This window comes from Peromyscus maniculatus, chromosome 12, assembly GCF_049852395.1.
Source record: "Peromyscus maniculatus bairdii isolate BWxNUB_F1_BW_parent chromosome 12, HU_Pman_BW_mat_3.1, whole genome shotgun sequence".
NCBI classification, from domain to species: domain Eukaryota; kingdom Metazoa; phylum Chordata; class Mammalia; order Rodentia; family Cricetidae; genus Peromyscus; species Peromyscus maniculatus.
Window position 1 is genome coordinate 23631738 of NC_134863.1, and position 140788 is coordinate 23772525.

At 47.4% G+C, this 140788-nt stretch overlaps 5 protein-coding genes across 9 annotated transcripts; 4 read left to right on the forward strand and 1 right to left on the reverse strand.

The window, feature by feature from the left end:
- The first annotated feature begins 13377 nt into the window (after positions 1-13377).
- On the forward strand, positions 13378-25911 carry Tm4sf19 (transmembrane 4 L six family member 19). Of its 3 annotated transcripts, none has more exons than XM_006974510.4 (6): positions 13378-14274; positions 21288-21521; positions 22060-22125; positions 23524-23693; positions 23829-24012; positions 25527-25911. In XM_006974510.4, the coding sequence occupies exons 2-5, from the start codon at positions 21321-21323 to the stop codon at positions 24010-24012; spliced, it is 621 nt and encodes a 206-aa protein (XP_006974572.2). In that variant the 5' UTR covers positions 13378-14274; positions 21288-21320; the 3' UTR covers positions 25527-25911. The 3 variants fall into 3 exon arrangements, with proteins under 3 accessions (XP_006974572.2, XP_076404830.1, XP_042115115.2); XM_076548715.1 differs by lacking the exon at positions 13378-14274 and adding an exon at positions 15896-17259 and having other exon boundaries at positions 25530-25911; XM_042259181.2 differs by lacking the exon at positions 13378-14274 and adding an exon at positions 15898-17259.
- A 6749-nt stretch (positions 25912-32660) lies between these two features.
- On the forward strand, positions 32661-46814 carry Dynlt2b (dynein light chain Tctex-type 2B). The gene is made up of 5 exons (XM_006974511.4): positions 32661-32878; positions 35021-35154; positions 39262-39331; positions 41037-41100; positions 46665-46814. The coding sequence occupies exons 1-5, from the start codon at positions 32757-32759 to the stop codon at positions 46710-46712; spliced, it is 438 nt and encodes a 145-aa protein (XP_006974573.1). The 5' UTR covers positions 32661-32756; the 3' UTR covers positions 46713-46814.
- Positions 46815-47992: 1178 nt separating this feature from the next.
- On the forward strand, positions 47993-93594 carry Pcyt1a (phosphate cytidylyltransferase 1A, choline). Of its 2 annotated transcripts, none has more exons than XM_006974513.4 (9): positions 47993-48298; positions 67069-67195; positions 72306-72405; positions 79901-80017; positions 80887-81038; positions 84711-84789; positions 85336-85478; positions 88703-88891; positions 89954-93594. In XM_006974513.4, exons 2-9 carry the CDS (start codon positions 67079-67081, stop codon positions 90158-90160), a joined length of 1104 nt encoding a protein of 367 aa, XP_006974575.1. In that variant the 5' UTR covers positions 47993-48298; positions 67069-67078; the 3' UTR covers positions 90161-93594. The 2 variants fall into 2 exon arrangements, with proteins under 2 accessions (XP_006974575.1, XP_006974576.1); XM_006974514.4 differs by having other exon boundaries at positions 48287-48572.
- A 344-nt stretch (positions 93595-93938) lies between these two features.
- Positions 93939-105677, reverse strand: Slc51a (solute carrier family 51 member A). The gene is made up of 9 exons (XM_006974512.4): positions 105463-105677; positions 104594-104688; positions 98692-98846; positions 97727-97800; positions 97031-97189; positions 95980-96091; positions 95597-95743; positions 94867-94972; positions 93939-94383 (listed from the first exon to the last, which is right to left on the reverse strand). The coding sequence occupies exons 1-9, from the start codon at positions 105498-105500 to the stop codon at positions 94247-94249; spliced, it is 1023 nt and encodes a 340-aa protein (XP_006974574.1). The 5' UTR covers positions 105501-105677; the 3' UTR covers positions 93939-94246.
- A 13537-nt stretch (positions 105678-119214) lies between these two features.
- Positions 119215-130808, forward strand: Zdhhc19 (zDHHC palmitoyltransferase 19). 2 transcript variants are annotated; one of them, XM_042259183.2, is made up of 10 exons: positions 119254-119340; positions 119465-119547; positions 119737-119891; positions 120246-120367; positions 120675-120814; positions 121567-121739; positions 122054-122159; positions 129486-129571; positions 129879-130101; positions 130608-130808. In XM_042259183.2, the coding sequence occupies exons 3-10, from the start codon at positions 119746-119748 to the stop codon at positions 130710-130712; spliced, it is 1101 nt and encodes a 366-aa protein (XP_042115117.2). In that variant the 5' UTR covers positions 119254-119340; positions 119465-119547; positions 119737-119745; the 3' UTR covers positions 130713-130808. The 2 variants fall into 2 exon arrangements, with proteins under 2 accessions (XP_076404831.1, XP_042115117.2); XM_076548716.1 differs by lacking the exon at positions 119465-119547 and having other exon boundaries at positions 119215-119340.
- The last annotated feature ends 9980 nt before the right edge of the window (positions 130809-140788 follow it).

Sequence of the window (140788 nt, forward strand, 5' to 3'; positions counted from 1 at the left end):
TGAAGTGAAACAACCTTTTAATCTTTCTTCTCCATTCTCTCTCTCTCTCTCTCTCTCTCTCTCTCTCTCTCTCTCTCTCTCTCTCTCTCTCTCTCTCTCTTGTTTTGTCTTATTCAGGCTAGCCTCTTTTCTTTCTTTCTCTTTCTTTTTTTTTTTTTTTTCTTGAGACATGGTCTCTGTATGTAGTCCTGGCTATCCTGGATTAGGCTGGCCTCTTAAGTGACTATGTAGTTGAACATGACCTTGAACCTCTGGGTCCTTCTTGGATTACAGTGAGCCACCATGCCTATCTCTTCTTCATTCTTTATCTAATTTCTCAAAAAATTAGTCATGATATTTAATATGCTTGGCTGTTTTTTGAAATTCTGTTTCTAAGCTTTAATATATACGATCTCTCATTTTTGTAAACTAACACAGAAGGGTGCATTTGGAGGCAAACCTCCTTTTTACCGCTTGTCTCCTTCCTAAGGAGAATTCCCATTCAGTAAGAGGATGGCTGGCTGGGATAAACCCCAAGGCAGTTAGTTAGTTTATAGATTGTTGGTTGCCCTACTTAAATCTCACCATTCTCAAAAACATTTGTGTTTTAAAGACACGACTGCTGGACCAGTACTTAGTTTAAAGCACACTCAGTGGCCCAGGACAGCCTGGAACTCACTAGCCTACGTTGGTCTTGAGCTTTTCTGGGATTATAGGTACAAGCCACTACACCTGGCTTAACCTGATTAATTTTGACTCTGTTTTTAATATGGCCTTTCTACCATATAATCCCCAAATAGACTTGGGTTTTCCATGTGAACTAACTACTTGATTAGACATAGTGAAGAAGTTTACAAAAAATTTCCTCGTGGGGCTGGAGAGATGAGCACTTGTTCTTGCAGAAGTCCTGGGTTTGAGTCCCAGCAACACATAACAGCCCACAACTGTATAACTCCAGTTCTAGAGGCTCCAACTCTTCTGAGTCTGAGGCCACTAGGCATGCACAGGAAGCTGAGGCAGGAGGATTGCTAGTTCCATGTCAACCTGAAATTGTATACCAAAATCTTGACTCAAAAATAAAATTCTCCGCCAGGCGTTGGTGGCGCACGCCTTTAATCCCAGCACTCGGGAGGCAGAGCCAGGCGGATCTCTGTGAGTTCGAGGCCAGCCTGGACTACCAAGTGAGTCCCAGGAAAGGCACAAAGCTACACAGAGAAACCCTGTCTTGAAAAACCAAAAAAAAAAAAAAAAATAAAAATAAAATTCTCCTTGCCTTACCCTTTTTGAATATACTGGTAGTTTACTGTGACGTGTATTTGTACATTGCAATGCTCTTATAGCCCCAATTAAATATCATTATTCTTTCAAGAATTATAATCATAGCTACTATAATGCCACATACAAGTGTCTATATGAACACGAGTCTCATTGCTCTGGAGGAAAATAGTGAGATGTATAGAATTACTGGTTTATGTAGTGAGTTTATGTTTGATTTTATAAGAAGCCAGAAAATAATGGGGCCAGAGATATGGCTCAGCAGTTAAGAGTACATGCTGTCCTTGCAGAGGATCTGGGTTTATTTCTCCATACCTATATGGTGGACTGCAACCATCCATAACTTCAGTCCCAGGGGATCTGATGCCCTCTTCTGATCTCTGAGGGCACCAGGCATGCATGTGGTACACAGATATACATGCAGGCAAAACAGTCACACACACAAAATAAATAAAAATAAAAAATTTGTTTAAAGATCTGCTCACATAATTAGAGGTATGAATATACCAATGAGGTACATTGCCTAAGAACAATCACATTATAAGTCTGGGAAGTTACATCCTTGCGCTTAATTCTTTGACAGCAATCAGTAGACTTTTATTATGGAATGGTACTTCTTCTAGCAATTAAATTGCTCTAAGATTTTATATGCCTTACAAGGTGACTTGGTTTTCCAGTGGGAAGAAGAGTCAACTGGAACAAGAGGTAACGCCTAATCACCTGTCTCCACCAGAAAGGAGTCTCTAGGCTGGTGTGTATTCAGGACCTTGGGTTGGATCTCCAGCATGACCAAGAACAGCTTTTAAACTAGGACAGGGAGAGGCACTTAGTGATCACTAAAAACTGGGGACTGTTTTAAGGGAGATAAGTTCTGACCTGAAGTTGAATTTTCCCTTTCTCAGAATCCGTTATTTTTACTTTTATTCGTGGGCTCCTGTGGGACTCTTAACTAATAGGGAACCATTCACTCTTGTCCTGGTTTCTTCCCTGTGTGTTACAGTATGTGTCCCCAGGATGAATTTCAAGCTAATGACATTGGAATATTTATATTCAGTTGGATACCTTGTTTTCAGAAAATGAGTTTATGGTGTGCTTTTCTCACAGCTGCTGTTTTCTTAACAATGGAAAATATCAATAAATGCTAAGTGATATGATTCAAAATACAAATAGGCTCATGAAACTATAATCAAATACCCTTAACTGTGTTGATGTTCTGCTGCCTCCAGAGAGCCCCCTGCTTTACCAGCTAATCAGTGAAAGTAGCCAGTGGCCTCCACTTCTCGTCCATGAGTGACAAGCCTGTGGGGGAGCTGCTTGTCTTGCCCTTTGCGGACTTGGACCTTATTTTCTAGGTCTACTCCTCGAGGTCATAAAGGCTGTTTGTAGACAGGACAGCCGTGAGGTAGCCGCAAGCCTCAGATGTGGGGAGATAGTGCTGTTTGATACTGACGTGAGATGCAGGCTGGGGGGCTTCTGTCCAAGTTTGACATGAATATTGGACATAAGCTTTTCACTCTTGAGAATTATTTTTTTCCAAACAGTTTTTGTGTTGTTCTGTGGAAACTTGAGGAATGTTTGTGAGCTTTGCATGTTTGAACAATGCATTTAGAGTCCTCTGGGATGCCCAGTTCTGGCACGTCTTCACTAATTGTGTTTTAAACATGTCTCTCATGTCTTTTTCCAAACCTCACTTCTTGTCTTATCAAGAGGTAATTGAAGTCAGTTTGGGTATTTGCTTTACAAGTGGTTTTCTAGCAGTTCTTAACACAGTGTGTAGGTATTTATTTCCTGGGCTGTTTGTGTGCTCAGTTTGCCCTGGACACAGTGGTGGTCTTACTGAGATTTGAATTCTTAATAAAGAACAGGCTCTGAATTGAATCTGGAGTTCAGCTTGTTGCTGAATCCAAGAACATAGTGGACAGAGCTACTTCCTGTGGTGGGTTTCTGGCCAGTGCTCCCTAATGTGACTGTGGGGTTTCCAGGTTTCTGGGCATCGATTCCACAGTACTAGGAGATGATTCATTGTTAGAATGCTTCCCCAAATTGGAATGAAGGTTTTGAGACCACTGAAGTGTTAGTGAAGGGCCCTCCCGAATATGTGGTGATTGTAAAGGTGCTAGGGGAAGTCTGAAGTCAGAAGGCATGTGGAGGAGGCAGGAGAGCTCTAACTGCTGGGTAAAGCACACGACCCCGTGTGCTCTGAGTGTGGGGCGTGTTAGACACCTGGCTGTGATGTTTCCATGGACACACATAGGCTATAGGCAAATGAAGTCAGGATTTCTCTGTTGATGATTTCCTGGTTTGGGCTGTACCAAATTGTGAATATTCGATGTGTTGTACCCAGTTGCTTTATATTAATATTGCAACTTGAGTTCGGGTGGGGGGTGGGGCAGTGGTGGTGGGGAGGGGAATGAAGAAGTCTTTTGAAGACATCAGCTCACTGTGCTGAGAGAGGGACCAAATTCCAGGAACCCTCTGATCTAGAAATTCAACTGCTGCATTTTTTTATAAATACATGTAAATGTCCTGTTGTAATATTTGATCTTGGAAATAAAAGCAAAAACTTTTCAGTATTAGTTTTTTGTGTCATTGTTTTTGTCCAGTAACAGATACTATTCATTCATATAATTCAGATTACAAAAGTTTGACCTTAAATTCTCATGTTTGAGGCACTTAAGTTATATTTTTAAAACTTGGTTTCTCATTACTTTGAGGCAGGAGGATCAGGTGTTCAAAGCCAGCTTGGGCTACATAGCAAGTTCAAGGTTAGCCAGGGCAACATGAAACCCTCTCTCAAAAAAACAACTGGGCATGGTAGAGTATTCCTTTAGTTCCAAGCTGGTCTTCATATCAGGTTCCAGGACAGCCAGGGCTTCATAGAGAGATACTGTCTTAAAAAACCAAACCAAAAAAAATCAACCAACAAATAAAAAACTAAGACGCTTAGTTTTGATTGACAAGGGTTAGTTTGTATTTGTCAGATGCTCTTTGCCCTTGTTTTTGCTCCATTCTTAGTAATTGAGTGAACTTTTGGATTACAGTGTCAGGAAAGCATTGGGTTAGCTGTGAGCCTTGAAAGTACAATTATATATTTCACAAATTTGGGCAATGAAGTGTTGACTCTTTCACACCAATAATAATGACTAAAATCAGCTAAGGTGGGTATGTATGGTGGTGTCTGCTTGTAATGCTAGCACTTAGAGGTGGAGACATCAGTAGTCCAGGGTCATCTTTAGCTACATACCAAGTTTGAGGCCTGCCTGGGCTACATTAGATCTTACTTCAAAAAACAAACTAAAGATTCCATTTAAACAAATGAAAGGAAAATAATTACTAAATGGGCAAAAAGTCAGGAGATATGATCATGTTGTACAATAGGCATTGTGGTTTTGCCTAACTCACCAAGGGTCAGTTTGTGCTTCTCCTTTATTTGGACTGTTAGTGTCGCGAAGTGCCAGACTTGCCACCTTCCAAAACACCTGTGATCCCTGCATTTTGAAGGCTGAAACAGAGGATTGCTGTAAATTGAAGGCCAGCCTGGGCTACAGAATGAAACCTTATCTCAAAAAGGGAACAGCAGGGCATTGAAGAGATAGCTCAATGATTAAGAAAGAACAGCCAGTGCTCTTAACCAGGGGACCCCGGTTCAATTCCCAGCACCCACAAGGCAGCTCACAACTGTCTGATCACGAGTTCCAGCACCCTCACACAAACACACATGCAGGCAAAACACCAATGCACATAAAAATAAATCTTTTAAAATGTGAACAGAAAAAAAAATGTATGAAGATGGTAAAGTAACATAGTCCCTGTCCTCAAGGAATGGGTGAAACCAAAGATTTTACTAAGGTATGAAAAGGAACATGGGGCTATAGAGCTGGCTCAGCAGTTAAGAGCTCTTCCAGAGGTCCTGAGTTCAATTCCCAGCACCCACATGGTGGCTCACAGCTATCTATAAGGGGATATGATGCCCTCTTCTGGCATATAGTTGTACATGGAGATACAGCACCATAGACAATTAATAAATCTTTTTAAAAAAGATAGAAAAGGAACCAGTTGGGGGATTTTGTTTTCCCTGGAATATTGAGAGGATAGGGATTAGTATTGGTAGAGTACCATCTACCCTGTTGAAGGTTTAGTATCCAGTCTAGGAAAGGGGGGTGGGGTAGATAGCATGTTGGCGAATTCATGTTCACACTGAAGCTTGACAGCTAATCTAGGAGCAGGAGAATAAATGCAAAGACTATGGAGAGGGAACGAGAAGTTGAGGTTCTGAGAGCTGGGTTTGTGGCATTTGAGTGTAGGGGGTGGACTGGAGAGTAATGTGCAGTTGAGAGGCATTGGGAGGTAGAAAATGGAGCTTGCAGTTTGATCTGGGATGGTGGGAAAACCTCAGTTTCTGGCAGGTGGGCACCTTGCTGAATGCATCAGACATGATTGGTAAGAGCACACTTTTTCTCCAGGCGTTAACTTCCGATTATAGGCATCGCATAGGAAACTGGACAAGAATGAACCTAGAAGGAGAGGTGAGCTGGAGTTAGATCCAAGAGTGAAGGGGGTTCTTCCCTGGAGGGGAAGTCAAGAAGGGCCAAAGCCTAAGGGTCACCCTGTAAAGAACTGTCCAGGAGGTACGGTTAGGGAGGGAGGGGAGGTGCCCGTGAGGTGCCAGGGAACTGAGGAGGGATGTTCAAGAGTCAGCTACATACAATGTCGAGAAGAAAGAGACAGGTGTTCATTAGAGTCAGCCACTGAAAACCAAAGGCAGTTTCAGTGCGTTGGAAACGAAGCCTAGCTTGAGTGGGCTCAAGTTTTCAGTATTTTTATACCAAGGAAGGAAAAAACACCCACACTTCCTCTCAGGTGACTGGTGTCTCTTTCAGCCCTTGGAACTTCCTTTTTTCCATCCTTCAAAAAGACCTGCTGTGTTCTGCCAGTGGAGGAGGATTAGTCAGTCTCTCTAAAGAAGACTGGAAAACAGCTGGCCTGCTGGGCCTGTCTTCCCCCTTCCCCTTCCTTCAAATCCTGTTGTCGTAACTTCCTTTTCTGTCTCAGGGTCCCACCTCCGTACCCCTGAGAATGGAACATCTGTCTGTCCTGTTGTTTTCCAGGCCTTGCAGCCTGGTGTAGCCTTATATGGCATTAACCTGCCCATCTCAGCCCTATTCGTAATCTGATTTCAGATTGTTAGCCACCTTCTGAGGCTAACAATCTGAAAGGATGGTGAGCAACGCTGTTGCTTCCCAGAGCTGAGCTCCATGAGGAAACTGACCTCATGCTGGCCTTTGTAAACCTGTTGGTTGCAAGTATGTGCATAGTTCCTTTATTTAAAAAAAAAAAAAAAAAAAATTGAAAAGTTACATTTATTTTAGTGTGGGTGTGCAAGGCACTTGAGTAGGGGTCGGAGGACAGCTTGGAGGAATCGATTCCCTTCCTCCATGTGGGTCCCAGACATCTCTAGTCTTGAAGGCAGTACCTTTGCCCACTGGGCCTCTTGATTGTATTGTTTGTGAGATTAGTCACTGAGTTGTCACAGACTGACCTTAAGAAGCAGTGACCCAGCTGCCATTACAGGTTCCCCACTCAGCTCTGCTCTTTAAGATATAAAGCTAGTTACAGCCCCTTCCCCTATTCCACAGGCCATGCTTTATTACTCTGCATCCAAGCCAGGCAGTGATGGTACACACCTTTAATCCCATCACTTGGGAGGCAGAAGCAGATGGAGTTTGAGGCCAGCCTGGTCTACAGAGCAAGTTCCAGGACAGTCATGGGTACACAGAGAAACCATCTCAGAAAAACCAAAAATAAATATACTTCCCATACAAAATTGTCAGCCATTAAGTAAGCCTTTGAGTTAGAAACAATTATACTAAAAAGCTGAGTGATAATTGGCAATTGGCATTCCAATTATACTAATTGTCTGAATATAAGATGTTCTAACAGAAACCACATATAGAATTCCTACTGCTATGCTGAGATCCAAGAATAGAAGGAAAGATCTAAAAAGATGTGCTTTGTATCTTATTTAAAAATTTGTAAGGGAGGCATTATTTTATAACAGAAAAAATGGGGGCTTAACAACCTTTGGAGGCATCACCATCCCTGACCTCAAACTCTACTATAGAGCTATAGTAATAAAAACAGCTTGGTACTGGTATAAAAACCAACATACGGACCAATGGAATCGAATTGAAGACCCTGACATTAATCCATGCACATATGAACACCTGGTTTTTGACAAAGAAGCCAAAACTATACAATGGAAAAAAGCAAGTATCTTCAACAAATGGTGCTGGCATAACTGGATGTCAATATGTAAAAGATTACAAATAGATCCATATCTGTCACCATGCACAAAACTCAAGTCCAAGTGGATCAAAGACCTGAACATAAATCCAGTTACACTAAACTTAATAGAAAAGAAAGTAGGAAGCACTCTTGAACGCATTGGCACCGGAGACCATTTCCTAAATAAAACACCAACAGCACAGACCCTGAGCACAATTAATAAATGGGACCTCTCGAAATTGAGAAGCTTCTGCAGGGCAAAAGACACAGTCAATAAGACCAAAAGACAGCCAACAGAATGGGAAAAGATCTTCACCAACCCCACATCTGACAGAGGATTGATCTCCACAGTATATAAAGAACTCAAGAAACTAGACATCAAAATACTGAACAGTCCAATTAAAAAATGAGCTAAAGAGCTAAACAGAGAATTCACAAAACAAGAATCACAAATGACTGAAAGACATTTAAAGAAATGCTCAACATCCTTAATCATCAGAGAAATGCAAATCAAAACAACTCTGAGATACCACCTTACACCTGTCAGAATGGCTAAGATCAAAAACACCAATGACAGTCAATGTTGGAGAGGATGTGGAGCAAAGGGAACACTCCTCCACTGTTGGTGGGAATGTAAACTTGTACAACCACTGTGGAAATCAGTATGGCGGTTTCTCAGAAAATTAGGAATCGAACTACCTCAAGACCCAGCCATCCCACTCTTGGGCATATACCCAAGGAATGCTGATTCATACCATGAAGATACATGCTCAGCTATGTTCATAGCAGCACTATTTGTAATAGCCAGAACGTGGAAACAACCTAGATGACCGTCAACAGAAGAATGGATGAAAAAAATGTGGTACATATACACGATGGAGTACTACTCAGCAGAGAAAAACAATGAAAGCATGAAATTTGCAGGCAAATGGATGGAACTAGAAAAAATCATCCTGAGTGAGGTAACCCAAACCCAGAAAGACAGTCATGGTATGTACTCACTCATAAGTGGATTCTAGATATAAAATAAAGAACAATCAGACCACAACCCATAGAACCATGGAGGCTATATATATAGCATGGAGGTCCCTAGGACGACTGTGGCTTATAATAAATTTCGGTTTTACTCAATTATTGAAAAAAAATAGCCAAATGAATGGAAACACATGAACTATGAACCAAAGGCTGAGGGGCCCCCAGCTGGATCAGGCCCTCTGAATAGGTGAGACAGTTGATTGGCTTGATCAGTTTGGGAGGCAACTAGGCAGTGGGACCAAGTCCTGTGCTCATTGCATGAGTTGGCTGTTTGAAACCTGGAGCTTATGCAGGGACACTTGGCTCAGTCTGGGAGGAAGGGACTGGACCTGCCTGGACTGAGTCTACCAGGTTGATCGCAGTCCTCGGGGAAGGATTTGCCCTGGAGGAGGTGGGAATGGGAGGTAGGCTGGGGGTAAGGGGAGGGGGTGGGAGGGGGAGAACAGGGGAACCCGTGGCTGATATGTAGAACTGAATGGTATTGTAAAATAAAATAAAATAAGAGGGAAAAAAATGGGGGCTTAATAAACTGTACCGGCTAGTTTTTATAAACTTAACACATACAGAGTAACCCGGGAAGAGGGAACCTCAGTTGAAGAATTGCCTCCATCATATTGGCCTGTGATCATGTTTGTGGGGGATTTTCTTGATGACTGGGAAGATCCACTTCACTGGTGGCAGTGCCGTCTCTGGGCAGGTGGCCTTAGGTTGTATAAGAAAGCGGACTGAGCAAACCATATGTAGCAAGCCAGTGAGCAGTACCATTCCGTGGCCTCTGTTTCAGTTCCTGCCTTTAGGTTCTTGTCCTGCTTGAGTTCCTGCATTGGCTTCCCTCAGTGATGGACTGTGAGCTGAAATTAACCCCTTCCTTTTCAGTTGCTTTTAGTCAGTGTTTTATCACAGCAAACTAGAACACTACCAAGTTCACACAGCTAATCAATATTCACAGCGTGTCTAAGACTCAGGTCTTCCAGCGCCAAAGTGTCACTGTTACCTCCAGGAAGAAGCGCCTTAACATAGAGTCGGAGCTGGAGGGAAAAGACCTCAGGCATCAATGTGCGGACTGCAGAGCACAGAGTCAGGACATGGATCGCTTTTGTCAGCCTTACTTCACTGTCAGCTTGGAGCAGGCCATACCCCACTGGCCTGGGATCTCCTTATCTGCAGAATGAAGCTAACAGAGTTCTTTTGCATACTTTGGACTTGTCCAATAAATTAATTTGTGTGCTTGTTTTTTAAATTTGTATGTGTATACATATATATATATGTGTGTATGTGTGTATACACATATATGTGTGTGTGTATATATGTGTGTGTGTGTGTGCACACACACACACACACACATACATACACACACACATATGTTTAGGGTTAGGGATTTAGCTCAGTGGTAGAGCTCTTGCCTAGCAAGCACAAGGCCCTGGACTCAGTCCTCAGCTCTGGGAGGAAAAAAAAACCAAACACACACACACACGCACACACATACACACGTGTGTGTGTGTGTGTGTGTGTGTGTGTGTGTGTGTGTGTGTGTGTGTATGTATGTATGACTGTGTAAAATGCCCATGAAGAGCAGAAGAGTGAATGGATCCTCTAGAGGTTGAGTTAAAGGTGCCTGACATGGGTGCTGGGGAACTGAGCTCATGTTTTCTGGAAGAGCAGTAATCAGCCTTTACCACTGAACCATCTCTCCCGCCCAGCTTGCATGTTTTGTAAATTAGAGGGTGTTCTCTCTCTCTCTCTCTCTCTCTCTCTCTCTCTCTCTCTCTCTCTCTCTCTCTCTCTCTCTCATACACACACACACACACACACAGAGCCCTGGTTGACCTGACATTCTCCATGTAGACCAGGCTGGCCTCAGAGATCTGCCTCTTGAGTGCTGGGATCAAGGGCGTGTGGGGTCGTTCTTATAACAGCCCTAACAAGCCAGGCTTGGCACTCATCATCATTAATGGGATGAAGTACTAGTGAAAAGCAAAGCAGGGAAATATGGTCAATGTGGCAATATTAGGAAGAGAAAGAGGTGCACCGACCCCGTCCCACCCCCAAGACCCTCTTCTGCATCCCAAGGTGAGATTTAGGTTTCAGGAGAGGGAAGGAAGTGAGCGTGGCTAAGCAGTCACAGTTCTTGTTTCTGTTCCAGCCACTTCTGCAAGTGGTCGGAAAAGTTGTGAGAACTGTAGAAAATCTTTCCCAGAGACAAATTCTTCATCGAGCTGAACCAGGCTGCAGGCTTTTCCTCATTCCAGCATGAGATTCTTGGGGGAAATAATGACTTCTTCGGTCCATTGTTTCAACAGTCTGACAGCCGGAGCTGGGGCACAGTGCCTCCTTACGATGTTCTCGTTCTAGCTGGGTAGCGGCCCACACCTTTAATCCCAGCACTCAGGAGGCAGAGGTAGGTGGCTCTCTGTGAGTTCAAGGCCAGCCTGGTCTACAGAGTGAGATCCAGGACAGCCAGGGCTACACAGAGGAACTGTCTTGGGGGCAAGACGGGGGGTGGGGGGGTGGGGGGGATGAGGGGGCAGGGGTGGGGAATGCTTTCATTCTTGCCAGGATGGTTATATTCAGACTGGTATCTCTATTGAATTTCCAATTTCTGGGAAGATGGGCAATTCACTTAAGCTCTAAATTATTGTCCCTTACAGTGAAATGAAAACTAAGCCATATTTAGCTTTTGAGTGATCGTCTCACTGTGTTGTCCAGGCTGGTGGTCCTTCCACCTCAGAGAGCCTCTTGTGTGCCAGAGACATACTATCATTCACACCCAGCTTAGTTTCTATTTAATGAAAATTTCTGTAGGCATGTGCACATTTACATAGATAAACATGCCTACCTAAGGCTGGGCATGATGGAGCACACCTTAATCCCAACACAGAAGAGACTGAAGCAGGAAGTTTCCCTGCTTCAAGATCACCCGGGAAACATGGAGTACCAGGGCAAGGAAGAACAAAACCCAGCTTGTATACGGTCTAAAAGACTCAGTTGGAAGTTGTTGGGAGCACAAGACCCTTGTGCTCACAGGTTAGCACTAGGGAAATCAGGAATGTTAAACATACAGAATTGTCTCTTCAACAGGCAAGACAGATAACCTGTTTTTCCACCCAAAACCCTGGGAATGGAGGTGGTTAATAGCCTGGTGTCTGTGCTATCTGTACGACCAGGCCATACCAACCTCCCACAACCAGGGCCAGGGGGGCAGCTAATAGGTTAGGTGACCTTTGTTTATCTGTATGGCCAGGGGTTCCCTCAACTGGGCCTGGAGGTTGCTAATAGCCTAGATGATCTCTACACTATCTGTATGACAGAGACCACATCAGATCTTCCCTTGGGCTCTTAAGCTGGATATATATAGCTAGAGAGATGGCTCAGTGGTTAAGAGCACTGACTGCTCTTCCAGAGGACCCAGGTTCAGTTCCCAGCACCCACATGGCAGTTCACAACTGTCTGTAACTCCAGTTCCAGGGGATCCAACACCCTCACACAGACATACATGCACATAAAAATAAATTATTAAAAAAAGATATGTATAGCCTATTTCAAGAACCCATCTTCATGGAAGAAGTGACATGAACTTTGAGAAGAGTAATTATGAAGGTAATTGAGAAGGTGATTATGCCTCCTTGTGCACACTTGTGCACAGAGGATTGTGTTACATCAGAAAACTTTTTTCCAAATTGTGCTGCACTTCAATATGCCTATTATAAACTGCTCAGCATCAGACTCTAGAAGTTTGAGCCAGCTAAGTCATGTTGAACTGGATTTCCTTCTTGCCTCACATGGATCATTATTCTGCTGACCCTGGTGTTTGTAGAGACCCCCATGGGGAGTGGTGGCATACACCCTTAATCCCAACCCTTGGGCAGCAGAAGCAGGCAGATCTATGTGAGTTTGAGGCCAGCCTAGTCTACAGAGCAAGCTCCAGGACAGCCAGAGCTATACAGTGAGACCCTGTCTCAAAACAAATCTAATTAACTATATAAATAAAATAATAAAAGACTTTAACTAGAGCTGGAGAGATGGCTCAGCAGTATCTGAATAAGTGCATCCTTATTGCACTTATTCAGTATGAATAATGTTGGTTATGATGTTGGTTTCATCAACAGAAGTAAATTCTGGGCAGAGACTGTGTGTGTTACTTTGTCTTGTACATGAATTAACTCATTAGTAAAATGATTCTTGAACTTCTATCATGCTGAGTTCAGTGTATTCACATCAGGTAAGATACAACCTTCACCCTCTAGAACAGTGGTTCTCAACTTTCCTAAGGCTGCGACCCTTCAATACCTCATGTTATGGTGACCCCCCCCAACCATAAAATTACTTTTGTTGCTGCTTCATAACTGTAATTTTGCTGCTTCTATGAATCATAATGCAAATATCTGCATTTTCTGCTGCAACCTCTGAGAAAAGGTTGTTCAACCGCAACGGGGTCGCGACCCACCCATTGAGAACCACTGCTCTAGGACCAGTTCTGTGAACTGAAACTCCCAGAAAACATTCTCCAAGGCCGTTTGAGTGATTAAAATGTCTGTGGTTGGGCCTCAGGAGGTGGTTGGAGGCGTCAAGAGCACTGGCTGGTCTTCCAGGGGGCCTGGGTTTGATTTATGGTAACCACGTGGTAGCTCATAACTCCAGTTTTGGGATCCAGTGCCCTCTAGTCTCAGCAAGTACCAGGCACACACAGACGTGTGTGCAAACAAAACTCCCATACACATTACATAATTACATTAATTTTAGAAGAGATGTGTTCCCCCCCACCCCTTTTCCAGAATTTGTGAGCTTAGCTCTATTTTCTAAAAATTCTTAAGCTAGCCACTACAACCAAAAACCAAATATAGAGCATTCTGCCTCCCGTAATTATCCCTGCTGAGTATGAGAAAGTTAATTAAGGAAAAATGTTTTACCTGTATGGTTTCTAGAAAGAAAAAAAAAAGACAATAATTCTTGGATATTAGTTGTCATCATTACGGTTAATATGCCACGGACATTTTCTAAGCTATTTGTTTTATTTTCGCTTTTGTTATATGTTGCTTTTGGGACAGGGTTCCTGCTTCTACTTCTGTCTCCTGAGGATGGCAGGGAGCTTCCCCATCCGGTGGCAGGCGGGGGCAGGTCTGGAGCTGCCATCACAGGGCAGCATACTTACTACGTTTGCTGTGACTGTGATACCAGAGGGCGGTGCCTGGTGCTTGAACACAAAAGGAAGAAGAACAGCCCTGTGCGGCCAAGTAAGGGTCGCGAAGGAAGAAAGGGTGGGCCGTGCTCAGTGTTACTCCCCCAGAGTCCAGATTCTACAAGCCAGGATGATACAGCAGGGTGGGGCAGTGGGTGTGGGGACAGGGCGCTGGTGGCGGAGCTGAGGTAGCCCGGTGACTCACTGAGACCACTGAGCTCATGCAGCCATGCCTCGTTTCCTTCCTTGGGATCACATGAAGATGAGCAGAGAGTGGGTCACGAGCACAGGGTTCGCCTGTGACAAAATGGTCCTTCCATGGCGGCCCGTGGGCAGCTGTGCGCACACACACACCCACCCACACCCACTCACACATGAATTCCCCGGGGCGACCTCTACATATACAGAACCTTCCCGAGCCTGCAAGCCTGGGAGAAAGCCGGGGCTGCAGGAGCCAGGGCCCACTTTGAACAGAGCGTCCTCCACTTTCCTGGTCTCCATCCTGACTCTTGCTTCAGACACAGGTAAGCCGAGATGAAAGCGTCCAAGGCCAGCAGGACCTAGCGGTTGAGAGCGCCTATCTTGCAATGCAGGGTCCTGGCTCTGCCACTTCACCGCTGTGGGACTCCGGGCCGTCTGGAGACTGTTAGAACAGTCTCCTAGTGAACTTCAGGCCTCTGTACCTGCCTAGAATACCTTTCCCATCCAGCGTCTCCTCTACAGTCAAGTTTCTCCGTGACAGCACTTCTTCCCGGAGGCCTTGTCTTGCAGGCAAGGGTTAAGCGGTCCTGTGTGAGCTCCTGCCCTTACCACACTTAATTCTCCCTGCTTTATGCCCGTTCCTCCTAGCTTTATAGTCCTCAAGGAAAGGAACTGTGTGTTTCCCACCATTGTCTCCATAGGTGCTGGGCAAAGACTGGGCATTTGATTAATGTCAACTGAGGAATGAAGAGACGGGTGGGAACAGGGAAACAGACACAGAATGTGTGCTCTCCGAAACAATTGCTTCTGTGCCCAGACAGTCGCTGGTGTTTGATTGGTTCACCCAGCCTCCTCTACATGATGGTGCATGCCTGAGGTCCCAGCACTTGGGAGGTGGAGGCAGAAAGCAGAAATTCAAGGCCAGCCTGGGCTACAAGAGACCCTGTCTCAAAAACAAACAAACAAACCCAAATTTGATCTTCTGATCCTGCCTGCCTCTACTCATATGAAAACGAGCCAGCCTCTTTGCTAATCTCCTGACTCACGTCTTTGGAAGGATTTCTCAGAGTGCTGTGATTTCTAAGAAAGATCATGGAGAGGAAGTGAAAGTCAGAACCCCTTCTTCAGACAGAGTGGGGCCTCCTTGTTCTCACTGCAGAGTCCGATGGGCAGGCCAGCCGGGGGTCAGTAGTGACTCAGCAAAGCTGGCATCTTCAGGGGCAGTCTCTTGGGTTAATTCTCCTGGAGGTATCCTTTTCCTCCAGTTTAACTTAAATTTTTTTAAATTTATTTTTTAATTACACTCATGATATTTATTAATTATACTCATGATATTAATTACATTTGTAATATTCATTGATTACATTCACAGCATTCATTCAATAATTATATTTATGATATTCATTAATTACATTAATTGTATTGATTTATTACATTCATGATATTATGTCCTGATACTACTGTCCATTTGTGGGTTTTTTCCATCACACAAAACAGAGATTCTGTACTTAGGAAATCTTTGTTCTCTATTTTTTTCTTCTCTGTCTTGAGATAACATCTAATCTTTCTGTCTCTATGAATTTGTATATTCTATATATTTCATGTAATACAATTCTATAGTATTTATCTTTTTTTAATGTAAAAACATTTTATGTACAACTGCAGGAGAAATAATACTCAGATAGCCTGAACATAAAAACAGGTTATAACGTAAAAGTCCAGGGTTATTTTAAACAGTAAAATATTTTCTCTGTAGAAAATAGTATAAATGAGCCGGGCGGTGGTGGCGCACGCTTTTAATCCCAGCACTCGGGAGGCAGAGCCAGGCAGATCTCTGTGAGTTCGAGGCCAGCCTGGGCTACCAAGTGAACTCCAGGAAAGACGCAAAGCTACGCAGAGAAACCCTGTCTCGGAAAACCAAAAAAAAAAAAAAAAAAAAAAAGGAAAAAAAAAGAAAAAGAAAATAGTATAAGTGATAACATTTCCCAATAAGCCCTTTTAAGCCAAATGATAGCCAAATTATACATATAAATATTGATTCGATTCTGGGGTACAGAAGAGACCTATCTTCATCTGTTCAGAGAGCTGTTTTACTTATAACTTAAAATTTTATGTTGCAAGCTGAGCATGCCAGGAGACCCATCGAGTCTACATATGTACACCCCCCAAAATAAGTCTAGATTTTCATTTTAGGCTATGACTTACCTTGAGCTTGCTCGGAATGACTTAACTGAGCATTCATATGTACATAGCATACATGTGTACTTATGTACACTATGCATAGACCCCATTTGCTCCCCTTGACTGTACACGTAATACATCTTTCTCCACTCGTTTACATCTTGGCCATGCTGATTTTGGCTTGGTACTCACCAAAACACCGGGAGCCCATCAAGCTTAGTTATAGGGTCTCTTAATTCCACTCACCCAAAAGGCCACGCTCAGGTTTGTAGATTTTCCTTTATTTGTCTAAATTGGTGTTGTTTTGTTTTTGTTTTGAGCCTAGGCTCATGTAGCCTAGCCTCAAGGCTAGCCTCCAATATACTATGTAGCCAAGGCTAGCCTTGAACTACAGATCTCTTGCTTCCAATAACAAGGAGCTGAGATAACAGATGTACACCACTATGCCTGACTTCAAGAATTATTCGTTGGTTGGTTATCTGAAGTTCAGTATTAACTGGGAGTCTTTTCTTGTGTGTTTGCTTTGGGAGTTTTGAGACGCCACAGCTGGCGTCAAACTCACTATGTGGAGGGCAGCCTTGAACTCTTAATCGTCTTGCCTCTATTTCCCAAGTCTGGGGCTATAGGTCTGTGCCACCATGCCTGGCACAGGCTCAGTAATTTTCGACCCCTTCCTGTGACTTTCCTGAGAAGAAACAGGAGAGTTTGATTTTGATAACTGGGGGTCTCGCTACACCTCACTCACAGGTGATTATGAGCAGGTGCTGAATGGCCAGTAACATATCAGTCCTTACTGGGCCCTGACAAAATCGGTCCTCTGAGAGACAGTGGGTTAATGTCGCAAGCAGAGGGCTGCCCTTAAATGGCAAGATAGTCTGAGGAGGGAAGCCTGCCTAAGTCACAAGATGATGAGGAACTCAGTACAAGGGGGAAAAAAAAACAAAGCAAACCCCAGCACGGTGGGAAGGAACGTTTTCCAGAGGCCTTGCCTCTCAATAGCTGGACGTGGGTCAGAGCCTGACAGGAGCTGGGAAGCTGAATCTGGTACATGGGCTTCCAAAGGAGGCCTCCATCGTCTTTTCTGGCTCCTCACGGCTTCCTTCCCTCCAGGTTCCTGGTGTCTCTGGGTAAGGGGCTCTTCATGCCCACCTCCCCAGCTCCCCTAAAATGTCCCTCTCCTCTAGCAAGACCCAGACATCCTTTCCCTTGGAACCCACTACTCTATTCAATGTGGAAGGGTTTGGTAAAGTCGCTCACCACACAGAACAGAATTAACTGCAGCAGGAAGGTAGATGCATGGGGGTAGGGGAACATGGACTGAGAGGCATCCCAAGCCACCAAGGACTGTGGGGACCCGCTGAGGAAAGAGCCTGCCTCCCCAGTGCTGTCCCTGAAAGCCATCTCCTTACCATAAGCTGTAGTTTGTTTGTTTGAGGTCCTTTTCTGATTTGTGTTCGGTTGTTGTTGTGGCTGCTGAGGCAGGGTTTCTCTTTGTAGTCCTGGCTGTCCTGAAACTCACTGTGTAGCCCAGGCTGGCCTCACTCTTAGGTTCTTTTTGTTTCAACCTCCTAAGTTACTGGGATTCCAGGTGTGAGCCACCTGTATCATGGATCAGGACTTTTTTTTTTTTTTAATGGCTGAATGGTCCCCTATATGCATATAAAACATATTTTGTTGATGGACATTTGGGTTATTGACATATGTCTAATTTTAGCTTTTATGAGTAGCTACTATGGTCGTTCAAGCATCAGCGCTTGTGCGGGCAAGCGTCTTCACTGCACTTTCATAAAGCAGAGGAATTACTGGTTGGTTTGGTAAGTGGGTGTTTAGGCACATGACAGTGTCACACTGTTTCCAGAGCGGATTAACCATCACGTTCTCACAGCAGTGTGGGACCCTTCCAGTTGCTCCTCACCCTCGCCCACAGTTATATCCTTTTTTTTTTTTAATTCCGAATGCTGTTTATTGAAGGAGGGAGGAATGCTGTTTATTGAAGGAGCCTTAAATACAGGCTTACAGCACAATGGGAGAACCGTGGAGGGCAGAAGTTTGCTACCGATGTTTTACAATCTTGCATCTAAGCTGTTAATGCCCACTATGCAGGATACATAGACAAGGAACTTCCCTTAAGCGTTCAGGAGGGTGAAACCCGGGAGGGAATTAGCATAGGGAGGATATCAAGGTCAAGGTCAACATGCAAGGCAACAGTTATACAAAGCGGGGGCCAGTGCCCTACAGGCCCCCCTTTTACTAATAAATGAGCTTCTGACTTAGGTTGCACGGGACGTCAGCAGGTCACCTTACCCATCTTCGAGACGTCTGCCCAGGCCGCACAGGCGCTCTGTGTTAGGTTGATGAGCATTACCCAGGCATTACCCGTCTCTGAATACTCATTATCATACAGGCTCAATCATGTGTGAGCTGCAGAGTTAACTGTTGCCAAAGATCTCAAAGTGGCGCTGGACTTGCAATCTGTGTGTTCAAATGGAAAAGACCAACAGAAGTCCTAACCCACCCATAGCCAGTAGGCTAAAGGCAACTGAGCCATTCCCTTCCTTAATGAGCCTTACTGCAAATTGGAGTCCTTGTAAGATGGTATCCCAAAGCAAATGGAACTTGAGTTTATAAATTTATAACTTTCAAAGCCAATCAAAATGTATATAACTATTGAATTAAATTTATCATGTCCAATAGAATGAAAGATTAACTGTAGTAGCTACTTTTGCTGCCAGGGTCTCCACTGTGCTAGCTGTAGTAAGCAATTATGAAATTGTAATCCCAGAAACAATAGCAGTGGTGGTCGCCTCTGCTATAACAGCAACAACAGCAGCAGCAATGTCTCTTCTTGAGTGTGTGGGCATCCACAGACATGGATACAACTCCAGGAACACGAACCGCCAAGGTCCATTTTTCTTGATCCCAGCACGACTTAATCAGGCAGCTCTGCAAAAGAACAACTAAGAACCATAAAGAAAAAAAAGGCAGGGCACAAGGAGTATAACTAATGGTCTTATAATGGCTACATTTAGGCTGATATTTTTTTTTTTTTTTTGGTTTTTTGAGACAGGGTTTCTCTGTGTAGCTTTGCGCCTTTTCCTGGAACTCACTTGGTAGCCCAGGCTGGCCACGAACTCACAGAGATCCGCCTGCCTCTGCCTCCCGAGTGCTGGGATTAAAGGTGTGCACCACCACCGCCCGGTGTAGGCTGATAATTTTTAAGATATCTTCAAAGGGGGCTAAATGAATTTCAGGAGACCAATAAATGTTGCACAGAGCCACTCCTGAAAAGTATGTATTACACCAGCTTGAAGAGGATTTTGAAAATGAAAAAAGGCTTAGCTGGCATGCAACTGTTAACAAATGGGTTATATACATTTATAAATGCTAATAAGGCTGGATGTTGTTGATGATGCACTCCCAAAGGCAGAGGCAAGCTGATCTCTGTGAATTTGAGGCCAGCTTGATCTACATAGTGAAGTCCAGGTCAGCCAGGGCTACATAGTGAGACTCTGTCTCAAACAATACAAAAACAAACAAACCTCTAACAATGGCAGGGTTATGTAGTCAGCCAGTCTGTCTCTCCCTCTCTCCCTTCCCCAGGCTAGCATTGAACTCCTGGGCTCAGGTGGTCTTCCTCCTCCTGCCTCACCTTCCCACATAGCTGGACTACAAAGATGCACAGCCACACTGGCTTGGGTCATTGAGGTCTTCCTTTTCTCCACAATGCTCTGTAATTCTTATCATACACATCTTGTACACATTATTAAATATAGCCATAGATATTTTTGTTTTTGTGCATTACAAATACATTTTAAGTGAAAAACTTGAACTTTGCATGCCTTTAATCCCAGCACTCTCGAGACAGAGGCAAGTGGATCTCTGAATTTGAGGCCAGCCTGGCCTACAGAGTGAGTTCCAAGACAGCCAGGACTGTTACATAGAGAAACCCTGTCCTGAAAAACCAAAACCAAAACCAAAACAAAAACAAAAACAAAAACAAAAACAAAAAGTCAACTTGTCAGCCGGGCGGTAGTGGCGCACGCCTTTAATCCCAGCACTCGGGAGGCAGAGGCAGGCGGATCTTTGTGAGTTCGAGGCCAGCCTGGGCTACCAACAAGTGAGTTCCAGGAAAAGGCGCAAAGCTACACCGAGAAACCCTGTCTCGAAAAAACCAAAAAAAAAAAAAAAAAAAAAAAAAAAAAAAAAAAAAAGTCAACTTGTCATTGTCTGTGTTCGGGGATAGAATACAGTATTAATATTTTATTCTATGTCCTTGCTAAACTCACCTATTAGTTGAAGTAATTCTTAATAGATTGATTAGGATTTTCTGCATATATAGCCAAATTATCTTTGAATAATGTTGTTTCCTGTTTATGCCTTTTTTTTCTTATTACACTGGACAAGCAATAAGAACTTTGATCCTAGCACTTGGGATGCAGAAGCAGATACATCTGAGTTTGAGAGCTTGGTCTACATACTGAGTTCCAGACCAGCCAAGGTTACATACTGAGACCCTGTCTCAAAACAAACAACAACATCAAATGAATACCATTGGCTAGAAGTGTGGAGAATGGGCATCTTGACAGCACCTTTACAAGTTTTATTGAATAGGAATAGTCATTGGGCTGTTGAGATGACCCAGCAGGTAAAGGTGCTTGCCACCAAGCCTCACAAAATTGAGTTCAATCCCTGGGACCCACATGATGATGGAGAGAATGGACTCTTTTTTTTTTTTTTTCAAAGATTTATTTATACAGCATGTATGACTGCAGACCGGAAGAGGGCACCAGATCTCATTACAGTTGGTTGTGAGCCACCATGTGGTTGCTGGGAATTGAACTCAGGACCTCTGGAAGAGCAGTCAGTGCTCTTAACCTCTGAGCCATCTCTCCAGCCCAAGAATGGACTCTTGAAAATTGTTCTCTGGGCTGGGTGCTGGTGGTGAACGCCTTTAATCCCTGCACTTGGGAGGCAGAGCCAGGCAGATCTCTGTGAGTCCGAGGCCAGCCTGGTCTACAGAGCAAGATCCAGGACAGCCAGGGCTACACAATGAAACCCTGTCTCAAAAACAAAAACAAAAACAAACAAACAAAAAGCTCCTCACCTGTCCTTGATGTGACCTGTTCACAGAAGCCGTCTGCATTCTGTCTTCTAGCACATTCGGTGTGACCTCTCCCATCGTTCTGGGATGCTGTCCTTTTCCCGTGTGACGGCCTGCTCACGGACCTGCTCCCGCTTCATCGGGCTGAGCCTCGGGACTGCATCCCTGTTTGCTGCTGGGGCCAACATCGCACTCCTCTTTCCTAGCTGGGATGTTACCTACCTGACGAGGGGCCTCATTGGCAAGCATGCCATGCTGGGCTCGGGACTCTGGGGAGGGGGCTTCATGGTACGTACGGGCCTTGGGTTCTGTGAGTGGGAATTCCCAAAGCCTCTTTCAGGGATGGAACCAGGAGGTGGTGGTGGTCGGGTGTTCCAACAGATTGGCATTGGGTCCGTAAGCAGCCCAAGAAATACGGGGACTTGTCATGGGTTGCTGGATCTTGGAACCAGGAAGGCTAGATGGGTGTTAGCACCTACAGAGTCAAAATGGGCTAAGTTCAACCTGGGCCCATTTCAACAGCTGTGCATGGCAGCTAGAAATGTAAATCACCCAGTCTCTTCTTCCAGATTTATTTGTGTGGGGGTATTTTGACCCTATGTGTGTGTGTGTGTGTATGTATGTGTACCATGTGGGTGCAGAAACCTTCAGAGTCCAGAAGAGGGCGTCAGATTCTCTGAAACTAGAGTAACAGAAGTTGTAAGACACCGTGTGTGTGCTGGAAACCAAACCTGGGTCCTCTGAAAGAGCAGCCAGTGCTCTTAACCACTGGGCCACCTCTCCAGCCCTACTCGGTCTCCTCTTAACACACTTCTCTGCTCTCCAGGTTCTCGTGGCAGCGACCCTCATCTCCGTGACGGGCTACTTCAGTAAGAGCGCCCCCTGTCTGCGTGTAAGCACCAGTGCCCACCTTTAACACGACTCTCACACTCTCTACCCTAGAGGCAGAGGGCTCAAGGGGCAATTTGAGCTTTCGGGCTTGAAGTCAGTCCCTAACTCCGCCCTTTAACGACCCCAAACTCTTGGCAGTGGCTTAGTTTTCCGGGCTCATCTGTAGGAAGGGTTAGGGCCAAGGATGAAGTGGCTAATGAACCTCAGATATCCACATAAGTGTGATAAGCTGTCATTTTCTCTGATCCTGAGTAATAGGAATAGGATTTAAGTATTCAGTGATCATATATCATTGACAGAAAATGTCCTGGCTATTTTTTTTTTATGTATTTACTTAGTTATTTTGGGGTTTTCTTTTTTTTTTTTTCTTATTTGGTTTCATGTGTTTATGCTGTTTTGGCTGCTGTGTGTGTTTGTATGTTTGTGTGCCGTGTGTGTACTTGGTGTCTGTGGAGGCCAGAAGAGGGTGTCAGCGCACTGGAACTGGAGTTGCTTTTGGTTGTGCACTGTCATGTGGGTGTTGTGAACATAACTCGGATCCTCTGAAGAGCATCCTTTCTCCAACTCCCATTTGGGTTTTCTTGAGACAGGATTTCACTATGTAGTTTGGAGTTAGCTTTGAACTCGTAATCCTCCTGCCTCATCTCCCCAGTGCTGGGATCATAGGTGTGAAGCACTCTGCTGGTGCTTGGTTAGTTTAATATTTTCTTAGAGGGCTGGGGTGCAGCTCAGTGACAGAGCATTTGCCCACCATGCATGAGGTACTGGAGTGAATTCTCAGCACTGAAACAACCGACCAAGGAACAAAACAAACCACGTACATGTACATGTACCCATACACACACACACACACACACACACACACACACACACACACACACACACACACACAGACTTTTTTCTCCCCATTAGAAATAAGCCAACTACCAGTTCATAATCTGATTCTTCTACTCTATAGATAATGACAAGACCAGAGTCAAATTGCTCTTCATTACAGCTGCATCGGTATAGATTTTCAAATAACCTCCAGCTGAGTGTGGTGACTCACCCCTTTTAACACCAATTTTTGGGAGGTGGAGATGGGAGGATCAGGAGTTCAAGGTCATCAGTAGTCTAGCAAGGAGATATCAACCTGCTAGAAGGTCCAAAGACCCTGTGCAGTGAGGTGATGCAGATTCATGTGTCTGCCTGTCTTTCTGGCCTTTCTCAACAGTTTCCTCTTAGGCACCTCATCAGCCACCCTTGGAACATGTTTTAAAGGGATGTGTCACCCCGCACCCCTTCCCCCATGTAGGGTGGGAGAATGCCTGGCCACCAGAGAAGTTAGAGTGGGCCATGCCACCCCACCAGCCCCCTGACCACAGCTCCGTGTGAGCTCTGTCCCCTGCCTCCTCTACAGTTGCTCATCGCCCTGTTGTCAAGTGGCCTGGCTCTTCTTGGGGCTTTGGTTTGCTTTGTCACTTCTGGAGTAGCCTTGAAAGATGGTCCCTTTTGCATGTTCGATGTCTCATCCTTCAATCAGACACAAGCTTGGAAATTTGGTTATCCCTTCAAAGACCTGCCCAACAGGTAATGATCACCCTCAAAAGCACAGTGCCCTGACCTGGGCCAGGGGAGCCCCAGTCCTGTGTTTTCTATTGGAGTTCCTTAATTGGGTATTTTTGTTTATTCCCCTATCCCTGACCCCCTTATTCTTGGGCCTAGGAATTATTTGTATGACCGCTCACTCTGGACCTCCGTCTGCCTGGAGCCCTCTAAGGCTGTGGTTTGGCACGTGGCCTTCTTTTCCACCCTCCTGTGTATCAGCCTCCTCCAGCTTCTCCTGGTGGCCATCCATCTCATCAATAGCATCCTCGGCTTGTTCTGCAGCTTCTGTGAGAAATGCTAGGTAAGGGATGTCCTTTCAGGAACCAGTGTTCTCACTACATGCTTCCTCCAACCTTTTCTGCAAGAATGGGGTGTAACTCCCTTCGAGGCCTTCCTATAGGCCGCCAGCACTTTCTTGCACGTAGGGGGAATGATACAATAAAATGAAAATTATGCTGTGTACTTTGAAGATGACACCGTAACAGAAAGAGCAACGAGGTCATTGCTAGTGTATAGGGGGAAACTTTCAACTCGTAAAATGATTTCATTTCAGCCTCTTGACAACCCCATAAAGGTTGGCCCCATACTAAGATAGAGAAGCTGAGACTCTCAGACACACAACTATGTGACCCCCTGATGAACCCTGATAATGGGTTTCTCCACTGATGCAGTAAGCCAGATCCACTGAATTGAAAAAGTAAAAGAACAGGTTTATTTGAGCAAAGCAACTCCAGGGTGAGTTCTCCAGTCCCCAGAGATCGAGGCCGGAGAAGTCATGCACCTGAACTGAAGCAGGGAGCTTATATAGCCTGTAGGTGAGGGGTGATGACGTGTCTGCCACAAGCTGGGTTTGTGTTCAAGTGTGGTCAAAAGCTGAGCACTTTAGGTGGGGACTTGGGCTGCTGGCAACTTCATTGGAGGAGTTGTCACAGCTGCCAAGAATGCAGAACTGGACTTTTTGGTGCTTTTTCTTTATTGGAGATTCTCTGAGAGGGTGGGGTCTGGAGAGAAGGAGATGGGGCTTCTCAGACCATGCAGGAGCAAGCTGGAGGTTCCAAGCAAACACCCTCAAATTCTAAATTCAAGTTTACCACTGTAATAGACAGAATTGCGTTTCCTCAGAATCATAGATGGGAACCCTTATCACCAATGTGACTGTATTGGAGACAGGGCCTTACATGGTAATCAAGGATACATGAGGTCATAAAGGTGAGGTCCTGATCCAGTAGGATTGACATCCTTGCAGGAAGGGCAAGAGACTGGGCATGGTGGAGTCAGGAGGATCATCGGTTCTAGACCAGCCTAGGCTACATATTGAGACCCTGTCTCAAACAAACAAAGTAGACTCAGGAGGATGAGGTAGGAGGATGGGGAGTTCTGGGCAAATTAGAGAGACCCTGTCTCAAAATAATAGGGCCAAGGATGTAACTTACTGTTACAACAGAAGCAGAGTTCTGGGCTCAGTCTCCAATACTGGAAGAGGGAGGGAGGGACGGAGGAAGGGAGGGACGGACGGATGGACGGAAGTACTCCATAAAAGAAAGTTACAGATCACCATGCTTATTAAGCCAATGAAGACTATTAAGAGTATACTGGTCTTTTATTAGCTGCTGATTAAGAGCAGGCAAGTGCCTCAGAAAAACTCTTGGTAGGGAAGCGAGGATCGGGTCCTTAAAGTCTGAAGGCTGCAATCACATCCCACCAGATGCAGGTGGACTCTTTTCCAGACCGGAGGGAGGAAGCCTTTGACTGTAAAACATCACACAGGTGTCAGTTCTTAGAGAAATGGTTCCATTGCATCTGTCCCCCTTCTAGCAGGGAAGAAGGAACCTTTGACCTATGAAACGCCCTGGACCATCCTTTATCAGAAGGAAGGAGAATCCTTTGTTTACATGCAAGATGAGACTCCAGAGAGGAGATGTGGGCTCAGGGTAAGCTGACCTTTCCTAAGCCGTTTCAAATGAGGGACCACTGAAGGTGACTCACTGGATGAAGATGCCTGCTGCTAAACCTGAAGACCTGACCTTTAATCCCCAGAACCCATGTGGTAGAAGAACAGACTCCTGTAAATTGCCCTTTGACCTCTACACACACACACACACACACACACACACACACACACACACACACACACACACTGTGGCACATACACAACTCCTACCCCAGACACAAATAAATAAATGTAATTTTTAATTTAAAATCTGTTTTATTTTATTTGTGTACATGGATATTTGGCCTGTATGTGTGTTTGTGTCCTTGCATGCATCTGCAGAGGCCAGACGAGGGTGTGAGATTCTTTGAAATTGGACTTACAGATGGTGTGAGCTACCACGAGGGTGCTGGAAATTGAAACCTGAGTCCTCTGGAAGAGCAGGTTGTGTTCTTAATCCCTGAGCCATCTTTCAGCCGCTAGCCTCATTTTTTTTTTTTTTTAAAGGATGAGAAGGAGAAGGAGGATGGTGTGGGGGTGGGAGTAGGGGCCTAGCTCTCCCTTGTTACATGAGAACAAAGAAAAGGCCACATAAGGACTGAGCAACCATCTGCTGGGCGGTGGTGGTACATCCCTTTAATACCAGCACTAGGGAGGCAGAGGCAGGTAGATCTCTGAGTCTGAGGCCAGCCTGGGCTACAGAGTGAGTTCCAGGATAGACTCCAGTGCTGCATAGAAAAACCCTGTCTCAAAAAAAAAAAAAAAAAAAAAAAAAAAAAGTCAGCCACCTGCAATCTGAAGAGACAAGCCTCCATAGAAATGGAATCTGCTGTTACCTTGATCTTCAATTTCTAGCTTACTAAAATGTCATAAAATATGGATATGGCGGTTCATGCTTATAAGACCAGCACTCAGGAACCTGAGGCAGGAGAATCATGCACTCAAGGCCAGTCTTGGCTAAATAGAGAGTACTTGTCTCAACTGGCAACAACCACAGAATTCTGTTGACTAGTCCACCCAGACTGAGGAAATCTGCTGGAGCAGCCCTAGCAGACCAACAGACCAGGGGTCTTTGCAGTAGTATACAGAAGAGTTCAATAAGTAGCGTATTCTGGGTACCCACTGCATGCCTGCACGGATGCACATGCTGTCAACCCAATCCACAGGTGCCCAAGACCAACTCTTTGCCCTTGGTCCCTGCCCTGCCCTTAGACTGATGGTCCATTTGTCATATGACATCATATGTAAGAACTAAGCTAGCACTGAATACAGGTGCCAGATTGCTCAGAGGAACAGTAAGCTCCAGAGAAAGCCTAAGGAAGGCTTTGGTTGCTTCTGAGCTGATGGTATTTGTGAGAGTTAGTCCAGCAAAGAGGGGTGAGGGGTGTCTTAGTTATTCTCTACTGTTGTGAAGACACACCATGACCAAGGCAATTAATTCATAAAGTAATAGTTTACTGAGGCTTACGGTTACACAGAGTGAGTCCGTGATCACCATGGCAGAGAGCATGGCAGCAGGCAGGCAGGCATGGTGCTGGAGCAGTAGCTGAGAGTTTTGTATCTTATCTAAAAGTCTGGAGGCGGAGAGAAAGAGACCAGGCCTGGCATGAGCTTTTGAAACCTCAGAGCCCACCTCCCGTACCACGCCTCCTCCTAATCCTTCCTAAACAGTTCTCCAACTTCAGACCAAACATTCAAATATACGAGTCTATGGGAACTGTTCTCATTCAAACCACCACGGTGTCAGGTTTCAAGCTTGTCTATGGGGGCAAGGCTCATGCCAGGGAAAGGGCTGCTGATGGTTTTTTGTTTTTTTGTGTGGTTGTTTTTTTTTTTTTTTTTTTGAGTGCCGAATGCTGTTTATTGAAGGAGGGAGGAGGTCTTAAATACAATGGGAGAACCCCGAGGGCAGAAGTTCACTACCCATGTTTTACAATCTTGCATCTAAGCTGTTAACTGTTGAGCCAAGGGACTCATCAAGAGGCTGTGAGCTCTGAGCTGGTGTGGGCTGTGTGCCCTGCTGGTGGTCTTTCTCCACAGACCTCAGCATGCTGGCCAGTGCCAGGAGGAAGGCATAACCAGCCAGTCAGATCATGAAGAATCTTACCCACAGGCAAAGTAGTTTGAATGCTAGAGGACAGCCATAGGAGCCGCTGAAAGATGTCATAGGGACTTAGGAAAGCCACTCTGAGGCATTCCAAAGGATGGTCAGGGAAAGTGGGGTTTGGGAGTTAGAACCAGGGACACCATTCTAGGCTCCCTGAATAAGGTTTTTGTCTCTTGTTTTGAGATAAGAGTTTCATGCAGCTCAAGCTGGCCTCACACTTACCATGTAGCTGGGGATGGTCTTGTACTCCTCCTGATCCTTCTGCCTCCACCTCCCAAATGTGCCACTATGTCTAACTGAAGAAGGAACGTTCTGAACCAAAATCTGAATAGTAAAATTAGTCTCCGCTGGAACTTGTAACAGGGTATTTCCCCAGCAACTACCCCTCTGAATGTCATAGAAGACATTTTGGAACACCCCCCCCCCCAGACAGGGTTTCTCTGTAGCTTTGGAGCCTGTCCTGGAACTTGCTCTGTAGACCAGGCTGGCCTCAAACTCACAGAGATCTGCCTGCCTCTGTCTCCCGAGTGCTGGGATTAAAGGCATGTGCCACCACCGCCTGGCCATTTTGCAACTTTTAAATAAAACCATCAGGTTGAAGGTTACACAAGGAGCTTGGATGGACACCAGGGGAGAGTCTTTCTCTTAGTTTTAAAAGTGTGTGTGTGGAACTTACTTGGTAGTCCAGGCTGGCCTCGAACTCACAGAGATCCGCCTGGCTCTGCCTCCCGAGTGCTGGCATTAAAGCTACACAGAGAAACCCTGTCTCAAAAAACCAAAAAAATAAATAAATAAATAAAATAAATAAGTAAATAAAAATATAAAAAATAAAATTGTGTGTCTGTCTGTCTGTCTGTCTGTATATGTAGGTATGTATGCATGAGTGCAGGTGACCTCAGAGGCCAGAGCATTGGATCCCCTCTAGAGCTGGAGTTAGAGGCAATTATAAGCTGCCGGATTTGAATCGTGTGAACCCAACTCAGGTCCTCTGAGAGAATAGTAAGTGCTCTTAACTACCAGGCCATCTCTTTAGCCTTCTTAGTTTTTGAAGAACAAAGAGGTCAAGATCTATAGCCTTTAAGACAGGATCCAGGGTTGGTGCTTGTAATCCTGAAGCAGCCTAAACCTGCTCCTTCCTGATTTGTGTGTCAGAGCAGGTGTGGATTCGATGCAGCAAAACGACCCAGGCTGCGATTAGGATTTGGAGCTGTGCTCTGCAAACTTTTTGTTTAAGGGGCAGATGACATTTTAGGTGTTGAGGGTCATGTAGTCCTTGTGCTCATTTCTGCCTATTCAGAAATATGAAAGCAGCCAGGAATGAGTATGTTGTGTTCCAGTGATTTTATACAAAGAAGAAGTTTTGGAAATTTTTAATGAAAGTTTCAGTAAAGCTTTCAATTTCTGAGCCAGGCAGTGGTGGCGCACGAATTTAATCCCAGCACTGGGGAGGCAGAGCCAGGCGGATCTCTGTGAGTTCGAGGCCAGCCTGGGCTACAAAGTGAGTTCCAGGAAAGGCGCAAAGCTACACAGAGAAACCCTGTCTTGAAAAACAAACAAACAAAAACAACAAAAGCACTTTCAATTTCTGTAATCCTCACTTGTCACAAATACCATTTCTTCTTTCTGTTTTGTTTTGAAGTGGTCTCACTATTGGTCCTGGCTGGCCTCCTGACACTGGAATTATAGGAGTGTACTACCACACCATGGTTTGCTTTTTGTTTTTCTTTTGACTTTACAGTTATTACAAAAATATAAAATTGGGCTCGTTATGATGCCTGTAATCCCAGCACCCTGGAGGCCAGGGTAGAACTGTAGGCTATCCCTATCAAAACCTTGCCTCGACTGATGGGAAGGCCCTGTTGCTGGAGACAACCCTGACTGAACATGGAGAGCTCAAGCTGGTGCCTAACTAGAGACTCCAGCCTTACTCACTAGCCTCTGGCGCTGGGAGGGTTCTGAGTGCTACCTGTGCCTACAATAGTGACCTGCCTGGAAGAGATGGCGGACAACAGTGGCCCAAACGTCGTGAGGGTAACCAACCACTCGCTGATTGGTTTTAAGGCTTATCCCATGAGCCGGAACCCATGTCTGATACTACTAGGATAGTCAAGAACTTGAAACTGAGCCGCCGGCGGTGGCGGCGGCGGCGGCGGCGGCGGCGCAAGCCTTTAATCCCAGTACTCCGGTACTTGGGAGGCAGAGGCAGGCCGATCTCTGTGAGTTCAAGGCCATCCTGGTCTACAAAGCGAGTTCCAGGATTGGCTCCAAAGGCTGCACAGAGAAACCTTGTCTCGAAAAACAAAACGGAAAAATAAATTAAAAAAAAAAAAAAGAACTTGAAACTGGATAGGCCATGGGTCTAGGGGAAAACCAAATCCTATTGTTCTGCTAAAGGAACATTGAGATAAAATAACCCCTAGTGATGTTCTGTTATACCCATATATCAGTGTCTTGCTCAACCACCATCTGAAAAGCTTCTTCTTGTAGTAGATGGGAACTAACACAGAGACCCACAATTGGACAGTGTGCAGAGTGAATCTTTAAAGACTCAGTGTTCAGGGATCTCTTCTGATGAGGAGATGGAAAGACTGTAGACCCAGAGGTGATAGGTGATGCCAAGGAAACTGTCTTCCAGACACAACACGACTGAGACACATAGGAACTCACAGAGACTGTGGCAGCATGCATGAGACCTGCACAGGTTCAAGCCAGACAGGGTCCCAGAACTGAACGGTAAAAAACGAACACAAGCTCCTACCCTTAACCAAGAAGCTATCTGCGACTGATACCCTCTGGCGGAGAAAAATTAGTTTCCTCCAGTGAGACTCACTGGGAATATTAACAAACATTTTTTTTTATAATTTTTTTATTTATTCATTATGTATACAGTATTCTGCTTGCATGTGTCCCTGCAGGCCAGAAGAGGGTACCAGATCTCATTACAAGTGGTTGTGAGCCACCATGTGGTTGCTGGGAATTGAACTCAGGACCTCTGGAAGAGCAGTCAGTGCTCTTAACCACTGAGCCATCTCTCCAGCCCCCCTCACTGGGAATATTAAACACACTGCAGGGTAGACTCCATGCCCAGGAATAGTTGGTCATCACAAAATGCATGTTTCATGCCCGAAGGAAACTCCAGTTCCCCAAACTCCAAAAGTTGGTCCAAATATCCAGAAACAAGCTTAACATGGACTACAGGAGGATTTCTGGAAGTTAGATAAAAGCCAGCTTTCCTAAGGAACTTGTGAAACTGGTTCCTCGGCCAGAAGAAGTCACTCCCCTTATCTCTAGCAGAAGGGGCATATGGTTCCCTGTGGGGCCTATCATCATATCAAAACCCACACAGCCTGCAGGCTCCCTCAGCATCACAAGTACCTGTTACACATTTCAAAGTCCACGCTGGCATCCTAGCCCTTCTCCCTTCCTCCCCTTCCCTAGATCCCCTCCATCTCATGGGCTTCCCTGCCCCAGCTACTCCTTCTCCTTATAACCCTGCTATTCCTACTGCTGTGTCTCTGCGCTCCTGCTTCTCCCACCACAGTTCTCTATCCCTGTCCCCTGATGATCTGCCCCCTCTCAGGTAACCTTGTCATGCTCGTCTGCTGACTGTCTCCTTTCTCCCCCTGCTCTAGACTCTTTCTGATGTCTCTGGCTGTTCTCTTATCTACAGTAGAAACCTTAACCGTATCACGGAGCACCCATACCATCACTTTACACAGAAGTCAATGGCATTTGGGCATACTTTCTGCTTCCTTTTGCTTTGTTTGGGGTATAGCTTATCAACCTACACTTCCTCTAGAACAGGCTGGCCACAGACTCCTAGATCCGCCTGCCTCTGCCTCCAGAATGCTGAAATTAAAGGCGTGCGCCACCACATTCGGCTTTTTTTTTTTTTTTTTTTGAAGAGAAAGGGCCTTGAGTTGGGGGTGAGGTGGGAAGTGTATTCAAGACAGACAGTAAAGAAACTGCTAACATGACGTGATTAAGGTCTTTATTATAGATATGAGAGAACAGCCAGAAGCATTTGAAAGAGTCAGAAGGACGTGGACTGAACATGGCCAGGAGACTGGATGTGGCCAGAGCTATCTGTGAGGGAGCCTGGTGGCCAACATACACTTTGATATGCTGATAAGAGCCTGGGAAGACATGTCCTTTCTGCAAGAGGTAAGGGAACCGGTTTCACAAGTTCCTGAGGAATGGCTTATATCTCACAGCCAGAATTCCTATAGTCCAGCTTGAGCTTCTGGATATTTGGGCTGCCCTTTGGAGTTTAGAAAATTAGAGTTTCCTTTAGATCTCACAGGGAGGTAGGCAGGACCTAGTGGAATTGGCATAGGGGGAAAGCATGATAAGAATATAGTGTATAAAAGATTCAATTAAAATTTAAAAAAAAAAAAAAAGAAAAAAGAAACTTGGGTTGGGGATTTAGCTCTGTGGTAGAGCGCTAACCTAGCAAGCGCAAGGCCCTGGGTTTGGTCCTCAGCTCTGGAAAAAAAAAAAAAACACACACACACACAAAAAAAAAAAACCTTGCCTCAGAAAATAAAACAAAAATTATATATATATTCTACTTATGTCTCCTTTTAACTCACAAGTTGTCCAAAACCAGAAGGGACAGTGAGCATGGATGTGACTCGGTAGAGTTCTAGCTCCAGATCCCCGTTATCGCTAACCTGGGGAAGTCGAGGTCGGAGTTCAGGGGCGCCTTCGGCTACTAGCGAATTCGAGGCCACTCTGAGCTACATGCACCCTGTCTCAGAAAAAGAAAAAAACAGGAACAGAGGAAACAAAAGGAAGTTAGGCTGGGTTTGCTCCGGCGGCTGGCTGGCTGCAAGACGGTGGTAGATGCTCTTAGACGCAGCCAGTGCGCAGGCGCGGAGAGGGGGCGGGGCTATGGCACGTCACGTGAGCGCCCTGTTGCTCTGGAGACGCGCTTCGGGACCTGGGGGCGCCGCAGCAACCGCCCGGGGCCTAGCTCTAGAGATCCTCTGTGTTCAGACGCCGGATTATGGCCGCGTCCACCCGCGGCCCGTCCTTATCGGTCGGCGGCACCGAGGGCTTGTTCGATGCCGACAGGAACTCGGGGGAGCCCGAGAACACCTATATTCTGAGGCCCATTTTTCAGCAAAGGCGCGTAGCGGACGGGGCACGGCGGGCGGGCGATGTCGGTCAGCAGTGGGGCTCCGGTCATCCAGCGTCGCCTAGGAGACGCGGAGAGGGGCGGGGCTGGGGCGGGCTTTGGCGAGCGCCGCTGCGGATTGGCAGGTCTTCCCGGGAGCCCTAGATTAGCGCGTAGGAGAGGTTGACCTCTCCGGGGCGTTAGTGGGTGCGCACCGGGGACAGGAAAAATAGAGGCTGGGAGCAATCAACTTGGAGGCGGTGCTCCGAGAGTTACCGCGTGCTCACCTGTCCCGGGATACAGTTTACTTCTGGCGCGCGACTTGTGCAGAGTCTATCCAGAGCCCCTCCCATATAGCATCGACCGCCACCCCAATTGGTTGCTAGAAGAGGGCGGTCAGTTAAGCCTGTAGGATCCATCACTAACTTCATCTTACAAAAGAAAAAGGGTTGTGTGTAGGGTGCACGTATGCCTTTACGAGCTACGCCATCTCACTGGGCCCAAGAGAGGATTTTTTTTTTTTTAAATTCTCGAGGGGAGCGGTTGTAGATTGATGGGGTGCTGTAGAGATAGTTCTGTCTGTCATGTGCTTGCTCTGAAAGCATAAAGTTCTGCGTTCAGTTCCTGTACCCATTAAAGAGCATGGCATATTGTGATCCCAGTGGTGGAAATTTGATCTCAGTATTGGAGAAACGGACTCTGAGACCCTGCCTCAGAAACCAAGGTGAAGGGCTGGAGATACGTCTCAGTGGTTTAGAGCACTGGCTACTCCAGAGGGCTGGGACTGGTGTTCAGTTCCCAGCACCCACATGGCAGCTTTCAACTACCTGTAACTATGGTTCCAGAGGATCAGATGCTATCTTCTGGCCTCTACAGACATACATGCAAACAAAACACCATAAACATAAAATATAAATAAATCTTTTTTTTTTTTTAAAGGTAGAGAGGGTTGGGTATTTAGCTCAGTGGTAGAACGCTTGCCTAGCAAGCGCAAGGCCCTGGGTTCGGTCCTCAGCTCCAGGGTGGGTGGTAGAGCTAGTCCTACTATATGTGTTAGCAACTTCATGCAGCAGTTTCTCATGGATATATAAAAACATATGTTCTGGAGCCGGGCGTGGTGGCGCACGCCTTTAATCCCAGCACTCGGGAGGCAGAGGCAGGCGGATCTTTGTGAGTTCGAGGCCAGCCTGGGCTACCAAGTGAGCTCCAGGAAAGGCGCAAAGCTACACAGAGAAACCCTGTCTCGAAAAAACAAAAAAAAACAAAAAAAACAAAAAAAATACATATGTTCTGTTACCTCAGTAAGTGTTCTAAATGTATAGAATGGCACTGAGCTGTGTTTCTCTTGTGAACAGTGCAGACTGGGGTTAGTAACATATGTACCAGCGATCCTGTGAGTTCACATGAGACTTGTCTGAAGAGAGGCTTAGTGATTTAGGAAAGATGGAGAGAGCGTAAGCAGGGGCTGGCTAGCGGTTAACAGCGTTTGCCGCTCCTGCACAGCGCCAGATTTGGTTCCCAGCACCCACGTGACAGCACACTACTGTCCACCCATCCATCCACACAGGCCTAAAAATAAATCAAATCATAAAACAGGAGCGGAAAAAAAGCTTAAGCAGGCCAGTGAGATGGCTCAGTGGTAAAGGCACTTAACTTCAAACTGATGACCTGAGTTCAGGCCTGGAGACCTAGGTAGTGAAGGGAAAGAGCCGATTCCCACACATAGGCCATGACACAAAATAAATGTGAGGCAGAAAGCAGGGCTGAAGGAAAGAGGGAAACGACAGTATTGGGCGGGGGCAGCGCTAAGGGACTGAAAACGGAGCCACAGGCATGCAAGGCAAGTCTGCTACCACTGAGCTACATCCCCAGACCCTAGATACAGTACTTTGTTTATTTCTTTATTTTTTGGTTTTTCAAGACAGGGCTTCCCTGTGTAACCCTGGCTGTCCTGGATCTCGCTCTGTAGACCAAGCTGGCCTCGAACTCAGAGATCTGCCTGCCTCTGCCTCCTGAGTGCTGGGATTAAAGGTGTGCACCACGTCCCAGCTACGTACAGTATTTTAAGGTTACTGATGAGAAAAAGGCTGATGTGTGAAGGCACGTTGGGGTTCTGAGCTGACATTTAGATATTCTCAAATTGTTTGACTTAGGTTTAGGCCCTCTGTGGTTAAAGACTGCATCCATGCCGTGCTCAAGGAGGAACTGGCAAACGCTGAATATTCTCCAGAGGAAATGCCTCATCTCACAAAACATCTGTCAGAACTCATTAAAGATAAACTGAAAGGTAACATGGGCTCTAGCTGGAAATGATGTTCCCTTCAAACACCCAGTTCTACTCATTTGCCCCCCCCCCTTTTTTTTTTGAGACAGTTTCTCTGTGTATCCATGGCTGTCCTGGAAGTCACTCTGTAGCCCAGGCTGGCCTTGAACTCAGAGATCTGCCCCCTGAATGCTGGGATTAAAGGCATGGGCCACCACTGCCCACCTGGCACCCTGCCCCATCTTTGAAAGGTAGACTACTGAATCTATTATGAAAAGAAATTTGAACATGAATTATGCATTCTATTAATGACAAAATTTTTTTCAGTGTCTAGAATTCTCTAATTATTTGGTGACTTTTACTCAGGTGGGATTTTGCAGACTGTAGGAAAGAGGAAAGATTTGAATGAAAGCATCATAGGGAACCAATGCCCAAGAAACCCAGATAATCAGAAAGGCCTCCTTTCCCTCGTAATTACTGCTTGCTTTTCCCCACCAGCCTATAGACTGTTAGTCTGGCATTGGGTCCCCTCCCAGGCTGTCCCAGGCCCACTATAGATTGTCAGCCTGGCATTGGGTCCCCTCCCAGGCTGTCCCAGGCCCACTATAGATTGTCAGTCTGGCATTGGGTCCCCTCCCAGGCTGTCCCAGGCCCACTATAGATTGTCAGTCTGCAATTGGGTCCCCTCCCAGGCTGTCCCAGGCCACTTCTTGCTGAATCCTTAACTGCTTTTCTTATTCAGTCAAACATATGAATAATACAGTTTGTGCTTTTGTCTCATGCTAACAAACACCTTTTGAGACAGGGTCTCACTGTGTAGCTTTGCTGTCCTGGAACTCACTCTGTAGCCCAGGCTGGCCTGGAATTCATAGAGATTCACCTGCCTCTGCCCCCTGAGTGCTGGGAGTAAAGGCATGTGTCATCATGCCATATTTTTAATGTTACACCATCAGGAAAGTGACTTCCTTCTATCTGTGCCGTCCCCTTTGGTGCTGCTGGGGTGGAGCTCAAGGTCTCCTGCGTACCAGGCGAGAGTTGTATTGTGGAGCCACAGTACAAACCCAGCGCTCACCTCCTTATCTTTTCCTGTCTTCATTTTATTTGGTAACATGTCACCATTTTTATTCCGTTGAGGCCACTCTGTAAGAGTGGAGGATTTGTTCTCAAAACAGTATTCCATTTTCATCCAATACATGAAAATGGCAGCCGGGCGGTGGTGGCGCACGCCTTTAATCCCAGCACTGGGAGGCAGAGCCAGGCAGGTCTCTTGAGTTCAAGGCCAGCCTGGTCTACAGAGCGAGATCCAGGACAGGCTCCAAAACTACACAGAGAAACCCTGTCTCGAAAAACAAAACAAAACAAAAAAAATAAATAAAAAATAAAAAAATTCACTGTATCTTTAGTATTGCAATACTTACATGATAAATATAAAGCTACATTTCTTCTGGAGTGTATACACTTAATGGAAAACAAGAGGCATTATTAGCAACAGCAGGTTAAAGAAAGTACACGTGTTATAGAAATAAACACTGGGGTACAGTGTTGATGACACAGTTAATGAATATCAATTGACGTTTATTTTAAGGGACTCAGTTCACTACCAAAGGAAGTACTTTAGGCACATATTTATAATATCTGTGCTGCTATATCACAGAAATAGTCATGCTTAGCCAGCTGAAATGAACGAGTGCTCCAGTGCCTCAGAGCCAGGTGCAACTATAAATAACACCGAGAAAGAATTCACCAGTTGGGAATACTTTGAAGGCGTTCAGTTAGCTTACCCTTTGCAGTAGTCTCTTTTGTTTGTTTGTGTTTTAAGACAGGGTTTCTCTGTGTAGCCCTGGCTGTTCTGGAACTCAATCTGTAGACCAGGCTGGCCTCGAACTCAGAAGTCTCCCTGCCTCTGTCTGGCTACTCAACAGTTCTTAGGGTCACCTACTCAAGCTGTTACTTTCCATTCATGCGACATTTGTAAGTTTATTCTTTATTTATTTTATTCCAAGATAGGTCTTCCTCTCTCCAGGCTGGTGATCCTCCTGCCTCATACTCTTGAGTACATTTTTATGTATTTACATGCAGCTTCTTTTGATTTTGTGTTTTCTGTATGTCATAATCACTTGTGTGTGTGTGTGTGTGTGTGTGTGTGTGTGTGTGTGTGTGTGTGTGTGTATGTGTGTGTGTGTGTGTGTGTATGAAGTTCTTTTATTATAGTAGACTATTTTGGGCTGGAAAACTGGCACAGTGATTGAGAGCACTTGCTGCTTTTGCAGAGGACCTGGGTTCGGATCCCAGCACCTACCTGGTAGTTCATGACTCTAGTTTCAATGGATCCAGTGCTCTCTTCTGGCCTCCATGGGCACCAGGCATGTACATGGTGCACATATATACTTGCAGGCAAGACACTCATCTACATAAAAATAAATCTTTAAGAAAGCCTTTTAGGCTGAGGGGCCCCCAGCTGGATCAGGCCCTCTGAATAGGTGAGACAGTTGATTGGTTTGATCAGTTTGGGAGGCAACTAGGCAGTGGGACCAAGTCCTGTGCTCATTGCATGAGTTGGCTGTTTGAAACCTGGAACTTATGCAGGGACGCTTGGCTCAATCTGGGAGGAAGGGACTGGACCTCCCTGGACTGAGTCTACCAGGTTGATCACAGTCCTCGGGGGAGGACTTGTCCTGGAGGAGGTGGGAATGGGGGGTAGGCTGGGGGTAAGGGGAGGGGGTGGGAGGGGGGAGAATAGGGGAACCCATGGCTGATATGTAGAACTGAATGGTATTGTAAAATTATATATATATGAAAGCCTTTTATTTCTCCTTCAGCACGATAACGTCAGGGCTAAGCATTGAGTGTCCCACTTAACGTTTCTGTGCTGTTAGGGATTCAGAGAGAAGGGGGAATCTCAGTGAGGGTGCAGTGTTGTTAAAACAATAATTTGGAGAGCGGGGTGGTGGTGCCCACCTGTAGTTAGAGCACTCAGGAGGCTGAAGCAGGCAGTTGATCAGAGTGTGAGATCAGCAAGGGCTGCACTGAGTTCTTGGCTCTAACAAAACAAACCAGCAACCACAACAAACACAACAACAACCTGGGCTCCTCTCTAAGAATTTTGTTGACGCTGCCCCTGGACGGTATCTGTAGTCCTCAGGTCGTTTGTCCAGTTTACTGTGCTGTCCTGAATCCTGACCTTGAAATCCTCTTCCTGCAGCCTCCTGAGTGCTGGGTTACATGTTCAATTCTTTCCTTCCCCCTTCCTTTTCTTCCTCTCCACCTTAACACATAGCTTCGTCTCCTGAAGATCCCCTGTTCTCTCCAGCTACCTAGTTTTATTTTTTAATTTCTGTGCGTTTGTGTGCCTGTGGACCGGGGCATCAGATTCCCTGGACTTGAAGATGGAGGTGGTTGTGAGCTGCTGATGTGAGTGCTGAGACTCAAACTCTGGTCCTCTGCGTGAGCAGCAAGCCCTCTGCACCTCTGAGCCATCTCTCCAGCCCCATTCTCAAGACTTTGTGTTTGTTAGTACCTCTCCATAGGATGAAGACTCTCTTTACCTGGCAAATTCTTACTATTTAGCACATTTTCTGTGAAGTTTTTTCTGATCTTGCGCCCCCCACCACACCCCGCTCCCCCCACCACAGTGAAGAACTCCCAGCTCTGATACACCTTGTACATGCCCCTCCTGAAATAAATATTATTTTTTTGTCTAAGTTTGAGTACTGTTATGAGCTCTCTGGTCCCCAAGGCAGGAAGAATGTTTTCTTACTTCTGTAACTTGAAGGGTAATCTCAGAAAGGGGCCAAGGTTCGCTAAAGACCCTAATGTACCAGCACTAGGCTAGGAGCTTTGTGTGTTATTATACGGAACCTCAGCTCACCTTACAAACGACTAACAGCTGAGAGCACCCCCTTTAACCAACTAGAGACATTTAAAGGGAAAGTTAGGCCCTAAGGGTTTACTGCTCGGTAACTATAGTTAGGGTTTATCTCTAGGTCTTGGACCTCTAATCTCACTATCGTACTCCGTAAATACCCATGGACTGAGTGCTTACGTCTATTCTGGAAGAATCTGTGTTCAGTAGGTCATTTTACTATGTACTTGAATAGAGATGACCTCCTTTTCTTTTCTTTTCCTTTCTAGAACTGGGATATGACCGGTATAAGATGGTGGTGCAAGTAGTGATTGGAGAACAGAGGGGAGAAGGAGTATTGTGAGTAGATGGTTTTTCCCGTCATATCTGTGTTCCGTGGGAGTTATCCATTGTGTGGATAGACAGTTCAGTAAGCCTTTGTCTTTGCAAGAAGGAGAAGGACGGTTTAACAGATGCAGCTGTGAACTGAAGAGGTTCTGGTAACTGAATGTTAAGACTGACAGTCTGGGTGGGTTCCAAGGTTGAAGTCCTTAGAGTCACCTCTTAGTCATGACACTCTTGTTGCATGCTCTGGGCTTGGATGTGCTTGCGTGCCAGCATTACTTAGCAGCCCTTTGTCCGCAGGGCCTGACTCTGACATCCTGACAATCCACATTATTTGGTTTGTAGTCTGTGGGGTAGGGATGTTGGACTTAAGGCTTTACACATAGGAAGTAAGGGATCTACCACCTCACTGTAGTCTCAGCCGCCGCAAATCTAGAAGCTTCTTCAGAACAGTGTTTTGTATTTGAAACTTAGGCCAATTTGGGTTGACTTTGTTAGATGTAGTCAGGCCAACCTCCAAACAGTCCTGGGAGGCTGGAGAGCCGGCTCACCAGTTAAAGGCACCTGCCATCCAGCCTGACGACCCAAGTCTGCCCTGTGGACTCAGCTTAGTGGAAGGAAGGACCAGCTCTCGGGAGCTGCCCTTTAACCTCATTTTATGCCATGCTGCACAAGTTCCTTCCCTCCACCCTTTCAAGACGTTTTTTAGGGCCAAACACTCAGGAGGCGGAGCTAAGAGAATCTCTGTGAGTTTGAGGCCAGCCTGGTCTACATAGTGAGTGTCAGGACAGCCAGAACCATAGAGACACCCTGTCTTAAAAAAGGAAAAAAGAAAAAAGAAAAAAAGAAAGAAACCATTATCTAAAATTTCATTATATGCCTAAGTACAAGGAACTAAAGACTATTCTTTGATTTAGCTTTATTAGTTATAAATACAGTGCAATGTATTTATAGCCCTACTGCCCTTAAGGGTATTTTCAAATTCTAGTTTTGTTTTCTGAGACAGGGTCTCCTTGTAGCCCAGACTGGCCTCAAGGTCATTTTGTGGCTGATGATGACCTTGAACTCTAGATCTTCTGCCTCTGATTCCCAGGTGTTGGGATTACAGGCTTGCAAGACTGTACTTGGCTTTTGTTTGTTTTTGAATCAGGTCTCACCCTGTTGCTCTGGCCTTTCCAGTAGCAACCTTCCACCGCTTCGCAAATGTTGCTTTTACAGGTTTCAGCCTCCTAATGCTGGTCTAGTCAGAAAACTGAATTCTAGCTTGGAGTTGTCCCTTTCCTGTACAGGTTTCTACAAATGACCAGGCTGGATGAAGTATTATGTTGGGTCCTTTTTGCAAGACCTCTTTTCCTATTATTCTGCAGGAACTGAGCCCACTGAAAGTCACCACAAGTGTCCTAGCTGACATAATCTATAATGGAGGGCCACTCCAAGGACCAGAGACTTGGAGAGGTTGACCCCTGTAGTTATCAGGCAGCCAGTTGGGATGCTGAGGTGGCTAGAGCCCTGGCCGCCTCTCCTCTAGCTGCAAGCAGCCTCACCTGTGACTCCTGACCTTCCTGCTTGTCCAGCATACTTTGCTTTACAAACACAGTTCTCTCCATGTGCCAGGGGAGGGTTTGGAAGCGTGGGCCTGTGAGATTGTAGGGAGTGAACTTGCTGGTGGCAGAGGCATGGTTCAGATGGGCACTGCTGACCCTCTTCATTGGCATTTCAGCATGGCTGCTCGGTGTTTCTGGGATGCAGACACTGACAATTACACCCATGATGTCTTCATGAATGTAAGTCTTTGAGAAACTCCTTTCTCCTGTCTGGGGACAATATAGCCACTGTCTATCAGCTTACTGCTAAAAGGGAGGATACTGTAGTGTTTTTGAGACACACTCTTAGATTTCTGGATAGGGTACTTTTATTGAAACTTTTGTGGGTTTTTTTGAGGCAGGGTTTCTCTGTGTAGCCCTGGCGATCCTGGAATTATAGACCAGGCTGGCCTTGCACTCAGGGATCCACCTGCCTCTGCCTCCCTAGTGCTGGGATCAAAGGTGTGTGGCACTGAGCCAGGTGTGGTGGCACAAGCCTTTAATCCCAGCACTCTGGAGGCAGAGGCAGGCAGACCTCTGTGAGTTCGAGGCCAGCCTGGTTAAAAAAAAAAAAAAAAGTGTGCGCCACCACTGCCCAGCATCAGTGGTTTTATTTTAAATTTTACTATTTATTTGTGAAAAACTACAAGCAGAATTCATAGACACGTCTACTTAAAGCAGGAATATGATAAAGTGGCTTCTAATAGCATAGTTGTGTGCATGCCACCTGGTGGTGACACAAACTTTTAATCCTAGCACTCAGGAGGCAGAGAGAAACAGGTAGATCTCTGAGTTTGAGGCCAGCCTGGTCTACAGAGAAAGTTCCAGGACAACCAGAGCCAGACAGAGAAACCTTGAAACCCTGTCTCCAAAAAAAAAACAAAAAACAAAAAACAAAACCCAAATCTTTATCCACCGTATTGGCTGCTTGTTTTATTTATTGCTGAGACCAAATCCTGACAGGAAGCAACTTAATGAGGAAAGGTTGAGCCTGGCTTCCAGTTCAGGCAGTGAGTCCATTGTTGTGAGGGAGGCCTGGCAGCAGGGCCTGGCAGCCGCAGGGGCAGTTGGGGACTGGGGCAGGAGGACTTGCCATGTTCAGGGCAGGCCTTTGCTCCTCAGTTCACCCTCTCTAGAAATGCTCCCACAGACTTTCCCAGCAGTGTATCGGAGGTGATTCTACACGTAGTCAAGCTGATAGTGAAGACTGGCCATCATAACCTCCTATCTTAGTCAGGGTTCCTATGCTGTGACGAGACTACGACCACGGCAACTCTTACAAAGGAAACAACAGTTGAGAGGTTCAGCCCATTATCATCATGGTGGGGAGCATGGCAGCACACAGGCAAGCCGTGGTGCTGGAGCTGAGAGTCCTACATCTTGCAGGCAACAGGAAGTTGGCTCTGTCACACTGAGCAAAAGAGACCTCAGAGCCCACCTCCACAGTGACACACTTCCTCCAACAAGGCCACAACTCCTAATAGTGCCACTCCCTATGGGGGCCATTTTCTTTCAAACCACACCCCTCCATAAATCACTGTGTTCCAAAAACCCAGTCCTGATAGTCGTTATGAGGGTAATAATTATCTTAGTTTAAAACTATCTGTTCATTTGAACATACCACACTTCACTGAGCTACAAAAGAATTTGGATGAAGATTCTATAAGCAAAGATGACTTTCTTTTGATAATAAAATTAGCTACTTTATCTTAAAACCACTTCTTAAAACTAAAGAGAAATAAAGGAGCTGTAAGAAAAGAAGTAACTGGAAAACCAGAGCTCCCTCTGCCTGGCTGCTCACAGGTGCCTGAACAGAAACAGGAATTGAATCTCTGTGCTTTTTTAGAGAGCTGGCAATCTGAGATGAGCAGATCAGCATCGTCAAAAGTGGGTCTTGCATCTCCTCTTCAGGAGCAGATGATACAGGGAGAAACAGGACTGGGGAGGAGACAAAGACAGTCAATCGTTTGGGAGCTCAGTCTTAGTCTTCTGATTAGGTGCTCAGCCATGTTTTGGAGACCTGTGATGTCTGTCTCTCATTAACATACCTTACATGCTTACTTCATTCAGTTGATATATACGGGCTCAGGAACTTCAAATACTGAGTAAAAGTAGTTTCTGTTGATAATAACCTTACATTCCTCTAGGGGATAAAGACATGGCTCAGCAGTTAAGAGCATTGGCTGCTTTTCTAAAGGACCTAGGTTCAATCCCTAGTCCTCACATAGTGGCTCTAGACTTTTTGTAACACTAATCCCAGGGGATCCATCACCTTCTTCTGGCTTCAACAGGCACTGTATGCATGTTGTGCAGAGACATAAATTCAGGCAAAACACCCAAACACATAAGTAATATATATATATATATATATATATATATATATATATATATAATTTTTTTTTTTTAAAAGAACAACTAGGGTTGGGGATTTAGCTCAGTGGCAGAGCGCTCGCCTAGCAAGCTTAAGGCCCTGGGTTCGGCCCTCAGCTTGGGTGGGTGGGTGGGTGGGGGATGACGGACGGACAGACGGACACATGACAACTAACTGGGCATTATAGTGCCCACCTTTAATCCCAGCACTCAGAAGGTAGATGCAGGTAGATCAAGGCCAGCCTGGTCTATAATCTAGTTCCAGTACAGCCTGGAATACATAGACCCTGTCTCAAAAAACAAGCAAACAAAAACAATGAATGGTGTATTGTGCTCACACCTATATGCAGATTCCCTTCTACAATGTGGAGTGCAAATGTGTTTTATAATACAGAATATGAAAGTATTCCATCTATCCTTTCTTACCCCTATCACTTTCGCTGAACTGGACATAATGGTGTATGTCAATGTTCCCAGCACCTGGGAGTGGGGAGGCTGTATAGACAGAAGGATCAGGAGTTCAAAGTCATCCTTGGCTAGCCTGGGCTACATGAGAACTGTCTCAAAAATAAAAAAAAAAAAGTATTACGCAAACATACACACACACAAGACACCCAAAACAAACAAGCACAAAAAGGTTTCATTTAAACATCGATAAGTTATTGGTACGTGTGTTCCAGGTAACTTACTTTGATACTTGCTTCCAGAAATCACCCATACTAAAGTCCTCCCAGGTTGTAATTAGCAGAACAGAAATCGAACTGTGTAGACAAGGAAGGGGGTTCCATTTCCAGCTGTGTCACTTTGATTGACTTTAAGGAAATCCCTGGATTATTCTGAGATTGCATCATGAATATTAGAAAGTAAGCTTTCCAGAGATGGGTGTGGTTTCCTAATACTGAGGGAACTTCTTTAGAAATATAGATGCCAGGGCCTTTTGCAAGTAGATTCTGATCAATAAGCTGAAGTTTGGATCAGTGGTTCTCAGTCTGTAGGAGGTTTCTCACATGCTCCTGCTAGTTGCCAGGATTTACAAAAGCGTCATTCTAAAGTGGATGTGGTGTAACATGCCTCTGATCTTAGCACTTGGGAATTGGAGACAGGAGGGTAAGAAGTCCAAGGCTATGACTACATACATGACTACATACGACCCTATCTGAAAACCACCCCTGTAAAGCCCCACAAACAAAACCAAAGTGTCACTCTGTGAATAAATGCAAATAAAAAAAAAAAAACCGGAACATGTCTTCCACCGCAGATATGCTGTTGTTAGAACACACACACCCAGCCAAGGAACTGGAGGCTGCCCACCAAAGCATTGGCCTCTGGCTGATAATTAGGTACTTGAGTTCAGCTTGTTTTCCTCACTGCTACCGGGCTGGAGTAAGTTTGGTATGACAGCCATTAATTGCTAAGTCAGCCAGAACTCCTGTAGTAAGTTCTTTAAAATATTGCCGGGCGGTGGTGGCGGCTCTCTGTGAGTTCGAGGCCAGCCTGGACTACCAAGTGAGTCCCAGGAAAGGCACAAAGCTACACAGAGAAACCCTGTCTCGAAAAAAACAAAAACCAAAAACCAAAACAAAAAAAATATTAACACGTTTAACTGGGCTCTGCAAAGCACTTGTGATTTGTAAGCCAAAAGATGAACAAGTAAAGCTGGGCCTGGTGAAGCAGGCCTCTAGTTCCAGGCACTCAAGAGGCTGAAGCAAGAGAATCTCCAGTTGGAGATTCACTTAGCAAAGAATGAATTCAAGACTAGCCTGGGCAATTTAGTGAGATCCTGTTGCAAAATAAAAAGTTCAAAGAGCTTGCCTAGCATGTGGGACGCTGCCTTCTCTGTCCGGAGTGGAGGATAATATGCTGTTACTGTCCATATTATGATACCATTACATAGTATTCTATAGTCCTTGCTCTGGGTAATGACATGCATTACCTAAAGTTTCACTCACATTAATTTAAAAATATGATTCTTTATCTCTCTTCCATTATTTTACCTCATTGTCTGTCTTTAAAATTATTTTTTAAATATATATTTATAATATAAGTATATATAAATATGTGTGTGTGTGTGTGTGTGTTGTGGGTATGTTCATGCGAGGTGCCCCCAGAGGTCAGAAGAGAGTATTGGATTGATCCCCTATGAGCCACCTGATGTGGGTGCAGGGAACCGGTTAGGTCTTCTGCAAGAGCGGTACGAGTTCTTCACCACTGAGCCATTTCTCCAGACTGGTTTTCGTTGTTGTTGTTGTTGTTGTTGTGTTTGTTTGTTTTGGTTTTTGAGACAGGGTTTCTCTGTGTAGCTTTGGAGCCTTTCCTGGAACTCACTCTGTAGCCCAGGCTGGCCTCGAACTCACAGAGATCAGCTTGGCTCTGCCACCAGAGTGCTGGGATTAAAGGCGTGCGCTACCACCGCCGCCCGGCTGGTTTTTATTCTTTTAAGACAAGAGTCACTATATAACCCTGGCTGGCCTGGAACTTTCTATGTAGACCAAGCTGACCTCGAGCTCAGATCCTGCCTCTGTATACTGAGAGCTGGTATTAAAGCCATACACCATCACACCATATAATTAATTATACATATATAATTAATTAATATAATTAACTATATAATTAATTATATAATTAACTATATATATGTAATTACAGAGGCTGACCTCCCACTCTCTGTCCTCCTTCCTCAACCTCAAATATTAGATTAGTGCATGTTAATTATACATAATGGATTTCACTGGCATTTCCATACATGCAAATAGACTGCTTTAATTAATTCATTCTTCCAACTCCCCTCCTACTTACCTTTTAGCAAGCAGTCTTGTAGGTATCCTCAGGAAAACAACTTTATAGCTGCTCCTTGGAAACATTGTTTTTTGTTTGTTTGTTTTTTAGCTTTATTTATTTATCATAATACAGTGTTCTGTCTGCATGTATGCCTGCAGGCCAGAAGAGGGCACCAGATCTCATTACAGATGGCTGTGAGCCACCATGTGGGTGCTGGGAACTGAACTCAGGACCTCTGGAAGAACAACTAGAGTTCTTAACCTCTGAGCCGTCTCTCCAGCCCCCAGAAACATTGTTTTTAAAGGAAGAAATCTTCCTAATTGAAAGTTGACAAGAAGGAGGGTATGAAGGGTCACACCTGTAATTCCTACACTTGGAAGGCTGAGGCAGAAAGATCATTTCAAGTTTGATTGTCTATGTTGAAGCCTTTTGGGTTACATATCAAGATTTTCCAAAAATTGAAGAAAAAGTTAAAAAGAAAATTAACAAAGGTCTAGTATGTTTATGCTAGTATATAACACTAGTATAGTGTTCATTTCAATTGCCTGTGCTGGCCTGCTTTCTCATTAGCACTAACGTCCTGGATTTCTGGTTTCTGTCTTTTTTATGTTTTCTAGGACAGCTTATTCTGTGTTGTAGCAGCGTTTGGTTGTTTCTACTATTGAATCTTTGGAAGGAGTGACTGTGACTACGAAGACACCTTAACTTTTCCACGTTGTTAAATATCCCGACCAAATAAAAATAAGATGGCACTTTGGCACCCAAAATCTGTTGTTTAGGTTTTATATATTTAATGGTTTGGCTTTATTATGCTCTCTGAGCTCTTACTACATTTGTTTAGTGTCAGGGACTGAGAAGTTTCAAGGTGCATATAAAGTAGAACCCCTTAAAATTGGAGACTTCTGTGTTGGCTGCAATCTGTACTAATTTTGTGATGACCATCTTCCCCCAGAGAGGCCCTTGGTGTCTCCTCCAGCTAGCTGTCTTTATTTGAGCTATTTTATCTGCTGTGTCCAGATACCTACTTGAACTTAAAGGGGTGTGTGTGTCAGAGTTTAATCATTTTTCTCCTTGGAAGCACCTCAGCAGATGCACATGTTTGCCCAGGCTCTTTCTTCTTGGTTATCTTCCAGTGAAAAGTGGAAACAAAAAACGCATTCAAGTTTTTTTGTTTTGTTTTGTTTTTCCCATCTTTCTTCTGTAACTTTATGTGCCCACTTCCCTTACATCTACAACATCGCTCTGGGTGTGGTGGCTAATGCCTGCAATCTGGAGGCTTAGGCAAGGGGCCCACTGCAGATTCAAGGCCAGTATGGGATACAAAGCAAGCCCCAGGCCAGTCTGGGAAATCGTGTAAGACCCTGTCTGATAAAGTTACTTTTAATTTCGAAACAAGCCCACCGTCACCATCCCGCCCCACAAAGAGGATGGAGCGATGGCTCCGTGGTTAAGAGTTAAGAGCGCTTACTCTTCTATCAGAGGACTAGCGTCCAGGTCCCCAGCACCCATAAAGGTGCTCAAAGGCCTGTAACTCCAGCTCCGCGATATCCGTGGCCCCGTTTACGGCCTCTGTGAACCCGCACAAATCCTACAAGAGGAAAAGAAACCGCTACAAAGCAAAATCCTTCCCCGAGTCCACCGTGGGAAGTTCCCTCTCGACTGCACACCCTGACTGATGCACGGATTTTCCCACCCGTGCCCTCGCCTCTGCTGCGGCTCAACTACTTTCTCGGTCGGTTCCGAGGGATCCCTTTCCGGTGGGTCAACCGCGGTCAAAACCGGAAGAGGAGAGCTCCGACCCGAGCGTCCCCCCCACCCCCGGACATGGCTAGCGGACTCCCATCCTCCGGCGAGGTGGGAAGTCAGGACCACCCGTGTGAAGAACGAGTGCGAGGGGCGGAGGGCGCAAGGGACGCCGGGAGACCCCAGGCCCACCCAGCGAGCCGCCGCCGGCAGGAGGCGCCACACATCCGGTATTCCGGGGCTGCCGACCCCCGCGCCCGTCGCCGGTGCCTCGGCCCCGTCACTCCCACCGGCCCGGCCCCGCTGGAAGCGGAACTACGCTGTCAGGCTGTGGTTTTCCCGGGATATGGTGGAGGGAGTGACAAGGGGGCGGGCGGTAGGCGGGACTTCCGGTCCGCAGTCCGGTCAGATGTTTCCCGGGCGTCTCCCCGCAACCTATTTGACTTCGCGAGTCGGTGACGCGGCGCGAGGAAGGAATCGGCCGGGACCGGAGCCTGGGAGAGCCGCGGTAAGGAACCCCCGGGGGTAGTGTGTTGCTTGCGTGGACAAACGCCGGCCGGGACCGTGAGGGGCTTGTGACTGAAGAGTAGGTCGGTGACAGGCAGGGGAGTGTGAAGCAGGGGCTGGCTGCGGGGCTACTGTGACCGAGGTACGGTGACAGCCAGGAGGACTGTGACCCAGGGCTGGCTGCTGGCGAGGGGTCCGCGACCCCAGGGCAGTAAATGCCAGGGACTCTGGCCTCGGAGAGCACGAGGCAGAGGCTGCGACGGGACCATGACCGAGTAAGTACGCAGCCGTGACTACCGGGGGCACGGAGCGATCGGTGGAGAGTGACAGAGGGCATCGGCCCGAGGGGACATGAAGCAGCGGCTGCGAGGGCACGCTCACCCGCAAGCAGTGGCTTGGAGGGGCTGACTTGGAGGAGGACGTAAGATGAGGAATTGGGGTCGGTGCTCTGAAGTTGTGTTTGTGTACAGAGCGTTGAGTGAGTGAGTGAGTGACCTGGCAGAGGGCTTAAGTAGAAACCAGACTGGCGTGGCTTAGCGGACAGGAGTTTGAGTTTTACAGGCGAAGTTCTGTGGGCGAGAAACTTAATTCACCACTGAGTTACGTCTTCTTCATTAGTGAATGGGAAGTTCGGGTTCGGGTTAATGTCTCCCCACTACGAGCCCCAGTGTATGTGTGGTTGGGTTGTGAAGACAGTTTAGGAAACGGAGTAAAACAGACAGCTGGACTAGAAGAGAAACTTCCATTGTGTTCTCAGAGTACGGATTTACGAAATGGGTTTCAGGTATGGATGTTTGCAATGATGATGTAAAGTTAGGTTTGTACCTCTTACGGTGTATGCAGTAAAATGTAGCTCAAGTTTGAAAACTGGGTGTGGTGATGCACAGCTGTGATCCTGACACCCAGGAGGCTGAGCCGTGGGTATTTTGAGTTGTAGTACAGCCTGGTGGGCTCAAGGTGAGCCCGGGCTACCTGCCTTTTCCTTTTCTTTTTCTTTTTCTTTTTCTTTTTCCTTTTCTTTTTCTTTTTCTTTTTCTTTTTCTTTTTCTTTCCTCCTCCTCCTCCTCCTCCTCCTCCTCCTCCTCCTCCTCCTCCTCTTCTTCTTCTTCTTCTTCTTCTCTTCTTCTTCCTCCTCCTTCCTCCTCCTCCTCCTTCTTCTTGCTTCTCCTTTCTTCTTTCTTCTTCTTTTTTAGACAGAATTTCTTTGTGTAGCCTTGGCTGTCCTGGAACTCTCTGTAGACTAGGCTGACTTTGAACTTACAGAGCCTTTGCTTCTTGAGTGCTGGGATTAAAGGTATGGGCCCCCACTGCTGGGTCCTGTTTTTTTGGTCTTTTGAGACATGGTTTCACTATGTAGCTTGGGCTGTTCTGGAACACACCGTCCAGACCATAGTGACCTTGAACTCATGAGATCTTCGGGCCTCTGCCTCCCTGGTGCTGGGATTAAAAGCATGTGCCACAATGTTCAGCCTTTTGCCATTGTTTTTTAGTTTGAGAAGCAATGGATTGGGTTATTTCTGAGTTTTCTTTCTGTATTGATTCTATGATTAAGGAACTGCAAGAAAGTAAGTACAAAGATGAGTTAGGAACTGGGACCTGTGCTGGACACAGGCTCCAACAAATGGTTAGCTGAAGAAGCCTTTTTCCATGTCACTGAGGTGACTAGTTATGATTGAGGACTAAAACTAAGAGTCTTTGTTGGGAGAGACTAAAGCTATATTGAAATAGGGATGGTGATACTTATAGAGTCAATGAGGATATAGGAGTTTGTGGTAGGAGAAACTGCTAGGAATAGGTATTGAGGAAGGAGAAACTTTGAGGTAGAAGCCAAGCTTGAGAAGGGAACTGAAAACACAGAAAACAGTCTAAGAATAAAATAGAGGTAGGGAGATATATGATCTTCACATTCTATTCAGTCCTGAAGTTCTACAAGTAAATACAATTGCTAATAAAAAGGTATTGGGCCAGGTTTGGTGGCAAATGCCTTAATTCCAGTACTTGGGAGATACAGGCAGGAGGACCTCTGTGAATTCAAAGCCAGCCTGAACTATGTATCAAGGACCAGGACTACAATAGAGAGACTTTGTCTCAAAAGAATAAAAACAACAAAAATATTGGGACTGGGCATGGTGGCACACACCTGTAATTCCAGCACCTGTGGGTCACAAAGCAGTAAGACCCAGTTTTAAAGAAAAATTAAAAATGGGATCTGGGCTGGGGGCTAGGGAGATGGCTTAGCCATTAAAGGTGATTACCCCATGCAAGCCTGCTTTCCTGAGTTTAACCTCTGGAACCCACATAAAGATGGAAAGAGAGAACAAGCTGTACTTCTGAACATGCACCATGGCATGCATGCACCTCCACCTCTGAACATGCACCATAGCATGCATGCACTTCCATCTCTGAACATGCACCATAGTATGCATGAGCAAGCACACATAGGGAATAATAATCATAAATGAAAAATAAAAAGAGTGATATTTTGTCCTCTACAGTGGTAAATAATATGGTAATAGATGGCAACCATTATGGGGAGAAAAGGACAGAATGATCCTGGGAGTGTCAACAGTCATGATGGCATGGAAAGGCTTTGGTGTATTCATGTCTCTAACTTGATGGTTTTTGTACTGTAGGCTAAGCCCGACACCTGAGAATGATATCACATTGTGGATAATTCAATTAAAGTTTTAGCTTCTGGTTTTATTTTCTACTCATTCTTTTTCATGAGGGCCATTTTAAGTTGAAATTAATTGAAATGAGTGTGGTTTCCCCTAATCTATTTTAAGATAGGATCTCTTTGTAGTCCTGACTGGCTTAGAACTCACTGTATAGCACAGGTTGGCATTAAATTGTTGGCAGTCAGAGGTGTGGTGGCCCATGTCTTTAATTTCAACACTTGGTAGGCAGAGGGAGTTGGACCTCTGTGAGTTCAAGAGCAGCTGGTCTACATTATTAAGTTCCAGGCCAGCCAAGGGCTACAAAGTGAGATCCTAAAACAAACAAATATCTAGCCAGGTGTGGTGGTACATACCTTTAATCCCAGCACTTGAGAGACAGAGGCAGAAGCATCTCTGAGTTTGAGGTAGCCTGGTCTACACTCCAGAACTTCGGGGAGAGAGAGAGAGCCAGTCTCAAAACAGAACCAGACAAAACAACAATCTAATAGGGATATGAAATCCAGTTGTGGTTGTGTATGATCTTATCACTTGGGAAGTGGAGGCAGAAGGATGATGGATCCCAGGTTAGCCTGCACTACATTTTGACTTAACCACACACTGTATTAATCTGGTTACCTACCTAATAGCCATCCTTCCTCACTGTACACTTTGCAATAGGGAAAGAGAGTCAGAAAGGCTCTTATGTGGGTATCACTTGGGGTGTAGGGGTATATTCTGTGCTTGACTAGTTACACCATTTTATGAACTAATGCTTGTGTATTTGACTTATATTTTACATAAGTAGAAGGACCTAGAATTTTCTAGAAGAGAATAGGTTTCAACATAATCGATTACAGAAGTGGAGATGCTTGGGCTTAGGGATGATGATATCACTCTAAGGAATTGATTGCTTTTTGCTTTTTATTTGTTTTGTTTTTTTCAAGACAGGATTTGTAGGCAGACTTTTCTTTCCCACCTGCCAGTTCCCAAATGACCAACACAGAGACTTAATATTAATTATAGATGCTCAGCCAATAGCTCAGGCTTATTACTAACTAGCTCTTACAACTTAAATTAACCCATTTCTATTGATCTACATCCTGCCATGTGACATTATCTCTCTTTCATCTTGCACCTCCTGTTTCCTCTCTGTAGCTGGAAGGCTTCTCCACTCCCACACTGCCCCAAGGTCCCACAGCTGCTTATAAAATAATCATTCAGAGGTTTAATATTAATTATCAATTTCATGGCCTATGGCAGGCTTCTTGCTAGCTAGCTCTTATAACTTGACCCATTTCTATTAATCTATAAGTTGCCACATGGCCATGGCTTACCAGTACTTTCACATCTTGCTTTCCTGGCAGTGGCTGGCATCTCCTCCACCTCTGCCGTTCTCCTTCCTGTCTCTCCTGAATTTCCTGCCTGGCTATAACCTGACTCACCATAGGCCAGAGCAGCTTCTTTATTAACACATATTCACAGCTACAGAAAGACATCCCACAGCACCTCTCCTTGTCTTGCTGACTCCTATGACCCCATCCTTCTTCTTCCCAGCATTCTACCTGTCCCCCAAATCCTGCCTAGCTAGCGGCCAGTTAGCTTTTTATTAACAATGAGAGCAACACATTTTCATAGTGTACAGCAAGGGTTTCTCTGTATAACCCTGGCTGTCTTCAAACTGGATCTGTAAATCAGGGTGACCTTGAACCTGTAGAGATCCACCTGCCTCTGGCTCCCAAGTGCTGGGATCAGAGGTGTGGGCCACCTTAGCCTGGGTTTTCATCTATTTTGATTTGCTTTTTAAAACTTAGGCTGATTTGCAAATTTCCTTCAAAACAAACCAGCAAAATAGCTAGGTATGATGGTGCAGGACTGCACTCTGAACACCTGGGAGGTGGAGGCAGCAGGATCGGAAGTTCAAGGTCAGCCTCGGATGCATAGAGAGTTTGAGGCCAGCCTTAGTGAAAACCAGTATGATGACTTGATTGAGAGAGTATGAGCTTTGTTTCCCCCTCAGTTTATGATTTCTCCTTGTATAAACATGGAGGGTTTCATTTTTCTTGGGGACCTCCTCCTTTTCATTTCGTTTCGTTTCGTTTTGTTTTCTTTGAGGTGGGTTTCTCCGTGTAGCTCTGGCTGTCCTGGAACTAGCTCTGTGGACCAGGCTGGCCTTGAACTCAGAGATCCACCTGCCTCTGCCTCTTGAGTGCTGGGATTAAAGGCCATCACTGTTGGATATGGGGACCTCCTCTAATGGAGAATGGTCTCATTAGGTGGAGTGTTGGATTCTGAAGTTAACATTGACTCACTGATTATGGGAAGGATTACTTCTTATACTTATTTAGATTTAGAGTTCCTAAATAATTGAATTATCTGTATTGTATGTTTTGAAAAACAATTTGTAGGTAGATATATATAGCAGGGTCTCTCTTTCTCTCTCTGGTTAACTCTGTTGTAACCACAAGTTGAAAATTATATTAGTATGGGGTTTTCTGTGTTTGAACTAGGATGACTGCCAGTGAACTAGGGGAACCCTCAGATCTACAAGACTGTTACATCACATCCACAGTTGTTTACAAACTGCTTTTAATATGAGGGCTGCTAAAAATAGTGACATGGTTTTTGCTCTGCACTTGAGAACATGAATGTATGATTCTGAAGAAAGGGGTGTACAGGGTTGGGTTTTGAGATCTACCTTATATGTGACTGTGTTTGCTTCCTTTTGGTCTCAGAACAGGGATCTTTCTTTGTGGTATGATGAAGCCTCTTGTAGTCCATTTTCACGGCAATTTTTACCTTTTTTGAGGCAGGGTTTTCTATAGCCTAGGCTTGTCTTCACCTTGCTTTGTAACAGAGGATGACCTTGAATTCCTGATCCTCCTGTTTCTACCTCCCAAATGCTGATACCACAGATGTAAACCACTATACCAAGCTTAGAATTTTCTTTTTTGTGTGTTTTTGAGACTGAGTCACAGTGTGTAGCCCTGGGTGTTCTGGAACTTACTACATAGACCAGGCTGACCTCAAGATCATGGAAATCCACCTGCGCCTACCTCCTAAATGCTGGCATTAAAAGCCTGCACCATACCAGCAGAATAATTTTCTTATACAAAATTAAAATACATAGAATTATAAAAAAATGTTATACTGCAATACATTTAATAAAATATTTTAAAGTGTGTGCTACAGAAGTTTATATGTTTTTTTTGAAAAAAGGATTTATTTATTTTTTAAAAATTACACTATGTATATCAGTACTTTTCCTGCATATGTGTTTGGGTACGAGATGTGTGTTTGAGTCCTAGAAGGCCAGAGAAGAGCATTTGATCTCTTGGAATGAGAATTGCAGACACTTGTGAGCTGCCATGTGGGCACTAGGAACTGAACCCAAGTCCTCTGGAAGAGCAACCAGTGCTCTTACCTGCTGAGCCATCGCTCCAACTCCTATTTTTTAAATTATGTTTATATGTGTATTTGGGAGGAGTTTGTACACGTGAGTGCAAGTACCCATTGAAGCCGAAAGAGGGCGTCAGATCCCCTGGAACTGGACTTACAAGTGTGAGCTGCCAGACTTGAATGCTGGAAACCAAGAGGGGTACATGTTCTTAAATGAGAGCCACCTCTCCAGCACTTTTTATTTTTATTGCAAATGTTTATCTATACGTCTTATTGCTATAATATTTTTTTTTTCGAGACAGGGTTTCTCTGTGTAGTTTTGGTGCCTGTCCTGGATCTCACTCTGTAGACCAGGCTGGCCTCGAACTCAGAGATCTGCCTGGCTCTGCCTCCTGAGAGCTGGGATTAAAGGTGTGCACCACCAATACCCAGCCTTACCAGTACATTCTTTTTAAAAAAATGTTACTTATTTATTAGTGTATGTGTGTATACCTATGTCACAATAGAGGTGTGGAGGTCAGAGAACAACTCTGTGGAGTTCGTTTTCTTCTTCTACTTTATGTGGATTCCGGTATCAACTCAGATGCTCAGACTTGGCATTGTCTTTGCTCACTTAGCCATCGTACCAGCCCTATAGTATAATTTATTGAAACAGTCCCATTCCTGGTACTGTCTTCTAACCTAGATTGTATAGATCTAGGTAAAGTTCATTGTCAACAGATGATTTGTTAAAAATGACTTGGAAGCTGGGCGTCATGGTGCACGCCTTTAATCCCAGCACACAGAGACTGAGGCAAGAGGATCATTGTGAGTTCAAGTCCAGCCTGGCTTTATATGGAGTTCCAGGAGCCAGGCTACATGGAGAGACCCTGTCTCAAAACAAAACAAAACAAAAACCAGTTCTGTCTTCATCTATAAACCTGAGTTGTCAAACTTGTATAATGTGTCAGTAAACGTTTTGGATTTGCAGGTCACAGTTTTTCTTGTAAATATTCACCTCTGTTGTAGCACAGAGCAGCCATGAATAATAATGCGTGGATGAGCTTGGCTGTGCTGCATTAAAACTCACAAGAGCAGGCAGTGGGACATCTTGGGCCTGCCAAGAAGTGTGTTTACCCCCAGTGTAGGAGATCTGGTTCTTACATGCAGCCCTCCCTCATCTTGGGCTGGCCCTCTCTTCCCGTAAACTTCGAAGGCTTTGCAGAAGAGTACCACTGCTGACAGAGCTGAGTGCAGAGAGGGGACCTGATCAAGGGATGCCCCGAGCAGTAGATTCACTCCTTGCAGTTCACAGAGCTTTGACGTCAGCATGGTAGACACGGGTGAAGGTCCCACTTACAGAATAAGCTCATTCACTCTGATGGCAGAGGTCTGAACACTGCAAAGGAAAAGTTCGCCTCCTTTTTTCTGATAGTTGCCTATGACAATCAGTTAAACTTGAATTTGTTGAAATTTGGGAAGGTCTATGTAGCTTCAATGTCGTACTGTTTAGGCTGTCACATACTTTTGGAACCACTTTCTTTTCTGCCCCGAGGTGCTTGCTAAATGTAATAGTAATAAGTGTAATAGCAGGGTTTGGGTGAGAGTCCTTAAAACTGTACTTACAGGGGCCTTTCATCTTTAAGACACAAGCATGTGCGTGCCTGAACTAAGGTTTTGTCTCCTTCCGGACATTCATATTGAAAAAGTTCTTGATAGGGCAAATTCAATGGATAAAGGCATTGTCACCAAACCTGATGACCTGATTTCTGTCTGTGGAACCCACATGTGGAAGAGAGAACCAGCTCCTGCAAATTGTCCTCTGACCTCCACACGTATGCTATGGCACATGGACACCGACAACATGCTCACACACACACACACACACACACACACACACACACACACACACACACACTGTTAAAAAAACTACAAATACAGTTTTTTTTTGTTTTTGATTTCGTTTTTTTGAGACAGAGTTTCTCTGTGTAGCTTTGGTGCCTGTCCCGGACCTCACTCTGTAGACCAGGCCTCGAACTCACAGAGATCCACCTGCCTCTGCCTCCTGAGTGCTGGGATTAAAGGCGTGGGCCACCACCGCCTGGCCTATGGTTTTTAAATTAAAGAAAAAACTCTTGGCTGGTTCCTTCCTTGATATCTCCTCCCTGCTGCCCCCCCCCCCCCCATTTCCACATCTCTAGCTCAGTCGATGTGTCCAAGCAGGCATGTGTTGGGACACTGAAGAACAAGGCGGTCAGTGTGTGCTGGGAGGTGAGTCAGCAGAAAGGAACGTTGCTTGCTGGGTCTTGAGTCTGAGCAGAGATAGCAGATGCGACACTGTGTGTCTGGAGAGCTCTTGGGAGACACTGATCAGGCTGGTGGTGCTGGGAAGGAGGTGACACTGGGCACAGTTAGAAGGTGTGCTGGAAATGAGAATCTGTGATTAAGAAGGTGATAGACTGAGTAGGCAGAGGTGTTAAAGGTGAGGCCTGACAGAGGCTCCAGTCCACAGTGGCCCCTTTAGCTTTTTCATTACAGCTGTTGGAAGACCTTTTTTCTGAAGGCTAAAGCATTAAGAGGGAAAGAGGAAATGTTTGCCCACCTTCACAGAGTTAATGAGGGAGTTCTGTGTTCTGTCTGCAGCGTCTTTCCTTCCTCACTCTTAGTTCAACTCACAAATTAGGTTGAAGTAACTAAGTACTGAAAGCTTCCTGAGCACTAGAGGTCATTACTAGACACTGCTTTATGAGTTATGATTGATTCATGTTTTAATTTTGATTATGAGGGTTTTGTTTTGTTTTTCAAGACAGGGTTTCTCTGTAGCTTTGGAGCCTATCCTGAACTAGCTCTGTAGACCAGGCTGGCCTTGAACTCATAGAGATCCACCTGCCTCTGCCTCCCGAGTGCTGGGATTAAAGGCGTGCACCACCACCGTCCGGCTTTATTAAGAGTTTTTTGTCCCAAGTGCTAAACAAACAAATTGATCTTAGCTAACTTGGGCCAAAGGAGAATGTGTTGGTCGATGTGACTGAATGGTTTGGGTCTGACTCCTCACCATCAGGTCCACCTTATCTATGCTGACTTCCTAGTCTTTCCTCCTAGTTACAAGATGGCCACTGAGCTGGTCCCAGAGTGGTCCCTAAAGTCACACCCCCAGGTTCAAGTACAGGAAACAATAAGTGATCATTTTTGTCCAGGTGTTTTCATCTGTAGCGTCCCCAGATTTCTCCTGCGTGGACTGTTTAGGTCATGCACCGCTGCCCCCTCCAAGTGGTAGCTGAGGAGGATTGCTTGCTGATTGATTGCCAAGGCGAGGGAGAAGGCACACTGAGCAAATGACCCTCCAAATGAAAAGGAGGTTCTTTTAGGTCAGGGAGATTGAATCTTTGGAAAGGCAAACAACAAATATCCAGGAGAATTGGGATTTAATTTAATGTAAAATAATAGTCTGATTTCTTATTTGATCTTTACCATGACTTGGGAATTTTTATTGCAACTTTTCTTAATCACAGAAGAAACTCCCAGCCTCCTGGAGTTAAGAAGCTGGGGGGACCTAGAATTAAATCTCAATTTAACTGGGATCCTGAGTACTCTGCTAATGATCGGCTTAGTGGAAAGAGAGCCCAGTGTTTATGAAAATAAAGTTAAATCCTTCTTGACACTGTAGGTCTGCAAAATCAGTGTGTTGTTGTGATTGAGAACTCAGACTATAGAGACAGAATTCCCAAGTTCATATCATTTTGGGGGGATCCAGTAAGCTATACTCCTATGTGCTGTTCACCTGTGCCTTTAAAAATAAAAGGTTATATGGAACACAGAAGAAAATACTTGGGGCTGGTGAGATGGCTCAGTGGTTAAGAGCACTCAACTGCTTTTCCAGAGGTCCTGAGTTCAGTTCTCAGCAACCATATGGTGGTTCACAGCCATTTGTAATGGGATCAGATTTCTTCTTCTGGTGTGCATGAAGACAGAACACTCATACATAAAATACATGAATAAATAAATCTTTAAAGGAAAAGAAACCAAAAAAAAAAAAAAAAAAAGCTGGGAGGTGGTGGCGCACGCCTTTAATCCCAGCACTCGGGAGGCAGAGCCAGGCGGATCTCTGTGAGTTCGAGGCCAGCCTGGGCTACCAAGTGAGTTCCAGGAGAGGCACAAAGCTACACAGAGAAACCCTGCCTTGAAAAACAAAAAACAAAAAAAAAAAAAGAAAGAAAGAAAGAAAATGTTGCTTCTTCCTGGTGTTAGGTGTTAGCTCAGTGGAATCATTTGACTTTGCTGTGTTCAGTTTTCTAATCGATTAAATGAGGATGAGGGCATGAGCTACTTTGTAGGATTATGGTGAGGGTAATATTTTTTAATATGCACAGGAGGCTTGTAACTTCCTGACATGTAGGAAGTGCTCCAAGTATTCACTATGATTATTGTAATCACTGTTTTCTTTTTCTTTTTTTTTTTTTTTTTTCCCAAGACAGGGGTTCTCTGTGTAGCTTTGCGCCTTTCTTGGAACTTGCTTTGGAGACCAGGCTGGCCTCGAACTCACAGAGATCCGCCTGCCTCTGCCTCCCGAGTGCTGGGATTAAAGGCATGTGCCACCACCGCCCGGCTTGTAATCACTGTTTTCACACCATAATATTTAAGACTGCCATATAAGAATGAGGATTTCATCTAGCACAATGAAATAGATTTACATCTGTTTGAACATACTCAGTAAGAATTCTAAATATATTCTATGTTTTATTTTCTGAAGATAAAATTCTTTTATTGTATTTTAGGGTGCTTATTGGAAAGGAGGGCTCTGGTGATATATTACATATTACATGCTGTATGGAGACATGCTTTTATCTTGATCAACATTTTCAGTAGTGCCTTGTCTACTAAAATCATAAAAACCAAGCTTATTTATTTATTTATTTATTTATTTATTTATTTATGTTTTTTCAAAACAAGGTTTCTCTGTGTAACCCTGGCTGTTCTGGAACTCAATTTGTAGACCAGGCTGGCCTCGAACTCACAGAACCTCTTGCCTCTGCCTCCCAAGTGCTGGGATTAAAAGTGTGCATCACATGGGGGCTGGAGAGATGGCTCAGAGGTTAAGAGCACTGACTGCTCTTCTAGAGGTCCTGAGTTCAATTCCCAGCAACCACATGGTGGCTCACAACCATCTATAACGAGATCTGATGCCCTCTTCTGGCCTGCAGTCATATATACTGTATACATAATAAATAAATAAATCTTTAAAAAAAAAAGTGTGCATCACCTGCATCACCACCACCACCACCACCACCACCACCTGGCAAAACCAAACTTTTAGACAGACATGGTAGCTTGCACCTATAATCCCTGCACCTGAAAGGCTGAGGCAGGAAGATTGCTATGAGTTTAAGGCTAGCCTGGGCAACATAGTGAGTTCTAGGCCAGTGTGGGCTACATGTGAGACCCTGTCTCAAAAAAGAAGCAAACGTTGCTTTTTGAATTTATAAATTATGCGCAGTTGTGGGAAGGAGCTAGCATGGTAGATAACATTCAGGAATAAGTTATCTGAACAGATTAGAACAGAGAGCAGCATGAACCTCAGAATTTTGATAAAAAAGAGCTTTAAAAGGAGTACGTCTATTATAATCTTTTAGATAAAAAGGTTAGTCGGTAACTCTGTATCACCACAGATGTTGGCTTGTGAGTCTCTGAACTAGGCAGAAGGTGTTTCTCCATGCACAGCTGACCTCTCTCTGTATTACAGTACTATTGCTAGTGAGAATCTATTTGGAATGCCTTGTATTATCAAAATACAGTGGCTCCTGAGGTGCCCAGTTCCTGTGCAGATAATTCCTAAAAGGGTTTCTTATATTCAGTTAGAACCTGTCTCTTGTCTTCTAGTAAGTAATCACTTCTGTTGCCTGGACTTTCACAGAATAAATCTCTGTCTTATCCAATGTGACACATTCATGTGTTTAAAGATTATTATTAGGTAACTTCTTTTTTGTTTTAGTTTTTTAAGACATGGTTTCTCTGTGTAGCCCTGCCTGTCCTGGAACTCAGTCTATAGACCAGGCTGGCCTCAAATTCACAGAGATCTATCTGCCTGCCTCTGCCTCCCTGAGTGCTAGAATTAAAGGTATGAACCACCACTTCCCCTCCCAAAATAATTCATCATTTCTTTTTTAAAAATTATTTTTAGATTTATTGATTTTTTTCTTATGTGTATTAGTATTTGCCTACTACTAGTGTTTTCTGATGCCATCTGATTGTATTTTATTTTTTCCATTTGTTTGTTTGTTTGTTTATTATGAGACAAGATCTCTCTATGTAGCCCTGGCTGTCCTAGAACTCACTGTGTACACCAAACTCACCTTGACTCAGAGGTCCAGCTGCCTCTGCCTCCTCAGTGCTGGGATTAAAGGTGTGCATAGGTGAAAGGGTTGTGAACACTAGGAGTTTAATAGTTGTAAAGTGCTCTTGGCATGCAGGTGTTATGTGAATGCTCACTCAAAGGAAGGTGGTTTTTCATAACAACATCAACCTCCAAGAGTTCTTGCTAGAGCAGTGATTTTTAAATGGGATATACCCTATCCCCTAGACCACCTCAGGGCTCTGCTAGTAAAACGGCGGCCATCATCAGGTCTGGATGCCTGGAGAGGTGACTCCATGATGAAAACACTGGCTATGCAATCTGTAACTCCAGCTCTGAGGGTTCCAACAGCCCCCTCTAGCTTCCATATGATCTCTCTCTCTCAAGCACACACACACACACACACACAAATAAATATCAACAAGAAAAAGGGGCCTTTGAGCTTCCAAACTGTGAACTAAAAAGCTTCTTTATAAATTAGTCAGTCTCAGATAGTTCATCATTGTAATGCAGACTGGACTAAAATACTGAAAACTGATATGAAGGTGTGAGCTTGCCCATGTTAGATCATGGACAGTGCCCTTGTAGAGGGGCTCCATGTTTTATATACTGCCAAGTACTATCCCTGGGCTGCTTCGTATGTACCAGCCACTTCAAAGGAGTAAAAAAGGATTTGCTTCCTAAACTACCATCTTGTATCCTATCTAGTACCTTCACTAATCTGCTGAACTCAGAGAGCTCGTCCCTTCAAAGTCTAGAAATTTACTTTGTCCTGTGGGTAGGTTGTTTGGGTCTCTACCTCAGTAATCCCCTCTGCAAGTGGGCATCATTACTACAGGAAATTTCTCCCAGAATCCATCTTACGGTATCCCTACAACATCGAAAAAGAAATGTGTTTTTAAAAGGTTTACTCTCAGCCAGGCAGTGATGGCACATGGGAGGCAGAGGCAGGTGGATCTCTGAGTTCAAGGCCAGCCTGGGCTACAGAGCAAGTTTCAGGACAACCAGGGCTACCCAGAGAAATCTTGACTCAAAAAACCAGAAAGAAAAATAACAGTAACTAAAACAATCACTGAGCTATCTCTCCAGCTCCTGGTAGAAGGGATTTTAAAAACAACAAAGTATCCAGGCTGAGAAACAGGTATTATTGGTTATTTTTACCCAGATTTACAGTGATGCTAGGGAGCAAAGGGATCAAAGGAAGAAGATCTGGACGATCTGCAGCCAGAGGAGCAAGCAGAGGTCACACACAGAAGGATGCATCCAGGAAGCTGTGTGCCAAGAGTAATTCAGCTTAGCACTGGGACAGTTGGAAAAGGCTTGTAGTGTAGCTCAGAAATGAGGTTCTTCTCCCATTACAGGCCCAGGAGACTTGCAGAACAGAATGATTTCAGCAAGTGCCTTGGGAAGGAGGCACCTCAGGCTCATTCCCCTGTGTCAGACTGGCCAGCACTTCGTGGCTGCAGCGTGAGTCACATGGGCCTGGGTACAGCTTGTCCTTTGGTGTCTATGTGCTGACTATGCAGCATGCAGAAAGCAAGTATTAAGAGGTCATGGTGGCTTCTACCCAGATTTCAAAGGAAAGCTTAGAAGGCAAGGCAGAAGTCTCTCACAGAGTAGGAACTTCTTCAGAGAGCCCATTTCTGTGCAGTCAGGCATGCTGAGCAGCAGTTGAGGCCCCAGAAAGAAAGGGACAGCTATCAGCAGTGTGAAGTGCATGCCAGGCAGAGCTTCGGGCAGCCTAGAAAACCAGCCCCAGGTGACAAGCAGCAGTCCTGGGGACTCACTCCCCAGCAAACATGTGAACGGTGCCAGGCCTGGGTTTCTTCGGTTAGTGGAAAGGAAGCTGGGTTTCGGCTGGCTTTGGACTGGTTGTTCTTTCTACTCATCTCTAGCCTTCTCTTGGATAGGAATATCTGTTCTAGCCCTGAAACACCATTTTATCGTGGAGGTCTGTAACTGGCTTATTGTTTCACAAGGAATCACAAACTGAACTTGAGTTCCAGATGAGACTTTGGACTTTTGAATGGCGTTGGCTGTGGAGTGCAGTGAACGCATTTTTGCACTTGAGATGATAAGGATATGGAGTGACAGGACGGCAGTCATGAACTGTAGCCACCGTGGTTGCTTCTAAGAAACCATAGCTAATTTTTTTTTTGCATTATTTCCCAGAAAACCATAAATGGATAAAATCACTACATGTAGGGCTTTACCATAGGACCCCCGATCCAGGGATGTTCTGGACTCTTTAGTATTATCTTACGATAAAGCAGGTACATTCCAGTCACAATAGCCATTTTTGCCCTGACCCATAAATAAACACCCCTCTTTGACCCAAATTGCAGGAGCTAACTGGTTTTGATCCTGCTTATGACCATACTTCTGTCACTAAGTCTTCCAATAAGTTGCATTCTGTATAGCTTGGGTCTGTTTGGTCCTTATTGTGTGGTGTGATGGTGGGACCTTTAAGAGATAGAGCTTAATGGAAGATTTATGAAGGCTCAGTAGGTATTAAGGTAGATCTGTGGGACCCATAGTCTGTCTGTCTGTCTATCATCCACCCATCCATCTATTTTTTTTTTTTTTGAGACAAAGTCTCTCTATATAGTCCTGGCTATCCTGGAACTCAAACTCGAGATTGCCTATCGCCAGCCTTAGCCTCCCAAGTACTAGGATTAAAGGGATGCACCACACCTAGCCTTGGTTTTAGTTTTTAAATTGCATTTTAATTTTTAAATTTATTTTAATTATGTATATATGTGTGTGTGTCTGTGTGTGGGTGTGTTCATGTGAGTGTAGTGTGAAAGAGGTCAGAAGCACAGGATGATCCCTCTGGAGCTGGAGTTCCCCACAGTTGTTACTGTCTAATATGGGTCCTGGGCCCTGAACTGGGGTCCTATGAAGAGCAGTCTGCCTTAATTACTGAGCCATCTTCCACCCCGCTTGTACAGTTTAATGTGTTTTAATGTGTATCAATTACACCTCAATGGAGTTGTAAAATTACAGCATGCATTGTATGGCAATGCTATGTACACATGTTATATAGCACATGAACATGCATTATGCAGCCCATGTTAGGATTCAACAAGTTGAGACAGAGAAGGAACTCCAGGGGTGATCTCATATGAGGGCTGATCTGTGCAGGAAACTGTAGAGAATTTTTAGAATAAAATCTTTTATTTTGAAAAGGAAATACTGCACGAATCCTAATTGGTCTTATAAGCCCAGCGTGGCCTTGAATTCATAGAAATCCAGACAGATCTCTGCCTCCTGAGTGCTAGGATTAAAGGTGTGCGCCACCACTGCCTGAACCTCTATGGCTCACTCTGTGGCTGGCTCTGTCCTCTGATCTTCAGGCAGGCTTTATTTCTTAGATTACAAACAATGTATCACCACAAGGAAAGACTATGGGAAAAAAATGCAGAAATACTGAGATGAACTTCCTTGTGCTAAATCTATGGTCACACTTTGCTCTTTTTCTCACTTTGGAGATCCAATACAGGGCTGTGACTGGCAGGCAAGTTCTTTACCACTGAATTACACTTCAGCTCTGCTTCCTTATATATATTATATACATTTTCCTTGTTTCCCCTTCCTCTACTTGTGTTGGGGAAAAAAAAAACCATAAAAAGGAAAGCCTGTCATGAAGTTCAGGAATATTAAGATAAACTCCCATATGCCTCACCTAGATTCATATATTGCAAATATTTTGCCATTGTCAAAATATAATATTTTATTTCTTCCCCTTCCTCTTTTTCCTTGTACCTGGAGTAAACTGTAGCTATGACTGTTTCAGGATACTTGAGTGTGTGGCTCCTAAATAAGTGATACCTGACAGCATAATCACCTAGTTCTGGAAGGTCAGTTCTCAGCCTTTCATTGTTTTTCGTGACCAACAGTTTTTGAAGACTAGCCTCCTAGTGGGATGTCCTTCAGTGGGAGTTTGTTTGCTTATGTCCTCCTGACACGCTTGTGTGACTGCTGTGTCCTTGGTACCTCATAGTAGGTTTTTGGGGAACAGCTGCTGAGACAGGAAAAACTCTGCCTACAAGAACCCGCATGTGAAGTCTCCTTAAAACAGTGGCTACCTGCATTTCACTTTGTTACATTTCTTCATTTCTTACTGTTTATGGGAGGCGCGTGCCCGTGTGGAGGTCAAAGGACAACCTGCAGGAGACAGTTGCCTCCTTCCACTGTGTAGGGCCTGGACATCGGACTTAGGTCACCAGGCTTGGCAGTGGGCACTTTTGATCTCTAAGCCATCTCACCAGCCTGCGTTTCATTTTCATTGGCCAGTGATAATTGTGTATAAGTATGGATACACTGTGATTGTGTGTTTGTGGTGCTGGAAACTGAACCAAGTGCCTTTGCCTGGTAGGCAGGTCTACCACTCAGCTACATCTCCAGCCTTTCCTTTTATGGGACGAGGTCTTGCTGTGTAACTCAGACTGACATGGAGCCTGCTGCATAGGCCGGGTCAGTCTTGGCCACCCGAGTGTCCAGATCACAGGCCTCCATCACTACGCCTGGCACACTGCGATGCTTTCTAGGTGCTGGTTGGCTTTTGTCAACTCGACACAAGAAATGTCACGGGGAGGGAAGAGGAAGCCTCGGTTGAGGAACGGAACAGATGCTCATAGAAGGGCCCTGTGACGAGCCAGCCGGTAGAAACTGGCCTGACATCTTCTCACAAGCTCTCAGGTCGGTGCGTGCGTAGAAGAGCGATTGCTGACGGGGAGCACCTCGTGCTGGCTGGAGGCCCTTCACCGTCTTCCGTGTCCGTGTGTAAGGAAAGGCAGTTTCTGGGCGGCTCCCGCCCTCTAGACTGCTATCTCTCTCTGCCGGCTGCTGCTTAGCCGTGACTCACAGGGCGGCGTCACCTTCAGCCGCTTAAGAATCAGGCCACCTTTCCACCTGGGTTGGGGCTGGAGGAAAGTGCGGATGTCAGAAGGACGTCTTGTTTGAGAGGGCTTACAGGAGGCATCAGCAAAGTGGAGTGACCTCCTCCTGTCTGCCCTTGCTTTCTTTCACAGCAGATTTCCCTCTGTGCCGGTCATTATCTTAGGCAGAAGTGACATTTGATCATAGAGCTTCTCTATCCCCAGTTTCTGGATGATGCCTAACCGTTCATCATTAAAAAGACATTAGTTGCTTCATGCAGATTATATCACCTAAGAAAAATGGGAATTTGGGGCTAGCAGGGTGGTTCATTGGTTAAAGGTGCTTGTTACCAGACCTGATAACCTGAGTCCGAGGACTTGTGTGGTAGAAAGAGGGGGCTAGTGCACACAAGTTGTCCTTTGACCTCCTCCCTCCTCCACATATGTGTACACACACACACACACACACACACACACACACACACACACACGCACATGCGCACATGCACACACGCACGCACGCACGCACATACAAATAAACGTAGTAAAAATTTTAGTGCAAATATTCCCGCTGGGTCTGTAGAGATAGCATAAACTCACATCTAAGCAGGACATTGGTGGTTCTGTCTCTCAGGATAGGGGGGTGCTAGATACTCTCTGCTAAACTAGACAGAAAAGTAGGTTTTCTTTTAGAGAAAGAGATTCTGTGTGTTTATTAGCTGGGAATTCTGAACCAGCTTGGGGTGGTGACCCTGACAGAAGAAGCAATGGCATGGTGACTCACGACCGTAACCCCAGGGCCAGAAGGCTGAGGCAAGAGCATTCTGCCAAAGACGGCTGTTCACGTCGCACCGGTGTGCTTCTGTGACTGAGGCAGAGAGCAGAGATAAGCTGGGGCGGTGATGCGTGCCTGGAACTCAGCATTGGGGAGGTAGAGGCAGCAGGAGCATCACGTGGGAGGCCACCCCGGTCTGCATGTTGAGTTCTGGGCCAGCCAGTGCTACATAATGAGTGCCTTCCAAACCCCCCATACACATCAAAACCAAACCAGACAAAACGTCTGCCTAGGTTGACCATTCCCAGTCTGCTAAAACCCCTTTAGATTTCCCGGTATTTTGTATTTCGGGGTAGGAATGTGTAATCAGTAAAGTCTAAGTTCATATTCCCAAATCCAAAGAAACCTGAAGTCTGATCCCCTGGTCACAAGCATTTAAGCTACCTCGATTTGGACGGGAGTCTTCCTCAGCCAGGTTACTCCAGTCCTCTGGGCACCGTCAAGATAGGAAATGGGCGGTGTGTGGGCTGACGTGCTGGCTGGGGACTAAGTTTCCAGGCCAGGAGATGAACTGTGGCCGTCGTTCCACAGTAGAGTTTGTACACCACCCCTCCTTGGCTCATCTGGTAAACGTATGCTCTGTAATTACTGTTTTGCTGAGTGCATTTGTGTCTCTAGAATACTGGTTCAGACATTTCTCTGCTTTTTTTTTTTTTTTTTTTTTTTTTTGAGCAGTTAAAAGAAGATGGATGCACAGTGTTCAGCTAAAGTCAATTCGAGGAAGAGGAGGAAAGACGCACCCGGCCCTAATGGAGCAACAGAGGAGGATGGCATTCCTTCAAAAGTGCGGAACTGCTCAGTTGTAAGTGAGGAGCTGACTGCGAACGCCCTGTGGTGGAGGGGAAGGCGATGGAGCATTGCCATTGGTGTGGTGTGTTCTTAAATACCCGGGAGAGCAGATAGCATGAATCACAAAGGGTGCCAAGTTTTCTTGCATGCTATGAATTACAGCTCAGTCGTAGGAGCTTTATGACTTTAAATGGGAATTGAAAAAGTGGTTAGGAAAATTTGGAGGATGTACAAGTATTAAGCTAAAAATCAAATTTGTAGTAAAAAGTAGAAAAGTTTCGGTTCCTGGGTTCTGCTAGTGATTTGACATGGGTGTCATCCCGTGGTGTCTGTCCTGTGTCCTCCTGTCCTTCCTGTGTCGTTTCTTTCCTTCACTGCTGGGGAGACCTCCCCCGTCTCCTTTGTGGACCTCCATCTCTGTGACATTGTTAACGTTCTTCCTAGACTACTGCCAAGCCTTAGATGAACGACACCGTTTCAACTTCCCATCTTGTCTCAACCAGTTCCTTCTAAAGCTTCCCCTAAAAAACATGGCAAAGACCTGGAGACGATTGAAGTCAGTCACTACTGACCCACAGTATTATTCTGAAATCCGTGTTTCCAATGTTTCTGTTTCATTACCTCTATTGACCACAGCCATTTATCAAATTACAGCCTTTGCTAACTACTTCTGGAGCTCTCTAGCCCAAAGGGAGAAGTATTTTTACTTTGAGACAAACCAATACTTGATCTGGTTTTTGTTTGTTTGTTTGTTTTGAGATAGGGTCTCCCACGCTGACTTTAAACTCACGGCAGTTTTCTCTCTCATACTCCTGAGTTCTAAGGGTACAGTTTGGATTACATCATAGCCAACTCCAGCACTTCCTCTTAAACAGTTGAAATCAGCTCATCTCCTCAAGTAGGAGCCATGTGTTCCAGGCCTGGCATTGACACAGGCGGGACAAACTGACCCCTCTCCCGTTGCTGCTGCCGCAGTCACAGAGCAGCGCAGGGGACTCTGTCTGGAGAGTAGAAGTCTGATGGGTGCTGGAGAACCACAGGAGTGTTGGCAGAGATGTGGCACAGGGGAAATCCATTCTCTTTTTTGTCTCCAGCTTCTACAGGCTGTTCACATAGCCTCTAGTTTTCAGTTTTCCTACCTTTTCTTTCCATTTATAAGAATTTTTGTGATTGCGTTTGCCATATCCATATTACCCAGAATGATTTTCCTGCCCTGGTAGCCTAAGTTTAGCCATATCTGTAGGCCCCTTTTGCCAAACAAGGTAACATTGTCACAGGTTCCATAGAATGTTCCATGGACATTTTATGGGAGTTGATTCTATGTGTCGTGGAAAACTCAGAAGATGGCTTAGTAATCACCAAAATAGGGCATTGTGCCAGCTGTGTTTATTCCCAGAACACCAGGACCCGGCAGGCAGGCAGGCAGGCAGGCAGAGATCTCTGAGTTCAAGACCAGCCTGGTCTATATCTAGAGAGGAGGCCTGCAAACACTACATAATTGGATCTTGTCTCAAGAACAAAACAATACAGAACACTCAGGCATTGCTAACCTCTGAAAGTTTCCCAGAGGATTCAGGTGAAAGGGATGGTGATGGCCGCACTTGAGAATGGGGACAACTTAAGACCACAGAGCAAAGGCATCCATCAGTCTGTCTGGTGAAATGTCCTTGGAACCTGAGGAGTTTCATGCTTTAAATTACTTTGCTTCATATATCCCTGTAAAATGGTTCATGTGGATTCAGTCACTTCCTGTCCCCATCTCCCGGGTATGTGCCAGCTGTCTAGCCTTGGCTAATGGCCCACACCCACTCACCTAGCTGCTGACTGGCCCTAGCGGAGGAGCATCTGCTAAGAAAGTTGTTTGTCATCACCCTGTACACCTGGACTTTCAACTTCTGAACTCAGAGCAAAAGCAAACAACATTCCCTTCTCTTGTGACAGCTTTATTGAACTCTAGTTGACAGATCCACCTCACAGCCCAGCAATTTAGTAGTTTTCTGTATATTCACAGATAGTTTTTTCCGTCATTACAATACCAATTTTAGAGTATATTTACCACTTCCGAGGAAGTGGTAAATATATCTTGTATCTACTAGCAAATCACTTATTTCTGCTCAGCTTTTGGGGACCACTAATGCCTCTCTGGTGCTGCCTGTCTAGACATGATAGATAAATGAAGACATATTATGTGGCTGGCCTTTTCCACTATATTTTCAGGATTAACCCGTGATGTGGTATATTCACTGATGAATTTCTCATTGCTAAACAATACTCTGTCTTGTATCACATCACGTTTATTTCTGCACTTACCTGTTGATGGTTGGGTCGGGATGCAAACAGCAGTCCATGACATAGTTCCAAGTGTGCGAGCATGGCAGTAGACAGGAGTGGTTAGCGCAAGGAGGATCTTCCCTGTGGAAGGTGGAAGCATAGAGTGAACTCTGCTCTCAGAAGAGCGCGTTTCCTCACATGTAGAAAGGGCACCAAATATTAGGTGGCTAAGTTGGGGGATCAGGATGAAGTGGACAGAAGAGGGGGAGCATTAAGGAGGAGGAATTAAGACATATCATTGTCCAGTTTTCTCTGTGTATTCAGACTATTTGCTGATATTTCTAAAGGCAAAAATCAAAAGGACCATGATGGCTGGGCATTTACCTCAGTGGTAGAGTTCCGGTCTGGTAGATACCAGGCTCGGGAATTTGATCTAACACACACACACACACACACACACACACACACACACACACACACACACTCTTAAAAAAGTAAATGAATCCAGTGGTGGTGCACACTGGAGGCAGAAGCAGGCAGGTCTCTGAGTTCAAGGACAGCCAGGGCTACACGGAGAAACCCTGTCTCTTATAACCAAAAATAAATAAATAAATCACAAAATAATTTATAAAAATTAAAATTTAGCCTATCTAAATATGTGTCATTCATAAATATAGATCACACACACGCACACGCACACGAGTAAAGTACCTAAATTGAGGAAAAGCCATGGTTGTGCTTATGACTAAGATTCCGCAATCCATTTCAACCACCGTATCCTGAGACCCGCTGGGTGCGGGTTGCTGTCGTTGAGAGTGCAAAGATGAGCATGTGACCCAATCGAGGTGAACACCTATATCTGAACAGTTGAGGCTGAGCCAGGAGCAGGTAAGAAACTGGGCTGTATGCATAGTTCATGGCCAGCCTTTGTTTCAAAAACAAAAACCCAACAATGATAACAACAACAAAGGCAAGAAAGGAGATAGCAACAAATCACATATAGTGTGAAAAGTACCAACGAGAAGACAACTGAAGACACCGAGAGATTGACATTAACTGAAGGGTGGGGGAAGTAATTTGTTTTTGAGCCTTAACGGGTGTTTCTAACCCATGACCCACAAACCATGTGCAGCCAAGAATAGCTAGGAAGCAGCCCGGCATAAAAGTGTAAACTTACGTAAACTGGGGCTGGAAGGACAGGTCAGTGATTAAGGGCACTGGCTCAGCTCCCAGCATCCACATGGTGGGTCACACCTCTCTGTAACTGCAGTTCCAGGGGATCTGATGCCCTCTTCTGACCTCTGCCAACACCAGGCATGTAAGTGGCACACAGACATGTGTGCAAGCAAAACACCCATACACACAAAATAAAAAAATAAAAAGCCTTGAGGAGCTGGAGAAGATGGCTCACCAGTTAAGAGCACTGGCTGCTCTTCCAGAGGACCCGGGTTCAATTCCCAGCACCCACATAGCAGCTCATGGAGTTACCTATCTGTAACTCCAGTTCCAGGGCTTCTGACACTCTTGTGCAAATACACATGCAGGTAAAACACCAATGAACACAAAATGAATAAATATACATGTGAAAAAAACCTCATGAAAATATTGAATTTTTTAAAATTTTGTTTTTAGAGGCATTTCCTTCCTTCCTTCCTTCCTTCCTTCCTTCCTTCCTTCCTTCCTTCCTTCCTTCCTTCCTTCCTTCCTTCCTTCTTCCTTCCTTCCTTCCTTCCTTCCCCCTTCCCTTCCCTCCCCTCCCCTCCCCTTCCCTTCCCTCCCCTCCCCTCCCCCCCCTCCCCTTCTCTTCATGTCATTGCACAGCCCTTGAGCATGAACTTTGTAAGTGATGACTCGTCACTCATTTCAGAATGTTAGAGATTAAACATCCCTGCTAGGGGATAGACACGTTGTGCTCCATTGTTCTCCTCTCTTTCTCTAGAGCCTTCCCCCGGCACTATGAAAATAATCATGAGTCTACCAGGGCCTGGGGTTATTATGTAGACCGTTTGGGCAAAAGAGAGTTGCTCTGGGCTGTCAGAAACCTGTGCTAATGAATACTTCAGAAGGGGACGAGGAAGAGCAGCGGTAGGAAGCTGCTGACAATTCTAGGTTCATGTTGATGTGCAACAGGACAAACCTGGGCACAGGTCAGCGTGTGTGTGTGTGTGTGTGTGTGTGTGTGTGTGTGTATATGTGTGTGTGTGTGTGTGTGTGTGTGTGTGTTCATCCCATTTGAAAAGTTCCTTCATGCACCCAGCTGTTCAGTTAAATAAACTAAACGAAGCTCCCAAGTGAAGCCATGTACGAGAGACGAGTACACACACGTTCTGGTCAGCTTTGCCTCTTTGTGTATATGGTTCTCATAAGTCTCTGACCCTTGTTTCCTCCTCTATAAACGGAGGTTCCTGCTGTATATTCCTCGCCTCTTAGGGAGCATTTGAACACAATTACAGTATGAAGTGTTACGCAGCCATGGTTTTACTCAGGAGCTGCCTACCCTCCTGCTCTCTAGTTGGATCAATATGAAGTGTGCTGAGTAACCCTGGCAGTTTCGTCACAGGGTCCAAGGTTTGCTATTCCACCATGCTGCCGCCATTCCAGACCCAGTCAGATTGCTCAGTTTTATCCTGAAACCACTAGAAAGACATTTGTTCTTCACTCCATGGTTTACTCAATCTGAAAAAGGTTGCAACTTTCACTCTTCACTTTGGAATACTTTTTTTTCCTTCTCAACATTATAAAGTTTTAGTCACATCGTTGAATAACTGTCTGTTCTTTAAAGCTGTATTATTTCGAGTACTTCAGTGTACACCACTGAATTTGACTTAATTTTCTATCACGTTCTTGTTCAGGGCTTACGGCAGCCAGCTCCCTTTTCTGATGAAATTGAAGTTGACTTTAGTAAGCCCTACGTCAGGGTAACTATGGAAGAAGCCTGCAGAGGAACTCCTTGTAAGTAGCCACTTAGCTCTTTTGTTTGCTATAGTCTTTAGGATGCTATTCTGTCTCAATGTTCTGCTGCAGAGGATAACTTCACTCTATAAAATTGTAAATTTGTTCCTTGTTATGTGTTTGTTTCCTGGGTTATTGGCATAAGCTATCATGAAACAGAAAAACAAAACAAAACAAAAATCCAAACCACAACAAAACCCCACAACTGTTAGTCTGACGGCTGCGAATGTCCCTCGTTGGTAGGGTGCCTGCCGAGCACGTTCCAGTTGTTGGGTTTGATCTCCGTTGTGGCAGGAAAGAGAAGATGGATGTTAGCTGTAGCTGGGGTGTGGTCTTGTTTGTTTGTGTTTGTGGTGCATGGAAATCAAGCCTAGAGCCTTGCTTATGGTAGGCAAGTATTCTGTCTACTCCGCTGTCCTGCTGGTCCTGTGATTTTGTCTATTTTTACGAATACTCAAAAAATTAATGTATCAAACTGTCATATATTTTTCCTAGCCCCCAAATTTTCTCTATAATTCTTTTTCATAGTGTCAGTCAACTATGATGATATTGCTGATTGATAGAAGAAAAAAATATCCCATTGGGAGAGATTAATTTTATCTTTAATGATATAATTGTATGCCTTTTAATAGACTTGCTTTATTATTTTAAGCCTATTTTCTTTATTTATAGGTTTAATTTATATCATTAACTATTTTGGCTAAGTAATTTTTTTAGTGAACAATCATGTGCATGCATGTGTATACATGTGTGTGCATGTACATACTGAGGTGGGCGTGTGTGTGTGTGTGTGTGTGTATGTGTGTGTGTGTATGCATTCTGTGTATATGTGTGCATTCTGTGCATATGTGTGCATGTGTGCCACAGCACATGTGTGGAAGTCAGAGAAACTGGAGTGTGTTCCTTCCTTCTGCCTCCTCATGGGTTCTGGTGATCAAATTCCTGTCACCAGGCCTGTGTGACAAGTGCTTTTCCTTGTTGGGCTGTTTCATTGGCCCCCGACAGTTACTAATGTGCTCTGGAGACCCCTCTGCTGTGGACAGTTGGTTCTGGGGGTCACCATAAGTAGGAGTGCCCAGGTGTGTGGCAGCACACCTGTCACCTGGCTGGGAGGTGGGGGCAGGGAGGTCATTTCAGATCATCTTTGGCTACCACAGAGAATATCTGAGGCTAGCTGGAAGTTGAGACCCTGTCTCAAAAACCACCGCCCTGGCCTTAGACGACTCACCCGTTAACTCCAGCTCCAAAGGCTTGACACACTTTCTGGCCTCTGTGGGCACAGCATGAACAAGATACACAGACATATAGACAGGCAAAATACCCCCCCCACACACACACACAAAACAAGACAATAAAAAATCAAAATAAACCACCCACCCATACAAACGAACGAAACCCCTCATAACCATTTATTGTAAATACTGCCATACAGGCAGCCATCCTTTCTTTCTTGTCTATAAATCCCCCATTCTCTTTTCCCTGTTTTCTACTCCCTTTCAGTTCTGATAAGTGTTGTATCTACTCTGAAAGTACAGGGCTGAACTTAGCCCTAGGCGTGCGCAGAGAGAAGGAGGCCGTTACAGCCGCAGCACAACCTCACACAGACAGTGTGTTATGAATCTTACCCCTCATCCTTTTTCCTGGTTAGCCTGCGACTCACGGGGACCATCTGCCTCTGCCCCTCCACCCCTACCTACCTACCCCAGCACTGTACACTCACAGGGACCATCTGCCTCTGCCCCTCCACCCCTACCCCAGCACTGTATACTCACAGAGACCATCTGCCTCTGCCCCTCCACCCCTACCCCAGCACTGTATACTCACAGAGACCATCTGCCTCTGCCCCTCCACCCCTACCTACCCCAGCACTGTATACTCACAGAGACCATCTGCCTCTGCCCCTCCACCCCTACCTACCCCAGCACTGTATACTCACAGAGACCATCTGCCTCTGCCCCTCCACCCCTACCCCAGCACTGGGATAAAGGCACCACCTCTCCTGGATGTGATTGCTTCTGTTTTTTGTTTGGTTGTTTGTTTTAGACAGAGTCTCATGTAGCCCTGACTGTCCTGGAACTAACTCCCTCTGTAGACCAGGCTGGACTCTGACTCACAGAGATCCCGAGTGCGGGATTAAAGGTGTGCACTGTGATCACTTAATGTGTTTATGTTTGTTTTCCTAGTAAAAGAGCCGTGAAACAGGACTACAAACAGTGCTGGACAATGAATGTCATGGTTACTAGGGGACCCCAGGACCCCTTGTCTGTACTCTGGCTGTGTAAATTATTATTATTCCTGGATTCCTAAAACAACAACAAAAATCCAGTTCTTGAGAATATTTTTTTTCTGCAAAAAATATTTAGATATGGCTCATGTTGACCACAACCTTTCTGATTCATGAAGTGAACTTAATTAATTTGTTTATGTATTTATTGGGACAGATTTTCACTATGTAGCCTCAAACTTTTAGAATTACATTTATCTACTTATTTTGTGTGTATGTATATGGTATGCAATCAACAGTATACATGTTGAGATCAGGGACAACGTTTGGCAGCTGGTTTTCTCCTTCTACCGTAAGTCTTGGGAACTGAACTCAAACAAGCAGGCAAGTGCCTTTATCCACTGCGCCATCATCTCGCTAGCCTGGAGGTCAAATTTCAGAATGCCAGCAGACGGTTTCTGTTTCACATTCACACATGGCAGTAGAACCTGTTGCAGTCCACAACTTTTTATGCATTACATGATGACACACATTCAGAATTCATCCCTTGCTCAGGTCTGTTCACAGTTTCCCAGTTTGTTATAGTATCCACATATCATTGTGGTACATTAAAAAACTGAACTTATATGTAGTAGTGTGCAGAGAGTGTAGCACAGAGGAAGAACATGGGCTTAACATGCCTGAGACCTTGAGGTCAGTGTTTAGAGCTAACAGAAAAGAAAAGAAAATGTGTTCTAGTATTTCCAGGTTTTGAATCTTATAATAAATAAACACTGATGATCTTAATTATTTAAAAACAATTTTTTTTTTTTTAGAAAACCAATTTTTTTGAGACAGGTTTTCTCTGTGTAGCCCTGTCTGTTCTGGAACTCACTCTGTAGAGGAGGCTGGCCTTGCACTCACAGGGATCCCTGTCTCCATCTGTGGCATGCTGGGATTAAAGACATGTGCCAGCACCACCTAGCTAGAGTATGATTTCTAAATTGTGCTTGAGATTGTCTTCTTTATTGTATGTATGGGGACATTAAGAAGCAGTCAGTCATTAGAAACTCAGCAGCGAGGCCGGCCTCCAGTGAGAGGCGGCCAGTGCTGCAGGTGGAACCCAGACCCAGGTCTGCTCGCCTTGGTCCTGTCCAGTCCGTTGCTCTTTATGGGCACTGGCGCTACGCAACGGAGGCTTTGGATGAAATCACTGCATCTTATTTTTTATTAATTTATTTTTATTTTTATGTGGATGAGTGTCTTGCCTACATGTATGTATGTCTGCCATGTAAATGTCTGGTGTCAGAGAAGGCCGGAAGAGGGCATGGGATCCCTGAGATCTGGAGTTGCAGGTGGTTTCAAGTTGCCACAGAGGTGCTAGGAACCGAACTTCGGTCTTCAGAGAGAGCAGCAAGTACTCTTACCCTCGGAGGCCTCTCACCTAGCTTTGGGGTGTGAGAAACAGTGGCAAGTTCTCCTGTGAAGCTGGCCAACTGGTTTGACTTCTTGCTCTTCTCTTGCTAACTCTCGTCTAGTCTTAGATACGGGTATATTTGTGTCTGCAGGACAAGGAGTGAGACAGGAAAGGAAGCCTCTGGTACCAGCTAGGGGTTCTAATCAACCTGCCACAGACGTGTTTCCTCCTGGCCCTCTCCCAGGGGGGGTGGGGGGGTGGGGTGGGGTTCACTAGTCCACTTAAGAGAGCTTAGCAGGGAGGCTGTGTAATCCAGGACAGAAGTCTGTAGTCAGAGGTAGTTAGGATAGAACAGGTCCGCTCACCTTCGGGCACCTATTGGGAGACAATGCAGCCAGCAGTGTGTTTAACCGAGAAAGAAAGGAGCCGTGGAGAAAAGCAGGGGTTCCATGGAAGACTGATGTTTGACAGGGTGTCTCGGTAGACAGGGAATTGAAGCCTGGTTTAGCTTTCTTAGCAGAGTAATGCAGCCACCTTATTTATAACCCAGAGGGTGACCGGAGGTTGCTCTTAGTAATCTGAGACGGGTTGCCAGATCGGGGTGTGGTTTATTTGGTTAAAGAATTTCTGATGCTTGCTTCTCCCAAGACCTGTGCAACAGCGGCCCCTTCTGGCCACTTGGTTGATATACCAGCCTGTGTTACCAAAGGCTGCACGTGAGGTCTCGGCACTGAATTGTCAATAGCTGGGAAGGGCCCTGCAGAGGTAATGGGACACATGTAGGTGCGGGTTGGTGGGGAACGGTTCAGTGATGTTTTACTGTGCTGGCCAACAGCTTCCCTCAGTAACAGCCTGCTTTTCCACTCCCAGACAGTGTGCCTCCTCGGCCAGACTGCCCTCACTCTGCCCTGCTACACTGTAATGTGTTCCTGCATTTGCAGTCCATTTAGCCTTTGTGTTTTAGGACCAAACAAAGTCATGTCACAGCCCCTGAAGCCTTGCTTGGGAAAGCCCAGTTTTAGATTCTTCATTAGTTCAAGGATCAAGAGGGAATAAGAAGGTTGTACATATTTTTGTTTGTTTGTTTTTAAGACAGGGTTTCTCTGTGTAGTTCTGGCTATCCTGGGACTCACTTCTGTAGACCAGGCTGGACTTGAACTCATATCCTCCTGCCTCCCCCCCCCCCAGTGCTAGGATTAAAGGTGTGCGCCACCACTGCCCAGCTGATTGTACAACTCATGTTTTATTTTACTTTGTCCTATAGATGAATTAACTTAAGCTTAAAGAGGAAGGAAGCTGGTTGACCACTTGAGCTAACTCTTTTATTATAGGACAATATTAGTATATATCCTATAGTGTTAAATATACTGTAGGACAAAGATGTAACTCAGCGATAAAGCAGATACAGGAATTCCTGGGTTTAATTCTTAGCACCAAAAGAAAAATGCCCGTTCTATTATTTTTCATTATATTGATATGTTTTACTTTATTCCACAATTTTGGACCAGCAGAATGGCTCAGTTGGTAAAGGAGCTTGCTGCCAAGACTGACAACCTGCGTTCAGTCCCCAGAGCCTACATAGTGGCTCCTGCAAGGTGTCCTCTGTTCTCTACATGTCACCGTGGCATTCTTGTATGTGATCACTGTTTCTCTCGCAGACACACATATATACTACATAAAAGTAAACAGATTCAAATAAAGATGTATTTCCTGTATTATAAAATGGATACATCGTGATGACGTGACATCCACAGAGTACCAAAGGAACGTAACATGGGCATCTTCCTCTTAGCCTGTGGCTCACAGCCACCAATGTCCCTCTTAGAGGAGCCAGGATGGCCAGTTGCTTGTGGATATCTAAGTGCTTAGTTTCCGTCCCCTCCCACCCTGTCCTGGATTCAGTTGTCCGATGAAATGCTGTCTTCACACCTTTGCTGTTGCAAACAAGGCCACAGTGAAGGCACATCTGAAAGATAGTTTCCCAGAATGAGAATGGCCAGACCAAAGGAGCCAGGCATTGGCCGTTTGTCTTTGCTGATTTGTGGGGAGCCCGCCCAGCCAAGTGCAGACCATCCCAGATACCTGGTGACCATGCACGTGGCCCAGCCATCCCCTAATGCAGCCCTGCTGTGTAAAGCAAGCTCAGCTCTTACTAGGAAGCTTTTGTGGGCTCCCACAAATATTGCCAAATAGCCTTTTTAAGAAATTATGCTCCTATCAGCAATGTATGATTTCTCACTTTAAAACATGTTTAGGCTGGGTGTGGTGGCTTGTACTTTTAATCCTAGTACTTGGAAGGCAGAGACAGGAAGATATCTGAGATTGAGGCCAGCCTGATCTACAGAGTAAGTTCCAGGACAGCCAGGGCTACACAGAGAAACTCTGTCTCTCAAAACAAAACAAAACAAAATAAAACAAAAATGTACATATTTATGGATAAAGCTACGTTAAAAGCCCAAACCTCTTGGTAACCATTTTCCTCTTCCCTGATCCACAGCCATTAAGAGTTTTTAATTAGCAGTAATTATGCCTCAGATAGACCTCATTGGCTGAGATACCACTGTGCAAAGCCTATAGCCCTTGAGTCAGGAGGGAGAAGTATCTTCTCCAGGGTCCCTTCTGTCCATCAGATGGGCCTGTGGCCCTTCCCTAAGAAGGTGGCCATGTTCCTATGCTGCCCTCTGGGCCTGCAGCGAACTAACTCCTCCTTCAGTGTCACGGTGACGGAGTTCCTCAGACTGCTGGGATTTCTCCTGTGCAGCACAGCATCGTGTCACGGCTTATTTGGCCTTGGAATTGGTCTCATACACTGGGAGGTAACGCCTGGCTTTACATGGGCCACTGCCACTGAAAGTAATGCAGCAGACAGTTCTTTTTATTCTAACTAATGGAAAGATGAAAGCCATAATGAAAAGTCCTAACATATTTATATTTTGTTTTCAAGTACTTCATGTATCTGAAGTATACATGTATCATGCTCACTGGGAGGGAGAAATGCTTCCAGAATGTTATCTGCTCTGATTATAATATCCATCCTCCTTCCACTTCAGCCAGAACCCTCCAGATCATTTATTACCTTCAGCAGCCATGGGCTTTGGTTGGTTTTTTGAGACAGGGTCTCACTATGTAGCCATGGCTGGCCTAGAATTTCCTATGTAGACCAGGCTGACCTCACACTCAGAGATCTGCCTGGCCCTGCCTTCAGAGTACTGGCATTAATAACATGCACCATCATGCCTAGCTAGGATTGATTTTCAAAGCAAAGTGTTAGTTATTAGTAATCAAGGCAAACTAAAAAAGGGAGCACTAGCAGTCAGAATAGGCCCAAAGCTACACAGAGAAACCCTGTCTCGAAAAACAAAAACAAAAACAACAACAATAACAAAACAAACAAACAAAAAACATGGACTGCAGTCTAATTCCAGATAGACAGAAATGGCGCCCTTACTGTATTTTGTTCGGGGACTCTTCTGGACTAGTTTGTTGAGACTATATAATAGTAAAATGGCTTGTGTTTGCACTTATTTTAATTTTTATGGTAGTGGGGGCTGACCTTCGGGCCTTATGCAAGACCTCTACTATTGGATTATGTACCTAAGCCTCTTCATTCTCTTCATTTTGAGACAGGGTCTCACTACATTGTCCCGCCTGGCCTTGAAGTCACTCTGGAGTCCAAGCTGGCCTTGAATTTGATAATCTTCCTGCTGCAGCTTCCAGAGTGGCTAGGGTTGTAGGTCTGTGTCACGAGGCCTGGCCCCAGAGAACACCACCCAGAAAGAAGTGACCGAGAGTCACACAGTACCACTGTCCCATTTGTCAGGTGTGAGGGATTGAGTAAATGCATCTTTGTGATGAGTTCTTTTCTTTGGATTCAGGTGAGCGGCCTGTGAGAGTTTATGCGGATGGAATATTTGACTTATTTCACTCTGGTCACGCCCGGGCTCTGATGCAAGCCAAGAACCTTTTCCCTAATACATATCTCATCGTGGGAGGTAAGAAAACATCAGATGAGTTTAGGTGTTGTTCAGAAAAGGCAGCCTCCCTCCCCTCGTCTGTGAGACTTAGTGCAGTCTTTATGAAAGGAAGCATGAGGTCCCAGCCGTCCCACATACAGTCTGTGGGACAGCTCAGCCGGAGAGAGCAGCAGCAGGCTCCCTGAGAGGGCCTGGCTTATCTCACAGTTTATAGCTGAGGTTCTACAGTGTGGCGGCACTCATACAGTTGTCTCCTTAATAACATTTGCCCCGGACTTCACCTCATCAGCTTTGAATTGACAGAAGCGGGAAAGTCTGCCCAGCCAATGGGATGGTCAAGTCCAACCTTAGAAAAATAAAATCAGAAAGCATTTTTAAAATGTATTTTATGTGTATGAGTAGGTTGTTTTCTGGTGGTTGGTCTTCATGTGTGTTTCTGTACCACACGTGTGCCTGTGCCCGAGGAATTCAGAAGAGGGCATTAGATCCCCTGGGACGGGCGTTACAGACAGTTGTGAGCCACCGTGTGGGTGCTGGGAATCAAGCTTGGGTATTTTATAAGGGTAGCCAGTGCTCTTAGCTGCTGAGCCATCTCTCCAGCCCCAATAGAACATTTTGAAAACTTCACTGGTGTGGAAACACAAAGCAGCTTCATTTCAAAGTCAAAATCTGAGTTCCATATTTTACCCTCTTTTCGAAAGCGTGGGCCTTAGGGTAGGAAATGTTGCTCTGAGGTCTTAGGTTAGAAAACATTGTTGCCCAGGCCGATCCAGAAGCTTCTTCTCCTGAGTGGGTGGGGTGGGGCAGGCATTGTTACAGGCCTGGGAAGGTTGGTGGCGGGGAGGCCCGCAGAGGGCCTTGCCTCACAGCTGTGGTTGTGACCCCAGTCTGCAGCGATGAGCTGACCCACAACTTCAAGGGCTTCACGGTGATGAACGAGAACGAGCGCTATGACGCGGTGCAGCACTGTCGCTACGTGGACGAGGTGGTGAGGAACGCCCCCTGGACGCTGACGCCCGAGTTCCTGGCCGAGCACCGGGTAAGCAGCTGGCCGCGCGGGCACTCACTCCCAGTCCCACCAGCCCCTCGGGGCCTGAGCTGCAGGCTAGTTTTCTGTCTGTCGCGTGCCTCTGGGGTCGCTATGTTCTAGTTGCTCCCGGAGCCATCTTGTGGGGACAGTTATTTTGTTTACATATGAAGAGCAAGGCCCAGAGAGACTGTGTCCAGGTTACACTGTGAACGGGCCTTAAATGAACTGTCTTAAATGAATGTGGCATGTCCCCCACACAGTAGCGTCCTCCCCTGATAGCATGCCAGTCTCTTCAGAATACCCACACTTCTAGCCATACACTGATGGAGTTTATCTATCTGGGTTAGTCAGATGGTTCGGCAGGTGGAGACACGTGCTGCCCAGTCTGATCACCTGAATATGAATCCTGGGCCCACATGCTAGAAGGTGAGAACTGACTCCTGCAAGTTGTCCTCTGGCCTATATGCACACATTTATGAACAAGTTGAGCTGGAGAGATGGCTCAGCGGTTAAGAGCACTGGCTGCTCTTCCAGAGGTCCTGAGTTCGATTCCTAGCAACCACGTTGTGGCTCACAAACATCTATAATGGGATGTGATGCCCTCTGGTGGCATATAGGCATACATGCAGACAGAGCACTCACCTAAAAAAATACATAAATTTAAAAAAAAAAAAATAAAAAAAAAAAACCCCTCTGCCGGGCGGTGGTGGCGCACGCCTTTAATCCCAGCACTCGGGAGGCAGAGGCAGGCGGATCTCTGTGAGTTCGAGGCCAGTCTGGTCTCCATAGCGAGTTCCAGGAAAGGCGCAAAGCTACACAGAGAAACCCTGTCTCGAAAAACCAAAAAAAAAAAAATAAAAAAAATAAAAAAAACCCCACACACAAAATAAATAAATAAATTTAATTGTTTTAATGTAAAAAGATGTTTATATTCCAAAGCCAAGAGACTAAAGCAGGAGGACCACAAGTTTGAGACCAGCTTGGGCTACATAATAAAGACCTTGTCTCAAAACAAGCAAAAGAAAAGGGAGGGGCTTTGGAGAGATGACTATGTGATTAAGAATACTTGCTGTTCTGTACAGGATCTGGGTTTGGTTCCCAGCACCACAAAACGGCACACAACTGTCTGTTGTGGTGATAATGTGTTCTCCAATATATTGTGCACCCTAATAAACTTGTCTGGGGTCAGAGAACAGAACAGCCACTAGACAGACATAGAGGCCAGAAAATGGTGGCACATACGCCTTTAATCCTAGCCTTCCAGAGGGGGAGATCCGTCTGGATCTCTGTGAGTTCAAAGCCACACTGGGAACAGCCAGGTGTGGTAACAAGAGCCTTTAATCCAGGAAGTGAGGGCAGGAAGCAGAAAGGTGTATAAGGCGTGAGGACCGGGAACTAGAGCTGGTTAAGCTTTTAGGCTTTTAGCAGCAGTTCAGCTGAGATCCATTTGGATGAGGACTCAGAGGCTTCCAGTCTGAGGAAACAGGATCGGCTGAGGAATTGGTGAGGTGAGGTAGCTGTGGCTTGTTCTGCTCTCTGATCTTCCAGCGTTGACCCCAGTACCTGGCTCCAGGTTTGTTTTTATTAATAAGAACCTTTAAGATTCGTGCTACAGTCTATAACTCCAGTTCCAGAGGATCTAACACATTCTGACCTCCATGGACACCAGGCATACACAAAATATTAAAACCTTTCAAAAAGACAAACAAAAACTGAATTAAAGAGAGAAAGCTTTGCATTTAGGAAATAGTACAAGTTCTCTTCTGTTGATTTAAATTTACTTTCAGCTTTGATTTAGGGCTAGAAATTGTGTGGGATCAAAAACCAAGAGTGTAGCCGGGCGGTGGTGGCACACGCCTTTAATCCCAACACTCGGGAGGCAGAGGCAGGCAGGTCTTTGTGAGTTCGAGGCCAGCCTGGTCTACAGAGTGAGCTTTAGGAAAGGTGCAAAGCTACACAGAGAAACCCTGTCTCGAAAAAAAAACAAACAAACAAAAAATTGTTAGGGCTGGAGAGATGGCTCAGAGCTTAAGAGCACTGGCTGTTCTTCCAGAGGTCCTGAGTTCAATTCCCAGCACCCGTATGGTGGCTCATATCCATCTGTAATGAGATCTGGCTCCCTCTTCTGGCCTGCAGGGATACATGCAAACAGAACACTGTATACATAATAAATAAATAAATCTTAAAAAAAAAAAAAAAGAGTGTTTCTTACTCTTGTTTAAGAAGTAATTATTGCCGGGCGGTGGTGGCGCACGCCCTTAATCCCAGCACTCGGGAGGCAGAGCCAGGCGGATCTCTGTGAGTTCGAGGCCAGCCTGGGCTACCAAGTGAGCTCCAGGAAAGGCGCAAAGCTACACAGAGAAACCTTGTCTCGAAAAACCAAAAAAAAAAAAAAAAAAAGAAGTAATTATTATTTAAAAACCCCCCTGCCTTTGAATTCTCCCTCATTGAAGAATGCTTCCTACACAGGTGGGCATGAAAGGGATGGATTTCTTAGAGCGGTAGAGACCCTCAAGCCTGAGAAGCTAGTGCGCATATTGTCCCTTCTCTGCATGGGCATGTGGATCATTGCAGGAAGCAGAAGGGGAACAAAGAGAGCCGCCATGCTTCTGAAGCCCAGGAGGCTTACTGTAACTAGAATAGGGTAGATGTTTACTTACTTGCTGTGTGTATGCATGGGTGCCATGGCACACACAAGTGTTAGGGAGCAACCTGTGGGTACCCGTTCTCCCAGGGGTGAAACTGGGGTTACTTTACCTGCTCTCACCAGCCCAGGCCCGACCTTTGGTGGGTCCCTAACTTTCCTCCATCAGCACTCAGCAGTGGTACCAACGGTGAGGAGCAGGGTTATTCTCCGTAGCACAGTTGGCCCGGACAGGGCGGCAGAGAACCTGCTGTGTTCCCTCCCTCCTGGTAAGCAGTCAGTCTCCACCACGCAGCTTGCCTGCCGGCTGTGAGCCTTCACTTTGCTGTCCTGTCGACTTGTTCACGGGTGATGGAGATGTGAGCGCGGGTCCTGAGGAGCTTGCTCAGCACTCCTGCAGCTCCCGGGGCTGGGTTTGATAGGGTTAGGGATACAGTAGCAAGGTTTAGGGGCTGTCCAGATAGTCAATAGATGAGTCTTCCGAAGTGTATTTATAGCAAGGCAGTCATAAACACTTGCGGCTTTGGGTTTTTCATTTCTCGGTAGAACAGATATATCTGTTCTGGTAAAAGGACTTTCGTTGCTATTTCTAAATTCCCCCTTTTCTCAGGAACTAGGAGAAGAAACAGTTAACTAAGCAATAGCAGCCTTTTTGTGGCCCATTTCTACAGACCCAGGAGGACAGGGACATCCCCTTCTTTCTAGGCTCTGTCTACTAACGGCTTTCTAGAAAGCTTTCCTGCTCCGCTGACCACAGCATGCTGATGGTGTTCAGACAGCCGGCAGCACTTTTCTTAGACCAGGAGAAATAGCCAGAGAAGAAACCGGCAAACTTCCGATGTAAAAGCCATAGATAATTAGGTTGGTGATTTCTGAACAGATTGTAGAATGTACGAACCAAGCAAAAAAGTACAGAGAAAAGGTTATTTTGAGGTGCGGGCCCTGCCAGTTTCCCTTTTTCTGAGCCCAAGAGTATTTTCATGGTCTTTCCAAATGATAGTTAGCCTGGAGATGAGATGATGTTTTCTTCTTTTCAGATTGATTTCGTAGCCCATGACGATATCCCCTATTCTTCTGCTGGGAGTGATGACGTGTATAAGCACATTAAGGAAGCAGGTGAGTGGGTTGATGTCCAGCTTCACTTTATGGGGTCTTGGGCAACTTCAGAGATTCAGCCATGGCATTGCTTTGCAGTAGAAAATGTGAACTCTGAGAAATCCAGCATTCTGCTTCTGGTCAAATTGTGGACAACGGTGTGAGTGAGCACACCCCAGCACCTGTCAGTTCTTGCTCCAGACACCTCATTTCAATCTCTTAAATTTAGCACAAGTCTATATTCTTACCATTAGGACATGTGTGCTCCTTTCTTCCAGGCCTTGATTCAGTGTTCCTGTGTGCCAGGATCTTTAGAGTCCACTATAGGAATAACGGAGTCTGCCTTTTTTTCTGTCCTGGAACTCACAGTGTAGACCAGGCTGGCCTTGAGCTTACAGAGATCCACCTGCTTCTGCCTCCCAAGTGCTGGAATTAAAGGAGAGTCTGGGTTTTTTGTTTGTTTGTTTGTTTTTGAGAAATAGAGAAACGTGCTGCTCCCAGGTTCTGTCTGGCCCACCCTTCTGATGAGCCAGGACATCAGTGTTTGTCTGTTTGTGTTTTGATTAGGCATGTTTGCTCCGACACAGAGGACAGAAGGTATCTCCACATCAGATATCATCACCCGCATTGTCCGTGACTACGATGTATATGCAAGAAGGAACCTCCAGAGGGGCTATACCGCCAAGGAGCTCAATGTCAGCTTCATCAACGTGAGTTGCAACCTCATCTCATAGTTCCCTTCCTCTGGAGGACACACACACCTTGCTTCCCATGCCATCTGGGCTGAGCATGCTTTTCAGTCTGCTGTGATTATCATTTCCCAAAGCTAATGCACACCCCTTTGCAGGAAATATGGCACCAAACTGTTGTTGTTTGTTTTTGGTCTTTTGGGGGCCCACCACCCAACTCCCAAATAAGTCACACATGGAGGCTTATTCTTTTGTTTTGTTTTGTTTTGTTTTGTTTTTCAAGACAGGGTTTCTTTGTGTAGCTCTTTTGGTGCCTGTCCTGGAATTCACTTTGTTTTCAGGCTGGCCTTGAACTCACAGAGATTCACCTGCCTTTGCCTCCCGAGTGCTGGGATTAAAGGTGTGTGCCACCAACACCACCCAACTTATTTGTAATTATAAATGCCCGGCCTTAGCTTGGCTTGTTTCTAGCCAGCTTTTATAAACAACTAAATTATCCCATCTACCTTTGGCCTTGGGTTTTTATCTTTCTCTATTCCTGTATACCTTTTCTTTGTTTCTTATTCCATGTCTGGCTGTATAGCTGGGTGGCAACCCCTGGGTCCTCCTTCCTCTCATTCCTTCTTCTTTCCTCTTAGATTTCTCCTTCTATTTATTCTCTCAGCCTGCCAGCCCCACCTGTCCTTTCTCCTGTCTTGCTATTGGCTGTTCAGCTCTTTATCAGACCATCAGATATTTTAGACAGGCACAGTAACACAGCTTCACAGAGTTAAACAAATGCAACATAAACAAAAGTAACACACCTTGATATATTCTCCAACACTAAGCACTGCACAGAGGCAGGGTCTAGTATCTAATATGGTGGAATAATATCAGAATATTTGTATATTGATACAAGGACAGACAAACACAGCCAGACATGGTGCTGCACGCCTTTAATCCAGCATTCAGGAGGCAGAGGAAGGTGGATCACTGTATGTTCCAGGCCAGCTAGGGCTGCACAGTGACATCCTATCTTTAATATATATATATATATATATAAATTACTATATAAAATTCGCCAAATCAAATAGGAATGTATAATTGAGAATGCCTGATAGTAATTGGCGGTGGTTGGTGTTGGGCGCTGGTTACTGCGTGGAAAGGTCATGGTCAGGACAGAACCCAGTGGTACCTTTTAGAGCTTCATTAGGAGGAGAAGGGAGGGGGAGGGAGGGGACCAGGCCTGGTGAGAGAGAAAGATGGGGGAGGGAGCGGAGCAGAGCAGAGAGGAAACACAGAGAGAGTGGGGGGGTGGGGGTCCGCATCCAGCTTTTTAAGGCGGGGATTGTGTGACCACAGGGCGAAGTCGCCAGTGCTTGCTGATGCCATAAGATGCCAGACCCCGAGGAATGAGAGCAGGATCCTAACAATGCCTATAGTCCCAACACAGATATATCTGTTCCAGTAAAAGGACTAGAGGCAAGAAGATCAGAATTTTGAGGCCAGTCTTAGTGACGTGACACTCTGTCTCAAAAAACAAGAGAGAGGCTCTTAACTGGCTGGTTTTTTTGTTTTGTTTGTTTGTTTGTTGTTTTTTTGTTTTGTTTTTTGAGACAGGAATCCTTTGTGTAGTTCTGGCTGTTCTAGAACTCACTTTATGGACCAGGCTGGCCTTGAGCTCACTGAGATCTGCCTGCCTCTGCCTCCCAAGTGCTGGGATTAATGGTGAGTGCCACCACCGCCTGGCGGTTTTTATTTTTTTAAATTGGGTGTTCTTTTGAGAATATGATAAAAACTACGGACCTTTCCCCATGTGGCTAATGAATGACACACAGCATTTATTTTATATACAGTTTCCCCACATGGGCTATTTATTTAGCAAGTGCATAACTATCGCCAGCACTTAGGAGGCTGAGACTGGAGGATTGCAAATATGAGGCATGGCAAGACTGTCTCATAAAACAAAAGCAGGAGCTGGAGAGATGGCTCAGTGGTTAAGAGCACAGGCTGCTCTTCCTGAGGACCCGGTTCTTTTCCCAACATCCATGTTGCAGCTCACAGTCATCTGTAACTCTGGTCCCAAGGCATCCAGTGTCCTCCCTGGACCCCGAGGGCTCTGCGTATACGTGGTGCCCTGACAGCAGGCAGACAGTACAACGACAGACTCACCTGTGTACATGAAACAAAAAGGAAGGGAAAGACCGAAAACAAAGGATTTCTCCTCCTTCTCTTCCTCTCCTTCCCTTCACCTTGTGCGACCAAACGTACGCTGTTACGGGGCTGTCTGTGGCCTCTCCCTTCTTCTTCATGATAGAGAAATTAGGAGAGGACATTTTTAAAATAATGTATTTCATGTGCGCTGGTGTTTGCCTGCATGCATGTCTGTGTGAGGGTGTCAGGTCCCCTGGAACTGGAGTTACAGACAATTGTGAGCTGCCATGTGGGTGCTGGGAATTGAACCTGGGTCCTCTGAGAGAACAGCCAGTGCTCTTAACCTCTGAGCAGTCTCTCCAGCCCTGCATTGCTTTGTTTTTAACAAAAGGTCTCAAGTTACAGCCCAGGCTGACCTGGAACTTGTGATCCTCCTGCCTTGGCCTCCTGAGTACTGGGGTTACCGGCGAGTGCCACTATGCTCAGATGGTACAGTACTTTACCTCTGACTAAATATCACTCCTTCTCCAGAGAGCATTTAGACCATTTTACACTAATGTTAGGGACATTGATAGGACCAACTTTCTGCCATTTTTCAGATGATCAAGCAGATCTCCAACTTCTAAAAAATAAAACAGGGGCTGAGAAGATAGCTCGGTTGGTAGAGTGTTTGCTCCGCAAACATAATGACCTGAGTTCGGATCCCCAGCACCCTGTAAAAGCTAGGTGTGGCAGCGCACCCTCTAAGGACTCGGCAGCCGGCCGGCCTAGCAGAATTGGTGAGCTCCAGGTTCAGTGAGGGAGCCTGTCTTAGGAAAGTAGGGTAGAGAGTGGTTGAGACACCTGATGTTGACCTCGGACCTACGCACATACGCACAGACGTGGGTGCGCGCGCGCGAACAGTCTATGGGTAGGTGCATGTGAATGCAGCAGCCGGAGGGGCCAGAGGTGTCAGGGCTCCCAGGAGCTGGACAGAGAGGCAGTGAGCCGTCTTAAGTGGGTGCTGGGAATCAAACTCAGGTCCTCTGGAAGAGCAGGAGGCGCTCTTAGTAACCTGAGCCGTCTCTTCCAGCTTGGGTATCATGTCCTAAAAACCATCTGTTTTGTCCTAGGAGAAGAAATACCACTTGCAAGAACGGGTTGATAAAGTCAAGAAGAAAGTGAAAGATGTGGAAGAAAAATCCAAAGAATTTGTGCAGAAGGTGGAAGAAAAGAGCATTGACCTCATCCAGAAGTGGGAGGAGAAATCCCGGGAATTCATCGGCAGTTTCCTGGAGATGTTTGGTCCAGAAGGGGCGCTGGTGAGAGCCTGCCTTCCCGACACTGGGGGATACCCGCTTCCCACTGCTGCTGGACTAGTGATTGCGTCCAGAGCATAGTACGCATGCTAGCGAGCGCTCGCCACTGAGCTACATACTCTGCCTTATTTATATATTTATTATTTTTGAGACAAGAACTCACTATGTAGCCTTGGTTGGCTTGAAACTTGCAGTGTAGACCAGGCTGGCCTAGGATTCAGAGTGATCTCTGTCTCCCAACTGCTAGGATTGAAGGTGTGTGCCACCACACCAGGCTTATTCATTTATTATTTGGAAGCAGCGTCTCCCTAGGGTGGGTGCACTTAGGCCTGAACTCTCTATGTGGCCCAAGGCAGGTCTTGAACTTGTGATTCTAATGTTTCAGCCTCCAGTCAATATACAGTGCATTAAGGGAATCACACTGCTGTGGAAAGGAATATAGACTCTGAGCAGAAAGGAACATCAACATTAAGAGGTTATCTTACTTAGTCATACATTCTCCTAGTAATTTTGTCAGCTGTCTATCAACCTGGACAGCTGGAGTCCAGATAAGTAGGTAGTCTCAGCGTTACTTCTGTGTTTTGGGTTTACATGGAAGAGGGGGTGGGGGGCAAAAAGAGAGCAGAAAGAAAGCTTCCTCTCTGTGAGGAGCTGCTGTGGGGCCCCAATGGAATAGCAGTACCCGCAAACCAAATGAGAATTCCACTCTGAGCCTTTGTTTTTGCCCGAGTTTAAGTGCAGGCTAAGTAGCCTTGGAAGAGTGTCTGATGGAAGTCAGGGAGAGGCTGACTGACAAGCAGGTGGGACTCAGAGAAGCGATCCAGTGTGCCGGGGAAACTGCTAGAATTTCAGTTGTGCCCTCCCGTCTGTCTTCTGAGTCATGTTTGGCGTAGCAGAGGCAGGGTGTTGCCCTCACACGCTTGAGACATAGCTTTGATCCTCAGCAACAAAGAACAACTACACAGGGGAGATGGGAAATAACGTGAGGTTTCCCAGGCTCTGGGAGTGACTCTGTGGCCCTTAGGTACCTATCTTCTAACTCTCCCTTCTGGTCTCCCTCCCCAGAAACACATGCTGAAGGAGGGGAAAGGGCGGATGCTGCAGGCCATCAGTCCCAAGCAGAGTCCCAGCAGCAGCCCCACCCATGAACGCTCCCCATCCCCCTCCTTCCGATGGCCCTTCTCTGGCAAGACTTCCCCATCTTCCTCCCCAGCAAGTCTCTCTAGGCGCAAGGCTGTGACCTGTGACATCAGCGAGGATGAAGAGGACTAACGTCCCATCCCTGTCCCCTCTCCCTCCCCCTGCCTGTCACCTCCAGAAGCTCTCGGTGGAATTCCATTCTGTGATCCCAACACTAAACCCAAGGACATCTACAAAGGAAAGGCGAAGGGGCAGGAGGACCCGGGCATGGGGAAGCAGACCGCCCGTGCCCCGCGACCTCCGCCAGCCACACCCAGGAGGCTGAGCACATCTTAGAAGCCTGCTCGCATCCATCCTCCCTCCCAGAGCTTTGCTTTACTGTTTATGTCATGTAATCTTGACAGGGCAATTGTCATTTTTATTAATTTTTTAAAAATTAGTCTTTCAAATATAGTAAGTAGAACTAATTTTTTGCCCCTGAGGAGTGGGCAGAAGAAGGAGGCGTGTAATGCCCAGAGGCCTTTCTTCCTGACACACTAGTGCTTGCCTTCTGTTCTGAAGAGAGCGGCTTGCCAGGTCCTGCGAACAAAGAGCCATGCTGATGTGTGACGTGCCGAGACGACTGCAACTCTGCCTTCCCTAAAACATCTAGAGCCTGAATCAGCTCCGGAGTCCCTGGGGAGTTTCCTGTTGGACCCAATGGGGTCCATGCAGACGCTGATGGGGACGGAACGGAACCGCCGAGCGTCCGTGTTCATCTTCTCAGAAACTTCTGTTGCCCAGCTCTTTGGGAGCTCTTGTCAATCTCTTTCCTGCAACTACCTGTAAAGGAAGGAACACTGAGGGCTGCTGGGAGCGCAGAGGGCAGTGGGGTGGACTCAGTCCAGGGCAAGGGCAGGTTGTGGTCGAGTTCCTGTTGGGAATTCATCCCTCACCCTGCAGCTCCCATGTCAGCACCCTGCCTGGCTGGATACAAAGGATGCTTTGAGCGTCTCCAGTGTGAACTTGACCCATTAACCCATGTTGCTTAACCCATGTATTTAACACTTAGATTTTCCACAGAGCACCCAGGCAAAAGCGTCAGAGAACACTCTGATCTCGAAAACACTCTTACTGACCTCCGCCCCTCTTAAGAATGCTCTTGGGTCGAATCAGTGGCTCCTGGAGGCTCTTGATCCTCAAAGAGCTGCACCTGGCAGGGACCCCCTCCTCTGCCCCTCCAGAAGCCCCAGGCATGGGCTAAACTACTAACCCAGAGGTCGGTGCCCCCCGCCCCACCTGTTTGAGAGGAAACAGAACTGGAATTTCAAATCAAAGGCTGCTGATTCTCGACCCCTGCTGTCGAGGCTGAGCTGATGTTTTCAGTCCCCTGGCCTCATCTCAGCACATGGCCCAGTTCCTCACTGTCAGCTATCCTGCCATGATGGGATTTAGGGCAAAGTTGTTTATTCCAGGACCTACTTGTTGTCCCTCATGAACACCCCTTGTGGGGGTGGAGCTTTAGGGTTTTCAGCAAAGAAAACCGCATTTTCTTCCTCCTTGTACCCTGTTAGGACTGTGGGCATGTCATAGCCCTCCCCAGACACTTGCTGGGGGAGGCTGTGTTACTGCCCAAGGGTCTGAGGCTCGCGGCACGAAAGGCCGGCATGGCAGGCCTACCTAGCGCCTCAGCTGTCTCCCAGGCAGGCAGAGCAGAGGAGGGGTCAGAGAGGCACACCTCGGTGTCCCGATGGCCCGTGGAAATGCTATTCCTAGCTCCTCACACAGGGCTGTTTTCACTGTCAGATCTGATCCACGTGGCCTTGGCCTGGACTCCTTTCTCAAACCCGCTGAAGTGAGGGTTTTCTCGTGTTATGTCGCACTGCATAGCTCATTCTGACTCTTCTACTTTGGTCCTCTCTTTGGCGATCCGTCTCTCTCTCTGCCTTATTCTCCTGCGTATACAAAAGTGATCACTACTGACACTCACCTGCTTCGTCCCCACAGTGCATGTCACCCGAGCCGGCACTGTGGGCATGGAAAGGGTCTCAAACATCAGAGCCTCTAGGCTGACAAGAGGTGTACCGTAGCCAGGGCTAGCCTACGCTCCTGTTCTCAGAATGCCCTTCCCCCTTCCCTATCTCCTAACACTCATAGTCTCAGATAACCCAGACGTGAGCCAAAACGTCTAGGGTGTGGCAGCACGTTAGGTGCTTGAGGGTCAGTGTGCTCCTAGGTGCTAGAAAAAGGTGCTGTCGGGGTGCTGCACTGTCGGCCTAGTTAACTGTACCTAGTTAAGTGTGGTTAAGCGTTCGGATGTTGTGTCTGACTAATCCGCACCTCTCCCTGTGCCGCCTCAGCTGTGGGGCTCTTCCCCGAGGCTGGATAAGAAAGCAAGCCGCATGGAAGGGTCGGATGGCAAGTTGTTTGGCCTCGGAGCCTCCATGCCATAGGAAGTGGCTGCAGACAGGAGTCTTCTAGCTGGTGCAGAGGAGAGGCCGGGATAGCAGCTAATCTGGGCGTGGGCTGGACAGGAACATTGCTCTTTTCATATACTAGGCTGGAGACTGGAGAATAGAGGTTGCCGCATAAAGTAGAAATGGGTTGCTAGTGCCCGCAGCTCGGGAGAGCTGAGCCAAAGCCCCTTTGCGGAGGAAGGGACTTGGAGTTGAGAAGGCTGAAGATCCCGAGGAAGAGGAACGGAGAGACCTCTCTGGTCCCTTCTCTCCAGCACTGTAGCTCCTCTCACTGTGGCCGCACATCTGGCCAGCCGTCTAGGATCACCCTCCACGGTGGCTCTTCCCAATGCTTTGTCACTGTCCCCAGCCCATGTTCACTCACGTACTCCACGTTCTGGAGCCTGTCGTCTTTGAGATCTGTTCTTTATCAACTTTTCAATCCTTTCTCAAATCAGTTCTGTTTCCCTGCTTTGGTTTAACCCCCTAAAGCCATAGCTTTTAGATTTCTGTCAGCATCCATGTGCCGAAACTGAACCCACACAGGGTTCAAAGAAAGCTTCCTTAACGATGTTTTTAAAACTAATGGTATTTTTTTTAAGCTTACCAATATAAGTATTTTTAAAGGTTGTATTTTTCAAAGTCATAACAATGATTGTTTTCTCTCACAGAATAGATTATCATGGGATAAAGAATGGTCCCTAGCTTCTATTTTTCAGAATAAATAAGTATAACATATTCTTGGACTTTGATACATTAAAGGTTAATTCTCCTAAAAGAAAAAAGAAATGTAGTCTGTCTGCCAGAATTTGTTGTCAGTCTGAGATTGGGGTAGAGAACAGAAATGGCAGTATTAATGTTTGGGTGGCCCAGATTGGGTTCTACCTGGTTTGAAGTGAGCGCCCTCCACCGCCTTGGAGGAACCAAGTGTTGTAAACAGAATTGATTGCACCAAGGCTGCTGAACAGCAGACACTTGGGGAATCTCACCCATGCCGTGATCACCTGCCTATCACCAGTGCGAGTCCGTGGGGGAATTTGCTCAGAGTTCCGTGTGCCGCTTTCCTGTCTAATAACGTGTCCAGTTATTTTGGCTTTTGTCATTTAGCCAAATAAAGGCCATGTGGTTTTGCCTGGTGTTTCTGTTTGCTGTAGTTTTGACCAGGCAGATATGTGTTAGGTATTGGGGCTTTTTTCTTTATATTCCCAGTTCCTCTGAATTTGCGTCCTGATTTCTGTCCTCAAGATCAAGCTTCATGACGATGCTAACGAGCAGTTCCATTTGCAGCTTCTTAGGGAAAACTCAAAAAGCTGGCACAAAGGGACCCCAGACCTCCCATGGCCAACTGGTACCCCCCAAGGAAAGAACGGCTTGTACGGCAGAGCCGGGCTTCTTTGGGAAGCTGGACTGGTGCTGTTTTGCCCGGCTAAGGCCTGCCCCTGTTCTTATGTCAGATAAACCACACATAAACCATGAACTCTTCTCCCCTTTATTCTGCTGTGCAGAAGCTCAGGGTGACCAAGAGTGGCACCCACAGAAGGAGTGTGCCTCGTGCAGAGTCTCAGCCTTCACCCTGTTCCTTCCAAAACTTCAAACGCCTTCCCCAAGCAAAACCCAGAGGAGTTCCGCATACTGCACTTGACCTCCATCCCTATAGTCAATATGGAAGCTGCCGGCCTGCGCTGCCAGTGGGAGCCTTAACCGCTGGTTAAGGTCGAGGGACAGGAGAAATCTCATGCTCTTCCGAGAAGGACAGTGTTTTCCTTAGTCCAGGCCACTCGCCTCAGGCTTTGAGTCTCAAGTCCAGGTCTGGTGCCGAGCAAGTCTCGTACCCAACCTTGTTATCTTTCCTTCGATAGTACATCCGCGTCAGCACCGTCATCAGGAAGGTCTCCACTATGAGCATGTGGCAGTTCATCACTGCAGTGAGAAGTGGAATGGACAGAGGTTATACTGCGTCAGAGACCAGGGAGCTAGGGCAACCCTGGCAAGCCAGCTGAAAGACACTGCAGTTTACCTCTGGACCAGGACCTAGGGGTGCCAAACTGCTGTGTGGAGCAAGGCAGACCAGCGGGAGCCAGAACTCGGCTCTGGCATCTCATCTGAGGCCAGCGTGCGCGTTTTCTCCGCACTCTGCTTCCTAACCATACCCATTCTTGTCCCAAGTTGAGGACTGAACCCCTGGCCTCCTGGTTTGATCATTAGGACTGGCCTCAAGCTGGGGACATTGCAGTTCTCTATGATCAGAGAGGCAGGAGTCCTCAGAGCCTCTGCCTGCTTTCTTGGATTCTTCCTGAACATTCTGAGCAGACATCAGGCTGGCCCACTTCTGTCCCAATGTCCTGTCTCCCCTGCCCACTCCCAGTCTGGCCCTCGACGTGGAAAGGAGCCCTAAGTGCTTACCTTGGGACCTGATTTTAGAAGAGAAGGGAGGTGAGCAAGCAATCTGCCCGCCATTCGCCAAGATGGAGAAAATGGAAGGCTGCAGGGCAGTCAGGATGACAAGAACCTGTGGCGTAGAAGAGAGGGGGTACAGGGTTGGCACCAGCCACCCCTGGTCCTGAGGCCAGTGCAGACCAGTCTCTGCAGTTAACAGAGGGCTGAGACTTAAAACTATATTGAAAATCGGTGCAGTTTCATCTTCAGGCAAATTATAATCGTGCTTACACCTCACTCACTAGGGTTGCTCATAAAACAATCAGCCTCTCTCTCATGGCCACCATCAGACCCTCAGTGGCATCCAGACAGGTGACAAGGTCATGTGGTGATAGAGGCAGAGGCTGGAGTGATACAGCAAAAGGCCAAGGAAGGACCACCATGGACTGCTGGCCAATTCCAAAGAGGAAATGGCAAGCCGGGTTCTCCCCGGCAGCTTCCAGAGAGATCACAACTCTGCCTCCATTTTGATTTGGGGTTTCCAGGCTCTCGATCTGTGCAATAATACATCTTGTTGTTTTAAGCCCGGTTGGTATTTTGTGACACAGAAAATCAAATAAGAGATAAAATGAAAGTGGGGGTGTGTGGAGATAATGTTCCAAATCTGCCAGGAAACCCAAAGGTTAAGACCATCGGGTCCACTCTGTTATCCTACCCCGTCATGTGTTGTCTAGCACCATTTCTGGGGTGTAGTTACCTGGAACAGAGCAAACTTGGATCCCATATTCTGTTCACCCAGGTGCATCTTGGCTTGACGGAAAAGGATGGCCAGCGACCAGAGAGCGAACAGTGTGGACACGCCGAGGAAAGTGTTGATCCACAGAGCCGTGCTCTTCTCGGAAATCTGGCGGCAGACCAGGAAGCAATCAGGAGGACAAACCCTCTGTTTCTCCTCGCCCATGTGGACAAAGGCGATACAAAAGCCCCCAAGCCCGGACTTCATCTCCCCACCGGATTCTCTGGGCTATCACTCTCCCGTGGTCACCCTGCCCTTGGCCCTGTGGGTCGCTGGTGCTCAGATATTAGTTCTAGAACCCAAAGATAACGAGTCTTAGGCTGTACTGCCTCCTCTTGGCTTACGTCTGATGGGTCGAAGATGCCGTCAGGGATGAGGAAGAGCCCCACTATGTTCAGCATTATCTTGAAGAAGGCATACTGGAAAGCGCCCAACATCAGCAGCTGAAGCTTCTTCCTGAAGGAGGAAAAGAGTGAAGAACATGGACCCATAAAGCGCCCACCCTAAGGGAGCCTGGCCCCTCCGCTGAGCTCCTGGACGAAGGCTGGGCTGACTTCACGGCATGGCTCACGGGTGAAGAAGGCACTGTAGAGTAGGTTGGGAGCACTGGGAATCCTTGCCTTGTACTTGCCCCTGATGGTGCCTTTTGAGGAGGAGCTCAAAGTATTGACTTTTCAAGTTCATTACTCAAAGTAGGCAGGGGGCCAAGCAAGCACCCAAACTACAGTTTTCTCTTTGCCACTGCAGTGGGAGCTGGGCATGATAGAAAACACCTTTAATCCCTGCACTCGGGAGGCAGAGGCAGGAGGATCTCTGTGAGTTCCAGGCCAGCCTGGTCTACAGAGCGAGTTCCAGGACAGCCAGGGCTACATAGAGAAACCCCGTCTCAATAAATAAATAAATAAATAAATAAATAAATAAATAAATAAATAAATAAATAAATAAATAAATAAACAAACAAATAAATAAATAAATAAATAATAAAAAGTAAGTAGGTAAGTAAGTGAGTAAGCAAGGCAGTGAGCTAAAGCATAAGACTTCTTCTTCTGGGGCTGGAGAGATGGCTCAGCGGTTAAGAGCACTGACTGCTTTTCCAGATAACCCGGGTTCGATTCCCAGCACCCACATGGCAGCTCACAACTGTCTGTAACTCCAGTTTCAGAGGACCTGAAACCCACACCAAAACACTAATACACATTGAAAAAAAAATTCTTCCTGTTCTCTCCTGGGGGCGTGGGGGAGGGCAGGTGCCCATGTGGGGGGTCCTGGCTGTGGGATATCTGCCTTTATCATTGGCTTTGTCCCATACAGGCTTAATTTCAAGAGCCTCGAACTACCGGGGCTACAGAGCCTTATGCTCACTTGTCCCTGTGGGATACCTCTCCCCTGCCTTACCTGGTAAGTATGAGGGGTGGGCAGCAGGGGCAGCAGCAGCAGCAGGGACCCGTGTGCACCCTCATCGGGGTGTCCTTCAGTGTCCTCAGAACTGCATCCTTCCCGCCGAAGCCTTCCACCATGACCAGCATCAGCAGGTAAAAGACTATGGCGTAAAACCTGGGGGAGAGGAGGCAGATTGCAAGCGCGTGGGTAGAGCACCACAGTGCACCCCTTTGTCGGGAGAGCTGGGGCTGGCTGAGGGAAGGGGCCAAGGGCCTGGCATTTTAGTTGTTTTTTCAAGACAGGGTTTCTCTGTGTAGCCGTGGCTGTCCTGGAACTCACTCTGTACTCAGAGACCTGCCTGCCTCTGCCTCCCCCATGTTGGGATTAACGGTGTGTGTCACTGCTGCCCAGCTGGGGCTGGCATTTTAGATGCATAGCTCGAGGAACAAGAGGGGTGACTGGGTCCAGAGGACTGGGAAAGGGAGCGTTTGGGGCCTCTGGGAACAAACAGGGACTGAAGAGTGTGCCCCCCAAAAAGGCATCCCCTGAGCACAAGCAAAAGTTCAAGGGCCTGCCATCAGCACAGGTTGGCAAGAGCGAGATTCCTATCAACGGGGCTTCTTCAAGACAAGGACTTTGGAGGCTTGGGTGTCGGAAAAGGACGGTCAGGGATGCTCATCCCCAGTGGTGAGGGCGGGGCCAGACACTCACGACGTTATGGCCATCTCCACGAGTGTGAGGGCTCGAGGGATCCAGAGACCAAAGCAGCAGAGCACAGACACCACCTGCTCGCAGAAGAACAGGATGCAGGTTAGGGCGGGGCGAGCAAGACCAGCCCAACTTTTTGTAGCTAGGGCTCCGAGAAGCCAGACCTGTGTGTTCGAGGCACTAGTCCTTCCGCTGCCTAGCTGCTGCGCCTGGGTCAGTGGCAGAGCATGCACAGGGCCCTGGGCTCCGTACCCAGAACCAACCAAAGTAGAAACAAGGACTGGTGACATGACTCAGCATGTGAAGGTGCTTCTCACGAAAACCTGGTAACTTGAGTTCAATCCCCAGAACCCACGTCAAGAGTGGAACAAGAGAACCAACTCCACAAATTTGTCTTCTGACCTCTACACATGAGCTGTGGCATGCATGCTCCCCTCATCATGTGCACGCACACACTAGTAATAATAATAACCCATTTTTAAAGTAAAAATTGCAACTGGAAAATAACTGAATAAATTAAATCCAGGTCCTGTGCAGTGGCTGCTGCATAGATAAGTTTTAAAAGGCTCCCAGCTGCTGGAGCTGTGGCTCAGTGGTAGGGTGTTCAGTACCCACAAGGGGAACAAAACAAAAACAAGCCCACAGCAGAAGACTGAGTATGGCCCTGTGGACACAAATGCCTGTGTATTGGAAGGTGGCCTGCTTTTGCCATCAGTGCCATGCTGCAGGGAAAAGGAGCGGGCACAGCCTGGTGCCGGGTGGGTCGCTGTCTGCAGCCCTTTGCAATAGAGTGCTTCACCCTGCTGGCAGTTGGCCTTGCAAACAGGCGGAGAGCAGTTCCCATGGCCCACGCTACACGGTGCTGGCTGGCGGACAGCGCTGCGCTGGAGCAGATGAGTTTAGGAGAGCTGTCGGGACAGCCTGCCCCGTCTCCAGTGCCTCTGGGGGGCCAGTGCCAGCATCCTCACCGTAGGTGCAGAGCTGCTCCAGATCAGGGTCCTCTTCTTGATGGGGCAAAGGGTGTTCTTGTACAGATAAATAGCGTCCTCTACGAAGATGGCAACTGAGCCCATGGTAAGAAAGGTCAAGATGATGGTGAGGGTGATTTCCAACGCACCCAGTTCTAAAGGAGAAGGGAAGTAGACGGCAATGAATTGAAGGGCAGATGCTGTTCTAGTAATGCCTACGGAATAAAGTGTGCATGCGTGTGCGTGTGCGTGTGCGTGTGCGTGTGTGTGTGTGTGTGTGTGTGTGTGTGTGTGTGTGTGTGTGTGTGTTTTAAGACAGAGTTTCACTGTGTAGCCCTGGCTAGCCTGGAACTGGAACTCAATATATAGAGAAGGCTAGACTTGAGCTACAGAGATTATTCTGCCCTTGGCTCTCAAATGCTTGGGATTAAAGGTGTGTTCCATCATGTCTGACCCTACAAAGGGTCTTTAACTCTTCCTCACAACTGAAAACATCTTTCCGAGCCATCCCATCGGTCCTCTGCCTTGTTTTTTGAGCAGGGTTTCTCACTGAACCTGGAACTCACCAATTTGACTGGACTTGCTAGGCAGCGAGCTCTAGGGACCCATCCATCTCTGCCTCCCTAGTGCTGGGGGTACATATCTACCTCACCATGCTTTTCACGCAGGTGCTGGGGACCTGAACTCAGGCCTTTAATGCTTATGTGGCAAGTGACTGACCCATTGACCTGTCCCCCTTAACCCCTTACATTTAAAAAATTTTCCATTTAAAGGGTGATAGAGCTGTGCATATTCTGACATGGCATATGGTGTGCAATGATGATGTGTTCACACAATCACACCAAAGCTCATCCCCTGTCATCTCCCTTCTTGGAGATCTCCCAGAAGCCCATTCCCGGCTTCCCCCTGGCCTCTGGCCTGGGATCTCCACAGCCTGCATTCTCCAGACTCAAGGGAGTTTTTCTAAACGAAGTGAGACACACATTGTCTTTCACAGCAGAAAGGCAGAGGGAGCCTACAGAGGGAGACGGTAACAGGAGGGACATCTAGGGTTCCACCGTCCACTAGGGTGACTATAGTTTGAAAAAACAGTTCACATTTTATGAAAGACTAGAAATAGGAGCTTGGAGGTTCCAGACGGAAAGACATGGAGCTGGAGAAGTTAGCCTCCCTGATTTGATCAGTGTACTTTGTGTATGCATATTGAAATACCCCACCATACTCCATCCATGTGCATAATTATTCCACACTAATTAAAAACCCCATCATCTCAGCTCTTCTCTGTGTTTCGGGCTGAAGATTTCACTGCCACACTCCATCCTTCCAGCAGCCACGCTGAGCCGTTTCTGCCCCCGAGGACTTTCTCTCTGGCTTCTGCTTGGCTGGCTCCTGGGCCTGTGTTCTCTGTTCCAGTGTTGAGACTTGGGCCCCCATGCCTGGGCAGCCTGCATGATGAGGCCTGCCCAGCTTGGTGAGGTTCTTTACATCTTTCTATACTTTGATGCTACCTCCAAGGCAGGGGCTGTGTCAGGCTGTCCTCTGTTCTGTTGCCAAGTAACAGTAACAGCTCTCTAAGTATGCTTGCTATTCAACTTGACACAAACTGGACTCATCAGAGAGGAGGGATCATCGCCAATTGAGAAAATGCCTCCATAAGATTGGACTGTGGTCAACCCTTTAGGGTGCTTTCTTATTTAGTGATTGATGGTGGAGGGTGCCAGCCCATTGGAGTGGCGCCACCCCTGGACTGGTGGGCCTGGCTTCATAAGAATTCAGGCTAAGCAGATCAGTGGTGGTGCACACCTTTAATCCCAGTACTCAGGAAGTAGAGGCAGGTGGATCTCTATGAGTACAAGACAGGCCTAGTCTACAGAGAGAGTTCTAGAACAGCTAGGACTACACAGCAAGACCCTGTCTCGAGACTAATAATAAATAAATAATCACAATAAAATAAATATATGCAATAAATAGTTTATGCAAATGGCATCTTACAAACTCTAAATGCTTTTTTTCTTTTTTTTTCTCGAGACAGGATTTCTCTGTGTAGCCTTGAGCCTTTCCTGGAACTCACTCTGTAGCCCAGGTTGGCCCTGAACTCACAGAGATCTGCCTGCCTCTCTCTAAATGCTTTTTGCCCAACCTTACTTCTATAACTTTTACTGCTTTCATCGTGAGAAGCTGATGTTGCATTAGCACCCTTGGGTGTGTCTCCTAGAGAGATAGGAGACTTTCTCTGGCATGTGCCTGGAATTAGAACTGCTGGGCTGGAGGAGAGGGCAAGTTTAGGTTTCATGGATACTATATGCTATTCACAGGTGTTATATATTATACTGGGTGTGGCTGCTGCTTCATCACCTTTTTGTTGTTGTTGTTGTTGTTGTTTTTAAACATGGGTCCTGGGTATCAAACTCCAGTCTTCAGGTTTTCACAGCAAGAACTTTTACCCCCTGAGCCATCTCACTGACCCTTTCTTGAATTTTGAAAAATGATTTGCTATTTCTAATCATAAAGACAATTTCTACTTTTTTTAATTAAAAAAGTTTTCATTTTATGTTTATGTCCTTCATCTGCCCGAATTAAAGTTAATTTCCTGTGTATTGATTTCCTTGGGCATAGGTAGCTGTTCTGCACATCTTCCTAGGAGCCTGTCCTATAGCATCCTTCTGTGTGGATCCCATGTCCCACAGCATCCTTCTGTGTGGACCCCCATGTCCCACAGCATCCTTCTGTGTGGATCCCCGTGTCCCACGGCATCCTTCTGTGTGGACCTCCGTGTCTCACAGCATCCTTCTGTGTGGACCTCCGTGTCCCACAGCATCCTTCTGTGTGGATCCCCGTGTCTCACAGCATCCTTCTGTGTGGACCCCCGTGTCCCACGGCATCCTTCTGTGTGGACCCCCGTGTCCCACAGCATCCTTCTGTGTGGACCCCCGTGTCCCACAGCATCCTTCTGTGTGGACCCCCATGTCTCAGAGCATCCTTCTGTGTGGACCCCCGTGTCCCACGGCATCCTTCTGTGTGGACCCCCGTGTCCCACAGCATCCTTCTGTGTGGACCCCCGTGTCCCACAGCATCCTTCTGTGTGGACCCCCGTGTCCCACAGCATCCTTCTGTGTGGACCCCCGTGTCCCACAGCATCCTTCTGTGTGGACCCCCGTGTCCCAGAGCATCCTTCTGTGTGGACCCCCGTGTCCCACAGCATCCTTCTGTGTGGACCCCCATGTCCCACAGCATCCTTCTGTGTGGATCCCATGTTCCACGGCATCCTTCTGTGTGGACCCCCATGTCTCACGGCATCCTTCTGTGTGGACCCCCGTGTCTCACAGCATCCTTCTGTGTGGATCCCATGTCCCACGGCATCCTTCTGTGTGGACCCCCGTGTCCCACAGCATCCTTCTGTGTGGACCTCCGTGTCCCACAGCATCCTTCTGTGTGGATCCCCGTGTCTCACAGCATCCTTCTGTGTGGACCCCCGTGTCCCACGGCATCCTTCTGTGTGGACCCCCGTGTCCCACAGCATCCTTCTGTGTGGACCCCCGTGTCCCACGGCATCCTTCTGTGTGGATCCCCGTGTCCCACGGCATCCTTCTGTGTGGACCCCTCCTGTCTCTGCCCCTGGACCTGACGCTTTGCTGTTTTTCTCCTCCAGGCCCTTTGCCATTGTGACCTCAATTGCTTCAGCATCCACAAGCCTAACACAGCCTTCACTGCTGGCAAGGCAGCCTCCCTTTCTGCCGCTTCCCCAAACCATCCTGGCTTTTCTAGATAAACGTTTAGGTCAGCTTAATTTAAAACAAAATTAGAGGTTATAACTGGAATTGTATCACAAACTCTAAAAAACCTGGCCATTAAAAGCTGTAAGAGTTCTAGAATAGCCCTTTTAACCACTTAAGAAACAAAGAGGCTGGACAGAGTTTCCCCACATCCCTCTTCCTCTCCAGTCTCCTGTGGGTCATGTCACTGCTCAGGATCACTCTCCTTGTCTAAATATTTACCAGGGCTCCTGCTTTGTGTCAGCTGAATCTTCCACTTCCTTCCTGCCTGCTGCCCAGGTTCAGCCTCTGTTCTCGCCTGCTCCAGAGGGTCAACAACCGCTTGGTCTCATCCCGGTTTCTCCCAGGGCTCTTGCCCCCAAGTCATTCTGATTACTGATTAAAGGTCCTGAACCACCCCATCCAGCCCCTCCCAGTCTTACAGTCCTCACCGGTGGCTCCATCTTGAGGATAAAGTACAACCTTCAGGATTAACCCTATTCAGGCCCCACCTCAGCTGCCCAGCCCTCTCATTGCCCCAAGCTCCTCCGCTAGTAACCAGCCTTGCCAGATGTGGGGAACCCACTGGCCCATTCGATCACCATCCCCACCCTGCGCTCCCCACATCCTCCTGCCCCAGCCTCACCAGGCAGCCTACTTGACTATGAGACCCAGAGAGTCAACCTGTTTCCAGATCCTTGTTTCCAAAACTTGTTTCTAGATCCTCTACCTGCTCACATGGTAGCCAGGAGGTATGAGAATTAGTGTATCATGTGAGGCAATGTTTCAGAGGCCGAGTAATACTGATACTTTGATTCCTGTGGAGGGCTGAACTGTGGAGAGTGTACTGTGGGGTCTGTACTGTGGGGGGGTCTGTACTGTGGGAGGCTGTACTGTGGGGGGCTGAACTGTGGGGTCTGTACTGTGGGGTCTGTACTGTGGGGGGGTCTGTACTGTGGGAGGCTGTACAGTGGGAGGCTGTACTGTGGGGTCTGTACTGTGGAGGGCTGTATTGTGGGGGGCTGTACTGTGGGGGGGGCTGAACTGTGGGGTCTGTACTGTGGAGGGCTGTACTGTGGGATCTGTACTGTGGGATCTGTACTGTGGGGGTCTGTACTGTGGGATCTGTACTGTGGAGGGTTGTAATGTACCTTGCAAGTGGTCTAGTGGCCTCTTTAAAACCTGCCCATTAGACGCCAAGGGCAGGCAACCTCCAGCGTGGCCATTCAAATTGTCTTCAGACACGCCAAATACCTCCTGGGCTAAGGACCTCTGGTGTAAGGTGACTTTTCTCCCACCAGCTCCACTCTCTAAATATGAAGTGCTTGGAGCTAGATGCGGCAGCCACCTGCTGCCGCTAACCACAGAATGCACCAGGCATCTCTGGACACCTGCAGTTGCTAATACTCTGGCTCAGAGCATCTGAAACGGAGCTATCCTTAGCCTAAGGACCTGGCCACATCAGCTCCCCACTGCACACGACAGCATCCCCTCGCTTAGGAGGCATCTATTTTGGAAGAAGCCACCGGGAGCCCCACATTTCCGAAATGGTTAATTGTGATGTAGAAGACAAGATAAAACTGGCTTGATCTTTTCCCTCCTAGAAGCACACAGGCCACTCTGTTCTCAGTAGTTTGGAGGCAGAAGGCGAGAGCTCACCTCTGTCCGACGCCTAACACTTCCAAAAGCAGTTCAACACTGGGCAGACGAGTTCGCAGGCTCATGCAAGTCAAGCCCACTCCTCACAGCAGCCACCCCTCTGCAGAGCTGAGAGCTCTCGTGGGGAGTATATGAACACTCCAGGGGAATTGTGGGGCTTGGGTTATATGGGTACCACCTTGAACGCTGGAAACACAAATGAATGTCCCAGATCCTAGCGTCCCAGTTTGAATGTGTCTTGAGGCTGGGGTGGGTGGAGAACCAGGCTCCGGTTTGTCTCCTGGGCTAAATTTTCATGTCTCACGGTAGCCCACTGATTCCTTGGGAGAACTGACCTTCTCCAAGGCCTCAGCCATTATGAACATAGGGCCAGCCATCCTCTCATGCTGGCCAGATGTGAACCGGCTCTCTTGAGCTCCCCCAGTTGTCCTGACTTCCCTCTGGGGTACACATGTCCTGCTTTAACTCCTCCAGGGGGCCCTGTGACTCACCTCTCAGGAGCTGGGCTGCAGTCGGAGGGTAAGAGAAGCAGGCAGAGGAGATGCTGTAATTGGTTTGCAGGAGCTCCAGAAGGTCTGCTGTGTACCTGGAGAGACACGGGTTTGCTCAGACCCAGGCAGCTGGGGAAGGGGTGTGGCAGACTAGACCGTCTGATCCACATCGAACCCTCCTGAGTGCAAGGAGCTGGTCCATTGTTCCTCGAGGCCCTGGAGAACTGACTTAGGTTAGAATATAAGACAAGCTGCCAGGGAGGATGAGCAGGGTCCAAGGGAAAGAGTGGCCCCTTAGCCGGGCATGGTAATGCGGGCTTGTAACCCCAGCACCGGGAGGGAGGCTGAGGCAGGAGGATCTCAGTTTGAGACCAGCTTCAAGTACATAGTGACATGATAGGGCTCTATTAGAAAAGAAAGGAAGAAAAAGGAAGGAAGAGAAAAAGAAAGAGGAAGGGAGGGAGGGAGGGAGGGAGGGAGGGAGGGAGGGAGGGAGGAAGGAAGGAAGGAAGGAAGGAAGGAAGGAAGGAAGGAAGGAAGGAAGGAAGGAAGGAAGGAAGGAAGGCAGGAAGGCAGGAAGGTAGGCAGGAAGGCAGGAAGAGGGTCCCACAGCACCAGGACGGGCCTGCCCACGGTTGGTCAGCGGCTCTGTGCATGTCCAGGAATGCCTTCTGCAGCCCCATCCAATCCCAGCTTCCCTGAAGCCCAGGGGACTCAAAGGCAGGCACTTTTCAATCTTATCTTGTTCTGAGTGCTGGAAAGCAAAGGGGCCCTGCGAGGGAGCCAGGGAGGGACAGGCCAGAGAGATAGGGGAGGCTGCCGTTTCTTAGCAACTGGCTCCCAGCCCAAGACCTGCCGCGCTCACTTACCTGGGGTCAAGTCTTATCTGAGTCCTGCCGGGCTCCATCCTTCTGTTCTCTCGGGCAGACGCTGAGGGTGAGGAGGGCCAGGCAGGGCTGGCAGACGGGAGCCCTGAAGAGTCGGGAGGTTTCCTGGGAGGTTTCTGTCCCGCACTGCGGCGCTAATGGCCTTGTTCGCTGGGTGAGGGCTGAGGAGAAAGTGGACAGTCTCCCCTGCTCTCTCTACCTCCGGAAGCCTCCAGTGTCAGCCTTTTATCTCGGAGTTCACCCCGAGGAATTTGATCCTCTGTGTTGACTCCTCCCTGCAGGTTAGCAGGTTAGGCTTGGTCCCTCCCACCTCCCTCAGATACTTTGATCACTCCCTCAGATACTTTGATCACTCCGTGTCCCTGGACTACCCAACCCTTCCAACTTCATACTCCCTGAAGGAGCCTTCTAAGGCTCACCGGATCCAAGACAGAAATGTCCCCCGTCAGGCCCAGGAGAGGGGAACAAAGTCCTCGTTTGGTCAGTAACTCCCGGTGATTCAGGCAGAAGTATGGGCTCTGGTCCCTTGGAAACAGAGACTCGGGTCTGTGGCTTGGCCCGCAGTGGGGAAAGGTCAGAGGAGGCTGCTGCTGCTGCTGCTGCTTTTTAGACAGGGTCTCGCAATGTAGTGCTGACTAACCTGGAATTTGTTATATTGATCAGGCAGGCCTTGAACTCACTGCAACCTGCCTGCCTCTGCCTCCCGAGTGCTGGGATTGAAGCCGTGCGCCACCATCGCCGGGCTCAGGGTTTGCTTCTTAAAGGTCAGCCCATGTTGGGCTGAGAACCGGCTTAGTGACACCTGGACCCGAAGAGCAAGCCAAGCCGCGGCTGCACTGCATCTGTCAGAGCGCCCAGGTTTCTGTCCACGTTGACCGGGCTTCTTTTAAAAGGCCGAATTAGGGCTGAGGGGAATGGCTTGGTCTGTAAGTACGCACCCTCGGAAGAAAGGACCTGAATCTGACCCTCAACACCCACATAAAAATGCTGGGTGTGGCAGCATGTGCATGTAACCCTCTGTCTGGGGAGTGGAGCCGGGAGGACTCCTGGGGCTTGCTGGCCATCCAGTCTAGCTGAATTGGTGAGCTCTGGGTTCAGTGAGAGACCCCATTAAAAAAAAAAAATAAGATGGGGCCAGGCGGTGGTGGCACATGCCTTTAATCCCGGCACTCAGGAGGCAGAGGCAGGCAGATATGAGTTCGAGGCCAGCCTGGTCTACAGAGTGAGTTCCAGGACAGCCAGGGCTACCTAGAGAAATCCTCTCTCAAACAAACAAGATGGAGAGTGATTGAGGAAGACAGCCCATGCTGACCTCTGCCTCCAGAGGCATGCACATGCCCACTCACACCAACTCCCACTCACATCCACACCCCCACACCCTACTCCAAGTTTTATGCTTAAGAGCTTCTTTATTGGGCTGGAGAGATGCCTCAGCAGCTAAGAGTACAGGCAGCTCTTCCAGAGGACCTGAGTTCAATTCCCAGCATCCGCATTGTAGCTCACAATCACCTATAATGAGATCTGGTGCCCTCTTCTGGCCTGCAGGTGTACATGCAGATAGAGCACTCACATTAAAGAATACATAACTAGGGGCTGGAGAGATGGCTCGGTGGTTAAGAGCACCCTCAGCTCCCAGCACCCACATGGCAGCTCACACCTGTCTGTAACTCCAAGACCTGACACCCTCACACAGACATGCATGCAGGCAAAAACACCAATGCACATAAAATTTAAAAAAAAGAATACATGAATAAAATTTTTGTTTTTGTTTTTGTTTTTGTTTTTCAAGACAGGGTTTCTCTGTAGCTTTGTGCCTTTCCTGGATCTCGCTCTGTAGCCCAGGCTGGCCTCGAACTCACAGAGATCCACCTGGCTCTGCCTCCCGAGTGCTGGGATTAAAGGCGTGTGCCACCGCCCAGCTATAATATTTTTTTGTTTTTATTATTCATTTTATTTTTATTAATTAATTAATTAATTTGTTTGTTTGTTTATTTTAATGCCTAATGCTGTTTATTGAAGGAGGGAAGAGGTCTTAAATACAGGCTTACAGCACAATGGGAGAACCCCGTATTTTGTTGGTTGGTGGTTTCTCCTTCCAAATAGATTTTAAGTCCTTGAGGCTGAGCATAGTGTGCCAACCCCCAGATCCCTGGATAGAGCCTGGTGCACACTATGAGCTCCTTGGAACTTGCTTGTACCACTGACAAAGTAAGAAACCAGAGTAACAGCAGCAGGTGCTTCAGGGCTGCCAGGCAGTGTGGGAAATGGAGACTGCTCCTTATCTAAACCTTATCACCCTCTTAGAACGCGAGCGTGGTCTTTATTCCCATTTCACAGACAAAGCTCGGGTCAAGGGAGGTTAAGAAACCAGGCTAGAGTGTCATGGGCATGAACAGAGGCAAAGGCACCTGGGGTGGGGGGGGCCGGCTGTGGAGGCTCAGTGGGAGGTTTTCGGGAGTGTGACCAGGGCCCTTGGGAGTGCCAGGTCCTTAGCAGGCATGGCAGGAGCCTTTTCCCCAGACTCTTCACCAGGTCTCTTGAGTGCCACAGTTTAGCCTCCGGATAAAGCACAGTTCTCAGGACAAGACACTAGAAGACCAGGAGTAGGAGTCTCGGGGCCGGTGACCTCCTGGGGTGGAGGGAAGGGCAGGAAAAGGGGTAAGGGTGCTGATCGCGGGGGTCAGTGGCCTCGGCCACACCTAACAGGCACAAGCTGACTCAAGCGACTTCCACTGGAACACGCCTCAGGTCATTCATCTGTGGCTGCTAAGAAGCCTTGAGCTTAAACTACACACAGCCTGAACTTTAGACTTCCCTGGAGGAAATATCCTCCAGACGGGGTGGGGAGGTAGGAAGGAACAGGGGGACCTGAGGCCAGGCTGGACAGTGGTAGGCTCCGGGAGAGATGACCATTTCTCACTGGGCACAGGTGGAGGGAGGCAACTTGATGGGTATTCCTGTGCTACCCAATGTCTTTTATTTCTCTTTTTTTAATTTTTTCTTTTTTTTATTTTAATTTTATTTAATTTTTTGGTTTTTTGAGACAGGGTTTCTCTTCATAGCTTTGCACCTTTCCTGGAACTCACTTGGTAGCCCAGGCTGGCCTCGAACTCACAGAGATCACCTGGCTCTGCCTCCCAAGTGCTGGGATTAAATGCGTTTATTTTATTTTTTAATTAAGAATTTTTTTTTTTTTTTTTTTTTTTTTGGTTTTTCGAGACAGGGTTTCTCTGCATAGCTTTGCGCCTTTCCTGGAGCTCACTTGGTAGCCCAGGCTGGCCTCGAACTCACAGAGATTCGCCTGGCTCTGCCTCCCGAGTGCTAGGATTAAAGGCGTGCGCCACCACCGCCCGGCTTAATTAAGAATTTTTTTATTCATTTTACATACTAAAGATTCCCCCCTTCCCTCTTCTTGCCCCTCCAGCCTCCCCCTCCCAACCCACTCCCCATTTCTCCTACAAGAAGGTAAGGCCTCCCATGGGAGGTACATTTAGTAGAAGCAGGTCCAAGCTCTTCCCCCTGCCTCAAGGCTGTGCGAGGTATCACATCATAGGTAGTGGGCTCCAAAAGGCCAGCTCGTGCACCAGGGATGGATCCTGATCCTACTGCCAGGGGACCCCTTAAACAGATCAAGCTACACAACTGTCTCGCTATGCAGAGGGTCTAGTCCAGTCCCATGCAGACTCCACAGCTGTGGGTCTAAATTCCCACTAGTTTGGTTGGTTGTCTCTGTAGGCTTCCCCATCATGATCTTGACCCCCCTTGTTCATAGGATCCCTCTTCTCTCTCTTCGACTGGACTCCTGGAGCTCAGCCTGGTGTTCAGCTGTGGCTGTCCGCATCTGCTTCCATCAGTAACTGGAGAAAGGCTCTATGCTGACTTCAACACCCCACTCTCACCACTGGGCAGATCTGCCAGACTGAAACGTAACAGAGAAATAAGGGACCTAGCAGATGTTATGACTCAAATGGACTTAATAGATACCCACAGAACATTCCACACTAGCAAAAAAGAGCACCCCATGGAACCTTCTTTAAAATCGACATAATCCGTCACAAAGCAAATCTCAACAGATACAAAAAAGTTGGCATCACCTCTTGTATTTTATTGAACCACCGTGACTTAAACAAAAATTACAGAAAGCCTAAATGGCATGGAAACTGAACAATGCTACCTGAAGTCTCTTAAGTGGCCGTTTCTTTACAGCGTGCCCATGAGATCAGATCAGGGTGCAACTCTGGGGGAAAGGTATCCTGACTGGGGAGTCATGTGACACCTTGAGCTGCTAGGACAGCTCTGGCAGCTGGAACTGCAGTGGGACCGCTCAGCCCTGGAGGGCAAGGTATCCTGACTGCTCAGGAGTCAGGCTATACCTGGCACAATGGGGAATGGTCTCCCCGCAGAGTACAGCAATCCTGTTCCTCTCCTGGAGAGCGGCTGCCGCTGCGCTTAGCTCAGCCGGCACTTAAGGGCCTGCCTAGCAGAGCTCTGCTTCTTCTCCGGCTCAAGATGTTGCTTCTTTTGCCTCACTCTACTAAGGGAGAAACCCCTGCAGACATGTAGCAATCTCCTCCGGCTCTGGTGAAAAGTTTTTGCTTTTTCAGCTCTCCCTTGCTCAGTCCCGTGAGGGACGTCTCAGCAAGGTTTTGTCTGTTCAGTCCACTATGGGACGTCTTAGCAATCTTCTTCTCTGTGCTGATGAATGAAGATCTTCACACCCAAGACTCTTTTGAGAAAGAGATTTATTTGGGAAGGAGGAGTCCAGGAGGGTGGCTGTCTCTACTAGGGTGAAGAGAACAGTTCACAACTGACCAGGTTTATATAGGATCTCATGGGGTGGAGGCAGAGTTAACCAGGGATTGGTTAGTTTTGTGGGCTAGGGGCAGAGATGGCCCTGATTTCAAAGCCAAACTGTGTTTCTTTCACTGGCCTTTCTTGACTTTTTGACTCTAATTCTAACACCAGGGCATATTTCTTTCATTCTCTGATTCTAGGGACCAAGAGTGTTTCTTTGATACTGGTTTCAGAGTCAGGGCATGACTCTTTGGTTCTGGGTTTGGGGACAAAGTGTTTCTTTCTCTGGCTCAGGTCCAAGATCCAGGCTGTGTTTCCTTCCCTGGTTCTGGGCTCCAGGGTCAAAGTGGGTTTCTTTTTCTTTTCTTTTCTTTTTCTTTCTTTTTTTTTTTTTTTTTTTTTTTTTTTTTTTTTTTCCGAGACAGGGTTTCTCTGTGTAGCTTTGCGCCTTTCCTGGAACTCGCTTTGGAGACCAGGCTGGCCTCGAACTCACAGAGATCCGCCTGCCTCTGCCTCCCGAGTGCTGGGATTAAAGGCGTGTGCCACCACCGCCCGGCCCAAAGTGTGTTTCTTTAGCCAGCCCATTTTCCCTACATTAAGATCAAGGGATCATTAAGATAGATTAAGGGATCATTAAGATAGAGGGAGCAACCATTGGCAGGAAGTGAATATAGGATTATTAAGAAAAAAACAGAGAGAGTAAGGGGGAGTCAGGAGGATGGATAGAGATGCACAGGAAGTAGATGGGAAGGACATTCAGTTTGAGGAGAGTTTTTGAGATGGCAGAGGAGAAAGGAGAGACTACTGGGATATTGTGTGAGGAGGAAGATCAGCTGGGTGCTTTCTCTGCCTCTCTGAGCTAGCAGGCTTTCACCCCAGCATTATTGGTAAAACCAAATGATTGAAAATTTGTTAAAAAACAACATAGACCCTTACCCTGAGCATTGTCAGTCAATAGAACCCAACCCCTCCCCCCAAGACAGGGTTTCACTGTGTAGCCCTGGCTGTCCTGGAACTTGCTCTGTAATCCAGGCTGGTCTCTGAATTCACAGAGATCTGCCTGCCTCTGCCTCCCAAGTGCTGAGATTGAAGGCATGCACCCCCATGCCCAGCTGTGGTTACCTCTTTTACACATGAATGTCCATTCAGTTGTTCTAGCACTGTTTATTGAAAAGACTACTCTTGGTCTAGAGACATGACTCAGTGGTTAAGAGCATTTATTCTTACAAAGGACCTGGGTTCAATTCCCAGCATCCTAATGGCAGTTCACAATCGTCCACAACTCCAGTACCATGATGAATATGATACAGACATACATGTGAAGTGAAACACTTATACATATATGGAATTTTGACAGATGTTGCATGGATTGGGGCTGGGGACTGTAACAGGGCCCCAGGCCTTAGCCTAACTGACCCCATGATGGAAGTATTATTCAAGCCTGTAACATTCAGCATGTAGAGAGCATCTCCTGCCAAAACCTTGCTTTTTAGCTTCTGTAGTTCTGCTTCTGGCTAACTGCTCTTGTTAACTGAAGTATGTCAACCCAGAACATGGTTTTTGTGCTTAAAAGCTCATCCTGAGAAAGGCTCAGGGCTACACCGAGATCCTGAGCACCCAGTGTAGTCACTGGCCGGCTAATAAAGACTTCCTTTTGACTTAAATGCATGTCTGAACAGTATTCTCTGGTGAATACCCCACATCAGGGATGTAGTTAAGCTGGTAGAGCGCTTGCCTGGTACTCACGAAGCTCTGGGTTTCTATGCTTGGCATCCCATAAACCAGGTGTGGCGCAGCATCCTGGAGTACCAGCATTCTCAAGTGTAAGTGGGAGAGTCAGACGTTCACAGTCATCCTTGGTTCTAGAGGGACTCGGATGCCAGCTTGGGGTGCATGAGATCTTGTCTTGAAAGAAAAGAAAAGACAAAAGGAAGAAGGGAACCGCACTGACGTATGAACTCTTGGAGGCTGGTGCTGTCCTGAGGGTGCCAAGCCTTTCAATCATCAGCTTAGGATTGTTATTAATTTAGGAGTCCTCTGTCTTTCTCAACTGCATTTTGTACTTTTCTGCACATAAGAATCATGCTTCCTTTTGAATTTTTGTTAAGACTTTAAAAGTGCAATGAGCTGCCTGTGACATACCCATTGGAAATGGTTATTATGGGGCTGGAGAGGTGGCTCAGCACTTAAGAGCACTGGCTATTCTTCCAGAGGACCTGGGTTCGATTCTCAGCACCCACAGGGTGGCTCACAACCTTCTGTAACTCAAGTTCACTCTTCTAGCCTCGCAGGTACCAGGCATGCCCATGACACACATATGTACATGCAAGCAAAACACCTATACACATTTTTTTGTTTTGTTTTGTTTTTCGAGACAGTGTTCCTCGGTGTAGTTTTAGTGCCTGTCCTGGATCTTGCTCTATAGACCAGGCTGGCCTTGAACTCACAGATCTACCTGGCTCTACCTCCCGAGTGCTGGGATTAAGGGCATGCACCACTGCCACCCGGCTACGCATTTTTTTTTTTAAGTAAAAGTTAGGAAACAAAGTGTTAGGTAAGATGTGGGGGATGGGAACACTTGCACACTGGTGGGAATTTAAACGGTCCAGCTGCTCTGGAGAGCACAATGGTAATTCCTCAATTAAACCCACAATTCCCACAAGCCCCAGCATGCTACTTCCTCACACACGTCCTTAAGGAAAGGTGAAGGGACTTGAATAAGTATTTGCAAACAGACATCCATGACAGCAATGTTTACAGTAGCCAAAACGGGAGCAGCCTAAACACCCACTGACAGATGAGTGGATAAAGAAAATGTGGCCTAGCGTGAATTGTTATACGGCTTTGAGAAGAAATGAAACTCAAGCCAGCCACGGTGGTAGGAGGCTGAGACAGGAGGATAGCTGTGAGTTTGAGGCCGGCCTGGGATACATAAGGGATTCTAGACCAGCCTCAGATGCATTATGAGAGCCTGTCGAGAGAGAGAGAGAGAGAGAGAGAGAGAGAGAGAGAGAGAGAGAGAGAGAGAGAGAGAGAGAGAGAAGAAATGGGAACAAGCCTTTGGTGCTACCTAGCTGGCAACAGAATTGCTCTCAATGTAGCTGAAAGACATCGCTCTGGGTAAAAACTTGATAGGGAAGGAGAGGAAGAGGAAAAATAGAGGTAAAAGGAAAACTATCTTATTTAAGAAGGGCTTTCTGGCCGGGCAGTGGTGGCGCACGCCTTTAATCCCAGCACTCGGGAGGCAGAGCCAGGCGGATCTCTGTGAGTTCGAGGCCAGCCTGGTCTCCAAAGCGAGTTCCAGGAAAGGCGCAAAGCTACACAGAGAAACCCTGTCTCGAAAAACCAAAAAAAAAAAAAAAAAAGGGCTTTCTGAGCAGGGTGGGGTGGCACATGCCTTTAATCCCAGTACTTGGGAGGGAGGCAGAAACAGGCAAATTTCTGAGTTTAAGACTAGCCTGGTCTACAGAGTGAGTTCTAGGACAGCCAGGGCTACACAGAGAAACCTTTTCTCAAAAAAACAAACAAAAAAACAAAAAGGGGGGGTGGGGTGCTCTGCTTGGCAGGTGTCTGGGTTCGCTTGGTAACTATCTAGAGAAACAGTATTCTGACCCAAATCGATGAGATTTTTATCAAGGGCTCTCATTATCATCTGGAAGCAGCTAGTTAATTATCACACACAGAAAGTCCCAGACTTTTCAAACCCTTATTTCCAGCTGAGCTGATTAAGTTCTGGCTTAGTTAGCTTTTGTTTGCTGATACCAAGTGACTGCGTTGCCTGGTTGATCACTTTTTGTTAAGATTTATTTTTACTTTTGTGACTGTGTCTGTGTGTGTTTATGCCACATGTGTGTGCTGCCCACAGAGGGCAGACGGGGCACACTGGATCCCCTGAAGTGGGTTTATAGGTGGTTAAGTGTGCCATGCCGTGGGTGCTGAGAACAGAAGCTAGGTCCTCTGGAAGAGCACCCTGTGTAGTGGCTGAGGGCCTTTTAGGCCCCGTGACTACTTTTCACGTTTCTTTTAGGTACTGAAAATTAGCCACAAATGTACTTTTCACAAGATTTACAATCTTGATTGCTGCGGGAAGATCCTTCTGTATGCTGTCAATATGTACTGCTCCCATTGGTTAATAATAAATCTGGGGCTGGAGAGATGGCTCAGAGGCTAAGAGCACTGGCTGCTCTTCCAGAGGTCCTGAGTTCAATTCCCAGCAATCACATGGTGGCTCACAACCATCCGTAATGAGCTCTGGTGCCCTCTTCTGGCCTGCAGGCATACATTCGGGCAGGATACTGTATGCTTAATAAATAAATAAATCTTAAAATAATAATAATGATGATAATAAAGCTGTTTGGCCTATGGCAAGGCAGGATAAAATTAGGCAGAACAATCAAACGAGGACTCAGATGAAGAGGGGCTGAGTCAAGAGAGATTCGAGCGAGCCACCCAAGAAGCACGATGCCAGAGGACTGGTAAAGCCAGGGCCATGTGGCAACACATAGATCAATAGAAATGGGTTAATTTAAATGTAAGAGCTAGTTAGCAACAAGCCTGAGCTATCAGCTGAGCATTTTGTAACAAATATAAGCTTTTGTGTGTTCATTTGGGACCGAGTGGTCGGGACAGAAAACTCCGCCTCTGTTTACAGCTGATGGCCAGCCATCCTGCAGACGCAGCATTATTGTTTTTCTAAATCTATTTTCTCCACTAGTCAAGGCTCTCCAAGTAGCACTTCACGGTGACCAGTTTGGGTAACAGTAACTGTGTGAGTTTGAGGGAGGGGCTTCAATTTGTGTGTTTTGTTCTGTGTTTGGGTTTGTTTTACACGTGTAGGTGTGAGCGTTCCAGCTCGGATGGAAAGGTATCCTGGCAGCGGGGAGCCAGGGAATACCCCAAAGTCACACAGCACAACAAACCTCACACAAGAGTTTTATTGGGAGGGGAAAAACCAGGAGGGTGGCTGCCTCTGCGTGGGCGAGAAATAGCCCAGAACTGAGCAGAAAGTGGGGTTTGTATAGAGTTTCTTGGGGGTGGGGGTGGACCTTTTCAGGGTGAAGTTTTCCTGGGGTGAGGATTGGCGGGATTTCAAGTCCAGAGATTGGGCTTTTTACTATGAACGGTGGAGGCAGTGTCTGGCCATTAGGGCAGTTCGAGGGTTCTGTGGGTGGAACCTGGCACTTGGAGGTCCTCAGGGGAGCGGCCTGGCCACTCTTGTGGCCCGAGGGGCTTACATTAGGTGCCTGAAGACCCCCCAGTTTTATGGTCAATAGATCTGGAACTGTACAGATTAGCTAGCTAAATTCTGTCTGAAGCGTTAGGGGGGCCTGGAGAGATGACTCAGTGGTTAAAAGCACTGGCTGCTCTTGCAGAGGACCTGGGTTTGGTTTCCAGCACCCACATGGCTAGTCACAACTGTTTGTAACTAGTTCCAGGGGATCTGTTGCCCTCTTCTGGTCCCCTAAGGTTCCACATGTATAAGATGCACTTAACATGCTGGGAAAAAATGCTCTTCCTACAGAATATAAATAACAAGGGGCTGAAAAGACGGCTCAGGGGATAAGAATACACACTGTTCGTGCAGAGGATCTGAGTTCAGTCCTACATGGTGGCTCATGGTTACATGTAACTCCAGTTCTAGGAAAATCCTTAGCTCTTTTCTGGCTTCCACAGGTACCAGGCATGCAGGCTTTCACATATACACACATACACAAGAAAGAAGTCTTTTTTGTTTGTTTTTCCTTTTTTTTTTTTTTTTTTGAGACAGATTCTTCCTATGTAGCCCTGGCTGTCCTGGAACTTGCTGTGTAAACCAGGCTGGCCTTGAACTCATGGAGATCCACCTGCCTCAGCCTCCCAAGTGCTGAGATTAAAGGTATGTGATACCATACCTAATCAAATCTTTTAAAATATATTAATTACTTTTTAAAGTTATTTAGGTGGTTCCAAAACTCTAGATTTTTTTTTTTTTCTGAACCCATTTCCTTGGCCATTCCTAGGCCAGGCTCAAGAGTTCTTCCTCCCTAAGTTTTGCTTATCCTGTGTGTGCAGACACACCCTTTTCCTCCCACAGCCCCAGCCCCTACCCTTCCACGGTCAGACAATGAGCGACACAGCACTTGGTAAGGTCACAGAGCAGCCACCAATTTTCTGCAGGGATTTTGTTTTCATGTTCTGCCTATAAAGTTCAGTCTGGGTTCCATAACTATGGGCTTGTCATATCTAATTAGATGAAATTTGATTTGTTTTTATATGCGTGTGTTCTCTCAGATGTGTGCACATGTGCCTACATGCAAGGGTGCATACATGTTTGCTTGTGCACGTGGAGGCCACACGTCAGCATCATGTGTCTCCTAAAATTGCTCTCCACCTTATATTTTGAGACAGGGTCTCTTACTGAACCTTGAGGTCACCAGCTCACCAAGGCTGACTGACCAGTGAGCTCTAGGGATCTACCTGCCTCTGCACCCCCAGCTCTGGGGTTACAGACACGTGCTTGCATGCCTGGTGTTTACAGGGACGCCAGGATACAAACTCACATCCTCACATTTGTGCAGCAGGTAGCTTACTCACTGAAAGGACCTATCTCCCCAGTCTCCAGGAAATTTATTTTTATATATATTACATTTATTTATATATATATTGTATATTTATTATATATATTATATATAAAGGTCACATTTCAAGACTGAGGGCCGCTGGCCATAATGACACACGCCTTTAGTTCTGGAGGCAGAAGTAAGTGGATCTCTGAGTTCAAGGCCAGCCTGCTCTGCATAATGAGCTCCAGGCTAGCCAGGGCTACATAGTGAGACCCTATCTCAAAGTAGGGGGCAGGTATTGGGGAGGTAGATCAGTGGCTAAAAGTGCAAGCAAACTGAACTCTTAGAAGCTGAGTTCAGTTTCTAAAACTCTTGTAAAAAAAACTAATGGGATTACCCTCCTCTGTAATTCCGCCATGGTGAAATGGGAGACAGAGACAAGACAACCAGCTAGAAGCTCATGGGTAGAGCAATGGGTGTTCATAACTCCAGAGCTGGGCATGCAGAGGCTGGTAGATTCCTGGAGCACATTGGTGAGTCAGCCTAGCAGAATTCGTGACCTCCAGGTTCACCAAGAGATTCTGTCTCAGAAATTAAGGTGAGCCGGGCGGTGGTGGCGCACGCCTTTAATCCCAGCACTCAGGAGGCAGAGGCAGGCGGATCTCTGTGAGTTTGAGGCCAGCCTGGTCTACACAGTGAGCACAGGCCAGTCAAGACTACATAGTGAGACTTTGTCTTTGAAAAAAGAGGGCAGGAGAGATGGCTGGTGGTGAGGAGCACTCTCTGTTCTTCCGGGGATCTCAAGTTCACTTTTCAGCATCCAAGTTGAGCGGCTCAGGGCCTCCTATGATTCTAGCGCCAGGGGCTCTGATGCTTTCTTCCGGCTTCTGAGGGCACTTGCACACGCCCTCACACAGACACACACATACACATAAACAAAACTAAAATAACTCTTACTGGGCCTGGAGAGATGATGGCTCAGGGGTTAAGAGCACTTGTTGCTCTTGCAGAGGACCCAGGTTTGATTACCAGCACCCACATGGTGGTTCACAACCATCCTTTACTTCAGTGCCAGGAGACCTAATGCCCTCTTCTGATCTTCATGGGCACCAAGCATGTATGTGGCACACATACATGTATTTGGGCAAAACACTCACACATAAAATAAAACAAATAAACCTAGCCAGCCTGATCTACAGAGCAAGATCCAGGACAGGCACCAAAGCTACACAGAGAAACCCTGTCTGGAGCCCCTTTCCCCCCCAAAAAACCAAATAAATCTAAACAACTAAAATTAAAAAAAAATTGTTTTTGAGGAAAGATACCTGATACTGTCCTCTGGCCTCCACATATACAGACAAATGTGTGCACCCATACTTGCAGGCATATTCCCTCCCCCAGAGAGAGGAGAGAGAGAGGAGGAGAGAGAGAGAGGGTGGGGGAGAGGAGAGAGAAGAGAGAGGAGAGGAGAGAATACTTAAATGAATGGGTACTTAAAGAATTTTATTTAGTTCATAGTTTTGGAGGCTCAAAGATTACCAGCCACACCCACCAGCCCTTGGTGAAGGTGACTACACTGCATGACAAAGGACATCATGGCCAGGACAACGGGTGTGTGTGTGTGTGTGTGTGTGTGTGTGTGTGTGTGTGTGTGTGTGCAAAACTGTATCTTAAAACACTGCTCATGGAGGGAGGACGGGAAGGTAGTGAAATTGACAAGACCAGAGAAACTCAGAAATGTACAGTAGTCACGAGGTCTCTCTGCCGTCTTGCAGGGAGCTCCAGGCATTCGGCTCTTGGGAGCTTTTCATTGATGAAGATGTTTTTAAATCAACCGTGCGTGTATGGGGCTGGAGAGATGGCTCAGAGGTTAAGAGCACTGACTGCTCTTCCAGAGGTCCTGAGTTCAATTCCCAGCACCCACATGATGTCTCACAACCATCTGTAATGAGATCTGGCTCCCTCTTCTGTATACATAATAAATCTTTAAATCAACTGCGCTCCTGTAAGTAACCTCAGTGATTACTGGTTCACCAAGCTAGATCTGGGAGGCATCGGTCCTTCGGTCTGCCATCAGCTCTACCTGGGGTGAAGTAGTGTCTGTCTGTTCACATCTCCTCAGGAAGTCACATGACAGAGAGATTCTGGGACTGGAGGAGTCAGTCCTAGGCTTTTTATAATGACCTGCTAAATGGGCGGGGGGTGTCTCATGAAGACTACATCAATCCCCTGAAAGTCAGTCAGTGTCCCTGGGAACCCTCTCTTGAGACCTCCAGCACATCAACAGCCACAGCAGGTGACCCTCTGGGGGACAAAGCCCAGCAGCTTCCAAGCCAGGGCTGGGGCGTCTTAGACTCCAGCGTGAGTGGTGGGGAGCCACAGCCCCCCATCCCTCTGCCTCTGTGACATCACAATGAGACTTCTGCTCTCCTCTCCTGGGCTGTGGCTTCAGTTGCTACGGACAAGTCATATTCTGAGAGTCAACAGGAGAAAGAGGAGCGAGCTAGTAGCTTATTCTTGTCCTGTGAGTATGCGAATCACGCCCTCTCCCTTCGCGCGTGTGTGTGTGTGTGTGTGTGTGTGTGTGTGTGTGTGTGTGTGATCCCCAAATCGGTTGTCTGCCTTAAGTACCTTACTTTCTGGGACAGGGTCTCTCGCTGAACTCTGGAGCTTGCTGTTTGGCTGAACTGCCTGGCCAGTAAGCCCCAGGATCCTCTTGTGGCTGCTAACGGTATGTACCCACACACCCTGCTTGTCCCTGGGACCTGAGGATCGAACTGAGGTCCTCACTCTTGCACAGCGCGCAATTCCCAGCACCCACATAATGTCTCACAACCATCTGTAATGAGATCTGGCTCCCTCTTCTGTATACATAATAAATATATGGCCAGTCGTGGCCAGTCGAACCGTCTCTTTCTAGGCGTTCGCCATGCCTTTCCCAAAAGAGGACATGGCGCGTGTGAAGGAGCCACAGCAGATGCCCGTGGTCCCACGGTCGTGGTTCCTCCCGAGTCTGTTCGCCGCCTTCAATGTGATGCTGCTGGTCTTTCTGAGTGGCCTTTTCTTCGGGTTCCCGTAAGTGTCCCATGTCATCTGTTAGGTTTCTTATACGGAGACAGGGTGGAAAATAAAAGACAGTACAGAGGCAGGGGGAGGCAGGACGGAGTCGTGGAAGGCCCAGGGAACAGCTGTCTGGTTGGAGGGCCATGTGCAGGCGCGGAGTTTTGGAAAATTGGTGCATGGGGATGGGGTGGGGGGTGAATGTGGCTGGTAATGCCGGTGACCTTTGGTGGGGTCTCTGTGAGCCCGTCGCTTGCCCGGATACTTAGAGCTGGCTTTAAGCTCTGTGAACCCTGACCCAGCTGGTCAGGGCCTGGGGAGCAGCTCTGGGCTGCTCGGGCTCCGGACTGAAAGACGCTCTGGTCTCAGTTGTAGGTGGCTGGCTCAGAACGGAGAGTGGGTCTTTCCCATGGTCACAGGCCCGCTCTTCATCCTCACCTTCTTCAGTCTCGTTTCGCTCAACTTCTCAGACCCTGGCATCTTACACCGAGGTGAGGACTTCAGCCCCCTGGAAGGAGGAGGTGGCACCCCAAAGGATGGTGCCCCACCTCCAGCCTCGGGGCCTCTATACCCCACGGCAGTACTGTTCTGGCTCTAGCATTTCATTTCCTGAGCCACCAAGGCGTGGAGTTGGAGATCCACCTGGCTCTGCCTCCCGAGTGCTGGGATTAAAGGCGTGCGCCACCACCGCCCGGCTCGCCTTACCCACCTCTTCCCACATTTCCCTGTGCCCAGGGCTGCTGTGGGGCTGCCCAGGGCGCGGTGTGGAAGGCTAACTGCCTAACCCTCTTCCGCCAGGCTCCCATGATGAGGACCCCATGATGGTGTACGTGGTGAGCGTGAATCAAAGGGCCTTCCGCCTGCAATGGTGCCCCAAATGCTGCTTCCATCGCCCACCCCGGACCTACCACTGCCCCTGGTGCAACATGTGTGTGGAGGTGAGACCCCCTTGCTGCCTGCCTGAGTGCTAACCTGTCACCCAGACCTGGCCGGAACCTAAAACCTCATCGCATGTGACCCGGCCGTGGGCGTGAGACTTTAACGTGACTGGTGAGGGCCAAGGACGACGGCACGCCCACCTGTTCCTGGTCCCTCACACAGGGCACCGCCTCTGTGCCTGCATCTGTCCAGGGAGGCTGGCACGTCAGCGTGGGCACTTGTATTTGCTCTGGCCCTGGGGAAGGGGACGGGGAAGACTGTCTCTGTCCGTCTCCTGTGTGCTGTCGCCGGGCATCGAAACCCTTCGGTTGGCTACAGGCCTGGTCTGAGGACTTTCCCTGGCCTTTGGATGTTTGAGTTGGGTCTCCCGGTTTGCGCAAGCTTGTCTCACATGCGCTGGCACACCAGCTTACAAATGTGAGGAGGGACCCTGGCTGGGCCAGGCTGGTTTTTTATTATTTCTATTTTTTTTTTTTTATCTTCACCTAATAGATGAGAAAGTAAAGGCCCAGAGATGGTCTTTGTCCGACTGAAAGCTATACCAGGAGAAGTCTCAAGACAGAGTCTGAATTGTGTTCTAACCAGATTAATTAAATAATTGTGTTCGGTCACCAGGATTCTCCCCGGGGGTGAAAGCCAGTGTGTGTGTGTGTGGGGGGGGAGTAAGTGACCTCGAGGGCTGAGTTGTTTGGGGTGATGGAAGCTGGGCCAAAGGACGGATCCTGGAGGCCTGCTCCTCTCCCTGTCCCAGGACTTTGATCACCACTGCAAATGGGTCAATAATTGCATCGGTCACCGCAACTTCCGCCTCTTCATGGTGCTGGTCCTGTCCCTCTGCCTCTACTCGGGCACCCTGCTCATCACCTGCCTGATATTCCTGATCCGTACAAGCCATCTGCCCTTCTCGGTGGACAAGATTATGGCGTATCTACACATGCCCAAGGACCCCCCGTGAGGAGCAGTCGGGGAGGGGTGGAGGCAGGTGAGAGATGAGCTCTCCGAGGGTGGAGCCGGTGATGGATGAAGCTAGCCGGAGAGGCTCAGTGTGGGCCGGTGAGCGTAAGGAAAACGGATGGAGTACAACAAAAACTAAGGAGCATTAAGAACCCAGTGGGGCCACATAAGAAGGTCTAAAAGGGACAAGCAGGGCCACGGTGTGGTGCTCCGGAGAGGGTGGCGGGAGTAATGGTGGAGCGGGGAAGATGAGCTGGACCGGGCGTGGCTCCTTAGCTGGTCAGCGTCCTGGTGGCTGCACCCGCGGCGGGCTTCCTGATTCCGCTCGTCCTGCTGCTGCTGATCCAGGCCATATCTGTGAGCACCGCAGAGCGCTCCTGCGAGAGCAAGGTATGTGGGGTGCAGCGTGGGCGCCGGATGTCTGGCTGTGGGCAGCATCTTGGGTCCTCTGGATCTGATCCTCCACTGCCATTGGCCCTGAGGGTAAGACCTCAGGACGCCGGTCCACAGCAGCAGCAGCAGCAGCCGCAGCTCTGACCACAGCGCCACCTGCTGGAGCCCGGGGGTCGCTCTCCGGCCCGAGGCGCGGCCGCGGGCTGGGCTGCCTGCATTTGAGGACCAGCATAGGGATCAAGGCAGCATCCCCCACTTTCCCTGGACCACACCAAGAAAAGGCAGCCCTGGGCTGTGTAGTCGGGACCTAGAGAAGGAGCAAAGGGTTAGACAGGCCCGAAACGCCGCCACTCTTTGTGCCCTGATGTGATCTTGAAGGATCGGGCGTCTCTAGCTTTGCAAAAAGACTAAGGATACAGAAAAATAGGGAAAAAAAATTTTTTTTTTGCACCTTCCAGTACTGGGGATTGAGCCCAGGGCCTGGAAAATGCTAGGCAAGTGCTCTACCACTCAGCTGTATCCCAAGCCCCGCCTTTTGGAAACAGTCTCGGGAAGGCCTTGAACTTTCGATCCCCCTGGCTCAGTCTCGTTGGCAGCTGGGGTTAATGGCATCCATATGGCTGAAAGCAGAAGGTAACTAAGAGAGCGAGGAAGCTGCTCTAATTCGGGTAGACGGTGGCGCTGGCAATTGAGCAGACCCCCTCAGAGCGTGGGAGTTAGTCTTGATGCAGGGGAAACCCGGGAGTCACAGTAAGGGGATCTGAAAGTGGTATGTCATTACTCCAGAAGACTCTTTCCAGGCCTTTTGTAGTCGATTTGTCGTCCTGTTACATCCCGGACAATGGTTGATTTGTTTCCCCCCATAGGGGTTTTTGTTGTTGTTGTTGTTGTTTGTTGTTGTTGTTGTTGTTTTGTTTTATCTTTTTTTTTGTGATATATATTTTTTATTTTACAATACCATTCAGTTCTACATATCAGCCATGGGTTCCCCTATTCTCCCCCCTCCCACACCCTCCCCTTACCCCCAGCCCACCCTCCATTCCCACCTCCTCCAGGACAAGTCCTCCCCCGAGGACTGTGATCAACTTGGTAGACTCAGTCCAGGGAGGTCCAGTCCCTTCCTCCCAGACTAAGCCAAGTGTCCCTGCATAAGTTCCTGGTTTCAAACAGCCAACTCATGGAATGAGCACAGGACTTGGTCCCACTGCCTAGATGCCTCCCAAACTGATCAAGCCAATCAACTGTCTCACCTATTCAGAGGGCCTGATCCAGCTGGGAGCCCCTCAGCCTTTGGTTCATAGTTCATGTGTTTCCATTCATTTGGCTATTTTTTTTCAATAATTGAGTAAAACTGAAATTTATTATATGCCACAGTCATCCTAGGGACCTCCATGCTATATATATAGCCTCTATGGTTCTATGGGTTGTGGTCTGATTGTTCATTTTATATCTAGAATCCACCAATGAGTGAGTACATACCATAACTGTCTTTCTGGGTTTGGGTTACCTCACTCAGGATGATTTTTTCTAGTTCCATCCATTTGCCTGCAAATTTCATGCTTTCATTGTTTTTCTCTGCTGAGTAGTACTCCATTGTGTATATGTACCACATTTTTTTCATCCATTCTTCCGTTGATGGGCATCTAGGTTGTTTCCAGGTTCTGGCTATTACAAATAGTGCTGCTATGAACATAGCTGAGCATGTATCTTTATGGTATGTATCAGCCCAAGAGTGGGATGGCTGGGTCTTGAGGTAGTTCGATTCCTAATTTTCTGAGAAACCGCCATACTGATTTCCACAGTGGTTGTACAAGTTTACATTCCCACCAACAGTGGAGGAGTGTTCCCTTTGCTCCACATCCTCTCCAACATTGGTTGTCATTGGTGTTTTTGATCTTAGCCATTCTAACAGGTGTAAGGTGGTATCTCAGAGTCATTTTGATTTGCATTTCTCTGATGATTAAGGATGTTGAGCATTTCTTTAAATGTCTTTCAGCCATTTGTAGTTCTTGTTTTGTGAATTCTCTGTTTAGCTCTTTAGCCCATTTTTTAATTGGACTGTTCAGTGCTTTGATGTCTAGTTTCTTGAGTTCTTTATATATTGTGGAGATCAATCCTCTGTCAGATGTGGGGTTGGTGAAGATCTTTTCCCAATCTGTTGGGTGTCTTTTTGTCTTATTGACTGTGTCTTTTGCCCTGCAAAAGCTTCTCAGTTTTGAGAGGTCCCATTTATTAATGGTTGTGCTCAGGGTTTGTGCTGTCGGTGTTTTATTTAGGAAATGGTCTCCAGTGCCAATGCGTTCAAGAGTGCTTCCTATCTTCTTTTCTATTAAGTTTAGTGTAACTGGATTTATGTTTAGGTCTTTGATCCACTTGGACTTGAGTTTTGTGCATGGTGACAGATATGGATCTATTTGTAATCTTTTACATATTGACATCCAGTTATGCCAGCACCATTTGTTGAAGATACTTTCTTTGTTCCATTGTATAGTTTTGGCTCCTTTGTCAAAAACCAGGTGTTCATATGTGCATGGATTAATGTCAGGGTCTTCAATTCGATTCCATTGGTCCGTATGTCGGTTTTTATACCAGTACCAAGCTGTTTTTATTACTATAGCTCTATAGTAGAGTTTGAGGTCCGGGATGGTGATGCCTCCAAGGGTTGCTTTATCGTATAGGATTCTTTTAGCTATCCTGGGTCTTTTGTTTTTCCATATAAAGTTGAGTATTTTTCTTTCCAAGTCTGTGAAGAATTGTGTTGGGATTTTGATGGGGATTGCATTGAATCTGTAGATTGCTTTTGGTAAGATTGCCATTTTTACTATGTTAATCCTGCCTATCCATGAGCATGGGAGATCCTTCCATTTTCTGATATCTTCTTCAATTTCTTTCTTTAGAGATTTAAAGTTCTTATCAAAAAGGTCTTTCACTTGTTTAGTTAGTGTTATCCCAAGGTATTTTATATTATTTGTGGCTATTGTAAAGGGTGATGTTTCTCTGACTTCTTTCTCAGCCCTTTTATCATTTGTGTATAGGAGTGATTTTTTTGAGTTGATCTTGTATCCTGCCACTTTACTGAAGGAGTTTATCAGCTGTAGAAGTTCCCTGGTAGAGTTTTTGGGGTCACTTATGTATACTATCATATCATCTGCAAATAGTGAAAGTTTGACTTCTTCCTTGCCAATTTGTATCCCTTTGATCTCCTTTTGTTGTCTTATTGCTCTAGCTAGAACTTCTAGTACTATATTGAATAAATATGGGGAGAGTGGACAGCCTTGTCTTGTTCCTGAATTTAGTGGTATCGCTTTGAGTTTCTCTCCATTTAATTTGATGTTTGCTGTTGGCTTGCTATAAATTGCTTTTATTATGTTTAGAAATGTTCCTTGTATTCCTATTCTTTCTAAGACCTTTATCATGAAGGGGTGTTGGATTTTGTCAAAGGCTTTTTCAGCATCTAGGGAGATGATCATGTGGTTTTTTTCTTTCAGTTTGTTTATATGGTGTATTACATTGACTGATTTCCGTATGTTGAACCATCCTTGCATCCCTGGGATGAATCCTACTTGGTCGTGATGGATGATTGTTTTGATGTATTCTTGGATTCGGTTTGCCAATATTTTGTTGAGTATTTTTGCATCAATGTTCATGAGGGAGATTGGTCTGTAGTTCTCTTTCTTTGTTGCATCTTTGTGTGGTTTGGGTATCAGGGTAATTGTAGCCTCATAAAAAGAGTTTGGTAGTGTTCCTTCTGTTTCTATTGTGTGGAACACTTTGAAGAGGATTGGTATTAGTTCTTCTTTGAAAGTCTGGTAGAATTCTGCACTAAAACCATCTGGTCCTGGGCTTTTTTTAGTTGGGAGACTTTTGATGACTGTTTCTATTTCTTTAGGGGTTATTGGTCTATTTAAATGGTTTATCTGGTCTTGATTTAATTTTGGTATTTGGTATTTATCCAGAAAATTGTCCATTTCTTCCTGGTTTTCCATTTTTGTGGAGTACAGGTTTTTGAAGTATGATCTGATGATTCTCTGGATTTCCTCATTGTCTGTTGTTATGTCTCCCTTTTCATTTCTGATTTTGTGAATTTGGGTGTTCTCTCTTTGCTTTTTGATTAATTTGGCTAGTGGTTTGTCTATCTTGTTGATTTTTTCAAAGAACCAACTCTTTGTTTCATTGATTTTTTGTATTGTTCTCTTGTTTTCTATTTCGTTGATTTCAGCCCTCAATTTGATTATTTCCTGGCGTCTATTTCTCCTGGGTGAGTTTGTTTCTTTTTGTTCTAGAGCTTTCAGTTGTGCTGTTAATTCATTGGTATGGGATTGCTCCATCTTCTTTGTGTGCATTTAGAGCTATGAATTTTCCTCTTAGCACTGCTTTCATAGTGTCCCATAAGTTTGGGTATGTTGTACTTTCATTTTCATTGAATTCTAGGAACTCTTTAATTTCTGTCTTTATTTCTTCCTTGACCCATTGATGTTTCAGGTGGGTATTATTCAGTTTCCATGAGTTTGTGGGTTTTCTATAATTTTTGTTGTTATTGAGTTCTAACTTTAAGGCATGGTGGTCTGATAAGATACAGGAGGTTATTCCAATTTTTTTGTATCTGTTGAGATTTGTTTTGTGTCCAAGCATGTGGTCAATTTTTGAGAAGGTTCCATGGGGTGCTGAGAAGAAGGTATATTCTTTTGTGTTAGGATGGAATATTCTGTAGATATCTGTTAGGTCCATTTGAGTCATAACATCTGTTAGGTCCTTTATTTCTTTGTTAAGTTTCAGTCTGGTAGATCTATCTTTTGGTGAGAGTGGTGTGTTAAAGTCTCCCACTACTAATGTGTGGGGTTTGATGTGCGTTTTAAACTTTAGTAGTGTTTCTTTTATGAATGTGGGTGCTTTTGTATTTGGAGCATAAATGTTTAGAATCGAGACTTCATCTTGGTGGATTTTTCCTGTGATGAATATGTAATGTCCATCCTGGTCTCTTTTGATTGATTTTAGTTTGAAGTCTATTTTATTAGATATTAGGATAGCTACACCAGCTTGTTTCTTAGGTCCATTTGCTTGGAAAACCTTTTCCCAGCCCTTTACTCGGAGTTTTGTTTTATCTTTGAGAAGTCCACATAAATGAAACCATTGTCTTTCCAGTCTGCCTTGGCTTGCTTAGCACAGCACACTTGAGATTCACCCACGCTGTTCTCGTCAGTTTATTCCTCTTTATCGCGGTGTAGCATCGCATTGACTTGTATGGATGGATGCTCTACCAAATGTGCGTTCACCAACTGAAGGATTTTTACATCCTTTCTAGTTTGGGGCAATTATAAAGTGAACTCAATTCGAACATTGGTATCCAGAACCTAAGCTTTCCTAGTGTGTAAATCCTGGGTCATGAGGTAGCCGTGTGTTTAATTTTATACTAAATTAGCAGAATGCCTTCCAAAACACCATCTTGCATTCGTACAGATGAGAATTCCTGTTGCTCTGCCTCCTCGCCAACACTTGACACTGTCGGAGGCTTGTTTAGTTTTTTTGTTCTAGCCCATCAAGCAATTGTGTGGCAGCATCCCATAGCTTTGATTTGTATTTTCCTCAAGAGAGTGATGCTAAGCAGTGTGTACCTTTGATGTAATGTATGCTCCAATATTTTGCCCATTTAAAAATTGGATTATTTTCCTTTTGTGTCTTATGAGTTCTTTATGTATTCTGGGTTCAGATATGTGTTTTAAAAATATTTTCTTGAGAGCTATAGCTCATTATTTCATTTTCCTTTCAGGTTCCAAATAGCAGAAGTTTTTTGCTGTGAAGTATTTGTGTGCATGTGCGCGAGTGTGTGTGCACACGTATGCATCCCTGATTCTCTCTATGTCTGAGAGGGCCCCTGTGGGCAAAGGAACATACTCAGATGGATTGGATGGGTCTTAAGACTTTATTAAGCTCCCTCCCTCCCTCCCTCCCTCTCTTTCTCTCTCCCTCCCTCCCTCCCTCCCTCCCTCCCTCCCTCCCTCCCTCCCTCCCTCCGTTTTTCAAGAAAGTGTTTCTTTGTGTAATCCTGGTTTTTCAAGAAAAAGTTTCTCTATGTAGTCCTGGCTGTCCTGGAGCTCACTCTGTCAACCTGGCTGGCCTCGAACTCACAGAGATTTGCCTGCCTCTGCCTCCTGAGTGCTGGGATTAGAGGCGTGCGCCGCCGCCACCCAGCATATTAAGCATTTTCTATGTCATACAAATCAACCTTTTTCTATATTTCCTGTGCATCTAACTGAGTGTTTTCCATGTATCAAATCCTTCTAAACATTCTGTCAGAATCCCCAGCAGGACTACCTGTTTCTCTTCATGGCCTCAGCCACATTGAAGGAGCCGGACCTTTCCATAGCACGATGGTTCATGTAGCTTTTGGGCCATGGCGTCCTGGATGGAGTCCTGGTTTCTTCTGGAGTATTGAAGATTCAAGTCTTGATAACAGGAACATGGGGCACAGGGCAGTTGGGAGCAGGCAGGACTGTGGCTGGACCACTTTTCCTTGTGCCCAAGACTCTCTAAGCTGGGATAAGGCTTAGCCTGCAGGAGGTGGGGTCTCGGGATGAGTGGGAAGGGGCATGGAGCCCCTAGTCAAGAGTGTCCAGGGGACACTGGGCATGGTGGTGTACCCCTTTAACCACAGCATGGAGGATCACTGCAAGGTTGAGGCTGGCCTGGCCAACAAAAGTAGGTTCTAGGCCATGCTGGGCTTCAGAATGAGACTCTCTCAAGACAGACAGACAAACCAAAAAGGAAGTGGCCTGAACGTTGAGTTTGACCTTTGCCTTATCATCACATCCGGGCCAGGCTTTCCTAGGCCATGTGATGCTGGCTGGGAAAATCTGATCCAAACCACTGCTGACCTTCCGGATGGTGAAATTCAATGAAGACCAACACCCAGAAGGCAAAGATGGGTGGTGGGAAGGCCAAGAAACAGTGGTTGGATGGTGGGACTGTCTGTGGAGGGGCCGAGTGGTTACGGGAGGGTCTGAGCACCTATCTGGAAGGTCAGAGCCTGAGGGTATGTGTGGCCACAGAGAGCAAGGTTGCTACAAAGAGGCGTACAGGGGATTGGGGGGGGGGTCCTGAGAAGGCAAGAGAGGAGAGCAGTGGTGGGGGGACAGTGTCAACATCAGCCCCGGCAGAGCTGCTCAGAATGGGGGCGCTTGTCCGGTGAGTCCAGCTCACTCTCCGGCTTCCCTGACCTCCTTTGCAATCCGGTGGCAGCTGGAGCTGAGCTGACAGGCTGAGGGCAGGGAGCTGCCGTGAGGGACTGGCCGGTTCTGACATTTTCTCATCCCCATACCCTTCCAGTGCAGGAACCATCAAGAATATAACCCTTTCGACCAGGGCTTTGCCAGGAACTGGTATCTAACAATGTGTGCGCCACTGAGTCCTAAGTGAGTTGGGAAGAGAGATATCTGAGTAGCGGACCCCGGGGCTGGTGGACGAAGTGGCCCCCCTCACTCCTGATCTCAGATCTTGCACGGTTCAGGCCTTTCCTTTGGGGTGCCCCCTCCCCCGCGGGGGACCATTGGGCCCTTCTGTGAGTTCTTGTGGGTTGAGGCGATGAGGGAGCTGCAGCCAAAAAAAGCTAGCCTAGCTCCGGGCAGGGCTGGCCTCTGGGCTATGTCCCCAAACTGAGAGGGAGGATGGGGCCCTGGCTAAGAAGGGCATCGACCCCTTGCATCTGCCTTCTTTCTTTAGGTACATGTCTGAAGTCGTCTGTCTGCAAAGACCCGTGGGGACGGAATGGATCTATGAGAAGACACAGCCCTTACCACTGTGTCCTCCTGAACACTGTTCCCCAGGCCCCCCTGATCCCGCTGATCCCCTGGGCGCCCCTGACCCCCCTGGACCCCAAACTCCTCCGAACACAGCAGGGAAGGGGCCTCGAGGAGGTGGCGAAGCCGTCATTGTTCTCAAGGAGGTGAGAAAGGCAGAGGGCGCCTGTGGGAAAGTCCCCAGGAGGTGGGGCTGGCCCTGAAGCTGGGGTGCTCAGAGCTCGGTGGAGACATGTGAAACCCGGAGGGACCTTGAATGAGGGTGTCACAGGCCTCCAGAACACTCTCAGATGCCCCCCAGAAACAGAGGAAAGACCACATCCCAGTGGACCTGGGCCAGTCACTAGTTCTGGACTAGCGTCCTTGACTGTTAATGAGGACAGAGATTAGCCTACAGTTTACACTGTCTTGAAGAATAGTCCTTTAGGTTGATACAATTTTCCACACGGCCCAATTTCATTGAAATACATGGAAGTGGAACGTAAGGATTATGATGGGGGCGGTCCCCACAGATTCCCTCCCAACACGTTGCCTTTGAGTCTCCCTTTGGCTCCGTCAGTAAGGAGTTGGGGGGGGGTGGAGCACCGGGGTTGGCTGGGAGCTGGAGCTGGGGAGGCTGGAGGAAGCCTGCATGTTCCCACTCTGTGTTTAGATTGATGCCAGCCCACGGCTGTCCTTGCTGTCGGAGACGCCTAGGCGAGACTGGCCCCGACGCACACTGAGCCTGGACCACCTGAACCTGTACCTCCCCATCTGAATCCTCGTGGTCCACTTGGGCCAAGCCCCTGTCGTTTCAATGGTGGGTGTATTGACATCTGCCAATCCTCATTAAATGTTAATTGTTGGTTTCTGATGAGGGTGTCAGGCGTGTTCAAGGGGCTTGGGGACAAGGACCTCCAGGGATGAGTGAGCCAGGATCCCTGGAGACTCAAACACGGAGTCTATCATTGCCTGGGTCCGTGACCTTGGGCAGGACTCTACAGTTTCTCTCATTCTTACGAGGGTCGGACAGTATTAACTGCAGTCTTCCTGGTGAGAGCTGGCGGTGGTGTGAGAGAAAACCGCCAGTCATGTCTGCACTGGGGAAGGACGCGGCCTCCGCCCTGCAGTACCTGTATCTGGCAGCAGAGGGCGCCCACTGCCCGGGAACGCACAAGTCTCGCTCGGGCCCCTTGCGCTGCAGGTTGGGAGGCCATCAGACTAGGTGTGGGTACCCTTCCAGCGGCCACTCTTAAGAGATACGGAGGGATGGGGTGTGCTCACTCTTAATGCTGAGCCTGCATCTTTCCTGCAACCGCGTCTCATTTTTGATGTTACCCGCCCCTCCCCATACTCCACCTGTCCCTGGTGAGATCCAAGGTCTTGGGAGTCTTCGGGTCCCTGGGGGTGCTTGGTGGAGCACATTTAAACTCTGGCTTTACCAGTGACCACGGTGCGGCCTTGTGTAGTACAGACCAGCTCTCTAGCTCTTTAAACAATGAAGTCTAGCTTTACCCCCCCCCTCTCTCTCTCTCACACACACACACTCACCCCCCAGCTCCCCCATCCCTCCTCACCTGTCCTTGGAGGCCCCAGGGCCCCTCCTTGTCAAATCTGTCAACTCTGCTGCTCTGCTTCTGGCCCTCTGGGCTGCGGGCTAGCTCATTTTTCAACCTCAGGAGCTTCTATGGCGCTTGGGGGCTTTCCTCCAGTGTCACCCTTGCTCAACCTAGAAGCCTTTGGGTTCTAGGTGGAATTTTGGATATTTGTCATTGGCATATCAAAAGTCAGGCCAGGCCAGGCCTGGTGTGGCATGGTTTTAATCCCGGTACTTGAGAGGCAGGAGGACCTCTGTGAGTTTGAGGCCAGCCTGGTCTACAGAGTGAGTTCCAGGACAGCCAGGACTATATAGACTTTGCCTATAAATAAAAAATAAATAAATAAATAAATAAATAAATAAATAAATAAATAAATAAACAAATAATAAATAAATAAAAATGAATGAATGAATGAATGAATGAATGAATAATTTTAAAAAGATCAGGCCAGCTTGGCCCTTCCAGATTGTGCCAGGGACCACATTTTAGGCTATTACGGGGGCACCTTTAAATGCAGAGCTAGCACAGCTCTACAAGGCAGCCAAGGACAGAAATAGTCCTTTGGCGCCACTGAGCCCGGATGTGTGTCTACACCTGGGTGTGCATGTCCTGTGTGTGCAGAGGGGAACACCCCAGCTTGAAGAAAATGACAAGAATGTGACAGTCAGGGGGCTCCTGCTTACTCTCTCCAAAGGAGAGCTCTCCAGGTGGTCTGGGCCTGGGCCAGAGGAAGAGAGGATCTTGGGGCCAAGGCTGCAACTTCCTGGCTCGAGAGGGGTACCTGCCGAAGTCCCAGCTCCTCCGGGAGCTTTGGGGAGGCTACCTCCCTTCAGCCCTGCCTGGCTTGGGACTGTACTTGTTAGTTCCCAGTCTCAAGATACGCAGGAGGCTCATCCAGTCCCAGTGGCCTAAGAGGTGGTGGTCTCCCTGAGTCCTAAGGCCTCAGTTACCCCACTAGAGAAGGAGGCAGTTTTCTTCAGGTTCTCAAAAGAGGCCCTGACTCCTCCAAAGGCAGTCACATCTTCCTCTGGGATGAGGATTCTGGGCTTCTGTTCTTCCCAGTTGAGGATTTCCACAGCTCTGAGAGGGATCTAGCCCACCCCTGCCCTTGACGTCCCTTCCCCTCAACCTCAGGCCACCCTCCCCGGGTCCTTCCCTCACAGAAGCCTTTGGTTACGCTGCCACCACCTTTCTGCAGAATTTGCCTCTGGTTCTCAGACGTGCCCCACCCAGTCCTTGGCCAACAGATAAGCTGAGAGCTGTTATCAGAGCCCCGTTAGGGGGCCTGCTCTCCACATGCCCAGAAAGCCCTACCACCCTCGGAGGGAGGCCAAGCTGTAGCTGGAGCACCCTCCGCAGGATCCCAGCCAGCTCCTGGAGCCTGCAAGAGGTTTCCAAAGACATCTCCAAAGGGGTCCGCTTGGCCTTTTGGGATGCCGAGACTCGTAAGACACAGCAAAGCCGAGTGACTGACCACCCAAACTGTATGCCATGCTACATGCCACTTCCCTTTGCTCAGCCCAGCTCTCCCCACAGAGCCATTTACCTCATCAAGAGTCACTGGCTTTGACCTCCTAGAGGAGGACGGTGTGTGTGTGTGTGTGTGTGTGTGTGTGTGTGTGTGTGTGTGTGTGTGAGAGAGAGAGAGAGAGAGAGAGAGAGAGAGAGAGAGAGAGAGAGAGAGAGAGAGAAGAGGAGAGACCCTTCATCCCACGGCCCACCACCACCACCAGTTTCAGTCATGGTTTGGGGGCTAGGGAGGGAAGCGGTTTAGCTCAGATAACCTAACGGCCGAGATGGCGGCGAGCCCGGTGACTCTCTGGTTCCCAGAAGGCCACTGCCATTTCCACTCTCGGCAGAGTCTGAGCAGGAGCTGCAGGGGACCTGGCTCTGCCCCCACCCCGACCCAGGCTCCACCGATAAGCCCGGGGCTGTGCATCACAGTCTGGGTCCCTGGGGAGCTGATAAGGAGGCTGCTGAAGTCCTTTCCATCCGGGGCCACCTGATAATGGTTCCTGCTGCCTCTGGTTCACCCCACCCTGCTCTGCCCTAACCACCCCACCCAAGTGGCTGAAGGTGGGGCAAGGCAGGATGAAGGGGCAGAGGGGGACCAAGCAGAGTGAGAGTCAGGGCCAGACTCCTCACACCTCACAGGGCACGGGGCACCTTGCTGGTCACCCTCCTGGGCACCTGGGTCAGGTGTCAGGCCCTTAGGAGACCTTTGTCTGGCCTTGAGTTTCTTTAGTTCTTTTTTTGGGGTCTTTTTTTTTTTTTGGTATTTTTTGAGACAGGGTTTCTCTGTGTATCTCTGGAGCCTTTCCTAGAACTCACCCTGTAGCCCAGGCTGGCCTCAAACTCAGAGATCCACCTGCCTCTGCCTCCCGAGTGCTGGGATTAAAGGTGTGCGCCACCACGGCCCTGTGAATCCCTTTCGTTCTTAGGCAAGCCCTGGTTCCAGGTTCACCTCTACTGCTCACTGTCCTGTCCTGTGTCGAGAACCCAAGGCTATCCTAGTTTTAGAGATGAGGAACTCAACATTCAACAAACCTGTAGCTTCCCCCTACGGGGGTCATGCTAAGTGGGAGAGCCAAAAAAACCCTCTCTGACCTTTCCCATGACACGTTTGTTCTTCAGTGTGAAGACAGCCTGGGCTTCTCTGTGGTCACAAGTCACAGGCACCGGCCAGGCAGAGCCAGGGGCTGCTCAGTCAATGGTGGTCAGTCACTACTAGAGTGTGACCCAAGGGCTGCAGGAAGACGGGGCTTTGTGTGGCCCGCTTGGGACTTCAAAATGCCAGTTACCATGGCAGCAGAGTCCACCGCTGCCCCGTTTAGATAATGGGATCCTTGGTGGCTGAGCAGTGATCCCTTGGGGGAACAGAGCTGCTTTATGGAGAAGTTTGTCTTACAGAAAGATGTCTCCAGGCCAGAGGGACTGGAGTGTAGACTTGGGGTGGAGGCCAAAGCTGGGACTCCCCTGCAGAGCAGTAGCATGGCTCCCAGGCCACGGCTGCACACTCTGTTTAAGCAAAGGGCTTGCGACCCGTGTTCAGCCGCGTGTGTTCATGGCACCCCAGGCTGGAGGAAGTCAACAGCTGCAGTTGTTCCTGGTTCCTGTTTCTCAGTGTCCCAGGCCATCTCCAGCCTCTCTTCCTGTCACCTGTCACTCTCCTCTCCAGGCCCCTGTCCTTCCCCTTCCCTCTGTCCTCTTTCCTGCTGTATCCTTTCATGGTGCCCTCCAGCTCACCATCCCTTTCCCTCTCTCCCCCGCCCCCCGCCTCCCGCCCGACTTTTCCTGGATGACAACTTCCAGGAACACGAAGGACTTTCAAGTAAAGATGTCTAATTGTGATTCTTGGAAGCTGTGGGCTCTGGGTCCAGAGCGTGAGGGCTGGAGGCAGCGTTTGCACAGGGCGCCTTTGTCTGCGGCTGCCCGGGGCCTCCTGGCCAGGCACTGGCTCCTAACTGCCTTCTGATTGGGGCAGGTTTTGTTTTGCTGTGGAAATCAGAGACTCCAAACTGGGGGGACCCTATGGGGTATCTGGCCACCTCATTTCTCAGGGAGGAGGAAACCGAGGATGTGGGCACCAGGGAGGGCTTCCCCTGGAGGCACAGAGCTCATGAAAGGCCAGCCTCAGCTGCCTCCAGGTCTGCTGCGGGGCCCCATTCCACACCCTGTGGTAAGAAAGCTGGGCCAGGTCCTGTCCTGTAAACAGGAAGGGCCTAGAGACCTAGCCGCTTGGCATCAGCCAGCAGGACCCTAAGGATGACGACAGTAACTACAGTCACTTTGAATGCTTTCCTGTGTGCCAGGCCCTGGGCTAAATGCTCTGCTTGCATTGGCTCATTTAGCCCTCAAGGAAGGCACTCCTAGTACCTTTGTGGGTGTGACCCTGGACAGTCCCCAGACTCCTCCCGCCCCGACTTGGCATTCCTTTTAAAAATTTTAAGAGCTGGAGCTCACACCCAGATTTTTCATGTATTCAAGGCAAGTGCCCCGTCACTGAGGTACAGCTTTACATTTTGAGAGAAGGTCTCATCAGGTTACTCAGGCTGGTCTCGAACTCGGTCTGAAGCCCAGAGCCAGGCCTTGAACCTGTGGTCCTCCCAAGCAGGTGGGATCACGAGGCCTATGCCACCGTGCCCCTCACACCTAGGATTCTGGCTCCGTGAACAGGGCTCTGGCCTGGGCTCAGCACTGCAGTGGCTGGCCCATTGAGAGCCTTTGCTGGACTTGAGTCATGCTCAAGCCCCTCCCCCTCCGTCCCCCAGCAAGCAAAGGAGAACAAGAAGTCAGTCAGGAAAGGTACTGAGGCCGCGTAGAGAACTGAGCTGGGGATTTCCCCAGCCCACTCATTTCTAGATCTCTCTTCGAGAGCCATGAGCCAAAATGGAGAGACGCCCTCCACATGGCCTCATCCTGGTCCGGGCAGCAGATGCGGTGTAGACAGCAAGAGTGGGTCTTTGGAGATGTAGGGTGGGGCCACTGCCCCCTCAGTGTGCCCTGGAGAGCCCCCAGCCTCTCAAAGTCACCCTCTCCTTGTCTGCCCACAAGAGAGTGGAGCCCACGTCTGGCCTTGAACGCACTGTGGTATGTCGATGCATGGTGTGGACTGTCCTTGGTCAAGAACTAAGGTGGGATGGTTGCCCAGGGGGGCGGTGGGAAGACCACCTCAGTCTACTTAGTCTAGGAACACTGCCAAGGATTCCCCTACTCCACCCCTGGAGATTGAGTCCACAGTTTCACACAGGCTAGACAAAAGTACTGCCCCCTTTTCCCATTTTTATTGGCATTACAGACAGGTACTATCCTCGAACTTGCTCTTTAGCCCAGACTGAGCCTGAATTTGCAAGCCTCCTGTCTCGGCCTCTGAAATAGCTGGGATTATAGATCTGGGTCACCAGCCCGGGTTCTCTTCCCTTCTGTTTCTTCTGTCTGCTCTCTCTGGCTCTCTGCCCTTTCACACACTCTGGATTTAGATGACTTGGAAATAGCCGAGGCGGAGGGAGGGCAGGGCACCTCATTAACTCCTAGGCATTGAGCCCGGATCACCTTTCTGCGGTGACCTTCAGCGCCCTCTCCGTTAGCCAAGTTATCTGTTTCTAGGGGAAGGAGCTAGGCTTGGTCTTGGGGGACAGGGGTGGGCCCCTTGGCTGCCCGCTGGCAGCACAGTCTGAAGCCCCCAAGGCTCAGCTGTGGGGGCCCTGGGGTGAAAGCCGTTGTAAGGCTGTGAGATCTGTCTGTGCCCAGTCCACTCTGACTACCCGCAGGGACTTGGGCTGTTGGCCTGGCTCAGACGCGAGGTTCTGGCTGCCTTGGGCACAGTCCAGAGCAAAGAGGAAAGTGGCCTTTTCCAAAGCAGAGTCCAGAAGGAGGCACACAGGGGCTCTTTGCTCTGGACCTGGAGCCTTTCAGGTCTGTTTTCTTTCAATATCCTGCTGCAGGAAAAGGGAAGCCCAAATCCAGACATTCCTGAAACATCCAGGTGCCTTGAAAGGAGCAATTCGTTTGATTTTCATCCCACCCTGTTTCTGCTCAGTGGGGTCTCGGGGACCTTCCCCTGGAGTTTGGTTGGAAGTTCCACACCCTTCCAGCCCCACCCCTACAGCCGCCGCACAGAAGTGACCTGAGACCTTAATGGAGTTTGCTTTTTCTCCTTGGGTCTGTTTTTGTTTTCTTTTGCTGTGTGGAGATCAAACTCTTGGCCACGCGCATGCTAAGCACATGCCACTGAGCTACATCCCCAGCCCAGGCTTTGTTTGGTTTGGTTTGAGGTCACTTTTCTTTGATCCCCAGCTGTAATGGCACCGTTGACCACACCCTTTTCCTGAAAAGTCCTTCCCCTGACCTCTGGGGTCAGGCACACTGTGGCTTCTCCCGACTCTTTCCTCACCACCCACCATCGACCTTGAGGTCCCATCAAGGGCGGTCCTGGCCCCCAACATCTTCGCCGACTCCCTGGCCTTCAGCCCGGGGGCCTCTCCAGTGTGCGGGGCTTTGTCTTCATCGTCCATGTTGGAATGAACCTGGTAGCCATGGTGCTCAAGACGAACCGATGCTCAAGCCTAGCCCAGCATCTAATAGCTGGGCAGGAAGAGCCACCAGGAAAGAGGGGCCCTAGTTAGTATGGGAAAGAGAAAAGCCCACGAAGTGTGACCCAAAGCTGGCCCTGGCCAGGAGGGAAACAGCAACTTCATCTGTCCTTCCTGACCCTTGCTACAGGTTAGGACCTGATGGGGAAAGGGAGAAGAGGCCTTTGGAGCGGGGAGGCCATTCAAGACCTTATTGCTGGGAAGGGAGATGATTTGGTGGGTAAAGGTGCTCAGTGTGCAAGTCCGGGTTCCACTCCTGGAACCCACATGTGTGTGTGGGGGGGGGGGGTCGGAGGGAACAGTCAAACTGGAATCCCAGCACTCCTGCTGTGAGAATAACTCTGACGGACGCCGTCAGGCCAGCTAGGTGGAGCAGGCGGCAAAGTGGCAGGAACAGGAGAGACCTTGACTCAACTCCTCAAAGGTGTCCTGTGACCTACACACACACACACACACACACACACACACACACACACACACACACACACACGTGCTGTGTGGCGTGTGCTCCGGCCCACGAACATTGAACAGTGACAAGAGAAGCTTGGTGTTTGGCTCAAGAAGAGCCGTTTAAAAAAAAAAAAAAAAGAGCCCGGAGCCTGAACTGGGGGTGGGAAGAAGAGTCAACTCACTCACACACTCACTAGTCAGACATCGAGTATCCGAGGTGTGTGCAGAAGGCAACTACAGGGTGAGGTGAACTTTTCAAAAGGATGCATTTATTTATAGCACCGTTAAACGCTGTTTTGAAAGGCAGCTGTAGAGGCCGCAGAGACACAGACGACTCATGGGCTGAGAGCACTGGCCGCTCTTGCCCAGGACCTGAGTTTGGTCCCCAGCACCCACAGGGTGGCTCCCGGCCATCTGGAACTCCAGGTCCAAGAGATCAGATGCCTGATTCTGACCTCTGTGGGCACCAGGCACACTGTGGTACACAGACATACACACAGACACTCATACACATAAAAAAAAACAAAAAACAAATCTTGTAAGTAAAAACAGTTTCATGTGTATTATTTTTAAAAGACCGGAAGCAAATTAATCAAATATGTCGACTGAGTGGGAGTTTCCTAAGTAGGGGGATTCTAGGTGTGGGTCGGGTGTCAGGATGCTTGATGTCCAGGCCAGCTCTCCCTCTGCCTTGCTGGGCGACTAAGAAAAGCTTTCCCCTTCCATGCATGGAACCAGGCACTCTCCAACTCAGACGCTACTTGAGAATAATCAGGACCCGGTACTTAGGGGCAGTTTTTATGGTACAGCTGCTGCTGCCCACCCCTGGGCAAGCCCAGCCAGCCAAGGCCTCAACCCAGCCTGGGCCTCTCTCCTAACCGGGGAGGAAGCAGCCCCCACAACCCCTTCCCCCCAGCTGTGGGCTCTGAACTCAAATTAGAATTCCACCTCTTTTCTCTGCCTGGGTATGAATCATGAAAAGCCGCCTACACCGTCAGCGGCAGCCCCGGAACAGAGAGGCTTCGGGCAGAGAGTTGCCTAGACAGCCGCCCCAGCCCCCAGGCTTCGTAGGGAAAGGAGAGGACCAAACAGGAGTGTACAGTGGCAGGACACGATGCGACGTGTGTCACAGGTCCCGTTTTATACCAGGTCCCCACAGCTCCCCGGGAGGTGACAATGTCGCCTGTGTCACGGGGAGGTGGTGCAAGCCAGGCTCAGTCCTCACTGGGATACTGGCTCAGGGCGGAAGGGGTTCTCCCTAGGTCTGAGGATGATTGCCAGCTGCCAGTCACAGCTGCGTCTCCTCCCCATCCCCGCCCACACCACCTCAGCTTAGTCTGTGGTCGCAGGAGTTTAGACCCATTTCTGAGTGAGTCCGTGGGAAAGTTGAGTCCTCCCTCTTTGCTCTCAGGCGCTATCAGGGCCCCATGCCTGAGAAGCCCCGCAGATCCAGAACCTTCCGGGACCTCTCCATGGGGGCTGTAACTCCGGTTCTTTGGTGAACAGGCTAGGACATAAACCACACTGGTGTCCCCTGTCCCCTCTTGCTGAGCCGCCGCCCGCCACCTGCTCGGTTTCCTTTCACGGTGTTCCTCCTTGGTCAGCCGATTCCACCCCTTGCCCTCAGCCTGCTCCTCACTTCTGCCCCTTTATTTTTTTTCTTAAATCCTAAAGCAGAAGAAATCATGTTCACTCTCCCGTCTGACTTCAGCTTGTCCGGCACAGGCAAGATAAACAAATCGTTGTTGTTGTCGTTGGTCTTTCAAGACAGTCTGGGGACGGAGCCAGGCCGCCCGTGCACACTACTGCCCAGGCACACTGCCGTCTGTGCACACTGCCGCCCGTGCACACTACCGCCCGTGCACACTGCCATCTGTGCACACTGCCGCCCGTGCACACTGCCAGCTGTGCACACTGCCATCTGTGCACACTGACGCCCGTGCACACTGCCATCTGTGCACACTGCCATCTGTGCACACTGCTGTCCTGTGCACACTGCCGCCCGTGCACACTGCCATCTGTGCACACTGCCGCCCGTGCACACTGCCAGCTGTGCACACTGCCATCTGTGCACACTGCCGCCCGTGCACACTGCCAGCTGTGCACACTGCCATCTGTGCACACTGCCATCTGTGCACACTGCTGTCCTGTGCACACTGCCGCCCGTGCACACTGCCATCTGTGCACACTGCTGTCCTGTGCATACTGCCATCTGTGCACACTGCTGTCCTGTGCACACTGCCATCTGTGCACACTGCTGCCCTGTGCACACTGCCATCTGTGCACACTGCCATCTGTGCACACTGCCGCCCGTGCACACTGCCGTCTGTGCACACTGCCGCCTGTTCACACTGCTGCCCGTGCACACTGCTGCCCTGTGCACACTGCTGCCCTGTGCACACTGCTGCCCGTGCACACTGCTGCCCGTGCACACTGCTGCCCGTGCACACTGCCATCTGTGCACACTGCTGCCCTGTGCACACTGCCATCTGTGCACACTGCTGCCCTGTCCACACTGCCTCCCGTGCACACTGCCGCCCGTGCACACTGTTGCCCTGTGCACACTGCTTCGTGTGCACACTGCCGCCTGTGCACACTGCTGTCTGTGCACACTGCCGCCCGTGCACACTGCTGCCCTGTGCACACTGCTTCGTGTGCACAGTGCACACTGCTTCGTGGGCACACTGCCGTCTGTGCACACTGCCCCCCATGCA

Excerpts from the sequence above, each read along its gene's own strand:
- Tm4sf19 (XM_076548715.1), top strand. The coding sequence starts at position 17,038 with ATGATGAGGAACTCAGTACAAGGGGGAAAAAAAAACAAAGCAAACCCC. Across the intron at positions 21,522-22,059 it reads TCTGGGGAGGGGGCTTCATG|GTTCTCGTGGCAGCGACCCT; the intron begins GTACGTACGGGC and ends TCTGCTCTCCAG. Across the intron at positions 22,126-23,523 it reads AGAGCGCCCCCTGTCTGCGT|TTGCTCATCGCCCTGTTGTC; the intron begins GTAAGCACCAGT and ends CCTCCTCTACAG.
- Dynlt2b (XM_006974511.4), top strand. The coding sequence starts at position 32,757 with ATGGCCGCGTCCACCCGCGGCCCGTCCTTATCGGTCGGCGGCACCGAG. Across the intron at positions 32,879-35,020 it reads AGGCCCATTTTTCAGCAAAG|GTTTAGGCCCTCTGTGGTTA; the intron begins GCGCGTAGCGGA and ends TGTTTGACTTAG. Across the intron at positions 41,101-46,664 it reads CCCATGATGTCTTCATGAAT|GACAGCTTATTCTGTGTTGT; the intron begins GTAAGTCTTTGA and ends TATGTTTTCTAG.
- Pcyt1a (XM_006974513.4), top strand. The coding sequence starts at position 67,079 with ATGGATGCACAGTGTTCAGCTAAAGTCAATTCGAGGAAGAGGAGGAAA. Across the intron at positions 67,196-72,305 it reads AAGTGCGGAACTGCTCAGTT|GGCTTACGGCAGCCAGCTCC; the intron begins GTAAGTGAGGAG and ends GTTCTTGTTCAG. Across the intron at positions 85,479-88,702 it reads TCAATGTCAGCTTCATCAAC|GAGAAGAAATACCACTTGCA; the intron begins GTGAGTTGCAAC and ends GTTTTGTCCTAG.
- Slc51a (XM_006974512.4), bottom strand. The coding sequence starts at position 105,500 with ATGGAGCCCGGCAGGACTCAGATAAGACTTGACCCCAG. Across the intron at positions 95,744-95,979 it reads GCATCTTCGACCCATCAGAC|ATTTCCGAGAAGAGCACGGC; the intron begins GTAAGCCAAGAG and ends GTCTGCCGCCAG. Across the intron at positions 94,384-94,866 it reads TTCTAAAATCAGGTCCCAAG|TGATGAACTGCCACATGCTC; the intron begins GTAAGCACTTAG and ends TTCTCACTGCAG.
- Zdhhc19 (XM_076548716.1), top strand. The coding sequence starts at position 119,230 with ATGAGACTTCTGCTCTCCTCTCCTGGGCTGTGGCTTCAGTTGCTACGG. Across the intron at positions 120,368-120,674 it reads CCCTGGCATCTTACACCGAG|GCTCCCATGATGAGGACCCC; the intron begins GTGAGGACTTCA and ends CTCTTCCGCCAG. Across the intron at positions 130,102-130,607 it reads CCGTCATTGTTCTCAAGGAG|ATTGATGCCAGCCCACGGCT; the intron begins GTGAGAAAGGCA and ends CTCTGTGTTTAG.